At 39.0% G+C, this 133235-nt stretch overlaps 6 protein-coding genes and 2 pseudogenes across 21 annotated transcripts; 2 read left to right on the forward strand and 6 right to left on the reverse strand.

Annotated features, from left to right (window-relative positions):
• Positions 1 to 3000: 3000 nt before the first annotated feature.
• LOC105059517 (putative glucuronosyltransferase PGSIP8) lies at positions 3001 to 7571 on the forward strand. The gene is made up of 5 exons (XM_010942840.4): positions 3001 to 3436; positions 4848 to 5103; positions 6087 to 6288; positions 6377 to 6524; positions 6751 to 7571. The coding sequence occupies exons 1-5, from the start codon at positions 3192 to 3194 to the stop codon at positions 7295 to 7297; spliced, it is 1398 nt and encodes a 465-aa protein (XP_010941142.1). The 5' UTR covers positions 3001 to 3191; the 3' UTR covers positions 7298 to 7571.
• A 1144-nt stretch (positions 7572 to 8715) lies between these two features.
• Positions 8716 to 16721, reverse strand: LOC105059518 (uncharacterized). 3 transcript variants are annotated; one of them, XM_010942842.4, is made up of 7 exons: positions 16495 to 16721; positions 15883 to 15994; positions 13516 to 13635; positions 13007 to 13085; positions 10159 to 10245; positions 9496 to 9558; positions 8716 to 8795 (listed from the first exon to the last, which is right to left on the reverse strand). In XM_010942842.4, exons 2-7 carry the CDS (start codon positions 15936 to 15938, stop codon positions 8718 to 8720), a joined length of 483 nt encoding a protein of 160 aa, XP_010941144.1. In that variant the 5' UTR covers positions 15939 to 15994; positions 16495 to 16721; the 3' UTR covers positions 8716 to 8717. The 3 variants fall into 3 exon arrangements, with proteins under 3 accessions (XP_010941144.1, XP_029116175.1, XP_010941145.1); XM_029260342.2 differs by having other exon boundaries at positions 8716 to 8944; XM_010942843.4 differs by lacking the exon at positions 10159 to 10245.
• Positions 16722 to 29177: 12456 nt separating this feature from the next.
• Positions 29178 to 50719, forward strand: LOC140854266 (uncharacterized; annotated as a pseudogene).
• A 223-nt stretch (positions 50720 to 50942) lies between these two features.
• Positions 50943 to 53313, reverse strand: LOC105059519 (zinc finger protein ZAT9). The gene has a single exon (XM_010942844.4). The coding sequence runs from the start codon at positions 53119 to 53121 to the stop codon at positions 52084 to 52086; it is 1038 nt and encodes a 345-aa protein (XP_010941146.1). The 5' UTR covers positions 53122 to 53313; the 3' UTR covers positions 50943 to 52083.
• Positions 53314 to 62221: 8908 nt separating this feature from the next.
• Positions 62222 to 68155, reverse strand: LOC105059521 (uncharacterized; annotated as a pseudogene).
• Positions 68156 to 77405: 9250 nt separating this feature from the next.
• LOC109506730 (putative nitric oxide synthase) lies at positions 77406 to 87385 on the reverse strand. 12 transcript variants are annotated; one of them, XM_073249723.1, is made up of 13 exons: positions 87246 to 87385; positions 86430 to 86615; positions 84812 to 84898; positions 84625 to 84704; positions 83511 to 83592; positions 83230 to 83250; positions 83026 to 83071; positions 81559 to 81677; positions 79897 to 80010; positions 79705 to 79803; positions 79516 to 79605; positions 78702 to 78811; positions 77406 to 77858 (listed from the first exon to the last, which is right to left on the reverse strand). In XM_073249723.1, exons 2-9 carry the CDS (start codon positions 86547 to 86549, stop codon positions 79924 to 79926), a joined length of 642 nt encoding a protein of 213 aa, XP_073105824.1. In that variant the 5' UTR covers positions 86550 to 86615; positions 87246 to 87385; the 3' UTR covers positions 77406 to 77858; positions 78702 to 78811; positions 79516 to 79605; positions 79705 to 79803; positions 79897 to 79923. The 12 variants fall into 12 exon arrangements, with proteins under 12 accessions (XP_073105824.1, XP_073105825.1, XP_073105822.1 ...); XM_073249724.1 differs by lacking the exon at positions 87246 to 87385 and having other exon boundaries at positions 79705 to 79823; positions 81532 to 81644; positions 86430 to 87232; XM_073249721.1 differs by lacking the exon at positions 87246 to 87385 and having other exon boundaries at positions 81532 to 81677; positions 86430 to 87230.
• A 393-nt stretch (positions 87386 to 87778) lies between these two features.
• On the reverse strand, positions 87779 to 93823 carry LOC109506743 (uncharacterized). Of its 2 annotated transcripts, XR_012137374.1 has the most exons (9): positions 93483 to 93823; positions 93124 to 93207; positions 92763 to 92843; positions 89315 to 89454; positions 89068 to 89203; positions 88744 to 88810; positions 88417 to 88479; positions 88144 to 88326; positions 87779 to 88029 (listed from the first exon to the last, which is right to left on the reverse strand). XR_012137374.1 is itself a non-coding variant. In XM_073249728.1 (8 exons), the coding sequence occupies exons 1-8, from the start codon at positions 93542 to 93544 to the stop codon at positions 88258 to 88260; spliced, it is 702 nt and encodes a 233-aa protein (XP_073105829.1). In that variant the 5' UTR covers positions 93545 to 93823; the 3' UTR covers positions 88129 to 88257. The 2 variants fall into 2 exon arrangements, 1 of the variants encoding a protein (XP_073105829.1); XM_073249728.1 differs by lacking the exon at positions 87779 to 88029 and having other exon boundaries at positions 88129 to 88326.
• A 1131-nt stretch (positions 93824 to 94954) lies between these two features.
• On the reverse strand, positions 94955 to 105277 carry LOC105037128 (putative nitric oxide synthase). 2 transcript variants are annotated; one of them, XM_073249887.1, is made up of 13 exons: positions 104812 to 105277; positions 104002 to 104187; positions 102391 to 102477; positions 102204 to 102283; positions 101089 to 101170; positions 100808 to 100828; positions 100604 to 100649; positions 99139 to 99257; positions 97478 to 97591; positions 97286 to 97384; positions 97097 to 97186; positions 96264 to 96373; positions 94955 to 95427 (listed from the first exon to the last, which is right to left on the reverse strand). In XM_073249887.1, the coding sequence occupies exons 1-13, from the start codon at positions 105199 to 105201 to the stop codon at positions 95175 to 95177; spliced, it is 1677 nt and encodes a 558-aa protein (XP_073105988.1). In that variant the 5' UTR covers positions 105202 to 105277; the 3' UTR covers positions 94955 to 95174. The 2 variants fall into 2 exon arrangements, with proteins under 2 accessions (XP_073105988.1, XP_073105989.1); XM_073249888.1 differs by lacking the exon at positions 102391 to 102477.
• Positions 105278 to 133235: the final 27958 nt, after the last annotated feature.

Genomic DNA, 133235 nt, shown 5'->3' on the forward strand with positions numbered 1-133235 from the left:
TCTCATTCCATTTTTCTTATTCCCATAAGCAAACACAGCCAGAATACGAATAGAAAGCGAGCATGGACCTCCATCTTCTGCTGGTGGTGATTCCTGCATCTCCTGGAATAGCCGTTACTTTTCTCTCTTTCATGCACGTCCACTCTTTATTGTTTGCCGACCAGAATCTTTTTGCACCAAATGAAGTACCACCACGGATAATCCTTGGTGCTTCATTCCCTCACTATCCTTGCTATTATTACTTTAGTATTTGATAATGGTGCCTAAATTTGGGCAAAAAAATATCGACATTTAAATAGATCTAGCTCAAAGCTTCACTAAAAATGACTATAGCTTAGATTAAAAATATATATAGCTTAAGCCCGAAGCTTAGCTTTTGATGAATATAGCTTAGATTAAGAATGAATTTAGCTTAAATCCGAAGTTTAGCTCATGGTCAACTCTAAGGTTCACACCTATATATTCTTCAAGCTGCCCTCCCCCTAAGTGCTGGACTAATGCTTCTTCTCTTTTTCTTAATGAGGTGGTTTTGTCCGTACTCCGGTCAAAAGAAGAAGCAGGGAGGAAAGCACCATCTATTTTATGTTGTAAATAAAAATTGGAATGGTTACATGGTAGATAATGGTGAGTATTGATGAGCTTTTTCTTTCTGACCCACACCGGCACCACCTCCCTTCATCAAGACCTTTTCCTCGGCTTTGCACGGGTCACATCATTTTAAATACTTTGTTGTCAACTTTGTCCCTTCTGTTGTCCTTCTTAGTCATTCTCTTGAGTGATTCTTTCTATCCATCCTCTCATCCCCACTTTTGGTACATCTTTATTATATCCAGTCTTGTAATTATTGATATTTAGAAAGATGCCATGTTAAGAAGACCATAGTAGGCTTACTTCTTTTCCATTCATCAGGCATTTGGACCCAGCTCAATCCTGATGATAGGATATTCCTTGATCCTTTCATCCCACATATTATTCGGAACACTTATCTTTAAGGAATTTATATATATTGAATCATATGAATATATATAGCAATACACAGATGAAAATAATATGAAAAAAATCCGCCATCATTTATTTTAGAGGTTCTTGTACTCCAAAAAAATTTTGGAAAGATTTTTTTTTTTTTTTTTTTTTGAGAATAGGGTCACCACCATAATTTGAAACTAAGATCTCTTATTTGGAGAGGAAGGTGCTAATTAGCTGAGCTACTAGCTCTCAATAACCCTATTTTTTTTTTGATGCAAACTTCCAATAACATGCTTGGAAAGAATATAAATGTTGTATTTTGGTGCAACGCAGAGGTTATAGTGTTAATTTGAAGCTAGCATGTCCAAAAGAACTAAGATTTGATTCTTTTGGACCTTTTACGATGGGCATGGTGTCTTCTTACATAGAATAGAGAGTGTTTCTTAATGCATGCAAGATAGAAGATAACTATCTTTAAGTGTGGCGGCACAAAATAATAGAAAGCATCAAAATCTTCTCTTAAGATCTGCTTATCCTATGACAAGGGCATCTATGGACATGCCCAAAAGTGACTACGAATCTTGGAATAGTTAAATCAAAGTTGATTTTGATGAATCTAATATATTTTAACAGAGTAACAGCCATGAACAAGTAAAATTATTCTATCAAAAAAAATCCAAATATCAAGATCCACTTCGCCCTTCACTAATCTAAAGAAAGATTTTTATGATAGAATACCTTTAAATGGAAGAAGGCGTCAAAGGCTTCCCTTATTTAATAACAAATAAAAAAAAAAAAAAGGGGTGGCTTCCCTCATTTCTTATCCAAAAAAAAAAAAAAAAAGGGCTCCCCTAATTTAAAACAGCAAAGGGTGGCCAGTCCATTTCCAAAATATGCTAATTTAGTCCGACAAACTTATCAAATATGTGATATCGAGTAACTATCCGGTCACCCGCCACTCCTTGATAATTCTAGCAATAGCTGGTGGACTAACTTAAAAAATAAGCAGTCAACTGTATACTAAAAAGGAGTTAATTTAATCCTTATAATTATCACATGCATCATACATGCCCAATGGTAATGTTGAAGTATGGTGAGAGACCTCAATAGAAGCATACAAACTCATTTTGTAATTCACTTAGGTAGGATTAAATCATTTTGCAAGTCAAGCAAAATTTGTTAATACTAACATAGACAACAAACCTAATAGGAGAGCTCTCCTTCAAATATATGTGGCCTCTATATGCAAGTTGAGGGATAGATTTGAGTCGAAGACTTTCATGTGCATATTTTGGACACAAAAGTTTCTTCTATAAATACAAATATTTTTAAAATATTATATAATAAGATGTTTTATTAATATTTCAAGAATCATGACACTTGTATAAGAAATCTTAGAAGGCATTTGATATGGGGTAATCCATCCAAGATCAAGAATGATGTGGATAGAGATGATGAAATCAATACATTTGGTTATACGTTGTGATTTCAAATCATCCATACTTCTCGAATCACTTTCCAATCCAGTGATGGAATACCCATCCTCGAGATCGGAAGAGATTGTTAGATGCAACATACTTGAGGACACCAACTTATCCTCATTTGATGGTTGTATTACAAATCCAAGAATACATGCATAAGTTCATGCATATGCATATAATCAAATATAAATAATAAGATACAAAAATAACTTCGGTATTCTTCTTCAAAGTTCGGCTCTGGTAATTGAAACTAATCCAAATCAAAAAAAACTTAAATTAAGTCCAGTTGGTCTGTTTTAAGTAATCATGGTCAAGAACCTGAGCATCTTGACTTCAAAAAGAATATTATAGAAGAATATCCTATGTGCATGTAAGAATACACGCTAACTTGTTACTTGTGGCATTAATCATATCATGCCAATCATGTTGTTCAACCTAAAGCCAAACGTAAGGGGAAAGCATCTCCTTTTCTATAAATATGAAACTCTCCAGGGGCCTTCATGCAAAGTTCTCCCTTTTTTATATTACAAATTAGTTTTTTTTAGGCGCTTCGTCAAAGAAGGCGGTCGCTCCCACTTCCCTTCCCCTCCTCTTCTTCTCTCTCGCCCTCCGCTCCCTCCGGCGGTGGTGGAGATCGTGGGAATGGGAGGAGAGGAGGATCGTCCACGGCGGAGGACGAGATCCGAGTTCGTATAGCTTCCGGTTAGGTTTTCTGTTCGTCTTGGATTGGTTTGCGGGAAGGAGATGGGGAGGCGATTAGAGCTCGTGGTGGTGGTGGTGGTGGTGGTGGTGGCGGTGTTGGTGGCGGCGGCGGAGGGGAAGAGGCGGCCACATGCGTACGCGGCGATGATGTACATGGGAACTTCGAGGGACTACGAGTTCTACGTCGCGACGCGGGTGATGATGCGATCGCTGGTCAAGCTTCGCGTCGATGCCGACCTCGTCGTCATCGCCTCCTCCGACGTCCCAATCCCATGGATCCAATCCCTGTACGCAATCCCATGCCCTTCGGCTTATTCCCACTTCTCTTTATTCTTATCCCGCTTATTCTCTCTCTCTCTCTCTCTCTCTCTCTCTCTCTGTCTGCGGGCATCGTGGATCATCGCATGTGGGATATCAGGCGGTGGAGAGATATTGATGCCATGGAAATTGTTTTTTTTTTTTTTTTGTTTTAAGGCGAGGTTACGGGAATTTGGGATTTTATTCTGGATTAGTGGTGATCGGACGGTTGAGATCGCGTGGTCCGCGCGGGTGATGGTCGTCCCGTTTCGCACGGATTAAGTTTCCCTTTATAAAATCTCGAGTTTTAAAGGTTGTTTATTTTAAGGCTTTCCATTGCGTAATCCACAAAATGGCCATTGCAAGCTGCTTTTTTTTTCGTCAAGGGAATTATACAATTGGTGTGGTGATTTCGCCGTTCTAGTGGTTTTAGTGGGGACGATTTTTTTCAATTTTTTTTTTTTAATTTTTGAAAATAGGGGTTTATTTCTCTGTGGCTTAAAATCCACTCGGTGATTTACACGTGAGTCGAAGTATTTTGACTTCCGGTTTTGTTTCTTCTGTCGGAAAACGACAACGCGTTCCAAAAAATTTGTGCTTCTATTTTGCGTCTCTGAATATACCCCTGGCTTTCTCCAAATTAACGAAAATGCCCTTTCACGACATATGATGCAACTTGGTGGATAAATTCCCTGTTTGCATGATAATAATTGGGTCCAATCTGACAGGTGATCATTTGATTTATGCTCGAACCCAAAAATCTTAGTTCGAAATTTACAGCGTCCATAGATCATATGGGATCCGACACGAATTAATACTATTCCTTGACATAACCTGACCTGTTGCAAATTTAATCAATTGTCCTTTGGTGTGAATGATGATTTATTCGTGCAGCTTTTAATTAATTCTATGTGGGTTGTTGGCAATTGATAACCCCTGCATCTTTTTTGTTGGTTGTCTTTCCATAGGTTAATGATACAACTAATTGATATATTCTGTTAGATACACTTACCCGAAGAGTATATTTATGCCAACAATTGGTGGCTTGGTTGGCACATCACGTGTTAAAGCTTGCCCTCCAGAAGTCCATGGTTCCAAACGATTAAACAAAGTCCCAATGTTGGTCAAACCGACAAAACCCAATCTAAGTAGAATATAATACAAAAAATCACCACACAAGTTCAATACAAATATGTTACATGCTTAATATATATGGGGCAGATCACCACTGTATTCTTGATCAGTACAACTTCTGATTAGTATAATTCTAAGCTTTATTAATATTGTAAGATGAGCAGATAATTCTTATCATCCATGGCTTGGAACTTTCTGAGTCAGATTCAGGATTACTGGTTTATAAGTTCCATTTGGAACTGATTTGTTATTGATCTATATTAACAGGAAAGAGGATGGGGTGAAAGTGGTTACGGTGGAGAACTTGAAGAACCCATATGAGAAGCAGGACAACTTCAATACCAGGTTTAAGTTGACACTGAACAAGCTTTATGCATGGAGCCTAGTGGCATATGACCGGGTTGTCATGCTTGACTCCGACAACCTCTTCCTTCAAAGAACCGATGAGCTCTTCCAATGTGGTCAGTTCTGTGCTGTCTTCATTAACCCCTGCATCTTCCACACTGGGCTCTTTGTTCTTCAGGTACAACCTTGCTAATTGTTTTCTAGTATGTTTGGTGGAAGAACTTTTAAGTTTACTACTCTTCCAATGGATTTTGGATGGTCAGAAATAGAGCTATTTGGATGTTTTGGTGCGGTTGGCTTATACTGTTGAATGCTGTGCCCCTTCTTTTTCTTTTTTTTCCTTGAATAGAGGAGGAGGGTGAACCCTCCTGAAATTTACTAAAGAAAGCTTATATATAGGATAAGAGAGGAGAAAGGAAAACAACATTAAGAAGTACAACAGAGCATGCTGGAGAAAAGGACTCAAGTCTCTGAAGGATTTGCAAGCTGTGAGAAACTATATGAGATCAGCTGGTGGCTTGCTTTAGCTTTAGCATTACAAAGGTTACCCCAAAGATGAAATGATTGAAGCAGCTTGTTCAGAATAGTGATAATGGTTGATATCTTTCGCAGAAACATGCGATCATTTCTTTTCTGACAAACATTCCAATACAATGCTCTGCGTTGTGTTAATAACTCCATGTTAATATCTCATCCTCCAGGCATTCATCTACCTAAAGAGATGACCATTGCCTTTGGACTCTTTGACATCTTTCAATGGTTTTTCATGTAGTCTTATTCAAGGTTCTCAGCATTAATTTAGAATTTGACCTTTGATTATAACAACTATCTCCTAAAACCGAATAAATTGCAGATTAATCCCAAAATTACAAGCAAGCTCATTAAAGTTCTACTTTGTTGCAATCACGTGGCCTCTTGCAATAAAGCCTTTTTGTTAGAGTTTGTTATACTAATTATCAGATTAATGATTTCTGCTTTTCATGATCACCGAAAACTTTTCTGTCTATTTAGTTTTGTTTGCCTGGACAGCTGATTGCCTACAAATGTCAATATTGTGCTCACGCCTTCTATGTAACTTTATGCCCTACATGTTCGGTTCAGAAAATAACTTAAACACTGTTTCTGAATTCTCTGATACATTATATTCTATTGGAGCTGCAGCCTTCAATGGAGGTCTTCAGAAGCATGCTTCATGAATTGGAAATTGGACGACAAAATCGAGATGGTGCAGATCAGGGCTTCCTCACCAGCTACTTCCCAGATTTGCTTGACCGTCCAATGTTTCATCCTCCTTCCAATGGTTCCAACCTAGGCGGCATATATCGCCTTCCTTTGGGATACCAGATGGATGCTTCCTACTACTGTAATTGCCATAACCTATCCTTCTTGTTGTCTCCCATTACCTGATAATATGTCACTGAAACAATCCTTTGGGCTTTTTACTGCTACAGATCTCAAGCTTCGTTGGAGCATACCATGTGGACCGAACAGTGTAATTACTTTTCCTAGTGCACTATGGTTGAAGCCATGGTATTGGTGGTCTTGGCCAGTCCTTCCTTTAGGCTTTTCATGGCACGAGCAACGTCGAAAAACTCTTGGGTAAGTCACAAGCCTCATGATCCTGCAAACTGTCAAGATTGCATGGACATGTACATTACAGGCGATCACTGGTTGTGATTTTGGTTTTTCAGAAGATGCGTGTAGTGTGATTAGGAAGGGAACAAGTTATGAACAGATTGCTGGCTAAAACATGCACCATGCAATGCTTTTTTGGGCTTGAAACCTAACACTATATTCTGGTTTTCCTTTACGTATGTGTGAACAGGTACAGTTCAGAGTTACCAGTGATTCTGATCCAGTCTGTATTGTATCTTGGGGTCATGGCAGGTGCCCGGATGGCACGGCCCAGTTTGTCGAAGCTGTGTTACAACCGGCGAGCTGAGAAGAGGAGCTTCACCTTCTCACACACCATGATCAAGGTGGCTGTTTTATGGTGCATATTAGCAGCATATACCATTCCATTCTTCCTGATCCCTTGTACGGTGCACCCACTTTTAGGCTGGTCTCTCTACTTGTTTGGCTCATCAGCTCTAGCTTCCATAGTAATCAATCTCTTCATGCTCCCACCATTCCCTGTCCTCACACCTTGGGTGGGAATCTTTGGTGCTCTCTTTGTGATGGCATTCCCTTGGTATTCTGATGGTATTGTCAGGGCCTTGTCATTGTTTGCCTATGCCTTCTGCTGCGCCCCAGTTGTTTGGGGGTCATTGATGAGGGTGTTGGGTTCCTTGCAGCTCCTGCTGGAAAGGGAGGCTTTTTTTCCGAAGCTAGGAGAGCTGACGTTGCCACCACGACTCAGCAAGTTCTATTAAGAGAGGAGAGCTATTATTCATGAAATGAAAAAATATGATCCTCTAATCTTATTCATCCTGACAATTCTAGCCATTCTTGCATATCAGCTGTGTTTTCGGTTAGAACTGTTGTTGTATTAGTGCTGCTAGATAGGAGGGCACTTGGAGGGGCATTATTTCCATTTATTTATTTGTTCCCCTGTTGATCTGTTGACTTTGGAGTAGGTTGTTGGATCGATCTAGGCTGTAAATTAACATTTTTCTATAATATGTTGCTTCCTTTTTTTTTGATAAATATTATGTTACTATTTTAACAATTTAGGATCTTTTCAAAAAAAATTAGCTAGAATGTATTCTTTAAATTTCTTGATCCGGATAAGCACCCAATATCTCCATGATAGTGCATGATTGATGTAGAACTAAATACTTACCAAAAAAAATTGACCAAAAAATGTTATTTAGATACATAATTAGTATAGAACTTAACACATGAAAAAATTTAGCTGAAAGTTATTATTTGGACTTTTTGTTCGAGCTAAAGACCGAAATCCAGTCAAATTCTAATCATAAATACCATTACAATCAACTCCCAATGCATCCTAATTATCTCTACGCTTTCATGAACTAGATTTGCTTTGATGGTATGATACCATTTGCTGCGACCCAAAAAATTACTCAAAAATATCATAATCTTATTTGAATTTTTTGGTGCTATATAAGGATCTAAAATATCTTTAGTACATAATAAATATCAGATTAAATGCACTCGTACAGGGCTCATAGGATAGGTCTAAATTAAGTTCTTGGATTAGTTTTCAGACAGCATTTCACTGATCACCATGATCTTGGATCAATCATTTACTTGTCCTGACCCACCTACTGGCACCAGCACCACCATGGACTTCACATTCCAGTTGCAATCGCTGACAACTGAAAGGCTGCTTGTTTCAGCATCATACATGATCATGCAAATTCTTCAGCTAGACTCTATGATAGATTGGGTGATATAGTGCATGGTCCTGGGGGTCCTTGTAGACTACAATCTGTCACATTATGTAATAATATTCAAGACATTCCATTCTGCATATTCTCCTCACACTTGACAGCTACAAGAGTTGTATTGTTACAGCAAAACTCTGATAATGAAGGATTAATGCTGTGTTCTTAACACACTTATCTCATTCATTAAATGTTATGATGCAGTTCCGGCTGGCAGCAATGGCTAATGCTTGAACTCCATAATGCTGGGCGCCAGATTAAGTTGAATGCTGTGATAGGGTTCGAGCTTTAATCAGGGCCCGAGACTCCCTAGTCAAAGCAGAGGTTTTCCCTTTCCATGTGAAGGAACTCCAATTTCAAGTAAAATTCAAGGGCTCCTTGAAAATAGTAAAGATGAACCAAAGAAGTGCTGCTTTTTTTGTGTGGACAGAGAAGTGCTGACTCAGTTGGTTTCCGATACATGCATCCCGTGCCGCTTGAAAAATTCACGAAACCCGTATGCACTTAGGTCATAGTTAAACTGCAAGGAAACGGAAGGGGGGAAAGAAAAGAAATTTACTAACCGAACTGAGAAAAGCAGGTTCCCTATAACATTTCCCTACACAAAGCATGAATGATCCTTTTCCAACAACCTTTATCCAGCTATACAGTAGATCAGAGACCAAACTCCTACAAGGTCAAGTACAAGATCTGGTAGAAGAATTTGAAACTTGTTCATAATAGACCCAAGTAAAATACATCCTAGTTCAAGAATGTGAGTGTAACTGATTAAACCAAATTCCACCTCAGAGGACCCCAGGCCCCAAGTATTTGGACCTTTTGACATAGTTCTTGAAATAATGAAAACAACCAAATCATCAGGTCTCCTGGATATTCAAATACCAGTGAGAACCCGAGTTCATAAGCTATATTAGCTCGAGTACCGTAGCTTCTGTGATGACCTTCATAATCAGCACCAGGCAGAGAAGAAATCTACTGCCCATCAAGAAGCACACATGGTAACTTCCAGGTCTCTAGATCATCAAATGGGTTCTATGCCGGGTATTATTATGAAGTATGTTCCTTAAAGTATGAACATAGGGCAGGAATAAACCAATATATCAGACAGGAAGGCATTGCAATTTTAGTATTTGGTGCTAAATGCATTGTTACCAGGTCTCAGGATCATTTTCATATGAAACATCAATATAAAGATGAGGAAGGCAAGATCACAAACTTACAGGCAACACTTTGACTGAGTATTTTTTTATGTTGGGATCCACCACTTTACCTTGGTTAGCTGCCTGATCAAGGGTAACAAAGTGAGAAGACAAACAGATGAAGACAGAATTATGATAGCATAAATCTCATCATCCAACCAAAACAAGCTGTCTGAGCAAGGTGACAAAAAGAAAAGGTATATAAAACTTGAATTACATTATCTGACCAAAATATGCTAGATGATAGTTGGAACTAAAGAAATGAAAGATCCAAAAGATCTGGGCACTAGCAGTCAAACCCATCCACTCAGTGGGAGATTCTGGGTTTGTCTTGGGTGGTGCATTAACCAAGTATGTGGACATGGGTAATCTACTTTAGGCAACCACCTCCACCCCCACAAACAAAAGCAAAGATTACACACCTATGATAAACATTAGATGTAGGCACTAGAAGCAAAACATCAGACATATTTATAAGAAAATCTCTAATTTCCAGCCCGCACCCTTCAGTGATCAGGAAGGCTATCTCCGGTGCTCATATAAAGGTCTATCTAACACGGGAAATATGCTATTACAGGTCAAGAGGTCTCGATTATCAAATAATGGGAGCAGCATCTATGTTTTCCTCAGTAATTACGCTAGATCAAAACCAGAAGAACAAAAACTGAGTAAAACAAAGGCTACCTGCTCCGGACTGTGAAATATTTCAATGAACGGATAATCTTTCCTTTGCCTTGCGATGCAAAATCCTGGATATTTGGGGCACTCAACCTAGATGGATCATTGAAAGAAACAGTAAGTAAATTAGCTACTATTTTCTAACCAACAATGGAAAGAACTGCAACAAAACTTGAAAAGAAGATACTAAAACAAAGCTTGATTTGACACAATTATGTCAGAAAAAATTCTGAAGAGTGTTAACCACAATTAGTAGGCTTCGTTTTGCTTCAATTGGTCAAATATATTGTTTTTTCTTTTTTTTTTGGGGGCTTGAAATCCAATATATTGTGTTTGTTGGGAGCAAATTAATATATTCATTCACTTAATTTGCCTTAGTTTGACATGCTTTAGTACTCTACCATGGTTCGCCAGCCAAACAGTTTAGATATATGAATATGTCAGAGAGAAATAAGACAAGACAGAAAGTAGGACAAAATCTAAGAGATATAAAAATGGATGAACCCTTGATTATCAAAACACATAAGAAAGTCCAGTTCAGTCATTTTCATATTAGCCTGCATCAGAATGCATTTAGCTTTCTTCCATATCAATTTTGCAATCTACAATTCTTATAAACATTCCAGCTATTTTGAAATGATTAACAATTTAGTATTAAAGAAATATTTGGTAAATACGACATTTTTTTGGTGAACATAAATATGACATTCCATATTGTAAACCCCCACTCCAATTGTACTGGGCTAATTTGCTTCAACAAGTTAACACTTTAACACCCTCTCTTAAATAAGGTTAGAATTTCTGTGGCAAAGCCTAAGACCTATAAAAGGCAGCACAGTAACCACCCACCAGTCCATATAAGCAAGAAACTCGAAGATGATAACCATCACATATTAAATAATTATCTCGAAACCATCATTTCCTTCAAGCCAACGGATTTTTTTGTAGACATACCAACAAAATTGCTTAGGTGCAATTCAAATTTCAATAGCTATGGTTTGTATGTTGCTCTTAACCGTAAAACAACTTCTTCTTTGGGGTGTGTTGTGTGTGCTTTTGGGAGAGGGGAGCAGACATTAATCTCAACTTCAAGTAGTCCTAAGCTCATCAATTATGATGAAAGCAGCTCATTACATTTTACATGTTAATCGAAACACTTTCAAGCATTTGTTCAAGATAGTCCTTAGGTAACAGAAAAGAAACGAAATTGCAGTCACCAATTATCATCAGTTAAACACTATGCAAGTCTTCAAGTAACCTAGCCCTCACAAAAAGTAGAAAACCTATTTAGTTAGCTACATGGGCAGGCTGTGTTACCTGGATTCTCATGTCCAGTTAGAAGAATCTGTTTTCAATATGAATAAGTTAGATACACATCAATCACCTGAACACTTACCAAATTCTTGGTTGGAAATTCTAGATATTGGTTGGAAATTCTAGATATTGGTTGGAAATTCTAGATATTGGTGGAGAGTTCCACTAAAATAATGAGTTCAACCCACCATAGTGATGTTCAAAGTTGGTTTTGCTATTTTCTCATCTTAATCTAACATACCGGTATTAAATTACCTTCATAAAATATCAAGTTTCATGAACCCTTGTGTTAATTTTGGGATGTGTCCGTCTCCATCTTTCCCTCTTTCAGAACTGACATGCCCAATTCCACAAACAAAATCTAGACAGGGGAAAAGCGAGTAGTTTTCAATCTGAACCTAAGCCGACAAGCTCTCATCAAACATAAGCATGACAGAACCACGTAATGGAGGCCAACTTCTACAGCCCACCACATCAAACCAATATCTTTGGCAAGAAGTCTCCTCTTCTTTCCGCCAATCAGCACCATCAAACAAGCCATTTTTCCATTTGCAATGCCAAACCCACTCAACAATGCAATGCATCTATCAGTTGAAAAATTTTAATGTCAAATTTCACTAGTCATTATATATTTAAAAACCCTTTCATTTCAACTTGCCTGCATTATCATAAGTCGTAATCATCGGGAAGCAGAAACAGCCAAAGTCAACACCCATTGTTGCAACAAAGGAGAGAAAACTAAGATAAATTAAGTTAATCTGGATGTCGAAAGAACACAAGCAAACTAAAGAATCTAATAACATGCACCACATTATATAGAAAGCCAATAGTTAAGAGGCATTCAACATTCTAAATTTAATGGATGCAAAGGGTGCCTGACTGAACAGAAAATGTATATGCATTTTCACCTATGAGGAACCCATGTTTTGCAAGTAAACCAAAACCTCAGATTAATGAAGTGATTATAATAATCTAGCACATCAAACACTATAATTCTCATGGACCCACAATCTGGACTAGATTAACTTTCTCCAATGAGACTTGAATGCTACTAAGGATGTCTCAACTGACAGAAACCTCCTACCTCCAGCTCTCTTGGCCAACATCAAAACTTTGGGACCATAGAACATGCCTTTAGCCCAGTCTCAGCAACATTGACCAGACATAATACAACTGAACAAATGATGGATGTTATATTGTTGAGTAACTGAGAAATTTTACCCTCTCGAAAGGAAAATTACATATATTGAAGTGTTTGGAATGCAAGAAATGAAAGAATATCATAAACTGCCTGGAAACATAAATTCCCATTACATGTTGATATTCCTAAACAAAAAACAAAGATCTTGATAGATGAATGCAGAGAAGTGAAAAGGCAGCATTGGCTAAGTTAGGTATTGGTGGAAATGAAGAATCAAAACAAATGCATTATGATATAGGATAATATTAATATTCTCAACAAGCAAGTTATAAAGAAGAATAATATAGATATTCCTCAAGAAGCATAACATATGCAGAACTCTCTAAATAGTAGTCTTACACGCATGAATTTTACATGGGGATGAAACTCAGCAGCGGCTTCCTCCAATACTCTATCGAGATGCTTTGTATAGGGACACCTATAATAATATATAAAATACGCATCAAGCTACAAAAATAAGCTATATAGCATGCCAATGCATGCATGCAGTACTACTATTTCCAATCTGTGCTCCTGCCACATTTACTGGCTTTGCATACCAATCCAACGAATTGATAACCACCAAATCCTTATGTGCATGATACAGTTATTCTTTTGATTGAACATCAAAGGAAAATGAAATATCCAATTGATGCAATTTTCTTATCATGCCATAGGCCAGTCCAGAAACCCTCCAATCAAGAATTAATTTCCAGTGGAGCATTGATTAAGCACTAAGCTTAAATGGTGGTGGAAAAACTGGATACAGACTCATAGAGAGGGAAGGGGATCATTTCTTTTCCCTTTTCTTTTAAATCAAGTAGAAGTAATCTCAAGATAAACTAAATAATTAACATACACAAAATAACCTTATAGTAAATGCAACAACCACAGGATGGCCTTCATGTAGAAGCTGAACAAATTGACGCTCTGAGGTAAAATGGATAACCTGCGAAGGTCCAATATCTTTTGGATATCCAGTGTAATACCTAATATTCACCAAGATCCAGAACAATGTTAGCATAAAATTAATGTATAACACTAATTAAATACATTTGACAAATGGTCAACTAGGTAGTAAGCAGCATTCATAAAGGCATATACTTCAATGAGTACCAGAAAGTTAGACTCAATTTGCATCAAATTATTTATCAGTGAAAATCATTTAACAAGATGCGGTTACATAAATAGATGGTGTACAAGATTGTCAAGGGCAAATGAAGAATTCCAAATGCATGTTACCAGGAAAAAAAGCTCAAAGCGACTCTGTACTGTCTCTTAATATAAATTCCAATAAGGTCATTACAGGTTATAGGGTGCCAAATTTTTTATACAAATTGGACATTTCAAATATTTTACGTCATTGTTGCATTCTATAACTACTCCTGTTGATGAAAAAAGGGATTTCAAGATGTGTTCCACCAAAGAGTCTTGCACCAAATAGCACAGTAAATGTTGACATAAAACTAAGTGATTGTGTTTGCAGTTCAGTGGGCGGAAGGACTGGATAGTGAAATTGAATTGGCAATAAATAAATAGAACACATGAAACCTGGCAGGGAACCTTCCCTGATTGAAAGAAAAGGTTGAATGATATCCATATGGTATAAAAAGATTGACCTTTTATACTGAATAACTTATTTGAACATAGTCGAAAGTTCTCAAACCAGGTGAGACTGAAATAATAGTTAAAAGATTGAGATGGTTTTAGATGTTGAGTTAATAATGGACATGCTGCATCAAATCTGGTATATAAACAAACAAATTGCGCATAAATTAACTCAAACAAAGTACCTAAGGATGTTTCTGGAGACCTATCGCTAGGTTCACTTTGATGAAGCTTAACAAGCAACAAGATGCCCATTATGATTAAGAGTATTTTGCAATTCCTAAGGTGAACTACAAAGAATTTTGGGCATTGAAGGGCTCTCCATGGAATCCAGGAAGACAGCTGATAAGCAGAAACACTAACCTTATTAGTTACATGGATTAAGCCCATGCAACCAAGAGAAACTCCCCAAGGTCGCCCTAGGCTAGTAAATGTTTTAGACAAAAAGGAAGACAGGAAAGGTGGATATCTGCTTCTGAATAACATGGATCCTACCCTCAGATCCCTATTTGTCGGCCAAACAAAAAAAGTAGTGTTTAAAAGAAACACCATCCCCCACAGTCCAACCCACACCCCGCGCCGCCCACCCCCCCCCCGAAAAACAGAGAGAGAGAGAGAGAAAAAAAAATGAAAAGACAAAACAACACACACCTCCACCCACCTAACAAAGCATATATGTTACCATTGTATGTGCAAACCCATTAATTCAATATGTCAATTATGATACTTGCAAAGTCATGATACTAGTGTGCACATGTATGTTTATGTTTGATAGGTGGATGCTTATTAATTAATACCAATAGCTAATGAAAGACGATTAGATATTTGAAATGTTGATTTATCCATGGTTTCCTGAGTCTGGTTTTGAATTATGGAATGCTAGTTGTTGTCCACAATCCAAAGAATTAGATATTATGTAAATGAAATTTATAGAGAAGCTTGCATTTTTTAAAGAGATCATATTAGTTAGAAGCTGTCATATTAGCTTACTAACAACATCATATATGTTGATATTATAAAGACCTAATCACCTGACTCTACTTTTCTAACTTGTTTTGGAAATTTGATTACTGCACATCAAATCAACCTCTATGTTTTGATTCTTCCTCATCAAAGCTATCCATTCGCTATTTAGAATTGTCCATTTGCAGCTGCAAAAAGACATGAACCAGAATTCTTAAACATCACCAGAAATGTATACACTAAACAAATCCCAACTCATTTTCTATTTTCCTATACTGTCAGACATTTATGTAGGGGGGATATCCCCTTAAAGGCCCTTATATTTTATGACTGTGAACAGTCCACATCACTAAGCATCACTACTAAAGCATCCCCATCATCGATTTGATTATCATTGCTAATAACTAAACAGCAAAAGCAGTAATAAAGAAAAAATATATATATCAAAATATTGAAAAATCATGAAGCATACACGGTAATTTACAAAAAAAAAAAAAAAAAGCAAAAAAAGAAGACCTTGCAACTGATGCATAAAAAATTCAGCACTATCACTATATCTTAAGAACAACAAACACGTTTTCTTATAAAGCAGTCCGAAAAATTCATCATATAACGAGATAACACAAAGCTATGCACAAGAAAAAATGGGTGCTGTATTCCCTCACTTGCTGGTCGATCGGAGATGGGACAACATCCGGTCAAGAAACGACTGCTCCCCCATATATAATACTTGGAATTCCAACGTTACAGAAAAATGAGATTTCTCTCCAAGCTATCCTGCAAATATATCGCCACATTATAATGAAGACTAGAAATCGACTCAAAACAACGAACTGAGAAAAACTGAATGCAATATGACAAGGAAAATAGGTTTGAATGTAATTTTAGTAACACCAGACGGTAAATCCCATAGTCATCATAGGATATGACTAAAATAATAAAGAACCAAATCAGTATCCTTGAAAGGGGTCGGACAATAAGTATAAAAAAAAAAAACAAAGCTCAATTGATAAACAAAGAAATAAACAGAAAAATGCCAATTAAGGGTCTAATCGACAAATTGACAAGCTAAAATCACCTGTAAAACATCAATAATACGAAAATTAGAGCCCAAATGGATGGGTAGGGGATAAAAAAAAACAGAATACTAAGATCAAAGAGTAGAAAAAGACTTGAAACGAATGGCCTCTAGGGTTTCATGGACCAAGACAGCAGACCAATTTCTACGCCGTTGCCCACTCGGGCGGGCAATGGGGAGGGAGAGGGCGAGCCGTTACCTCGAAGATGCCCGCGGAGCTCGAGGGGAAACGCCGCCACGGTGGGGAGTGGGGACTCGAGATTGGAGCCTGGAAGAAGAAGACGGAGCAAGCTGTCGGTCGAGAGAAACCCGCAGCCAGATCCAACCCGTAGGCCTGTCGGGTATCCAATCCGGCCCAATCGGAATGAAACGAATTTTATCCGGTCGTTATTCACCGATCCGTCGTCCCGGCCGCCGTCGGAGGAGAAGGAGACAGAGAGAGATCGGCTCGCGGAAGCTTCTGCGAGTTCACCGCCGTCGGAGGAGGTGGGGATGCCGTCGGAGGAGGAGGGGGCGCCAGAGTGGGGCAGCGGCCGTCGTTCACCGATCCGTCGTCCCGGCCGCCGTCGGAGCAGAAGGAGACAGAGAGAGATCGGCTCGCGGAAGCTTCTGCGAGTTCACCGCCGTCGGAGGAGGAGGGGGCGCCAGAGTGGGGCAGCGGCCGTCGTTCACCGATCCGTCTTCCCGGCCGCCGTCGAAGGAGAAGGAGATGAAGTAGACGATAAGAGAGAGGGAATAGAGAGCGCGGTCGATGGCTTCGCCATCTATCCCCCTCCACAACTTCAACAAAGGCGTGAGCTCTTCTCCATCGGCAATCGGGAAAGGAAGAGAAGGGAGGGAGGAGACGGGACTAACGGATTCGGGTGTTGGGTCCCAACCCGATCTGAAATCCGACATAGATCCATTAATCCAAACAGAAAATGTTGTATTTAGGATTTTGATAAAAGCTATATTCAATTAAGTCTTTTTGGCAATTGACTGGATCAGAGCATGTTGAGTTAATTTAATTTAAAAATATTTTACAATTAAATTATGATAAAATATTTATTATATAAAATTTTTTTATTAAATTTTTATATTTTTGACTTTGAATCCAAAGACAAAAAAATTATTAATTGAGATTATCTTCATGAGTCAACTACTACAATCATACATATAAATATAAATACAATATGACTACTATCTACCTCCTACAACTACTTAACCATTCATTCTTAAATGCATACAAGACGGACACAAACTACTGATCTCAGATATGTACAGATCATCATTGTCTCTTAGTCATTTGGAATGAAATTCAGAGCTACTGGGACTAAGAAGTTATTAACAATTCAATTATTAAAAAATTTATCTTTACTTTTTTTTGGAGCAAGTCTTTAATGATCACCGAAAATTCAATAAAATAAAAAATTATATAATAATAAAATAATATTATTTTTATTAATAGATTATGAAGAAAAGAGATATATGTGGGATGCAAATAGGTGGTCATATTCTGCTTAATGATGAGGATTCCGAAATAATTGATGCTGAAAATATTGATTCAAAAAATGATTTTTCTATTAGTAAAAGACAGAAATAATTATGTTACTTTTTATTATTATATTATTTAAATATTTTAAATTTATATTTTAATTTAAAATATTTGATATCATTAATGATGATTTTTATATTATGTTAAATTTTTAATTTATAAAAATATTATTCGAAGAAATAAATACATACCGTGCATCGTATGGAGTTCTAAGTTAGTAGATATAAATTTTAGAAAAAAAATTGAAACGAGTTCAAATAAAAAATACTTCATTTCAAATTCGATCCGCTATATAAAAATATTATTTAATTTTTTATAAAAAAATTAATAAAAATAAAAAAAAGATAAAAAAAATTAGAAGATAAAATTTTTTTCCACACAGATTGTTTTTTTTTTTTTTTACTTTATTTGCTTTTCATTTCATTCTATTTTTCTCAGAGATCTATGGTGAAGGGGAGCACCCAAAGAAGATTGCTGAGATTTTTTTTTAATTTTTTTGAAGAACAGATATTTTTATGAATAAAATTATGCATTGAAATTTGTTTTTCTTGCTAATAGTGTCATGTATGTGTCTGTCCAAATAGGAGCATGAAGCTGGAAATGAAGAAGTGTTGAACAGCTGCCACCATCTTATTTTGAATGATAGGCCAACATAGCTGAAAAAATATTGATGGAAAACTATCTAGGCTGGGAGTTTTATCCGGGTGCATGCAAGCGAGGGCTAACTGAATGATAGGACGAAGCAGATCCTCATTTTGGGTTGGAGATACAAGAGAAGGAACCAAAAGAGTGTCCAACAAATTAATATTAGTGTTAACCAACCAGCACCATTGAAAATGTCGTACAACCATCTCCTTTAAAAGTACATCATCTTGAATCCAATTGAATTCCCTGATAAACAGAGAGCACCTAAGTTAGAAACAATTTGAAGTTGGTTCCATAACAATCGGCATTCAAAGATTGACGTTGTTGGGATATACCGACTGGTCCTTGTACGTCGACTCACCTTCGGATCGATCCGACCGATGCCCAACTCTATCCATCGGACAGACAGACGACTCCGACAATGATTTCGACGGACGACTCCGACAATAGCTGCCGACAATATCCGACCGAAGGTATGCCGATCGAACAGATCCATACTGTTCCCGACTGACCGAGCGATCGAACCCATATTACCGACTCACTATCGGAGGTGGCAGCCGACGTCCGACTGACCGAGCGACCGAACCCACATCACCAACTCACTGTCGGGGGTGGCAGCCGACATCCGACTGACCGAGCAGCCGAACCCACATCACCGACTCACTGTCGGAGGTGGCAGCTGACGCCCGACTTTCACAAGGCATCAGATCAGCCGATGGTGTCTCCGAGTCACCACTCGACGACCCGACAGCCGAATATCGACATACAGTCGGCTAGGCCATCCAAATGCCGTACAACTGCTATAGGCTGTTCTCCTGCCAAGGACATGCCGTACGATCGTCGTGGGGCGTTGTTTTGCTAAGGATATGGATTAATGACCTGACAACCCACGTCGATTTGACAGTCTCCGATGATTTGACAACTCTCTGCACCATTAATGGCGGGACCATATCGCTTTCTACTATAAAACGAGGTAAGGCAACAGTCTTGGTGAGCTTTCTCAAGCGTGGGTAAGCGCCTCTAAGCTCTTGAGCTCTCTAGCTCTCTCTCCCTCTTGCTGAGTTCTACTGTTGTCTGGTCTCCTCTCTGACTTGACCGTCGGAGGGTCTCCACCGGAGGCATCTCCGATCAGTGAGGACTTTTCTTGCAGGTGCGCGACCCCGGCGATCGGATGACGGAGGGATTGGCCGCAACAGATTTGGCGCGCCAGGTAGGAGGGTATTCGACAGAGGTAAGCCAGCGAGCTCCACAGAGCTTGAAAAAATCTCTCGAGATGACGAAAATCAGGGCTCAGCGATCGAGAGCTACCGGGTCGACGAGGTACTCTTCTCGCTGGGAAGAGGCCCCTCCTTCACCCTCCATAGCGGAACCCATCTCTTCGCATTCGGTGGTGACCACGGAGGTGCAAATCGCGACGATCATGCGGCAAATGACCGTTCTGACGGACGCGGTCAAAAACCTCTAACACCAACTGACCCGGTTGTCGCAACCGCCGGCAGAACAACCGACGGCGCATTCTATGCCGTCCAGAAGCAGCCGTCGATGCCCGCGTCAACTTCCATCTCCTCCTCAAGAGTAGCCATCTCAGCACTCCCACCGAGAAGGAGTGAGACGGCCACGGCGCGACACCCACCGATCTCGGCGTCCTTCTCCTTCCCAGCTAGAGCGAGCGAGGAAGGAGAAGCGGCTGCGGACACCGTCCGCCCCACTCTCAAATTCGTCTGGGATTTCTCAACACCGACGGTTGGACGACTATGAACGCAGGTTCGAAGAAATCGACCGTCGGCTTGTCCAGCTCCAGGCAGATGGTCAGAAATCTTCGAACGACGTCGACTTTCGGACCACCCAATCTCTCTTTCGATTTATCCTCGACGAACTGATCCCTAGTCGGTTCAAGATACCTCATGTAGAGCCTTACGACGGCTACACCGACCCAGTTGACCATCTGGAGAGCTACAAGGCTCTCATGACAATTCAAAGGGCAACCGATGCCCTCCTCTGCATCGGCTTCCCCGCCACGCTTCGTAAAGTTGCCAGGGCCTGGTACTTCGACCTCCGCTCAGGATGTATCCACTCTTTCGGACAGCTCGAGCATTCCTTCATGGCCCATTTCAGCACCAGTCGGAAGCCGCCACGAACCTCGGACAGTCTTTTCTTTTTCAAGCAGGGAGAAAATGAGACACTCTGACACTTTATGGCCCGATTCAATGTAGCCACACTTGAGGTCCGAAATCTCAACGAAGACATGGCTATCTCGACCATGAAGAGGAGGCTAAGGGGGTCCTGATTCACATATTCCTTGGACAAGACCCTCCTCCGGACGTATGTCGAATTACTAGAGCGCGCGTATAAATACATGCGCGTGGACGAAAGTGCTTCCGACCGGTGCATGACCGAGGGCACGGGCTAGAAGGAGAGGCGGAAGAAGAACGGGCTCCTGCTGAACCCAGCAGGCCCCACCGATAGACGGATCTCGCCCCGATGACGGAGTCTGAGACCGACGCATCGCAGGTATGACTCCTACACCCCTCTCTCCGCTTCTTATGCGCAGATTCTGATGGAGATCGAAGGAGCGGAATATCTACGACGGTTTCGACCTCTGAAGGCAAAAGGCTTCGACCAACATGACTCAACCGTCGAATCAATGGCTCAATCGTCGATCGTCGAATCTACGGCTCGATCGTCGATCGTCGAACCGACGGCCTCGGCCTCCGAAGGCAAAAGGCCTCGACCAATGCAGCTCGATCGTCGAACCAACGGCTCGATCATCGATCGTCGAATCTACGGCTCGATCGTCGATCGTCGAATCTACGGCTCGATCGTCGATCGTCGAACCGACGGCCTCGACCTTTGAAGGCAAAAGGCCTCGACCAACGTGGCTCGACCGCCGAATCTACGGCTCGATCGTCGATCGCCGAACCGACATCTCGATCGTCGAATCTACGGCTTGATCGTCGGTCACCGAATCGAGGACCTCGACCTCTGAAGGCAAAAGGCCTCGACCAACGTGGCTCGACCGTCAAATCTATGGCTCAATCATTGATCGCCAGTCATCGAACCGACGGCCTTAGCCTCTGAAGGCAAAAGGCCTCGACCAACGCGGTCCGATCGTCGAACCAATGGCTCGATCACCGATCGTCGAATCTACGGCTCGATCGTCGATCGTCGAACCGACGGCCTCGACCTCTGAAGGCAAAAGTCCTCGACTAACATGGCTCGACCGTCGAATCTACGGCTCAATCATCAATTGCCGAACCGATGGCTCGACCGCTGAATCTACGGCTCGATTGCCGATCGCCGAATCGATGGCTTGATCATCGAATCTACGTCTCGATCATCGAATCTATGTCGAATCTACGTCTCCTTCGTCGAATCTATGGCTCCATCGTCAAATCTACAACAGCCTCTGCCTCTGAAGGCAAAGGGTTTCGACCAATGCGGCTAGCTAACTTGCCGACTTAGCTTCGACTAAGAAGGACAAAATGCCAAGCGACCGCAATTCGACTTGCGACATACCGACTTGGTCACGATCGATCGAAGGATATTCAGCTTGCCACCGTTTATCATGCACCGCGACATACCCACTCGACCAAGGTTCGGACAACGGGTATTCGACTTGCGACATACCGACTTGGTCACGACCGATCGAAGGATATTCGACTTGCTACCATTTATCATATGTCCTGACGTGCACGTGAAGCGAAAATTTAGTGCAGGGGCAAAATGATAATTTTAAAACTTTTTCAAAATTATTATTTTACAGTGGAATTATTAATTAATCTCATTAATTAATACTAATTAACCCTACACTAAGATCTAAATATGATACAACAGCATGCATTTAAATTTGAAATTCAAATTTGAATCAGTAAATGTTTTACAGTACTGTGTTCAGAACACATCACCTTTTGCGGGTAGTCGATCACCACAATCTGATCACCGTCGGAGGGCTCTGATCGTCACGTCACAGCCACACAAATGTCTGGCCTCTGCGGATCGTCCACACGAAACTTCCGTCTGATCAGCTCCTCACGAATGCTAGTTCGTGATTTCACCCTTTTGATGGCAGATGTTGATCGAACTCCTTCGATCGATGTGTGCCGACTTCTCGGATGCTCTGAATCGTTTGCACAATTGCTTGAGAGGCTGATGGATCTCTCTCTGAAATTTGGTGGACTCACGACACTCGTGGCACACCAATCTTACTTCCCGAACCCTAGGTAGAAACCCTAGGGTACACACCAAAAACCCTGCGCCCAATTTTCTCTCTTTTCTTTCTTTTTCTCTCTGAAGGTTTTGGACCTTCACCTTGCGCAGAAGCCTTCCTCACACCCCAAAGTTTCTCTTCTAAAAATTTCTACACACGTCTCACCTTTCTCCTCTTTTTAAAACAACATCGAACGTGTCTTATCCGCGTGAGAGGATAAAGACAAGAGGTTACACATTTGAATTCAAATCAAATTTGAATTCAAACAAAAACCAACTTATCCCTATCCTTTTGGGCGTGAGAAGAGAAGGGGCATGGATCTTTGTGCGTGGAAAATATTTCACGAGAAACCTTTTCTCGTGTAAGTAATGTGGCGCACAAAATGGATAAGGATGAAAGGGCAAGTGATAAGTTATCCATTCAAATTCAAACATGCTTTGAATTTGAATGGCTAACTAATTATTTTATCCATCCATATGGCACACAAATGAGAGTGTGGGGAAGGGTTTTGCGTGAGAAAAATTTCACGAGAAGTTTCTTCTCGTGAATTCAAATGGGTGCAAGGAAGTTGGGTGTCGCAGGAAATTTAAAACAAGGTGGTTTGATTCAAATTGAGCCAACCTAGTTTAAAATAGGTTAAGTACAATTAGACCAGATTAAACTCAATATAATTAGGCTTATTTAGGCTCAATAAAATTCTAATCAAATCAGGAATTAACTAAACCTAACTCCTGATCAAATTAGGGACTAAACCACCTTAGCGATTAGGTCAACATTTAACCTAATCGGGTCAATCCAAACTGAATCCAATTCAATTTGGACTTGATCCAAAAATAATTACTCAATCAAATTGAGTTAATTAGTGATTAAATCACTAATTAAATCTCTCATAAATATTGAGTCCAAATCCGATGGGCAATCAGGCATCAGAGACCATCGATATGAAACCCTGATCAAAGAGTTCAAATTTCAAATTTAAAATTTAAAATTCAAAATTTTGACCCCGGTACCCAAAATGTGTGGAACTCATGATTAGAGAATCCTAATTCTCAATCATAGAGTTTCAGATAGATAAGACTCATAATCAGCCATCAGATCAGAAAGGAACCTCTAATGTGTGTGACCCCGCAGGTTCGAACCAAAGTCGGTAGCACAGGAACCAATTCCTGTACTAATCGAAGTGACCATCTAGCAATGGTACCCGATGACCGGATAGGTCGAATAATCACAATCGCAACATTCAGAACCTACGTAAATATGGTTACCGTATAATTCATCCCTTTTGACCCCTGTGTTTAGGACGACTCAGGGTTAAACTGTCAACCCTGATGATATCATCCGAATCATGCTCAACTCAATTAGTCCTGTGACTCCTCACTAGGACTATCCTGGCTAAGGTTTTGCTAAATTGAAACACGACTGTACACAGCTCCTAAACTGGAGTGGTCAATCCCATCTTGACACACGCACCGACAAGTCAAGTACTTGACTACACCCAGCAACCTTCCGTCACTGAATTAGAAATTCAGGTAATCCAGTGCCTAAGTACAGTGAGTTACTTGCAAGTCACCGTGGCGGTCTCAGGTCGGAGGGACATTTATACCCATATTCCATCGGAGCAAATCTTGACAGCAGAAATAGCTCCGGAGTTGGTCACGTTCAGTGCAGATGTACCATTACATCTCACCTGTATGCCATACTAGTGTCTCCACACTCTTTGGTTATGAGGACAACCAATCCATATGGCACACAACGACCTATGCTCGATAAACGTTGTCGTCCTTGGTAACAACGTATCATTTGGTCGCGAACATGTTTAAGGACTAAGCGACAAATCTTCCTTTGTCGAGTCTAAATAGTCCTAAGGACTTCACCACAACACAGGAGTTCATTAGAAGATGAAACATTTGTGATGAAAAAATACTAAAATAACTTTTATTTATTTATAATTCATGTACTAATACAAAAAGGAGCACAACCGTCAACAGGCTGACGATTGGCTTTGGGACACTATTCTCAACAATCTCCCACTTGGCCTAAAGCCTATCGGTGCAGTATCTAATACCCATCTTCGACTTGTAGTCGTTGAACTCCTTCACCGCAATGGCTTTAGTGAATGGGTCGGCCAGATTCTCTTTTCCGTCGATCTTCTGAAGGTCGACGTCACCTCGATCCATGATCTTCCGGATGAGATGATAGCGGCGCAGAATATGCTTCGTCCGCTGGTGTGCCTTTGGTTCCTTCGCCTGAGCAATGGCTTCAGAGCTGTCGCAGTAGAGCAGAACTGGACCAACAAGGGAGGATGCTACTCCGAGCTCGATGATGAATTTTCTCAGCCACACCACTTCTTTGGCAGCATCTGATGCAGCAATATACTCCGCCTCGCATACTGAATCAGCCACAGTGTGCTGCTTGAAACTCTTCCAGCAGACAGCCCCACCATTAAGGGTAAAAATAAATCCTGACATACTCTTGCTATCATCGCAATCAGACTGGAAACTAGAGTCTGTAAACCCTATAAGTCTCAAGTCCGATTCACCATATATAAGCCACTGGTCCTTAGTATTTCTTAAATACTTCAGGATGGTTTTAACAACCTTCCAATGATTCTCTCCTGGATCAGATTGGTATCTACTCACTACCCCTAGTGAGTATGCCACATCTGGTCGTGTACATGTCATGGCGTACATGATAGATCCCACTGCCGAAGCATATGAAATCCTACCCATACGCTCTCTCTCTTGAGGTGTTGTCGGACAATCCCTCTTCGAGAGAGAAATTCTATGGCCTATCGGTAGATAGCCTTTCTTGAAATTTTTCATGCTGAACCTTTTCAGCATAGTATCAATGTACGTAGACTGGGATAAGCCAAGCAACTTTTTGGATCTATCCCTATAGATCCTCATCCCTAGGATGTAGGAAGCTTCTCCCTGATCCTTCATGGAGAACTGTGACGATAGCTAAATCTTTATTCCCTGTAATGCAGGGACATCATTCCCGATTAAGAGAATGTCATCCACATACAATACAAGAAATACTACTACTGGACCATTAGCCCACTTATAAATGCAGGGCTCTTCTCCGTTCTTAACGAAGCCATACGTTTTGATCGTCCTATCAAAACGTATGTTCCAACTCCGAGATGCCTGCTTAAGTCCATAAATGGACCTCTGTAGCTTGCACACCTTAGACTCATCTATGGATGTGAACCCTTCAGGTTGTATCATATACACCTCTTCGTCCAGCTCTCCGTTTAGAAAAGCTGTCTTCACATCCATCTGCCAGATTTCATAGTCCAGATGGGCAGCTATCGCAAGCATAATCCGAATGGATTTGAGCATTACCACAGGAGAAAATATCTCGTCATAGTCTATACCATAACGTTGACGATATCCCTTGGCAACCAGACAGGCTTTATAGGTCTCCACCTTTCCGTCTGCGCCCCTCTTCCTTTTGAAGACCCACTTACACCCTATGTGTTTTACTCCTTCGGGTGGGTCAACCAATGTCCACACATCGTTGACCTTCATGGACTCCATTTCGAATTTCATGGCCTCTAGCCATTTCTCAGAGTCAGGTCTCTGCATTGCATCCATGTAGGTGATCGGATCCTCATCATTTTCATCAAGTTCGACAGGATCACCATCCCGAACCAAGAAATCATAGTATCTGTCCGGTTGATGTGGTACTCTACCAGACCGCCTTAAGGGTGCATAATCAATGGGCTTCGGATCTGATCTAATCAAATCCGGTTCAGGTTCAGTAACATGTGTCGATTTTTCCACCTGTCGAACTTCATCAAGTTCTACTTTAGAGGCAACAGTTCCTTCACTAAGAAACTCCTTTTCTAAAAAGATTGCCTTAAGGCTGACAAACACCTTTTGCTCATCAGCAAGGTAGAAGTAATACCCTTTGGTCTCTTTTGGATACCCTATAAAATTACACTTGTCAGATCTAGGTCCAAGCTTGTCTGTAATTAAACGTTTAACATAAGCCGGACACCTCCAAACCCTAAGGTGCGAGAGTACTTATGATAACCCGGCCCAATTGAGGCCCAAAACCAGCTCAAAGCCCACCCGAAAAAAAAAAAAAAAAGGGAAAAAGCAGAGCAGGAAGACTCTCGATCGGAGTCTTCCTCTTCTCCGATCAAGAATCGGAGTCCTAAGGACATTGAAAGACCCTAGGACGAACCCTATAAGAAACCCCCCTCTCTCCTCTATGGGTAGACCCTTCAGTCGCCGTCGATTGCCGGAGATTTCCTCCGATTTTCCCGTTTGAAGCCACGACTCCTCGACCCGTGTTCGCCGCGATTGCACGCCAGTGGGGGTCACCGGAGGTTGTGGTAAGGTCTCCCTCCTCTCCCTCTCTTCTCTCCCTTCTTTCCAGTGCCTGTGAGCACGATGGCCGACGACGGGTGTCGTCGGATTTAGTTGGAGAAGGAAACCCCTGTTTGCCGCCTCTTTCCTCTGATTTTCCGACGCCGACGGTCACGCCGACCGCCGGCCCTGGTCTCTCCGAACCGGGAGAGTCGGCCGTTGCCACCGGCCACCACCGGCCATGAGATGGCCGTGATCGGCCGATCAAGGCACGGGGACCTCAAGGTCCCCTGTTTCGGCCCAATGAAAGCCCGGGAAGAAGAAGAAAAGAAAAGAAAAGAAAAGAAAAAGGAAAAAAGAAAAAGAAAAGAAAAAAAAAAAAAGAAAAAAAAGAAAAGAAAAAAGAAAAAGAAAAAAAAATATATATATAATAATAAGAAAAGAGAAAATTTTCCTCTCTCCCCTCTTTTTCCCTCTTTCTCTCTCTTTCTCTTTCTCTATTGTCTCTCTCTAAAATGAAAAAGAAAAAGAAAAAGAAAAAGAAAAAAAAAAATATATATATATAAAATAATATATATATATATATATGTGAGAGAAAAGTTTTTCTCATCTCTCTCTTAAGTCTTTCTCTCTCTAGAATTAGACTTTCTCTCTTTACCTTCTCTCTACATTTTCTCTCTCTAGACCTTTCTCTCTAATTATGGATTTCATCTCTCTCGGGTCATTCTCTCTTTCTGATTACATCACAAACCCTAGGATAAACTCGAGATGAAAATATGATGATCTGGAACTGCTCCAAAATTCGTGCAGTAGATCGGATCCCGATCCGATTTTTTTTCGAAATTGATAATATCAATCATGGTTAATCTATATTAAGTCACCTTGATATGACCTTTGATGATCTCAATCATGATTGCCATTTTTAAAAGATACGAAGATTCTCTCTTCACTTTCTCTCTCTACTTTCTCTCTCTAAAAAAAAAAATCCTATGAATCCCTTATTAGGCTATCTTCTTCACTTTTAGGGACCTATGACTTTAAATCGGGTTAGAGCCGAAGGGAGAGATTTATTGGACTGATTATCAAATCGGTCATTTCTTTATATTATGTAATTTTATTAAAAAATATGAAATTTATTAATGATTTAATATTTAAAATAGGACTGTCTGATTCTTTTAAGAAAGATTAAAAGGTCCTGGGCGATCGAGGTAAGTAGATCTTATGCTCCTTATTTATTTTTAAATGATCATATTTTTATGCAAAAAATTGTTATTGATAAAATCATAATTTTTCATAAAATAAGGATCAGCATATATGATATGAAAAAGCATGTTTTATTATGAGCATTGATTTCATGAATATGTCTTATGAAATAACATGATTATGAAGCATGAATTTCATTATTTTTTCATCTATTTATATGTATGCTTTAAGAAAAAGATATAAAGATTTCAAAGGCTCTCAGATGGCTATGAATGAATCCCTTCGGGAAGGTCGACATCCGGAGCTAGCATCCACACAAAACATGGCCCTGCCAGTGGGTATAAAGTTGGCACATGAATTAAGAACTCTGTCGATTAAGAAACATGACCCTGTCACGGGTATAATAGTGACCTTAGCAAGAATGTCTGTGAGCAATATTTTGAAACATGACATGAATACATGATGAAAATGATTTATGATTCATAATTATGAAATATACATGATTTATGCATGCATGATGAGCTTATAACTTGTTTTATTATATACTCTATGAAATATTTATTTTTGCAATAATTGTTATTTGCTAAATGATGCATTATCATAGAAAACTTATGCTTGATCCGGTAAAGAAGTGGAAGTCTACTTACTGAGCTAGTGTAGCTCATATTCTTTTTGTTTTCTCTTTTATGTACAGAGAAATAAGGCTAGGATCGAAAGAAAGAGAATCCAAGCTTGGAGATCAGCAAAGCAAGTTTAGAAATTTTGTTCTAGGAATTCAGTTTATGTTTATGGATTGAAGACATTATGAATTTTAAGACTTGGATTATTTTATCTCTGGATTTAGATGTTCTGAACCAGTTTTGGTTTAATTAAATAATTGAATTAAACTTTATTATTACATTTATTGGAGATACACCTGTTATTATATTTAAGAAGATGAATTTTTGGCTTCGTGTTATCGTGGGTCCATCCCTCGGTAGCATGGCCGTGTTATGTCCCGGGTTTGGGGCGTGACATTTTATGGTATCAGAGCAATAGGTTTAATCAAGGATAGAACTTAAAACCTAACAGTGAGTAGCTAGGTTATGCATAGTTAGACCTTGACTTAAATTAGAAACTGTATTGTAACTCTGTTATAAAATAACGTAATAATGATTGACATTTGAATAGGAAGCGATGGGCGATAGGGAAGGCGAGACTTTGGCAAATATGGCCGTTAGGACAAGAGGAGCAAGAGGAGCAAGACTGACGTCACGAGGAGCTGACAATCAACCAGCTGAGCGGGCTCCTGACGCACCGGCCACACAGGCGGACATTGCTGGTGTATGTCAAGTGGTGGCTCAGCTTATTCAGCAGCAGGCACAGACTGCTCCTCGACCGACATTATCTATGGAGTCATACTATGAGAGATTCAGAAGGCTCAACCCACCTCTATTTGAGGGTGGATCTGATCCTATGGCTGCAGTGACATGGATTCGAGAGATGAAAAAGATGTTTGATGCCCTGCAATACTCTGAGAATGTGAAGGTCCGATTAGCCATTCCTATGTTAAAAGGAAATGCCAAGTTTTGGTGGACTGCCATAAAAGCTGCCTATGGGAACAATGATGATCAGCTCACTTGGGAAGAATTCAAAGAGATATTTTATGACCAGTACTTTCTGGAGACAATGAGGTTAGTAAAAAAAAATGAGTTTCTAGTCTTAAAGCAAAAGGATGATATGATGGTGCTAGAATATGCTAACAAGTTTAATGAGCTAGGCCGCTTCTGCCCCCAGCTTATGGAATTCGAAAGGAGTAAAGCTAATAGATTTGAACAAGGTCTACGATATGGAATTCGATCCCGTCTATCTTCTCATATTTTCAATAACTACAAGGACGTACTGGAGCGAGCTTTGAAAGTGGAATCTGAATTGAAAAGAGCAGAACTAGAAAGAGGAGATAAGAAGAGACCGAGATCAGCAGAAAATCTAAAGGATCAGTAGAAAAATTTCAAAAATAATAACTCTGATAAGAAGAAAGAATCTTCATCCTGCTCTTACTGTGGAAAAAATCACAATGGACCTTGTCTCAAGAGGATTGGAGCATGCTTCTTATGTGGTGAAAAAGGATATATGGCTCGTGATTGCCCAAATAAGAAAAGAGATGACACTAGATCTAACAAACCAGTTGATCAAAAATAAAAAGGAAACGCACGAGTGTTTACTTTAAACTAGCAGGAGGCCAATGCAAATGATCAAGTGGTGACAGGTATTATCCCAGTCAATTCTATTTATGCTCGTGTGTTATTCGATTCTGGCTCTTCACACTCTTTTATATCTCTCAAGTTTGCTACTTCTTTGAATTGTGTGCCTGAAAAACTAAATGAACCATTATATGTTAGCACACCATTTAAAAATATTGTTGTTGCTGACATTATTTTCAAGAATTGCATAATCCAAATAGAAGAAAAAGAATTAGCAGCAGATTTGATTCAGCTAAATATGTATGATTTTGACGTTATTCTTGGGATGAACTGGTTATCTTCATACCATGCACATATTGATTGTTTTAGAAAAAGAGTGGTATTTCAAATTCCGAATGAACCGCAATTCTTCTTTCAAGGCGAAGTTCATAATACGGAATCCAAACAATCTTTGGGTATTATCTCAATTATGAACGCAAGAAAAGCTTTAAGGAAAGGATGCAAAGCATTTTTGGCCCATGTAATAGACGTCGAGAAGGAAAAGATAAAGCTGGATGATATCCCAATTGTCAAAGAATTTTCTGATATTTTTCCAGATGAACTACCCGGATTGCCCCCAGAGCGTGAAGTTGAATTTAAAATTGTTATCACCCCAGGAACCGAACCTATTTCGAAACCTCCTTACCGGATGGCTCCCATAGAATTACGAGAATTAAAGGATCAACTGCAAGAACTTTTGAATAAAAAGTTTGTCCGGCCAAGTACATCACCCTGGGGAGCTCCTGTGTTATTTGTGAAAAAGAAAGATGGAAGCATGCGATTATGCATTGACTATCGGGAGTTAAACAAGGTAACCATAAAGAACAAATATCCTCTTCCACGAATAGATGACTTATTTGATCAACTTCAGGGTGCTCAAGTTTTCTCCAAAATCGACTTACGATCTGGCTATCATCAACTAAGAATTAGAGAGGATGATGTACCTAAGACTGCATTTAGAATTAGGTATGGCCATTATGAATTTTTAGTAATGCCTTTTGGACTAACCAATGCACCGGCTGCTTTTATGGATATAATGAACAGGATTTTCAAGCCGTATCTGGATCAATTCGTTGTTGTTTTTATTGATGATATCCTAGTGTATTCTAAAAATATAGAGGAACATGAGAGACATTTGAGGATCGTGTTTCAGACCTTGAGAAAAGAGAAGCTCTTCGCCAAGCTTAGCAAGTGTGAATTCTGGTTGGATAGTGTTGTCTTCCTCGATCATGTAATATCCAAGGAAAGAATCTCAGTCGATCCAAAGAAGATAGAAGCCGTGGTAAATTGGCCTCGACCGACTAATGTGACGGAAGTTAGAAGCTTCTTAGGCTTGGCTGGTTATTATAGAAGATTCGTCAAGGAATTTTCCCAAATTGTAATTTCTCTGACTCGCTTAACTCAGAAACGAATAAAATTTATATGGAGCAGTGAATGTGAGCAGAGTTTTCAAGATCTGAAGCAAAGATTGATATCTGCCCCAGTTCTTACCCTACCATCTAATGAAGGAGGATTTGTCATCTATAGTGATGCTTCTAAGAAAGGATTAGGTTGTGTGTTGATGCAGAATGATAAGGTCATAGCTTATGCTTCTCGACAACTAAAAGCTTATGAGCAGAATTATCCGACCCATGATTTGGAGTTAGCAGCTATTATTTTTGCTTTAAAGATTTGGCGACACTATTTATATGGAGAATCATGTGAAATCTTTATTGATCATAAAAGCTTGAAATACTTATTTACTCAAAAAGAACTGAATATGAGGCAAAGAAGGTGGCTGGAACTATTAAAAGATTATGATCTAAATATTAAATATCATCCTGAAAAAGCTAATGTGGTGGCAGATGCACTTAGTAGGAAGTCTTCAGCGAATGTGATGACTCTGCTATCCTTTCAGCAACAAATTCTTAGGGATCTTGAAGATTTACAAATTGAAGTGACTTGTACTGATATTAAGAATGTATTAGCAAATTTGATGGTACAACCAGCATTGATCGAACAGATAAAAGCGGCCCAATAAAGTGATATTCATTTATGTTAGATTAAGAAGGACATAGAGAAAGGGTTGCGAACTGAGTTTAGACTACATACAGATGGAACTCTTTATTTTGGGAACAGATTATGTATACCGGGTGATCCTGAACTAAAAAGAAAAATTTTGGTAGAAGCCCATAAATCTCGTTTCTCTTTTCACTCCGGTAGTACAAAGATGTATAGAGATTTAAAACAACTCTTCTGGTGGAATGGAATGAAACGGGAGATAGCTCGGTTTGTATCTCAATGCTTGGTATGCCAGCAAGTGAAAGCCGAACATCAAAGACCTGCTGGTCTGCTAAGACTATTAGAGATACCAGAATGGAAATGGGAACATATCACGATGGATTTTATTACTGGACTTTCAAAGACAACAAGAAAAAATGATGCTGTGTGGGTGATTGTTGACCGACTTACTAAATCAGCTCATTTTCTACCTTTTCGAGTTGGCACTCCGCTTGATAAGTTAGCCCAGATGTATATTGATGGAATTGTATGTCTGCATGGTGTTCCAATAAGTATTGTATCTGATCGAGATCCACGATTTGTATCTAGATTTTGAAAAAGTTTTCAAGATGCCTTGGGAACAGAATTGAGGCTTAGTACTGCATTTCATCCTCAGACCGATGGCCAATCTGAAAGGACAATTCAAACTCTGGAGGATATGTTAAGAGCTTGTGCTTTTGACTTCGGAGGACATTGGGATAATCATGTGGCATTGATTGAATTTGCATATAATAACAGTTTTCATTCTAGTATCCAGATGGCACCCTATGAAGCCCTATATGGAAGAAAGTGTAGATCCCCTCTGTATTGGGATGAAGTGGGTGAAAAGAAATTAATTGGTCCCGAGTTAGTTCAAGATGTCAGAGACAAAATTTATCTAATCAAGAGAAGACTCAAGGCAGCTCAGGATAGACAAAAGAGTTGGGCAGATAAAAAAAAAAGAGAATTAGAATTTCAGGTCGGTAATCATGTTTTTCTAAAAGTATCACCTACTAAGGGTGTCATGAGGTTCGGGAGGCATGGCAAGCTGAGTCCGCGATATATTGGACCTTTTGAGATTTTAAATCGAGTAGGAGATGTTGCATACGAACTAGCCTTACCACCAGATTTATCCAAAGTGCACAATGTCTTTCATGTTTCACTACTGAGGAAGTTCGTACCTGATCCAAACAGTGTGATAAAGTATGAGCCATTGCAAGTTCATGAAGATCTAACCTATGAAGAATTTCCTCTGCGAATTATTGATCGAAAAGAGCAAGTTCTAAGATGGCATACTATTCCATACGTAAAGATTCATTGGAGTAATCATGAAGAGAGAGTGGCTACTTGGGAGCTTGAAGACGATATGAAGACGAGATATCCATACTTATTTGAAAATGAAGGTATATTAAATTTCGAGGATGAAATTTTTTTTAAGGAGGGTAGAATGTGATAACCCGGCCCAATTGAGGCCCAAAACCAGCTCAAAGCCCACCCAAAAAAAAAAGAAAAAAAAAAGAGAAAAGCAGAGCAGGAAGACTCCCGATCGGAGTCTTCCTCTTCTCCGATCAAGAATCGGAGTCCTAGGGCCATTGAAAGACCCTAGGACGAACCCTATAAGAAACCCCCCTCTCTCCTCTATGGGTAGACCCTTCAGTCGCCGTCGATTGCCGGAGATTTTCTCCGATTTTTCCGTTTGAAGCCACGACTTCTCGACCCGTGTTCGCCGCGATTGCACGCCGGTGGGGGTCACCGGAGGTTGTGGTAAGGTCTCCCTCCTCTCCCTCTCTTCTCTCCCTTCTTTCCAGTGCCTGTGAGCACGATGGCCGGCGACGGGTGTCGCCGGATTTAGTTGGAGAAGGAAACCCCTGTTCGCCGCCTCTTTCCTCTGATTTTTCGGCGCCGACGGTCACGCCGACCGCCGGCCCTGGTCTCTCCGAACCCGGGAGAGTCGGCCATTGCCGCCGGCCACCACCGGCCATGAGATGGCCGTGATCGGCCGATCAAGGCAAGGGACCTCAAGGTCCCCTGTTTCGGCCCAATGAAAGCCCGGGAAGAAGAAGAAAAGAAAAGAAAAAGGGAAAAAGAAAAGAAAAAGGAAAAAAAAAAGAAAAAAAAAAGGAAAAAGAAAAAAAAAATATAATAATAAGAAAAGAGAAAATTTTCCTCTCTCCCCTCTTTTTCCCTCTTTCTCTCTCTTTCTCTTTCTCTATTGTCTCTCTCTAAAAAGAAAAAAAAAAGAAAAAAAAATATATATATATATAAAATAAATAATATATATATATATGTGAGAGAAAAGTTTTTCTCATCTCTCTCTTAAGTCTTTCTCTCTCTAGAATTAGACTTTCTCTCTCTACCTTCTCTCTACATTTTCTCTCTCTAGACCTTTCTCTCTCATTATGGATTTCATCTCTCTAGGGTCATTCTCTCTTTCTGATTACATCACAAACCCTAGGATAAACTCGAGATGAAAATATGATGATCTGAAATTGCTCCGAAATTCGTGCAGTAGATCGGATCCCGATCCGATTCTTTTTCGAAATTGATAATATCAATCATGGTTAATCTATATTAAGTCACCTTGATATGACCTCTGATGATCTCAATCATGATTGCCATTTTTAAAAGATACGAAGATTCTCTCTCCACTTTCTCTCTCTACTTTCTCTCTCTAAAAAAAAATCCTATGAATCCCTTATTAGGCTATCTTCTTCACTTTTAGGGACCTATGACTTTAAATCGGGTTAGAGCCGAAGGGAGAGATTTATTGGACTGATTATCAAATCGGTCATTTCTTTATATTATGTAATTTTATTAAAAAATATAAAATTTATTAATGATTTAATATTTTAAATAGGACTGTCTGATTCTTTTAAGGAAGATTAAAAGATCCTGGGCGATCGAGATAAGTAGATCTTATGCTCCTTATTTATTTTTAAATGATCATATTTTTATGCAAAGAATTGTTATTGATAAAATTATAATTTTTCATAAAATAAGGATCAGCATATATGATATAAAAAAATATGTTTTATTATGAGCATTGATTTCATGAATATGTCTTATAAAAATAGCATGATTATGAAGCATGAATTTCATTGTTTTTCCATCTATGTATATGTATGCTTTAAGAAAAAGATATAAAGATTTCAAAGGCTCTCAGATGGCTATGAATGAATCCCTTCGGAAAGGTCGACATCCGGAGCTAGCATCCACACGAAACATGGCCCTGCCAGTGGGTATAAAGTTGGCACATGAATTAAGAACTCTGTCGATTAAGAAACATGGCCCTGTCACGGGTATAATAGTGACCTTAGCAAGAATGTCTGTGAGCAATGTTTTGAAACATGACATGAATACATGATGAAAATGATTTACGATTCATAATTGTGAAATATACATGATTTATGCATGCATGATGAGCTTATAACTTGTTTTATTATATGCTCTATGAAATATTTATTTTTACAATAATTGTTATTTGCTAAATGATGCATTATCATAGAAAACTTATGCTTGATCCGGTAAGGAAGCGGAAGTCTACTTACTGAGCTAGTGTAGCTCATATTCTTTTTGTTTTCTCTTTTATGTACAGAGAAATAAGGCTAGGATCGAAGGAAAGAGAATCCAAGCTTGGAGATCAGCAAAGCAAGTTTAGAAATTTTGCTCTACGAATTCAGTTTATGTTTATGGATTGAAGACATTATGAATTTTAAGACTTGGATTATTTTATCTCTGGATTTAGATGTTCTGAACCAGTTTTGGTTTAATTAAATAATTGAATTGAACTTTATTATTACATTTATTGGAGATACACCTGTTATTATATTTAAGAAGATGAATTTTTGGCTTCGTGTTATCGTGGGTCCATCCCTCGATAGCATGGCCGTGTTATATCCCGGGTTTGGGGCGTGACAGTACTGGCTTACGTCCTATCCATATCTCATATGGCGTTTTGGCTACAGACTTACTCGGAACTCTATTTAGAAGGTAACAAGCCGATTCGAGCGCATATCCTCAGAGGAAGATCGGCAGACCAGCAAACCCCATCATGGATCGAACCATGTCTAACAGGATCCGATTCCTCCTTTCAGACACATCATTATGCTGTGGTGTTCCAGGAGGAGTCTACTGAGAGAGAATCCCATTCTCCCCTAGATACGTCAGAAACTCATTGGAAAGGTATTCACCTCCTCGATCAGATCAAAGAGTTTTAATACACTTCCCAGTTTATTTTTCTACCTCATTTCGGAATAGTTTGAACATTTCAAATGATTCCGACTTATGCTTCATTAAATAGACATACCCATACCTAGATAGGTCGTCTGTGAAGGTTATGAAGTAGAAAAATTCACCTCTTGCACTTGAGCTCATGGGTCCACATACATCAGAATGTACCAGACCTAAGAGTTCACTGGCTCGCTCACCTTTTCCAGTAAAAGGTGACTTGGTCATCTTCCCAAGAAGACAGGACTCACAGGTTGGAAGTGATTCACAATCACTAACTTCAAGAATTTCTTCTTGAGCCAACCTGTTTATCCTGTTCTTATTGATATGACCTAGCCTACAGTGCCAAAGGTAGACTTCTGACACATTATCTATTCTAGAGCGTTTACCGAATTTTTGAACCACATTAACAGGTTGTGATAGTAAGTAAATTCTATTATTTAATTATCCAACAAATATTGTAACACCATTCAAAATGATATTATAAATATTTTCTTTTATTAAAAAATCATAACCGTACATGGCCAAAAGGCCTACAGAAATAATATTTAATAAAAAACTTGGACAATAGTGACATTCACTCAGAATTACATTACGAGAATTGATTACAAGACTCATGATTTCTAAAGCCAGAACTGGAACTTTGCTTCCATCTCCAACATTCAGGAACCTTTCGCCTTCATCAAATCTCCTATTGACCTGCAGACCCTGCATCGAATTACAAATATGATAAGGGCTTTCGATATCCAATACCCAGACAGTAGTATCACAAATCGAAAAGTTGCAAGGAGTTATCATATAATTACCTTGCTTCTTCTTTGGCCTGTTCGGGTCCAGGGAGGCAATGTATTGAGGACAGTTTCTCTTCCAATGCCCGTGCTTCTTGTAAAAGAAGCACTCCGCCTGGCTCTGGTCGTGCTTGCATTTCTTGGTCTGACCCCGTGCTACTGTCCCAGCATGAGATTGCACCTTCTTATTTTTCTTCTTCTTGTTCTTCTTCCCCTTCCCAAAGGGTTGACGATGAGAAGAAGACCCTCCCACTACATTCACCGACTCCTTATGGAGTTGGTGATCCTTCTCAAAGTTCTGCAGCAACCCCAACAATCCGTGGTAGTTTACTACAGGCTTTGTCATTCGAAAATGAGTAAGAAATGGGAGGAAGGACTTGGGCAAGGAATTAAAGATCGCATCCTTACCGAGCTGCTCATGCAGAGGAAAGCCCAATTTGCTTAGGCGCTCAATCATCTCGATCATGTACAGTACATGATCAGTGACTGAGGCCCCATCCCTCATCCGAGCATTGAAAATGGCACAACTAGTTTTGTACCTTTCAACATCGTCAGGCGTGCCAAAGGAGTCGTTCAATATTTGAAGCATCTCCTGTGGCTGGGCGTTCTCAAACCTTTGGCTGAACTCGTCATTCATTGCTGCCAGCATAATACATCGAACGGTGGTGCGGTCATTGAGCCACTTCAAGTAAGTGTCTCGGATCGCCTTACTAGCATTCGGAGCTGGCTCCTCAGGTGCTGGATCCGTTACTACATAAAGGATCCGCTCATGCTCAAGGACGATTTTTAATTTTCGATACCAGCTATCGAAATTGGGTCCCATGAGTTTGTCATTATCTAATAATGACCGGAGCGACAGGATAGTGGCCATAGCTGCTTAAAGAAAAACGAGACCTCTATTAGTACATAAATTAATACTAAAAACTTGGACTTTAGTCTAAAATTTTTTCCAATATTTTTACGAACTGGTAGCCTCATCCTCCAATTCGAAGAATTACTTTAATTCCTTAATGGGTACTAGAATCCACACAGACTACACACGAGCCCAACTTTGGTTGGTCAACCCATGTGCATCTATGGGTAGGTTCTTAACCAGTTGTTTCTCTAAACAACTTCTAGTAATTGATTTTGCCCCAGAACCTAATCAGTAGGCTTTGGCCTCCACTGAAAAGATCTGGTTAGGTCCAACCATTAACATGACTTAATTTAGTGAATCGGACCAATAAATGATCAGGCCCGACTTTGGCCGGCCAATCTAACCACCATCAGAAAGACTCAATCAAATTATCATATTATGAATAATAATTTTATTAGCCAATGAGCACCAGGCCTTTGGGCCTCCAATGATCATTGAACTAATGGACTCATTATCATTCACTTAATGGGAGGCTATGACTTAGTTATCATTATAACTTAATCATTTTAGGGACCTAATAATTTTGAAGATTTTATTAAAGAATAGTAGAGAAAAAATCATCCAGCTAATTTCAATCCTCCCACTGACTTTACCAAGTCAGATTAAAAAGGATTTAATTAAAGCTGGCATTAGGAGCACCTAAATCAGTCACACTGATTTACCTAATGACATGGATGAGCTCTAATCACCAAGTGATCTAATCAAAATCTAACTTACCAGATTGGCCAGGTAAGTGAGATCAGTGGTGGAGATTTGCCATTAACTCGTCAATGATCGAATCAATGCGAGTAGCTCCCGCTTAAGAACCACTGGTCAAAACTGTCGAACTTACCTTAGACACCAACCGGTTCATTAGTTTTAATTTTGATCAACTTAGTAAATAGGGCTCCACCGCGTAGCCATGAATTAAGTCCATCTTGGTCTAGTTAAAGACATGGACCCATTCAACTACAACTATTGAAGTTGAGTCTAGAGTATCCTCGACATAATCTAATTCAACTTTTGATTATATTTGACCAATTACTTCATTTAGTCCATTTTTTAAACTAACCTTAGGTCTAACCCAATTATGGACCTAATTCATCTAACCCATTGACCCACAAGTTTATGCGATTGTCTTAGGTCTTAATTCACAATTCTAGACCTACTAGACAACACTTAATTCTTTTAATTAAGTACTTGGGCTGATGGGTCAGGGTTTGGCATTTCAAAAATAATTTTCAAATTTGAAAGATTTTATTTTCTATTCACCAAATGTGTTAACTCATTTCACAAACGGGCACATTTCATAAACAGCAATTCTATTGCTTATTTCATAACAGAAAATAACTCAAAATAAATCATAATTTTTTTTTTAGATCTAATCTAACACATTCATGATAAATTTTTTAATTAAGTTCTTTCGCTGCTTCATCGGCATGGGATATAATTGCATCGGCATCCCTACCACCATAGGAGACCCCATTGAATGGGAAGAGAGGGCCTTTAAACCCTACTTTTCTCCTATGACCGGACAGCCATGGCAACCAATCCAATTAGATTACTTGCTACTTAGATCAAGTATATCTAAATATACTAATTTCAAAATTTAAAATTTAAAATTTAAATTTTAAATTTTAAATTTTAAATTTCAAATTTGAGATTTCAACCAAATTTCAAATTTCGAATTTCCAATCTTTGAATTTTAAATTTTGAATTTTGAATTTCAAATTTCAAATTTCGAATTTCAAATTTTAAATTTCAAATTTGAGATTTCAACCAAATTTTAAATTTCAAATTTCGAATTTTGAATTTTAAATTTTAAATTTTGAATTTTAAATTTCAAATTTTAAATTTCAAATTTGAGATTTCAACCAAATTTCAAATTTCAAATTTTGAATTTTAAATTTGAAACTTCTAACAAATTTCAAATTTCAAATTTTAAATCTTTTTGAATTTTGAATTTTGAATTTTAAATTTAAACTTATAGATTACACCTTAATCTACGCATGCATATGTATATCATATTCTAGAACCATGCTCTGATACCATTTGAAGCGAAAATTTAGTGCAGGGGCAAAATGATAATTTTAAAACTTTTTCAAAATTACTATTTTACAGCAAAATTATTAATTAATCTCATTAATTAATACTAATTAACCCTACACTAGGATCTAAATATGATACAACAGCATGCATTTAAATTTGAAATTCAAATTTGAATCAGTAAATGTTTTACAGTACTGTGTTCAGAACACATCACCTTTTGCGGGTAGTCGATCACCGCAATCTGATTACCGTCGGGGGGCTCTGATCGTCACGTCGCAGCCACACAAATGTCTGGCCTCTGCGGATCGTCCACACGAAGCTCCCGTCTGATCAGCTCCTCACGAATGCTAGTTCATGATTTCATCCTTTTGATGACAGATGTTGATCGAACTCCTTCGATCGATGTGTGCCGACTTCTCAGATGCTCCAGATCATCTGTACAGTTGCTTGAGAGGCTGATGGATCTCTCTCTGAAATTTGGTGGACTTACGACACTCGTGGCACACCAATCTCACTTCCCAAACCCTAGGGTACACACCAAATACCCTGCGCCCAATTTTTTCTCTTTTCTTTCTTTTTCTCTCGGAAGGTTTTGGACCTTCACCTTGCGCAGAAGCCTTCCTCACGCCCCAAAGTTTCTCTCCTAAAAATTTTTACGCACGTCCCACCTTTCTCCTCTTTTTAAAACAACGTCGAACGTGTCTTATCCGCGTGAGAGGATAAAGACAAGAGGTTACACATTTGAATTCAAATCAAATTTGAATTCAAACGAAAATCAACTTATCCCTATCCTTTTGGGCATGAGAAGAGAAGGGGCGTGGCTCTTTGTGCGTGAAAAATGTTTCACGAGAAACCTTTTCTCGTGTAAGTAATGTGGCGCACAAAATGGATAAGGATGAAAGGGCAAGTGATAAGTTATCCATTCAAATTCAAACATACTTTGAATTTGAATGGCTAACTAATTATTTTATCCATCCATATAGTGTACAAATGAGGGCGTGGGGAAGGGTTTTGCGTGAGAAAAATTTCACGAGAAGTTTCTTCTCGTGAATTCAAATGGGTGCAAGGAAGTTGGGTGTCGCAGGGAATTTAAAACAAGGTGGTTTGATTCAAATTGAGCCAATCTAGTTTAAAATAGGTTAAGCACAATTAGACCAGATTAAACCCAACATAATTAAGCTTAATTAGGCTCAATAAAATCCTAATCAAATCAGGAATTAACTAAACCTAACTCCTGATCAAATCAGGGACTAAACCACCTTAGCGATTAGGTCAACATTTAACCTAATCGGGTCAATCCAAACTGAATCCAATTCAATTTGGACTTGATCCAAAACTAATTACTCAATCAAATTGAGTTAATTAGTGATTAAATCACTAATTAAATCTCTCATAAATATTGAGTCCAAATCCGATGGGCAATCAGGCATCAGAGACCATCGATATGAAACCCTGATCAAAGAGTTCAAATTTCAAATTCAAAATTTGAAATTCAAAATTTTGATCCCGGTACCCAAAATATGTGGAACTCATGATTAGAGAATCCTAATTCTCAATCATAGAGTCTCAGATAGATAAGACTCATAATCAGCCATCAGATCAGAAAGGAACCTCTAATGTGTGTGACCCCGCAGGTTCGAACCTAAGCCAGTAGCACAGGAACCAATTCCTGTACTAATCGAAGTGACCATCTAGCAATGGTACCCGATGACCGGATAGGTCGAATAATCACAATCGCAATATTCAGAACCTACGTGAATATGGTTACCGTATAATTCATCCCTTTTGACCCCTGTGTTTAGGACGACTCAGGGTTAAACTGTCAACCCTGATGATATCATCCGAATCGTGCTCAACTCAATTAGTCCTGTGACTCCTCACTAGGACTACCCTAGCCAAGATTTTGCTAAATTGAAATACGACTGTACACAGCTCCTAAACTGGAGTGGTCAATCCCATCTTGACACACGCACCGACAAGTCAAGTACTTGACTACACCCAGCAACCTTCCGTCACTGAATTAGAAATTCAGGTAGTCCAGTGCCTAAGTGCAGTGAGTTGCTTGCAAGTCACCGTGGCGGTCTCAGGTCGGAGGGATATTTATACCCATATCCCATCGGAGCAAATCTTGACAGCAGAAATAGCTTCGGAGTTGGTCACGTTCAGTGCAGATGTACCATTACATCTCACCTGTATGCCATACCAGTGTCTCCAAACTCTTTGGTTATGAGGACAACCAACCCATATGGCACACAACGACCTATGCTCGATAAACATTGTCGTCCTTGGTAACAACGTATCATTTGGTCACGAACATGTTTAAGGACTAAGCGACAAATCCTCCTTTGTCGAGTCTAAATAGTCCTAAGGACTTCACTACAACACAGGAGTTCATTAGAAGATGAAATATTTGTGATGAAAAAATACCAAAATAATTTTTATTTATTTATAATTCATGTACTAATACAAAAAGGAGCACAACCGTCAACAGGCTGACGATTGGCTTTGGGACACTATTCCCAACAGCACGTCCAACCAAGGGTCGGACAATGGATATTCGACTTGTCATCGTTATCCTATCCGAATACGTTGGACGTCACTTAACTATCAGACTCTACGAAATGATCGTATCGACATGCTACGTTCGGAGGTTGGCCGACATCCGACCCAACGTGCACGCTCGACCTACAGTCGGGATGACTCTCGACCATCGGATCCTATGCAACCTATACAACAGTCAGGACGCCGACCTACGATCGGGGCATGACGTGATGGAAAACCACTCCTTTCGTCCGAAGCCGTCGCCCACATGTTCACGCGGGCCAACACGACATCAGACTCAGGAGTGGGGGGGGCAACTATTGGGATATACCGACTGACCCCTGTATGCCGACTCACTCTTGGATCGATCCGACCGACGCCCGACTCTACCCACCAGACAGACAGACGACTCCGACAATGACTCCGACGGACGACTCCGACAATGGCTGCCGACAATATCCGATCGAAGGTATGCCGGCCGAATAGACCCATATTATTCCCGACTGGCCGAGCGACCGAACCCATATCACCGACTCACTGTCGGGGGTGGCAACCAACGTCCGATTGGCCGAGCGGCCGAACCCACATCACCGACTCACTGTCGGGGGTGGCAGCCGATGTCCGATTGGCCGACCGATCGGACCCACATCACCGACTCACTGTCGGGGGTGGCAGCCGATGCCCGACTTTCACAAGGCATCAGATCAGCCGACGGTGTCTCCGAGTCACCATTCGACGATCCGACAGTCGAATACCGACATACAGTCGGCCAGGCCATCCAAATACCGTACAACCGCTATGGGTTGTTCTCTTGCTAAGGACATGCCGTACGATCGTCGTGGGGCATTATCCTGCTAAGGACATGGGTTAATGACCTGACAATCCACGTCGATTTGATAGCCCCCGACGATTTGACAACTTTATGCACCATTAATGGCAGGACCATACCGCTTTCTACTATAAAATGAGGTAAGGCAATAGTCTTGGTGAGCTTTCTCAAGCATGGATAAGCACCTCTAAGCTCTTGAGCTCTCTGGCTCTCTCTTTCTCTAAGTTCCATTGTTGCCTGGTCTTCTCTCTGACTTGACCGTCGAAGGATCCCCACCGGAGGCATCTCCGATCAGTGAGAACTTTTCTTACAGGTATGCGACCCCAGTGATCGGACGATGGAGGAATTGACCGCAATAGACGTGGAGGTGTAAAGTATCCCTAGGATCCAAGTCATGTCATTAGGCCAAGTAAAGATGCCAACTGCAACCGGTCTATCAATATGCTTAAAATGTATAGGCCCCAAATTTTTTCTCCAAGCCACAATGATACCCCCTATGCATTGAAATTTGTTTGAGAACTACATTCTGACACTATAAATTTTTCAACTATATATTATTTTAGGAAAACTATAGCAATACCTCTACAACTTTGGAATTGTCCTAAAGATACCTCTGAAATTTTAAAATGTTTCAAATCGACCCTTTAAGTTTCTAAATAATTGTAAAATAATCTGCCAACTCTCCAACCAGCCAACATCATTAGCTTACTGTTTCAAATAACCAAAATATGCTCATCCTCTTCATATATCTACAAATGTCTTCTGATGATGAACCAAAGAGTTTAGCGTGCTTTGAGATCTATGCAGTGGGTGATCCTTAACTATACACCATGTATGAAAGATGCTTTGAGATCTATGTAGATGGATGAATGAAGTTATGATAGCTTTAAGATTTATACAACGGTTGATCTTTAACTATAAGCTATATACTAAGGTTCTTCTGAGATCTATATAGACAAATGGATGAAAAGATTTAAAGTGCTTTGAGATTTACACCATGGGTATTCTTTAACTATAGACTATATATACTAAGGGGTGCTTTGAGATCTATATAGGAAAATGAATAAAAGGGTCTAGAGTACTTTGAGATTTAAAGTTTCAAATCGACCCTTTAAGTTTTCAAATAATTGTAAAATAGTTCTCCAACTCTCCAACCAGCCAACGCCATTAGCTTACTATTTCAAATAACCAAAATACCCTCATCCTCTTCATATATCTATAAATGTCTTTCAACAATGAACCAAAGAGTTTAGCATGGTTTGAGATCCATGCAATAGGTTATTCTTAACTATACACCATGCATGAAGGATGCTTTGAGATCTATGTAAGTGGATGAATGAAATTATGATAGCTTTAAGATCTATGTAGTAGTTGATCTTTAACTGTAGGCCATATACTAAAGTTTTTTTGAGATCTATGCAAACAAATGAATGAAAAAGTTTGAAGTGCTTTGAGATTTACACCATGGATGACTTGTAACTATAGGCTATATATACTAAGGGATGCTTTGAGATCTATATAGGAAAATGAATAAAGGGGTCTGGAGTGCTTTGAGATCTATGCAATGGATGGTCCTTAACTGTTGGCCACATACTAAGGATGCTTTAAGATCTTTGCAGGCAGACGAATGAAGGGTTTTGGAATGCTTTAGGATGTATGTGGTAAGTGATATTTAATTATAGGCTATATAGTAAGGGTGCTTTGAGGCCTATGCACATGAATGGATGAAGAGGTTTGCTTTAAAATCTAGACAGTGAGTGATACTTAATTAAGGGCTGTATACTAAGATGCTTTAAGATCTATGTAGGCAGAAGAATAAAAGGAGTATGAAGTACTGTAAAATCTGCACACGGATGATCCTTAACTATGGATCATATATTAAGCATGCTTTGAAATCTATGCAGATAGATGAATAAAGGAGTTCATATAATTTTGAGGTTTATGAGATAAGTGATCTTTAACTATGGATCATATACTAAAGATTTTTTAGAATCTATGCAAGTAGATGAATGAAGGTATTTGGAGTGCTTTGAGATATGTGCAGTCAGTGATCCTTAACTATAACCCATATACTAATGATGTTTTGAGATCCATACTTTAAGATCTATTTCACATGAAAGATCCTTTAAAACTCTATCCCATTTGATACATATCAATAGTTTTTTTTATCCTACAATCACTTTATGCTATCATGTGATGGTCATATGCTATCACCATGCTAACGATGATAAATAGAAAAGTTGCTTTAGAATGATTTAGAAATTTAAATTGTTGGTTTGAAACTTTTTGAACTTGAAAGCGTATCTCTAAGATATATCCAAAGTTGAAAGGGTGTCATTATAATTTTTCCTACATTATTCAAGTAGCTCGATATAGTAATATGCTTCTAAACCTAACCATAATATACTATATATCTTAATAAATTTTTAATTATATGAAGTAAAGCTTATACAAGTGGTTACTCCCTTCTAGTTAGCAACAAAAGATCTAGATTAGATTCTTGGATGGTGTATCCCTAAAAATTTCTAATAGGTCTTTCGCTGTCTCTCTTCAAAAGATAATAATGCAGGACAGTATGGGCAATATTTCATCATATTATAGGGCAAGCATCATTTTGATTTGAACAAACCCATATCCCATGTCCCAACTACTTTCTACCAATATATTCATGCACTTAGATGGCGTAAAAAGTGGTAGTTGGGGTGATAAAAGAGTCGCAACCACCATATTCAACAAAAACTTACCATCTAGATTATAATGATCTTATCACTTTAGTTCCCAATGTTCAACAGTTTTCATTATTCAATGCTTCAACTACATTGTCTCTAGAGCAAAGGTCCATGCCTACTTTATTACTAAACCGCATCAAGGAAAAGGCCACATAGGACATTTTTGATGCCAAAACATTGTCTAACACATAAATAGGTACTGGGTTCAAGTTTGCTTTCTTATATCCTTCTTAGACCAACGTTGTTCTACTTGAAGCTTGCAACCAAGTGTCAATTATTAGTGCAGGCCAGCTCCAACTCATGGAGGGCTCATTGGTCTTCTCACAATGCCGTGATCTAAGATCAAGATGTTTAGTGTTGGGTAGTTTATATGCTGGCTTCTTAGCCTTAGGTAGCTTCCAAAGTTGGGTCATTCTCCACCAAACTGAAAATTTTGGTCCTATGTAATTTCTTCAAATTTCATTCTAAAATTTGCGAACCTTCGATGAATTATATACACGTATAAAGACATGAGAACATATCTTGAGGAATAAATCCCTTAAAGCAAAAATTTTTAAGCCCTCTAATTCCCACTGTTTCTAGCAATGTCATCGCAAAAATGAAATGCCCATGCAAGACTACTTGAACTTCATGATACCTATTTTGATATTTCTCCAATCTATTATATGTTTTAATATTGTGTTGCATAACTGATACATGACTGAAGGAAGAAGAGGGGAAAGAAGAGGAAAAAGGAGATGAAAAATGAAAAGAGGGGCAACTAAATATTATCAAATTTCAATAATGCAGAACTTGAGTTCTTAATTACATTTCATGGATATTTATAGGTCCAAAATTCTAATAAAAGTTCATATAGAAAAAAAAATACTCCAATAGTTACAAAACTCTAATCCTAATAAAATAAAAATCCAATAAGATTAAAATTTTCTAGTTTCTAAATAAAATAAAATTAGCTCAAATAAAATATTTTAAAATTTTTTTATATTTGTGCCTACCAGTAGTACACCTAAATCTTTTATACCGTGGTCCTCCATCAATAACATTCCAAAAAAAGAGCCAAAGGACTCGACCAAATCATGGGAAGGGGTTTCATAGCATTTCTTTTCCTATCTTCCGTTCTTCTTAGTCTTCTCCTCCTCTTTGTGAAAAAGAAAAAATAGCTTTTTTTTTTTGGTAAATTAGGCTCATCCCATGATCTCAAGGTTGGTAATATCATAATCAGCCAAATAAACTTTGGCTCAGGCATTGGGTAAGGAGAAAGATGGGCTTCAACTCTAATCAATCCATTCTAGAATAGCAAGATTATTTTGGCATATCTCAGAATCTGGCAAAAGAAAAATCATATTAGAAATAGACCATTATCTCATTGAGTGCCTACCAAAAAGAAGAAGGTATCCAAATTATGTATTAGATAGTTGCCCTTCTCAGCTACATTATAAACTCTTCACCTCCCATCAGCATTGGGGGACAAAAAAAAAACACTTGAACTTTTGTGCATATGCACCTTAGAATTGTTTCTTTGTATTTTTTTTTTTTTTTTTAAACTACATTGTAATCTATTGTAAACTTCTTTGGAGAGAAATGACTTTGGTGTTTGAGGCTTGTTAATTTCTAGGTCAGATAATACATAAGCAGACAGTAGTCCATGTTATTAACCAAACAAAGAGATAGAAAATATGTCTTAGCCTTCTATTTAGGAACATGTCAAGTGGCTAAATCTAATGCCCTCTTTGTAATATTCAATGAAAAAGGTCCTAGACTACAAACACCTAAAGCATGTGATTTCATCATCAATGATGAGGACATGATAAATATAATGATGCCTTTACAGTTAGAAAAATAGCAGATGCACCCATAAAGTATAAGGACTTCAAAAATATACCTTAATTTTTCTAGAGGATTCCCATAAAATTCTATCTACAACTATTGTTGAAAGAATTTTCTCCTGGTCTGCAAAGTTGATACTAAGAGTGGATCAAGTTTGTCCACAGCTTATACTAAGAATCCATAAAAATATCAGTAAAAGCATAGCTGCCCAACAAGATAAGAACTCTACCCCCCAATCTAAACTTAAAGATGAAATTGAACGAGTTAAGAATAGAGAATTATCCCTCTTTACTAGCAAAAATACCTTACTAATCAATATATCAGAAAAACAAATACTCCAGTAAAGTAATTCTTGAACCTTGATGGATGGAAAGAGGAAGCACGAGGCAAATAAGATGGAAAAGAAAGCTCGGACAATACTTTTTTCTTGACATCTTGCAATTTGCCCTAGGTATATTCCCTTTATAATTCAGCACTTCATTAATATAATTAGAATTAATTATCTAAGCAAGCGACTTGTTCCTTTAACTTGACTATTTCCAGACATTCACAAATCTAAAAATATGCTTCATACAAGGAATAGACCGACAAACAATCATAGTCAAACCTAATTACTCAATTAAAAAAGGAGAATAAATATATCCTATAAGATAACGATTAGCTTCAGAAGCTTCCTGGTGATTAGGTTAATTAACATTGAAAGAGACCTCACACTGCATTCTAAGAACAAAAGTATTATTATTATGGTGAGTTAGCTCTTGATTTCCCCAGGAAAAAACTACATACTACTTTTCAAGTGAAGAAAACTTTTCTCACTTGATTACATATAGCATGACCAATGTACAATCCATTCTTCCCCCTTTTTCCAATCACTACAGCATGCAAAACCAAGAAACATAATGATAGCAGCATTCTTAGTCTCATTAACCAAAAATAAGAAGGAATTCATATATAGTATATATAGATTGACCAAGAAAAAAAGGAATTAAGAAGGTATACATTTGGAGCTTGAATTGAGTAAGAACCCTGAACATGTTCAACATTTGAAGGCCCCAAGAGTTCTGGGTCGTTTAGTTTTTTTCACCAATAGTTCTTGGTCCATTGGTGCCTTGGACTGGTAGCATAGATGCATCCCCTTGAGGATGTTATCATGTCACTTAGAAAAAGGGCGAGCATATGGGACAGTGAGAGAGATGATGTTGTGGGGATTTCCTTTGCGCCTGTTCACGGGATTTGACCCTCTTCCTAGCTCCCACCCCCTCCTCACGTGTTTCTCCGCAAGTTATGCCGCTCTTGTTGCCCAGTATATTAATTTGCGCCAGGTCGGGGGTGTATCTTTCGCGCGGAAGAACGATTCATCTTTCTTCGAGCGAATCCACCGTTGGATCATTCACGGGTCGCTTTGAGAGCTGTGCATACGGATCGATGATGGAGTTGGGGCACTTTGCGATCTGTGCGTTGGGTGATCCAGCGGTGGCTTCGCGCGAAGGAAGGCGAGTCCTTCTTCCGCAACGAAAGATACAACCCCGATCCGCACCAGGGTCATGCACCCTCCTCTGCGGTATTTTCGTAATTTACTCGAACCTTGTCAGTTTTCCCGCTGACTTTGACTCGGCGCAGAAAAGTGAAAATTTTCTACAACACATGTTCTCGTAGGCACCCAGGGTCACACCCTCTCACCAGTAGGTGGGGACCACAAGGGATGAGATTCACGCGAAACATGGCACCGTTCTGGCTCTGGCCCACCGACCTGAAAGTCCACGGCAACCGGATCCCGCCGTCCAGATCAGAACGGACGGGCTAGATGCGCCAGGTGCATGACAACGGTGACGGCATAACAGTACAAAACTCTACGCGCCTTTCATGCGGTCCAACCGAGACCGGACGTCCGTCGCACGAGCCCACTTCACGGGACCACCAATCCACGCGTCGCTTGCTATTCGTGAGTCACGCAGAGTCCGGGTGCCATGTCAACGGAATCCAGCCAAAAATAATGATGATAATAACGATAATAATTGGAAATTTTCGGTGGGGATAAGCTAAGAATACGGCATTAGATCTTAGAATAACTAAATATAGTGAAAGATATCCATCATTTATTACCTATTTATTACTGGGATAATCATGGAATAGATACCAAGTCCCAGGTTGGATCTGGGAAGTTTCAAAGGCGGAAGAACGGCCAGAATATCTACCGTCCGGTGAACGGAATCCCGCAGTTAGTGGAGAGCGTAGTTATTTCCGGCCGCCTCCACGTTATTCTCGCTCCCAGTACCCGATATAGAATTTATGATTTGGGAGGGATGTCTCACACAAGTAAATGGAAACGTTTCAGGGAGCGTTTTGATTTCCATTCACCGGACCAGGTATTACCGTTGGGAAATCGAGGTTAATTGACATCAGTTTATATTTAAATCTTTATTGGCAGAAGTTTTTTACTGGATTCTTGATTTGATCAACCATTTATAAGTGTATAACTTTGTCATAAAATATATATAAAAGAGAGACAACAATGTACATGAATTAGTGTTTAAAACACAATGCCTCATCATAAAATAGTAATATTATAAAGCCAAATAAACAATGTTAAATGGCATTAAATCAATTTGGGGCTTGCCCACCCCAAATATTGAGATGCAAATAAGTATAGTGAGAATAATGGGACTCCATCCTTCTATCAGCAATAAATCAAGTGCTAAATAACAGAAGGATTGTAAATATAAATAACGTAAAACGAGAAATTGGAAATAAGTTTCAATTATAGTTCAAAAATTTCATAGTAAAACAAAAACTTAATTGTATATAGAGACTGAAACATAAAATGGACTAAACATTAAATGGCAATCAAATAGTAATGAATGGCAGTAAATTTGAGGATGGAGAACAGAGAGATCCTGAAGTGAAATAAAAATGGGACATGCACATCTTTGCATTACGACATCAATAATGGCATATTAAAAGAAAAGAGAACAAAAGGAAAACGGAAGGAGTGTCTCTTTGTGCTAAAATTCTCAGGGACAAGGGAGATGTCACCAAACTAAATCCCTGGGCTATTATTTTCACTTCCCTTTGGGATAAGAACAACACCAGGAGAGGGTCTAAATGCATACAAAATAACAGGGGAGGAAAGACCAAAGAGCCAGCGTAACACAGCTGGAGACAGCGCTCCCCCACCAATACCCACTTCGACTCTTCGTTGGTTACACAGAAAATATCATTTTCTCTAAGAAGACAATTAATTAATTAATATTCCATTTAATCGCAGGAATTTCTATAAGAAAAAAAATTTTTTTTTTCCCAATGTTGGGAATTCCGAGTGTCTATAATTCCATTCTACTGTTCGATTGACACAGTGAGCAACTGCAACTCGAAAACCAGATCAAATTCTCATTAAAACGGATAAAAATTTGAACTTGGTGTCACAAGAAGAAGTTTGGATTAAAACTATAATGTAATAGTAGTAAATTCGAAGAAAAGAGAGTTCTTTTTCTGGTGATTTTGATGATCTGTGCTCCCTTCTACTGTTCAGTGTCGCAGTGAGCAACTTGTAACCGAAGGACCAGATCAAATTCGACAAAAGAAGATAAAAATTTGAACTTGATATGAGATGAGTCGAATTGGATTTCTTTGCGCAGGATTCAGTTGTAAAGATGAGACTTTTTTGTGGATTTTGGCTTTGTTTCGATGAACTTCACCTCAGATTGCTTCCCGAGTAGCTCGGTTTGGATCGGAGAGTGATCGGAATGGAGAGAGGAAGTCACTTGGATTGCAGCATTGTGGCGTCGGAGAGAGCGGAGAGCTCGACTTCCTCCTCCAATGGAGCTGGTTGGTTGAGATCAATGAAGCCCTTGCTGCTGAGGTTGGTGCTGGTGCTGTTGGCAGAAAGAGGAGGTGGAGCGAGTGGAGGGGAATGGTCGGCGGCGGTGGCCGAGGAGGAGGAGGCGAGGTGGGATCGCTTGTGGCCGCCGAGGGCCTGGGCGGAGCTGAAGGTCCGGGAGCAGATGGTGCAGCGGTGGGGGCTCGGAGTCCTATCGGCATTGGTCTTGGAGAAGACTTCTCCGCCGATCTGGCAGCCGGCGGTCGGGACGCACCCACCGCCGGCCACCTTCTTGTGGCTCGCTCGGTGACCCCCGAGGGCCTGGTACGATCGGAAGAACTTCTGGCACGTGCCGCACTGGTACCTGCTCCGCCGCCCACTCCGCCGCGACCTGGCGGAGCCATGGATCCCGTCGTCGCCATCCTCGTCGTTGTAGTCCTCATCACAGCCGCCGGACTGCTGATCCTCTGCTTCCTCCCCTGCTATCGATCTGGCCCAGGCGTCGCGGGAGAGAAGCATCAAGCACCGAGCAACGTCCTCCTCGGAGGAGACATCAGAGATGGAACTGAGAGGCTCGGCCTCCGCCGCCGCCGCCGCCGCGGTCTCCTGTGGGCGACGGGGGCGCTTAGATAGGCAGCGGAGCGGCAAGGGAAGGGAGGACTCGGTCTCGCTCTCGCGATCCTGGACGACGGAGGCGGAGCCACCGCCGCCATCGCGGCCGTCAGCGGCGGCAAAGGAGGAGGAGAATTCCCGGTCGACAAGTCGGAAGCCTTCTCGGGGGTTCTCCTGGAGGCCGTAGCCGAGGCCTGCCGCCGCCGCCGCCTCCGCGGCGGCGGAGGAGGAGGAGGAGGCCGAGGGGGAGGGGGGGAGGGGCGGAGCTCTGGTGGCGCGGGGAGTCACGTGAGAGCGCATGTGACCCCCGAGTGCGCGCCCACTGGAGAAGCGCCGGAAGCAAAGCTTGCATCTATGCCTTTCCATGGAAAAAAAAAAGAAAAAGAAACTGGGGATTTTTCTTCCCTTTTTTGGCAATGGAGATGATGTTGGAGAGTTTATTCTCCTCTCCTCATTTTCTTATTTGCTCATGTCTGTTGCTTGCCTTCTGCTGTACAGACGACAGAGAAAAGAGAGTTGGGGAGGGAGCACACGAGAGAGAGAGAGAGAGAGGGGGGGGGGGGGGGGGGGTTGGAGAGGGAGCATTGGATGGTGTCGTATTGGGGTGGGGGGGTTTGTTCGGTGGTTGGGCAGAGAGATTGAAAGTTAATTAAAAGAGATTAATTAGTAAAGATATTAAAGTAATAGATACAGGCTGATATGCATTATTAAAGACATGCGGAATTTGGATGGTGAGGGGTGTAATTGTGATTATCAAAGTTTAGGTGTAGCGATATGACAGGCAAAATTTCAGGAATATCCTGTCCTTCGACTTCTAGAGACAAGCATATCTATTTTACTTTGGATTTTCTATTTGTATGCACGTTACAAATATTATTTGTACCGAATTATAAAAAAAAATTAATAGAAGTGATGGCACCTGTATATAACTATATTTTCTATATTAATACGGTAGAAAAAGATAGAAGCAAATGTCAATATATTTTTCAGCTTCTTGTTTATTTATTATCGGAAAATATATTGATAATATTGGTTCTAGCAAAAGTTATGAAAATTTAAACTTGATTTTTTTTTTGAGACGGATTATATTTGCACATGATAATCATGATTTCAAAAAATAATTGAAATAGAGTGATACAATTAACACTGTAGCATTTCAGTACGAAACTGATACCGTAAAAATGACATGATGGCGAAATAGTTGTACCAATAAATATTTGACTATGCTGATATATATCTATTCATCTTGGTGCATACCAATGGTCCCATACACATCATTTAAATTGGTATTAATGGCACATAATAAGGCATAAAAAATGACCATCCAGTCTGCAGCTTTATAAACCTCGTGTTGAATATAAATAGCATAGAATAAGGCATAGCTCTTGATCATCCTCAAACATCTTATATTAGAGGGCGCCCATCCACCAGCTATGTCTATCTCAAGATCCATCCTATCACAATTGATGAGTCATCCTCTAGAAGGATATGGTTGACTCATAGAATAAGCTTCGCATACCTGATTCTTTCTCATGCCCCTCTAAATTGCACTTCCAAAATAGAGATATCATATAACTAATTGCCACTCGTGCCTATAAATTTAGAATTTAGTCCACTGATCCAAAGCCGATATCACCTTTATCACCTCCATCAACTATTCTATCATCAAATTTAACCTTGAGAAATCTAGAAGGTGAAGTCTCTTTGGTGATGAAAATCATCTAGAATGCAGCTACTACTACTACGGAGTCCTAAATATCTTTAACTATCGCAAGCTCTTCGATAGTAGGCATCCTCCAAGCATCTCACACGATGTCCCACGACTTTGAGAAAATAGTCTACATTTTCTCAAAAAAAAATGCTAAGGTGTGATAAAATCAGTGAAACCAAGAGAAGACGGTGATCAAAATAATATTACTTTATAGCTACCAAAGAATGTGTTAATCACATGACTGTCCACAAGCACCAAAAACCCCATTCACCAAGCTCTAATTCTATCAAAAGTGACTTCATTTATATCTTTATTTTCTTCCCAAATTCAAGATAAGAACTCTATTTGTTCATTTATATCTTCATTTATATCTTTATTTATATCTTTATTTTTTCCATGGGGTGTCCCAATTGTTCGGACAAATGGATTTTGTGTGAGCCGATCTGTTTAAATTTCTCTCTTAAAACCTAAGTGGGGTGACTCATTTGCTATGCTTCTTCCTCCTCTTCTCATCCCAAACTGAAATCCTTCTCCAAACTCTCCATCGGCCACAATCTCCTAAATCCATCATCTTAGCAAAATGATTTAAAATATTATAACTTACTGAAAATATGTATCTCATGATATTCTTAATCTTTGGTATATTTCTACAAGTGCTTCACAAACTCAATCCCTTGAGCTTTATGGATCCTTTTTTTATTAACACTCAAATATTTTGTCATCATCAAAAAGAGAGAGATTGTTGCTCCAAAAATTGATTTTGATGATCACAAACCATTTGAGAAAACTACTAATGAGTTTCTTATCTTTAAAAAATATTTTAGTGATGTTTCAGATCATCCAAAATATTGAGTTTGAAAAGCTCCATCAAGTGTGCCAATGTTGATGTTTCTGCAAGTTGAAGTCTTTTTTGAAGCCTTTTGAAAGTGTCAAATTGATTTAAATTTATTTAAGAGCATTTGACAGTGTTCTGATAAGTTTCGGATATTAAATGTATGAAAAATTGGATTGAAATAAAATGGAGCGACCCAGCTGGATTATCCCCTTCTATTGGGTAACCGCACGTTCTATTTTTGACTTGTGGTACGCAGTGAGACGACCCATGGGATGATCTTTAAGATCCTGAGATCAAAATAGAGAGTCTGTTTTTCAGACTGACCAAATGAGGTGACCCATGGGACTTTCCAGTCGCAGTGGGACGTCTCCTTTTGGGCGAATCTCGTAACAGCTAGTTTTCAGTCCATTTTTGATGCATTTAATGCACATTAAACACTCTCTAACAGCTCTTAACCGATATTAAGACACCCTTAAGTCCAAAATGAAGGCTATAAATACTCTCTAGAGGTGAAAAATCAAGCTCACATTCATGAAAGTGAAAGAAATCTCTAAAAAGAGAAAAAAAAAGCATTCAATCAGCTCACCAACCATTCTCCAGCTGCATTCAAGTACGCTAATAAATTGAGGATGTTCAGCAAACACTTCTTTTCCTTAAGTATTATATTTTTATTACATTTATTGTGCTCATTTAAGGGACTGTTGTGCTGAAATTTCTGTACACTATTCACTTGCTATTGTATTTTGGATTTTGAGTTTTAGAGGATTTTAAAACTTGGATAGGTTGATCCGAACCTGAAATCGGAGTGTGTGTAGGTTGACTTGTATCCAGAAAATAAGTATTCTTACTTGGATAGCAATGGTCGGTGTTATCCGACGTTTTGTATCTTGTAATCTTTTTAGTGGATTAAATTCTCAAGTAGAGATCTGGAGAGTGGATGTAGGTGCAAGATTGACACCGAACCACTATAAATCTCTTGCATTTATTGTGTTTGTATCTTTTTATTCATTCATTGTGCTTTATACTTGCTTACCTGTCATTTGTAGTTGATTTTATTTTCTTAGCTAATCAATTCACTCCACTCAACAAGTATAGCACATTACTTGAGTACACTAATCATAAAATTTTAAAAAGATCCAATTCACCCTCCTTCTTGGGCTCCATATTTGGGCAATAATTTTAGTTCACAATGAAAGTCTAACAGATATTTATTTTATTATGCTTTTTGAGGATAAAATTGCCTATTGACCGAGAAAAAATTGGGACATAGCTGAGGCGTGATCGAATGAGACTCGGTCCCAATAATAGTGCCTCTAGTGCAGCCTCTAAAAGCTCCTAGGGCTTGAGATGACCCAACGAGAAACCAATCCTAGAGCAAGTCGAGGGAGTCTGATCCCCCTACATATGGATGAAGCATTGAGTATCTCAAAGCTTGGGGGACCAAAAAGAGATCGATATCTGTGAAAGCGCAAAGGAGCTCTTCGAGACCTCCTAAGATCTGGAGGTCTAACAATAACGATGAAGGGGCTAATCTTCTAGGATCCCGTCCAGTCATTTGAGGTCGGTGATGATGAGAATGAAGAGGCTAACCCTCTGAGGACTTCACTCGACCATTGAGAATGGCGATGATGAGGATAAGGGGGCTAACCATCTGGAGAACCCACTAGGCCACTTGAGGCTAGCAATAATGAAGATGAAGGGGCTAATCCTCTGGGGATCCCTTCTGACCATTTGTGGCTAGCAATGATGAAGATGAAGGGGCTAACCATCTGGAGATCCTGTCCGACCACTTGAGGCCAGCGATGGTGAGGATGAAGTGGCTAACCCTCCAAGAACCTTGCAAAGCCGCTTGAGGCTGACGACGATGAGGATAAAGGGGTCCACCCTCTAAGGATCCCGCACGGTCATTTGAAAATGACATCGATGATAGCAAAGGAGCAACTCTCCGAAGATCCTATCTTAAAGAGGAAGAAACTCTGGAAGACACATAAAAAAAATATCGATGAAAAAATACTTCATTCAAAATATTCATATACATTTCAGAGAAAATTTATTATAAATCAACCCATTCGAGCAAGGCTTGTTACAACAAAGAAAGGAGATATATAAAGCTTGGGCTCAATTGAAATTCTCGAATAGAGAACTAAACACAATTCGGCACCATCCTCGATGATGCACATAAAGAGAAATCCTCTTCTAATAATCGCCGACCTCCGTTAAAAGACATCGGGGATGGCATAACCAATTTTCTCTCAAAAATCTATTTCCAGGATATTCCTTTAAGGAGGGTTGGAAAGCTACCTCAGGAGAGACAAAAGATAGCTCTCTAGAAAGATCTAAGATCTTGCTGTGAAGGACAAGGCATTAGAAGCCCCTAGACGACCGCTGTTGTAGCTCCATGGTTGGAATAACGGAATTTTCTACTATCTTCCATGCCAAAGTGGGATGCTTAGTGATGCATTCCCTTGAAGTGCTCTATGACTGACCGAAAAAGACTCTTTCAGATAGAAAAAAGTGCCAACGATCTTTTGACACCAGACGAGGCTGCGCCACCATGACATTACGGAAGATGACCTCGGCAAGGCTAGTCTTGAGCAACAGGATCCTTACTTATAGAAGGGGCAGGTCCAGGCACATTCAACCACCCCACTGACCATGCAACAAGTGTCACCATCCAAAAGACCTCAGAGACCACATCCTTTGAAAAAAAGAGCACCAATTATCCTTTCTAACGTATCATCTAGCATTAAATGCCACCTCCCTAGTCCTCCAGATTGCATGATTCATTGTTGTGCGACCCCCAAGATGGATCTCTTTCTTTGATCTATGGAGGGTGGTATGATGTCCGTCAACATTCGGTATGGGGCATACAAATAAGTTCGCATTTTTCAAAAATTCGCCTACCATATAGTGCTATAATAAGTGCTTCGAGGGAAGTCAAGGGAGACCTTGGCTTGAGTACATACCTATTCGAGCCATCCTAGCCTTTGGTCGTGACAAGAGCCAATCAATATAAGATACCAAGAAGAAATAAAGGACTTCATCTGGAAGGTAAAACACAACGAAGATACGTTTTTGATTAATGAAAGTTCATTACAAAAATTTGCCAAAAGAAAAAGAAGGCACCAAAAGCAACTATAAAAAAAAAGAAACTAGTTCTCATTTGATGAAAACACCATGATCTCTTCATCATTAATCATGAGGTAAAGGCATCTCAAGTCCAACTTGAGAACCATCCACTGTAGGTGAGCCTTACAGTCTAGAAAGCCATGAATGAAGGCGATCGAGGATACTTCAATGACTTCGTTCTCAAAATTCACTGAAGCTTTGTACTCCTTGATGAATTTGGATCTGACCTCGGTGGTAGCTCTCTCTGCAGTCTCGACAAACTTCAACCTATCCTTAGCTGCCTTTCTAGCCCCCTCGGTAGTTTGCCTCGCCTCTTCTACGACCCTCGTTCGAGCTTCGGATGTCCGAAGCTCTCGATCGAGGATAACAATGTCATGTGCCAGCTGCATAAAAAGATAAAACTCACAAAGTTGTGATCAAAAGATAAGGGTAAGTATGAGAATCAGTGACTTACCTTGAGAAGGTCGGCATAAGAGGTCCCTGCAACCTCGTCTTAGGGCCTCGCCCCCTCTCCAACTAATCGACTGGCTAGAGATGGCCAACAGGCTGGGCCTGGCATGGCTTTGAACAGTAATGGGCCATGCTAGGCACGGCCCATACCCCTGTGCCGTGCTGGGCCTAGGGTTCGTCAGCCTAGGCTCGAGCACAGCACGGCCCATGAGTCGTACCCAGTTCGACACGACAGGCTTGAGTTTTTTTTAATTATCTTTTTCGAATTTTTGTATTCTTTGTAATATGAACAACAAGCAATTCAATTATCAATAAAAATTCTAAGGTATTTTTTCATAATCTTTTCTATGTGTATATTTTAATTAAAACAACAATAAGTTATGAAACTTAAATAACTAGTTTGAATAACTAACATTACTTCTTCTTCTTTTTAATTATTAATTTTTTTTAATTCATAATATGTTTCATGTCACTTACTATTTAGTCTCTAATATTTCAATTAATCAATAACAAATTTTTAAACCTAAAAAAATAAACATTAATAAAAAAAATTTTATTTTTTAAAAGTTTAATCTTAAATAAAAAATCGAAAACGAGCCTGATGGGCTCTACGGCCCAGGCATGCATGTGCCTAAACGTGCCTGGGCTGTGCCTAGCATGGCCCGTATATATACGTGCCTTGGGTCGTGCCTGGGAGGGTTTGCTTAATGGGTAGGGTTTGGCTCAGCCCGTTTATTCACGTTCTATGCCAGGCATGGCCCATTTAGTTCTGGGCCTTCTTGTGCCTGGGCCATGCTTAGTCCGGCACTACCCATTAGCCACCTCTATGATCGATAGCAGAATCAACTCCATCAGCTCCCGGATGAGCTGGTGAGTTTGAAGAGCAGAGGCATCCCTTCGCATCGACTTCACAGTGATGGCAACCCCCCTTCGCCTCCTGGCAAGAAAGTCTGCCCCGGGCCTCGCCAACCAACTTGACCCTCCGAGAGAAGGCTAGGCTCAACCTGAAGGAAGAGCAGCTGGAAGCGACTTCGAGGCTGCTGATGCAACAGGCTGCAGCAACCCGACCACTACTGGCTCATCCCCGATCCCCATCGGGTTTACACCCGAAGCCTCCAAGGATCACGACAAGATGGAAGCGGAAACCCCCGACTAGGTACTCCTTAGTCTTTTTGACAAGAACTTTTCATTCGAAGAGCTCGTCCTTCTTTTCACTGTTAACTTGATGGATGAGAGTGACAGTTTCATTGCTTTAAGATAAGAAAAGCGAGGTGATCACCAGCACCAATGGAAACGATGTCAGTAAGAGAAAGAAAGAACCTTCCTCCAACAATCACAGCAATAAGAGAACAAGTAATGGTTGGATGGCAGAAAATCTGGATAGATGTCATTTATACGGACCATCGATGGCACAGATTCAGTAATCAAATTGTCAGATCTTGCCATCTGGCCAATATTGGAAGCAGCAGATTTCAAGGCCCTTCGTCTTATCCTTCTCAAATTGAACCGCATGAGGCAATCTATGGAGTGCACCTTAGAACTTACCAATATCTGACACGTGGCAAGTCCCAACGAACCCAGGAGCAATCTCCAAATCTCTTCTTTTCAAGGCATCATTTAGTGACCTCTCGAGCTCCCTTATCTAATAATGGCTGCATGGATTGCAAAACAACACATCATTAATCTCTAGAAATCCTTTCCTCCAAGAACAGTGAAGTGGATGCATCCAAGAGGAAATCGGATTGGCGGCTAGCTAGCAGATCTACTACTTCCTTCATCCGAAGTTGAAAAATCGTTTCGAACTCGAAAGTGGGGGGGCAAGTGTTATGGAGGTGACTCACCGACCAGATTGAGCTCTCCACTTGGGGTGCACCTAAGGCTACTTGGTGAAGTCGCACTAGATATGGGTCTGGGACTTTGACCCCATGCCCATTTCAAGCCAGCAGCTCGACCAGCCATACAGATGGAACCCGCGATAGACATCTATGACTAGCAATCTTGATCTGAAGGTAGTGGATAGAATTTTCTTCCTCAATGAATGATTGGAATATGGCCAAATAGCCTGCAGTATCAGACCTAACAAATCTATAGATTATGGTTAACAACCTACAGCTTCACCTACTGATAAGAGAGGTACAAAGGGGATCCTCAGGTAAAAAAACTCAATGAGGAAGGAGAAGAACACTATGCTTTCCACACCTTCTCTCTTCTCTCTATTATTCTCCAGCTCCGACTAACTTAAACATTCAAGGATCCCCTGCTAGAATCCCAGACCTAACAAATCTACAGATTCTGGTTAACAACCTACAGCTCCACCTACCGATAAGAGAGGTACAAAGGGGATTCTCAGGTAAAAAAAACTCAATAAAGAAGAAGAAGAATACTATGCTTTCCACACCTTCTCTCTTTTCTCTACTATTCTCAAGTTCCGACTAACTTAAGTATTGAAGGATCCCCCACTAGAATCCCACTGACAAATGTGGACTTTCCTTATAGGTTTCTTCTGGTGTCTCGGATCTCGGACAATGTCCAGCTCTAGCCATATCAGTACTCTTTCGAAGTCTTGCGGTAATTTTTTTTTTTTTTTTGGACAGAAATAGGAGCAGTATGCTTCATTAATATGAAGATAAAAGTACAAAATGAGAGTTCCGCCTCTATATAAGCCCTCTATGTAAGCAATATAGAACCTGAACTAACTGTTTTACATACTTTAAGGTAAATGTAACTCATAAAGTGGCAAAGTTGATAATACATAAGAGTAAGGCTTCGCAGTAGATCCAACATAGTGTCAAGTGGAAAGCCAAATTTGCATACCAACCCACTCCTAGCCTTATTCTCCAAGCGTCTTTGACAATCCTACCCAAAAAAAAAAAAAAAATCCTACAATCTCCTTTACATCTCACATCTTATTTGGTTTACTTTTCAAGCTCCAAATAATTCCTATCAACGTTTTATTTTTAAATCTTGCATTTGCAAAATATCCATAAGGCAATTACGGCAGGTAAATTACAGGCAACATAGTGCTTTGTCAGAAATCGGTGCATGGTTTAATTGTATTTAAAGGTAGTAATAAAATTTATACATACATTACATACCTAAAAAAGTGGAGATAAAGCAGAATTTATTTAAAAAAACAAACCCACCAACCTAGGGGCTGGATAATCATACCATGGGAGGTCCCCACTCACAATTGCTAAATGCGTTCCAAGGTTAGCACCCTAGCTAGATAATCCCTCGCACTCCTCTTCTTGAGTTTTCCATTTCAATTTCAAATGGGAATGGAATTACCCAATCTTATAAAACACAATTTCTGCTCTCTCTTAATATTCAAATTTCATTTCGATTCCGCTCGTAAGCCAAGCCAAACAAGTTGAAAAATTTAACCATTCTGATTCTCATTGCAATTCATTCCAATTTCGACATCGTTTGCAAACCAAATATGCCCTAAATTTGCAAATCAAACTTGACTACCTTGCAAGCTGCAAACCACCACCATCTCTTACAACACCAACAGAGATTATCCACCACACACCACGCAGTGGAGGCATCCAAGAGAACATAGATGGTGTAGAAAAAAGCAGATAAAAACTATAGAGGCCCAGGAGCCTCGATGGACATAATGAACAGAGGAAGCCAATTGACAAGGAAGACGAGAATAATTGGCAGGAGAGAGAGCAGCATGCACAACCTGATGCACTGATGGACAGGCTAACATACATGAAAAAATAGTACAGTTATTATCATGACTTGACCCGACTTTGGATTCCGACTTTGGATTCAACCAACCAATCACAACAGGACCACCAAAAGCTTACTCTAAGCACAGCTCACTGTCTGGTGCTTTGCCAGTTTACATTTGAAAAAATAATTCCCTTTTCCTGGAGTTAGCTGACAGACACCATCACCCAATGATCATCGCAATAAGAAATATAGCCCAAGGTTAACATCTGGGTTACCTGACAAAAAGGAATCCTTTCACCAGATATTAAGAAGAAACACCATGATCAAAGTTCTCCACATCATAATAAAAAAAGGCTTTGTAACGTAGAATCCAATTAATAAAATATGACCTGCTTTTATCACAATGTATAGCAGGAGCTTGCTAGGCTTTCAAACATCAAATTCTTCTTCTGTTGTCCACCCATGTTCTCTTGGATGCTGGTGCAGCTTCGCTGCTAGAATGTATCTAAAATACAATAGGATCCCAAGGAGTTTTAGGAGATCGAAAACAGATGAAGAAAATCATAGGGTAACGGTTCACCTCATCCAGCTTCTCTCTGACCAATCTAACAGTCTCATTCATTGATGCTGATGAAAAGTATTTCTGCAATCAGCATAAGAAACTTACCACCAAGATAAAATTTTAAAATCATAGACACATCAAAATTATGCTCGTATCTGTTGCATACTTCCACCTAATCACAGATAACGTTACAGCAAAATTTACTATTCCAATTTTGATCAAAGAATAACAACTTAGATTGCCAAGAAACATAATGGACTGTGGATATTGCATTTGGCATTAGATCGTTGCCTCGTTGGCAAGTAGCAAAAAACATAGAGCAAAGCATACCTTGTTAGAGGACACATGGCCGACAAAATCACCTTCACTAGAATTTTGACCAGCCTTGGAATAGTTCCTGGAGAAGAAAAGCATCAAAAAAATCAAGCAAGCATACCATGCAATCAAACAACAACAAAACTAATAGTTCTTCTATGAAGAACTCTTTTTAAGAGCACTTAAAAAATATAGTGTAAACTGCAGAACTAATGAACACCAGTAGTTATCTGCAATGGATATCAATCACTACAGCAGGCTGATATACCTTGGTACAATAGCATGCCAATCATAATATTACTCCTTTAGATAAGCTCTGAAATAAATGTTACTGTTTACCTCTGCTTAGGGCTTATCTGCAGCTCTAAAGTATTTGATGCTGACGGTGTCTGAGTTGGCAAATGCTGATAAGAAGTCTCTAGGGTTTGTGAATAATTGAAAAGTTGAGAGCTTGACTCTCTGGGGGTTTTCCCAACTGCAGCAACAAGGATAAGGCATTAGGTGTAAACCTAAGAGAAAAAAACTTAAATTGTTTATAAAGTAAATTGGATGCTAGGACCTTGCATGCAATAAAATGAAAACTCACATTGTATTCGTCTTAGGACTTCCTTTCTCCTACCTTCCAGTTTCTCCTTTGTATCCAATAGACTCTCGAACTGAGGTGCATATGAAACTTGTAATCGGTTTCCAAGAAATCAGACTCATCTAGTTTTCGCTTTGCAAACCTACAATTAGAAGCTAATGCTCAAATTCAGGTCTATTGTTAGTATGCATATGTATGTTACATTTATATGTTTCATCTGTAAGTGCATAGGTATGCCTGAATGTTTATAGAAATATTCAAAGCATTCATTAGTGCATAATTTTGTTTCTATCTCTCTCTCTCTCTCTTTCTCTCTCCATGGAGCTTTTGGAGTAAACTGGTGTATAATTTTTGCTGGCAAACAGGCCATAGCCAGTTACCCAGCACTTTCTGCTTTACAATAACTACCACACCTTCATGCCTGCTAGTGTATGCCATGAATGTCTTATTTACAATTCCTTAGAGGCAACGTTCAGCCACAGGCTAAAAAGGGTCGGATCAAAGAAAAAGATTCCCGTCTTTGAATTTTTATACATAGGCAACCCATTTGGGCAGGCAAAAGGCCTAATTTTATTTCCATTGTATTAACGTGTCCCAGCTCAACTCCTAGATTCTTTCCAATCGTCAAAAGTTCTCAAACCATGTCATCATTCTCACTGGTTCTTCATTTAGTCTAGATATTCCACCAACTAGGATTTCCTTCCGAAGCAGTTTACTTGAATGTGAAAGCTACTTTTCTAGCCTATCTACTATGGCTTTGTTTTGCTTTAGTATCTTATTTTCAGCTAGAATCAACCAACAGCATACCTTAGTAATTAGTGTTATTTAGGCTATTTTTCCATTTGCTTGAGTTTAGAAAGAGGCAGAGGGAGGAACTAATGGTCATAAATAATACCTTTGAGAAGAGAGAGAGAGAGAGAGAGTGTGTGTGTGTGTATTCCATATGACAACATTACATTTGGAAAGTCTTGTGAAAGTTTGGATGCATTAAGATGGTTTCAAGAAATTTATGGGAAAGGTAAAATTTTCAACTGTTACCTTTCTTAATGCAAATAAGCAAAATCTTGTTTGTAATTAATGTACTCTCCAAAATTTGGGAATAAATTTAATGTATAAATTAAGCAAATCAAAAAAGTTTGTCACTATATCAAAAACATATCAAGAAATTGTGGATTTCTTAAATTTCAACATTGTAAAAAGCAAGATATTGTTACATTCATATTTGAGTTGAAAATACAAAACTCACATTTCCAATGTTTGACTATAATTCATCCTTCGCAATATATCAAACAATAAGCTACACTTAAAATGCTCTCAACTCTACTTTTTGTTTGGTCTTCCTTTTTCTTACTTCTCTTTTTAGAACTTTTTATATTTAATTTTTGTATTTTTTTGAAAATACTTTTGTAAGGGAAGTCTAAACCATATATTTTAGAATTTTTGTTATTTCTATCCTTTTCAAATTCTAATCATTTTTATTACTCTAAATTAGTTTCAAGCTGACAACACTACAATCAAAAGAAAATATTGAACTATTTTAATTTAGGCTTAGGCCCCATTTAGATGCTAGGGAAAACTTACTAAAGAATTTTCAAAATCCATAAAAGGAGAGATGCATCAAGCGCATACTCCAACAAAAATATAATCCAATATACACCCTATTTCACTGTTTGGATGTTCATTTAAAATTTTTCTGTAATCAAAATTTAATATTTATTATAAGATCATGAAATGAATATCAAACAAATTCATCCAAAAATTCTCTCTTCTTAATCTATGTGGCGGTGAAGGTGGTGGTGGTGATGATGATTAGGGATATGGAGATGGTGACATTGGTGGTGGCAGTAATAGGATAGTGGAGGTGATGATGAAGGTAGAAGTTGACTGTGGAGTGGATGGTCGAGTTGACAATGATGGAGGTGGCTAGGTGGGGGTGCGAAGGGTTAGGGCAAGGGGATGGATGCAAGGGGTGTATCAGAGCTAGATTTGGATGGTGTTATGTTAGTGCAAAGCCAGCAAGGGTGCATATAGCCAGAGGTTCATTTGGGCCAGCAATTGGGCCATAGACAAATCTTGATCTAGGCTACGAATGAGTCATAGACTGAGCTTGGGTCAGACAAAGATAGGGCATAAGTGAAGCATTAGGGTCATCCAGCGTCAAAGTTGTGGCCGTTGTCCTCTGCTGAGGTAGATTTTAGTCAGATGCCATGGAGACAAGGAGGGAACTATCTTGTTGGCAAAAAAGTGATGAGAAAGGAGGCAAAAAAGGATGGGACAATAGCAAGGGTGAGCCTCTCGATGAGTTCTAGAAAGTTTTCTAGAGCTCATAGTGGATTATTTTTTTTATTCCTGTATTGGGGTGTTAACTATAGCATCTCCTCTCTTCAGGAACATCATCCAATGACCATATCGTGAAATTTTACTCTGGAGCCTTGAAAATTAAAATACTAGAATAATGTCCTATTGTGGGATCCGCCACCTCGACCATGAACCTCAAGACACATCCTCGAAAATCCTGGGCCATCGAAAATACCCAGATAATGACAAGCGCCATCAAATCTGTCACGTGAAATCAAGGCAAAATGACCACACTGGCTAGGACCGACCTCCGGATCGACCTTCAACCGACCCTCGGGTCGGAATTCTATCGACCTCCGAGTCGATATCTCATATTATCAACGGGAACAAAGTTTACAGTCGACGCCAACCTCCAAGTCGAAATACTACCGACCACCAAGGATAAGGTCCCACGATCCATACTAATATGGATTTGATTGAGACAGTACCTCAGCCATAAGCCAATCCTGGTTCATCAACTCATTGAGCCATGTGGACAATCTATTAGAATCTCCTGATAAACTCCTAAATGTGGCCAAGTGAACGAAACAAACATCCACAACTAACAATCAACGAGCACGAGTCTAACAACCTATAGGTCTAGGCCTAATAAACTCTGGCACCTCTCTATATAGGAAAATAATAAGAGGACCCTCGGGGGCAAGCTCTAATAAGCCAATCCAAGCCATTCTTAGCTCTCATACTCTCTCTCTGTGTGCTCAAGCTCTGACTGACTTAAGCATTAGAAAGTTTCCCATTGGAGGCTCCATCTCCAGTGCGAGCGAACTTCTTTTGTAGGTTCATTCCGATATGGTATCCTGGCGCCTGGATCTCCCTCTATCCTCAATCACGTCAACACATCCGAAGCCTTGATGCAATATGTCCCAACACTTTGGTATTAGAGTACCCAAACAGTTAGATTGAATTTGATACCTAAACAAAATTGTTGAACCACACTGCCCAAACTGCATTGCCAAATCATAGATTTGGCAAGTAACCCTTAGTAAAATTTTAGAAATAAGTAACTTTTTCACAAAAAAAGTATGATTGAACTAAACACCTTGCATTGCTGACCTGTGAAAATTTAATCTAATAAACATCAGTGAAAGGTTCACAATCTTGTGCATCCATAGGTTTGCATCTGCAAAATATAAATTATGAAATGAATAAATAAATGGAAATCAAAAGGTGAAACAAATGATGGTTATCATACTGTTAGGTAAAAAATATGCAATCCTCCAACAAATTTTCCTAATTAAGGAGCACTACTTACAGCTAAAACCTGTTATAAGAATAAGCTCCGAAACATCTTTAATTTTACTACAAGAAGCTTTGTTCCCCTCAATTTGGTTAATTGTAACATCAACACTGCTTTTCTTACGAAGGATTACACAACAACACCAAGGGGAAAAGAACTCACTCTTCTATCTCTCCATATGATCCGAACAATTTCGATAGCTCGTCGTCGTATCCTAATGATGGCACGTTTCTCACTATTAGATATCTGCAGAGCCATATTGAAGTCAAAAAATTTCATAGACCATTTAAATGGTACCATAAAAAGATTTCAAAAAAAAAGAAGAGATGTTTTTGGTCTTTCTCTTTGAAAAGAGATGCAGAAAAAGAAAATAATTGAAGTAAGAATCCACAAGCCTATAATTTTGATAGAAAAGAGAGATCAATAGTTAGGATTTAGGAATGGAGGGGAGGAGAGAGAGAGAGATTGTGGTACCACCTGGACTCATCGTAGATGGTGTAGATGCGGGCGATCGGAGGTTTGCCTCGATCTCGCAGCATTGCGCTTTCTCTTCTCCCAAGCAGAGGTCGGGTCAATCCATCCGATCGAGGCTGGAAGGCATTCAGCTTTGTAGACTCGGGAGGGAGGCTGCGAGAAAGAGAGGGGGGACTCAGAGGAGGGAGAGAGAGAGCAAGAATCTTTTATCGTACTAATATAAATTAAAATTTTTTTTATCAATTTAATACAGATTCAAATTTACTTATCAAAATGATATAAAATAGAAAAACATCATTTGGAATGATATTTTTTACGAATAAAATATCATTTTAAATGGCGTATATGTGGTCCAGTCAACCCAACTCGCTAGCCCACGTGGATGAAAAAATACCATTGTGAATAGCATTTCTAAAAATACCATCCATAATAGCATTTATATGTTTCTATAAAAAAAATATCTAAATGCCATTCATGCGTCGCCTCCTTCTTCTCCGACGGCATCCCACGCTGCCTCCTTCTTCTCTAACAACGCCCCCTCCTCGATCTCTTTCGATAAGCCGCCGCCCCCTTCCCCTTCCCCTCTCTTCCTTCTCTCTCCCTCTTCCCCTCTTCTCTCTCTCTTCCCCTTTTCCTCCCCCAGACCCCTCCTCCCCCCATTCGACACCACCCCCCATCCCCCGTCGATTGCCCCCCTGCCTCCCCCCCCCACCGGCTGCCCCCTTCTCCCCCTATCCGACAAATCCCCCCCCACCGGCTGCCCCTTCTCCCCCCATCTGACACCCCCCGCCCCTCGCCGACTGCCCCCTCCTCCCTCCATCTGACACCCCCCCACCCCTCACTAGCTGCCCCTCCCCCAACCCCCCCTCACCGGCCCTCTCTTCTCTCTCTCTGCCTGGCTGGCCACCCGTGCAATGCCCCCTCCTCCTCCAATCCGACGCCCCCTCCCCCCCACCCCTCTTCCTTCTCTCCCCCTCTTCCCCTCTTTCTCCCCCAACCCCACCCCCCACCCCCCGTCAGCCCTCTTTTCTCTCTCTCTCTCTGTCCGACTGGCTGGCTGCCCGATGCCCCATCCGACCCCCCCCACCAACTGCCCCCTCCCCCACCCCCCCAGCCCCATGGCCCGATCTCCCGATGCTATGCCCCCATCCCCCCTGCACCATCCACACCGCACCCCCTTCCTCTTCTTTCTCTCTCTCCTTTTGAACTTTTTCAGTCATTTTTTTTGCTAATATATTCATTAATTTAATATATCTGTTAATGTTATTTGTTATATTATTGAAAATAAATCTAAATCTGATTTTTTTTTAAAATTTGATTAAAAAATTTAAATATATTGTGTTGCATAGAACCGTAAACCTATCTCTTGACTAATGTACATATTCTACGACATCTGTATATTTATATATTTTTATACGAATGGAAGAATTATTACATTGATCAATTGACTGTCCAGTTTGAATAGTTTAAAAATTATAATTAATTCAATAGGTAATTACAGTAATTAAATGATATGCAGAAGATTCGAAAAAAATTTTAGACAGTAATTTTTTTTAGTTCTCGTCACACATCTTCAGTCGTGTGGGGAGAACTAAGGAGAAATACGATCGAAATTTCTCTCCAATCCTATTACGTATCGTTTAATTACTGTAATTACCTATAGAATTAATACAATTCCTGAATGGGATAGGATCTATCTTTATTTATTAGTTGATGATAGAATGCATTTATTATGTAAGCCATCTTATTAAAATAATTATTAATATTAAATATTTTAATTTTAATATTGATAGAAATTTTTGAGAAAATGGTCAATGCTTAGGTTCGTCTACTATTATATTATGATGGCACGATAGAAAATGATGAAGATGGCGTGCAGTACAGTCAGCCTGTAAGTCAGATGATTAGACTGTCTTCATTATTATCACGTCAAGAATTATTGGATCGTCTATACAGTGATATTTCAATAAACAGAGAAAAATATGAAATCAAATTGAGGAGAAGATCTCTTAATTTTTCGAGACAGTTAATGCAGAGTAAATATATCTTAGTTCCAATTGATAATGATGAAGATATCCAAAAAATACTGATATTTCTTTTAAAATTTTTAAAATATCGATATATTGAATTATATATTAAAAAAAAGATGTACTCTCTATTGAAAATATTACTCAAATGATGGTACCGAGATTTGGATACTTTAGTAGGCTTTTAACCCAAGAGGACAATACTTCTGAACCTTCTTCACCTTTCGTAAGTCCAATAGTGCGAACTATTAGTGTTGAGGCTATATTTGCAGAATAGCATTCTAATACTGTTGGCCCTAGTTGTCTAATTATTCAAAGTTCTATAGTGACTTCTCTTATGGTGATTTCGTCTATGGTGACTTCTCCTATACTGGAAGTAGCAGTAAGTATGAGATACGATACTCAAATAGAGGATGATGATTGGGTCAGCACTGGAATAAATTTTGATAATCAAAGTTTTGAATTAGATGAGAATGAGGCTGATGAAGAATGGCTTGATGAGGACAGTATCAATGATGAAGATGAAGATGGTGATGAAGATAATCAGCCCGATATTGTAGGAGAACTTGAACCTCATTTGCATGAAGATGATAATGTAGGAGAACTTGAACTTTGTTTGTATTAACCTTCATAATTTTTTGACAACTTAAATTTAGATCATGATGGTGGTGTTAATGCTAGCCGAAGATTGAATTTTGACTCTCAATTTTGAAACTCCTCGATGACTGAATTTTTTATAGATCTGATATTTTGAAATAAAGATAAGCTAAAGAGAGCTGTAGATCTTTATCACATTCGAAAGCATCGGATATACAATGTAGTTCAGTTACATTCAAAGTTGTAGTCCATATGATGTGCATCATCATATACTGAACAAGAATGTAAATGGAGGCTTCGTGTTGTAATTTTGAAAAAGTATGAATATTGTCAGATCACAAGTTATGAGGGTTCTCATACTTATTTATTTACAGAATTAAGTCGAGATCACAAATATATCAGTAGAAGGATGATTGACATACTAGTCTGATATTTGGTTGAGAAAAATCCAGATGTTAAAGTTGAAACTATTATGGCAGTCGTTAATGAGCAATTTCAATATACAGTGTCATACAAAAAAGTATGGTATGAAAAATAGAAGGCATTGGTTGATATTTATGAAAAATGGAAGCCATCTTATGCAAAATTATTCTATTATATGGCTGTACTCCAAAATACAAATTTCGATACTGTTATTTTATGGGATTTCTTCTCAATTAAGAATTTTGATATGCTAGTTTTAAATTATTTTTTTTGAATTTTCCAACCATCCATCCAGGGTTGGAGGCACTGTCGTCCTGTAATCAGCATCGATGGCACGCACTTGTATGGAAAGTTTAAAGGTAAGATGCTAATTACAACAGAAGTTGATGCAGAGAATGAGATTTATCCCTTAGCATATGCAATTATAGATGAGGAGACAACTACTAGTTGGAGTTGATTTCTTTTCTGACTTAGGATACTTATCGCATAAGATAGAAATAGAATATGTCTAATATTTGACAGACATCCAAATATATTGAATATCCTTGTAAATGAGTCTATTGGATGGAGTCCGCCATGTGCCTATCACCGATACTGCTTAAGATATATCTGCAGTAATTTTAATACTCATTTTAAAAATGCACAGCTCAAAAAAATAGTATGGCAAGCATGGAGCATTCATCAAGTTCGCAAGCTCAACTTTATCATGGACAGAAACAAGACAGTGAATGTAGAGGCTTAGAGTTGGCTATCTGAGTTGGAACCAGAGAAGTGAATATTGACACATGATGCCGGCATGCCTATGGTATTTTAACTACAAATTTGTTAGAGGTTTTTAATAGTGTCTTACGAGGAGTTAGAAATATGCCAATTACAGCTTGTGTTCAAATGATATTTTACTGTTTTGTGAAATATTTTAATACGAAACGTGCCTAAGCTTCAAGATATATGTAGGAGAATCCAAATAATTTTTTTACTCCTCATATTGCAATTAAGGTTGCAGAAGATCAAATTAAAACTAACCAACATACCATAACAGCATTCAATATCCAATGAGGCATATATGAAGTGCTTACGAGGAGAGCAAATGCAGGGTTAAAAGGTGGAGAAAATTTTTAAACTGTGACTTTAAATGATAAAATATTCTTGTGAAAAGTGGAGCATCTATAGATATCGTTGTTCCCATATTTTAGCTGTGTGCCAAAAAATTGTTGTGTATTTTAGTGGATTCATGGATAATGCACACACAGTTGCGGCATACATGAATTCTTAGAGTAGTAAATTTTATCCATTACCACATAAAGACTATTGGATGTCCACATATATGTTCACATATATTTTTGATCATTATCATTTGAGACCTAAGCAGAAAGACAGGCCAAAGTCAATAAGACTGCGAAATGAGATGGATGATAGGCAAATAAGAAGCAGGAATCATTGTGGCATTTATAGAAAATAGTGTTATGATCGTCATCACTGTCCTAGGTTACTTCTACACATATCAACTTCAAGCAGTGAAAAATATTAAAGACAGCAGATATATTGCTCTATATATTTTTGAAGTTATGTATTATTTTATGTATTTTTGATAGTTGAACTGTTATGTAATCTATGTTTAGAATTGTATATTATTCTATCCATTATTGCATGTATGATTGTAGAGTTATATTTATCATAAAATGAATTAGTATCATATTTCTCATACTCTTACACTTAAGATGTATGTTATTATTTTAGAATCATTAGTGTGTTATGGCTTACGAGGGATGTCATTCAGGCCTTCGAGACTGCAGTATTCTTATAATGCAAGAGACCCATCACTCATTGGCTATTTTAGATGGCAATGTAAGCATTTTATTCTTAATCTTATTATTTATATTTTTTGTCAAAAAAATCTTGTTTGAGAGATATATGTTATCTAATTATTCTATCTTATTGTAGGAGCCCAAAAATCTTCGATTACGATGAGCCAATGCTGATATATGGAAGACATCCCAGATAGAGTTATATATTATTTACGATATCTGAGGTTTTATGGAGTCTATCAAATTAGGTGAATACAGATAGTTGTTGGTCTTATTACTGTCTTATTTGAGAGATAGCGTCCAAAAACATACATATTTCATCTTCCATTCGGTAAGACAACCATCATGTTATAGGATGTTAATGTCCTCACTAGACTATCAATTGATGGTAAGGCAGTTATAGGAGCTGATCTCACTCTTAGCATTCCAAAGTGGCAGGATATGTGCTATCGATTATTAGGATTTCAGCCCGATGTATAGTTTTTTGATCATTCACGATTGAGGATAGAGTATTTGGATGATCATTATCGATATTTGCATATTAGAGATGATGTATCACAGGAGATAGTGCGACAGTATGTCAGGGACAACGTATTGTGATTACTAGACGGTGTCCTTTTGCCTGATACTTCATCTAATAAGATGAAGTTGATGTTTTTATTATTATTGAAGAATTTATATTTCACTCGTAGGCTTAGTTGGGGTAGTGCAGTACTAGCTTACCTGTATAGGGCTATATGTCGGGGTTCTGCGGTAGACCAGTCAAAGATCAGAGATTATCTTATATTATTGCAGGTATGTGATATATAAATTTTAATTTTCTACATTCTATTATCGCTCTGATTGGGCATATCATATATAATTTTTTTGAAATTAGCAGATTTGGGCATAGAAGAGGATGCCGACTATCAGTCCATTACAGAGATAGTTGCTTGAGATGCTACAAGAGTACCATGACCCCGATCTTTCATTCAGATTATACGCACCGTGGAGATACAGGTATACAAATATTAATTTCATTACTTGCAACTTACTATTATTTTTAATCCTATGAAATTTAATTAATATAAACATACTGTCAAGTAGATGGAACGTTTCATTCGACGTTCATCATGTATCGACAATGGTGGCACGAGTTTATAGATATCAGCTGGATATATTGACTGATACATGTAGACGGATAATTTTAATTTATGTACAAATATCATTTTATAGTATCCATAATCTATTGAAAAACGAGCTTACTAATCCGACTTTATTTTTAACTCTATCAATTTTTGTGGAAGCCATACACAAATTAGATATTGTCCATATTACCACAGATTTGTATGAATGGACATGATATATAGACTTTTAGGATGTCGCTTATTTGTTTTGATGAGGTAGAGTGGCACCTTCCAAATCATATGCTATGGTAGTTTGATTGAATTCAAGGCATCCAGAGTTGTTTGATATTAGTCCATGACTTTATCATATTGATCGACGAAGGAGAACTCATATTGATCGACGTATCAGATATGCACAGTATATCACCATTTGGAATGCACGGCGAGATCATATAGTTCATGATGATGATATATTGGAAGGCCATCCATATATCGAAGACTACATGGCTTGATTTTTTTATATTACAGTATCGATCATCGAGTAGCCTCAGTATGCAGTTTCAGGATACAAGGATGAGAGTTCTACTATGCATATGTTGGTAAGGCCTCGAAAATTATGTTTTATATCAATCTTATATTCAATTTCAATTCATTAAGTCTTCATTTTACTTCTCATCGTTAATGTAAAATATTTTATATAATTATATTATATCTTTATTTTATAATTTATAATGTATTGCTATTTTTTTTTGTTATATAGATTGATCATTTATCGGATCTTATATTGGACACTCGTCGTGCTCTATCTATGATTAATGAGGACGAGCGGATCTGGATACTACGGGAGATAGAGAGATTATGTTTAGGGACATTGACGGTGATTGAAGCATCTTATGCGTCAGATATGAGATATACATCGTCACCATATATTTCAGATATGCCAGCACCATGTATTCCGCAGATGTTATCATCACATGCTACACATATGCCATCACTTTTTGATTCACAGATGTTAGGGTCTTCATTTTCCTATATGCCTCATATGACAGCACCAGATCCGAATTGGCATCATGACTCTTCATTTGAGTGATTTAATCTTTTTGTTACAGGCCTATTATTAAATTCAGATGAGGGGGTTAAGGGGGTCACTCAGCTCCTGCTATAGGAAAGAGGCCATCAGGTGACACAGGAGCAGGAGCGACCGTTAAGGACCTTCGTGAGAAGATCCAAACAGCCACAGGCATCACGATGCCCTCGTAGGACTTAGTATTTTTTGGATTTGTAGTATTATGAGATTTTTTTATAAACTATATATTTTTATTCTATTTTATATTATTAATTATTATTTTTATCGGAGTTTTAGATATTTTTTTGTTTAATTTCAAGTGTTAGGATGCTATATGGTTTGTCATGATCTTCAGATATGTCTCGAAAAAAGTTAAGAAAAAAATATTATATTAAAAAAATTATCTAAATTAGTTTAAAACATAATATCACGCATCAAAAAAGTATAAATAATAATTAAAAAATATATTGCATCCAAAAAAATTAATTTAAAAAATATAAATAAAATATATCAGACAGGGAAGGTTAAGGTGAAAAAAAACAAACCTTAGAAATGTCGGGTTTAATGATATTTTTAGAAACACCACGTGGCATGGCGCTTTTACAATGGCACTTAGATTTTTTTTTTTTTGGCGAGATTCCACGTAGACGGGGGGTGGTGATTGGATCAAAAAAACGCCATTCAGAATGACATTTTCTCAAGAAAAATATCATTTCAAATGATATTTTTTAATTTTTGTATTATTCTTATAAATAAGTTAGAACCTACATTAAATTGATAAAAAAAAATTAAATTGCATCGGGACAGTAAAGAACTCCAGAGAGCAAACTGAAGTCGGTGAGATCACGGACATAGAAATTTTTGTACACCGCACTCGATATAGAAAAAAAATACATCATTGCATACGCTCTCCTAAATATTTTTAATGCTTGTAGCTTCTTTTTTTATTCAAAATTTTAAATGATAAAAATATTTATTTTTAAAAAAATTATAACTTTTTATGACCATACTATGATATTTTATTATCAAATTATGACTTTCTATACATACAAAAAATTATAATTTTTCTTTCAAAAATTATAAAAAGAGAAGAATATTTTCGTTATGAAAAATTTATAAAATTTTTAAATGACAAATATATGCATCTCTTCTTTACCACATCCTATGATCAAATTATGATTTTCTATGTGTATGAAGTCATAATTTCATCATAAAATATTATAATTTATTCAAAAAAAATATTTTTATTATTTAAAATTTTAAATAAAAAATAAAATTATAGATATTAAATATATATTAAAAAATAATAATTATATAGTTCCATCAGATGCGGCGATATATTTTTTCTGCACCATACGGTGCGTGAAAATTACTCTTTTATATAAGTGGAAGCCAGTCCGCTTCGGTTACAAGGATCGGACCTGGCCAGTCATCGAACAGTTCTACATCATAAATATTGGATAATAAGGCAGCCACATGGCTCTACCGTCCATTTTTGACATGACAGCATCCTATCCGTCCATTTCATGGAATCTGATGAGCCAAACATCTGAAGTCCTGTACCGGCTGGACCAAATCGATTCAAGCAGACCATATTAACTAAGATTAGTACATTCAATTTAATCTTTACTTCACTAAGAAGATATAGTACTCCTGATATGTGCAATTTTAACGGGTCATTGTTTTCGTATAGTTTTCCCATACTTCTTGATACCCAACCAGAAAATCATTCTCTCATATGTTAGGTTCCCTACCTATTTTTCATTTTTAGATTGCTGACTTGCAAGGATCTTGCAAAATTTTCCTTGAAATAAAAATTTGGCAAGTAACATAGGATAGTAAAACAGATATAGTTTAATCAATGATTTCCTAAGTGTTCATCTAGCATTTGCTTGTCAAAGAATTCTTCCTTTAGTATTTATGTTTTTAGTGCTCACTTCCATGAATCTTCTTGGCAGACAATTAACTTAAGCTTAAAGATCAATAAAGGCGACAAGACTCCTAACAACGATGAAATCTGGAGAGAGTTTTATGTTCAAGAGTGTTTCTTTATTTCCAACATGACACTTGGATCCTAATAGAGTAACCTTATTTGTGCCAAGGTTCAGCCTCCATCCATTGAACGACTTTGACAGTGTAAATTTAAGTAACCTCATCATCAAATTATGGTGGGATAATGAAGATGAATGATTTCATTTTTTTCCCTCTGGCCTGCACTGTTCCCCTGCTTATGTTTGCTTCCAACAGAATAAACAAACACTTTTGTCACATATGAACTTGTAAATGAATCCTGGCTAATCATGCAATTTTAAACTGTATTCCTTACGATCAATTATTCCACAGGAATATTTTGTCCAACAATATGGATTTTGCTGTATCTACATAAAATGAGGGATTAATCTTATGAATTAAGCTACTTATTAATGAGACGAAAGCATCATATTTGTAGAACAAAAATTGAAAAAACACCACAAGGTTACGCAATCGAACATCAATAAAACCATTGAGGTCCCAGTTCTTCTTCCTTCTTCGTTAACTCTTGATAATGATACCATTCTCCACCAGTTTTACCAACAGGCATTGGGGGCTGGACAAAAATCTCCACGGGCTTGGGAACATGTACAGCCACATGCAATTCCCTCGTGCTATCATCTTTCGCATTATTCGAATCAGTCTCAAGTTGCATGCCACTTGGTTCCACAACTATCCACCCCAGACCAGAAATTGCAATGCCACAAGCAGGCCTGCACAAGCATAGAAGTACGAACTGTTAGAAGCCGACTGCTAAAAGGTTCTCAAATTATTTTTCTCATTCCACTACTTTCAAAATCACCATTGACAGACTCTCATAGTACAGAAAGATGCTCATGAATAATAAAGGAGGTCATTTCTATTTCGCCCAAGAACCAAGCTGGACCGTAATAACTTAAGAAGATACCATGCAGCACATTTATATACACAAAATTTCAAAAGTTTAAACATGGATTTGTTCAATATTTCCCTTGCATATATGAGTGCAACAAATGTCATACAATCTTTTGTTTCTTCCCTCTTCTTTGTGGTGAATCTCTCAATAGCATAGAAAGTTGATAATTGTAATGACATTTTAATTTACTTGTCTCGTGATAATTTAGCTTCGCTACCATGCTCCAAAAAGCAATGTCCAGCTTTTTCTGTCTTATGATGCATGACAGCACGGGCATTCGAACTTTGTCTTCTGATATGTGGACATCATAAGGCAATTTCAAGCCAAACTGTACTAGTATATGATGAGCGCTATTCCTGATTGAGTCAAGTGCAAGGCTTTGTGGGTGTGTGCTTGCTAGTCAGGTGATCCCATCTCAATAATATGATTTTCTCATTATCAGACAATTCTGTTCTATCACTTCCACGCTACTGTGCTTGCAACTTCTCTATATCAAAGGAAAATAATAATAATAAAAATAACTATGTGACTTCATAAGTTAACATTTTTTCAAAGAAATAACCATATGAAGTGTACTCCATTATGTTGCACTTAGTCAAATATAGCATCAACTCAATCACTATAGTAATTCAGCAAAGTTATAGTACTATAGGAAAAATACCTCCTATGGTCTTCAAATTTTATCTGCAAATGACGTACTGCTTCTAGTCCAATCCAGGATTCTGCTCTTTCTTTACCAGTTGGAGGCGTCAAAATAATTCCAAGCTCTTTCTGAAAAATTAGGTAAAAGTTAAAGGCATAGGAAGTTCAAAACTTACAAGAAATAGGTGACAGGCATTGCTAATAAAAAAACCGACAACATTATATGCAAGATGGGGAATTAATTTTAGATCTTTGTTCCTTCGACTGCTACAGAGAAAAAAAAAATTGTGACCTAATAAATGCTCATCTGTGTCCTACACAACCCCTTCCCACCCCCAAAACACACACACACACACACACACCTGCACGCGCACACACACACTGGCCTTTTGTGAATTGATAATTTGATAAATGCATAACATTCATTTAGTTTTCTATAAAACTTCTTAAAAATCAATCCGATGTTTTCATGTAGAGAGTGGAACTACAAGTATGACAATTCCTGCTAGTAACACCTTTTGTACATTAATTACTGCCTTATGGAACATGAAATCGTCAGAACGTCAGGCAAAAATATTAATAGCTCGGTAGTTTGAAGGACTCTGCATTTTGAGGAACACCAAATCTGACGCAGTTTCAGCAGTTACTTTAATCAAACTAGATTGTACCAAAAAACATATGCATACAACTTTACAAAGAACACAACACATTAAACACATAAATTGAAGACAACATGTACTTGAATTAGATAAGGAAATAAATTTACTGGGAAAAGAAAGACAGCAAATTAACCATACAGAGCCAAATAACTTAAAAACTGATTGTGATATTACATGGTAAAACTCATTTGCTTCAACAGTCGGAACCATATGAATCTGCAATTTTCTGGGCCCATAGAATGTTAGACGCGTCCTTGGAAGAATCTGCATTTTCATTACATAATTAGCTGCAACTACTCAAAATTATAAATTCCTAAGGACCACTCTTGAAAACTATAAAGTTAATGCTGATAATCTGGAAACCTTAATGACATCAATGCGAACAAGCCCGTCCCAGAATAATGAAAATCCATTTAGACCAATGTCATCGGTATCCTTCAATGTACTCTTCTCTGAGACTGCCTGAACATTTTCAAAACATTCTAAGAAAGCAGATTAACATGCCAGTGCTTTTTGCAATATCCAACAAATAATGAAAACAAAAGACAAACATACAGGGAAGGATTGTCCCCTTAGACGACTTTAAAGTGCAAGAGAAGGCAGATCTTCAGAATGAACAACTGCTGCCTGCCTATGGTGAAGATGCACTCCAGGTATGTCAAATAATTTCTGTCGTTCATAAAAACACTACAATTCATTGTTTCATTCCAAGTACAGGATCTCAATAATCCGCTAACATATACCATAAGTTTATATCAAAGGTTAATTGGTAAAACAAATGAAACAATGTAGCTACTTGATGTTTTAAAAAAAATACAGCAAAGACAAGTTTGCTACATGCATAAAAAAATAAATGATTTCCAAAAAATAGAATAAAATATTTTCCAAAAAAAATCATTGCGTCATTATATTTTTATTTGCTGCTCCGATGAGTTTTTGACTGGAGGTTGTCAGACAACATGATCGTCAGATGATGCTATAAACAACATAACCATGACAGCAATCCAACAAAGATACATAAATGTGATAAGAACATGAAAGGAAAAGTTTTGGTGTATAAATAGAAAATGCCAGTGAGCTAAAACAGTAAACGCAAGCAGTGTATGCTAGAAGAAGAAGACAGAATTAATAAATTGGGCAGAACAATCTTCTCTACCATCTTGCTTCCCTTTTTTCTTAGGAAATGCAAACAATGTGAATAAACAAGCCATGAACAATCTAAACATTAAAATTTTAAACAGCATCGACAAGCTTGTCTCATATAATCTTGGTAATGTGTTTGGCTTTACAGGTCCTACAAGCCTATTCGAAAAGGACTAACTCCTTCAGACATTGGAGTTCCTTGCAAGTATTTATGTTCACATACTCCCCTTTCCATTCTTTCCTTCATCTGTCTCTGGTTTTCATTGAAAATGACCAATGATTTATGTCTATCAATTTATTTCTATTCATGGGTTTCCATTAGATTTTCTAATTCAAGCATTTCTATGGCCAGCCGTCACCTTTAACATCATTATCTCCACAGAATTCATCTTATTCACATCTATCCCAATGCAAAAAGCTTTGACCAATGTAGAAAACTTCCAATGCTAATACTCTCCAACAGAACTTGATCTAGAACCAAAGTGACAGATGACAAGTACACAAATCAGAAAATGTTTTTCCTTTTCATCCATCTACATATAGTACTAGTACAAATATTTCCATCACGATTCTTTTCTTTTGTGAACCAGGTATGAGAAACCAAAATCTTACCTCTGGGCCTTCCATGCTGTTAACAAGTGATGGTGAAGAATGGTTGCATGGATATAAAAACAATGGTGGATGGAACACAGAAAACAAAAGCAACAAAAACACAAACATTACAAAACTACAGGATACTACAGCAAGACAAACACATACCGTTGTCCTACCATGGCGACCTTTTTAGATACATAAAGAGATACATTATATAAACCAAAAAATGACCTACTAGAGAAGATGAAACCATACATTTGGCCCACTTTAGATTACCCAATGCAACTAACCATTGATTTGATATACATAGTAAACCCAATTCAACTAACGACTGATTTGATATACATAGTAAATATGTCATAGTACAATAATAAGCATCTTACAATTATAATTCCTATTATAAAATAGCACAATTTCAAGATATGCAGAGAATATTAAAGAAGGATGACAGACCAGAAAAGGCAATTCTAGTTAACGTACCCCTCCTCCCAGAAAAGATTCAATTTCAATGGGACCAAGGATTGTTCCAGGCACAGCAGATTGCATTGGTTTGTATTTCCGAGCTGCTGCAGCCACTGGATCTTTTAGTGACATCATCTCTAGAATTATTTAAAAATTTTAATAAATATATCGGTAACTACTGGACAATTTCTATGCGACATTATAGAAAGCACAGCAATTAGAGCAAAAACATGTTAACCTTGTTAAATTATGAAAGATAGTAATCTCATGTTCAGAAACAGAAATGGTACATTTGAAGTAACAATTAATAAATATTAATATTGAAGCATTTATCAGCTTAAGCAAATAGGTATTACACAATCACACCCTATGCATGATAGGGTAAAAAGAATTGCAACCAATCTTGATAAAATCTTCTAATGCAATTAAACATGATAATTATATTAAGTTTTCTCGATCTGACGGGAGGCTGAAAAGTTACTTGCAGAATAGCTAAGTTACTATCATGTAAGTCCTCACAGAAACACAGATGGAACACATCATATGATATGATTATAGAAAGGACATAGATTTGTGAAAAGATGCACAAGTCATTTACATCTTGCATGAGATATGGGAATACAACTAACCACAAATAATTGGGATAAGGCTGGATGGTTATGGTTAAGAGATAATGGAACAAGGCTAAAGGAGAAAAACTGAAGACAATGAACATAAGTTATCTAGATGTTTGGCTTAATCTGGAATATGTGTGCCAACATGGCATGGATATAGGCATGACATTTTCATACAAGTCCAGAATAAGAAATGATGATCGGAAGAATAAGAAATGATGAAGGATCGGAAGGCTCTGGGACATAAGCATGCAGCGAAACCCTACATTTGTACCCAAGTCCAGATGAAATATGAAATATGAACAAGAATGCATGTTACATTTGTATTGTTTCATATTGCATAAATATAGACTAATGCTCTTTGAAGGTTTTTCCTGATGTGGGCCAATGTTGGAGATCAATAACGGCTTCCAAATCTCACATTATACCTCTAAGATTGTCATAAAGAGCCTAGGAAAGCAATCCTAATGTTCATAGCATGTAATTTATGAGATGGATTGCAAAAGTGCAAGATGATGAACCATTAGGAGTGAATTATTCATATACAGGCATAACATGTATACAACACTCTACTGAATTTCCACATAGAAAAAAAAAAAATCAATCCTAGTAGCACCACTAGTCCTGGCAACATAACTAGTCTACCTCAACAAGAGGTAGTGCTAGTCCTGATAAAACTAACTTCCAGTTATTAATCTGTAAGTCAAAACAGATGTATGTCAAAAGCCATGTGAACTTCTAATATGATCATCATATGGTTGTCCATTGAGTCGAACTAAAAACTGTATAGATAAAATACAGAAAATCTTATATAATGCAAAGGTCAAATGATATTGCTAATTTTAGCAGCAAAGGTGCCATAGAAGCTTACTAAGCAGAGCATTTACAAAAGCAGACTTTCCAACATTGGCTGACCCCTGTAACAGATGGTGATTAGAACTGATGATACCTCAAATGTACAAGTTTCAGATTAAATCAACAAAAAAGATGATTTTTGGAGGGAAAAAAAGTCTAGATGAAGCACCAATAAACAAACAATAAACATTGTAAAAGAGTAGAGGAGGAAAATACTAACCAGAATATATACATCTCGGACCTGCAACAAAAGCCAAAAAAAAATATATCATCAGCAGCTGCATCTTATTAAAAACCTAAGCACCACATATTTTTTAATCAACTATGGTCATTCCCAACCACAGGCTGATATGAGTAAAAGAAATATATGGTACAACAGAACAAGATGTAAACCTTAAAAACTGAACTCAGTTTCTCAAAAGAATTGAATTAAGTCACTGCACAGACATATCACCCTATAAAATCATGATAAATTCAGTATGATAATAGATTAAAATGGACCTTTTTCTCCTTTTGAATCTTTGATATGACCCCTGCAATCCCCACCAAAGGCTTTGAACTAGTCAAGTGGATGCTGATAACACTGCAATAAAAAGACATATCTTAGGACAAAACCTGTTTTCTAAACATTTATAAAATTAAAAACCAAAGTTTGCTGCATGTGCACCCACATGTATGCATGTGTACCCACACTTAATGCAAAAGAATATCTCCAGTTTATGAACAGGAAATTGACTCCTAATAACAAATCAAAGCAATGCTGACATGCTAAGCACAAAAAATATTGCAAAAGCAGATGCATAAGACAAAAGAAAAGAAAGTCGAATTCATCAAGCACCAATAACATGTGAATATTTGCAATATCTTTAATTTCCAAGTTGTATGATAGAACATTTCATACTAATGCAATGGTACACGATCATACTTTTAAATATTTTATTAAACATCTAACTAGAAGAAATATTCGTGCGAAAGCATTTGTTGACATCAAACTGATTACCTCCGTGCAAGTATGGTAGTATATAACCTACCCATGATTGTGTATTTTGCTATTATAGGGGTCATCCTCATTGCTAGCTGTTAGTCCAATTAAGAATACCCTATAAAGGAATATGATGCGGCACACATCATAATAAAGGGGTTGCATGAGATGAATGTTCGCAATGAAAAGGCTTTATAAAGAGCTAGCAATGGGGAAAGCACGACAGGAATGAAGCAAATAAATGAGCACAAATGGAGGGAACAAATAAACCTTGCTTGCATGTCGAATTGACGTGACATGTCGTAGAAGAGTCACTGGTCAACTGCCATAAACATCAATACAAAGACATCTTTGGGGCTTCCTATAGAACCAGCACTGAAGATTCACTATTGTTAATAAAAGTAGGTAGATAGGATGTTGTTGTAGGCTCATGGTTTACCATCATGACCTAGGACTCACATAGAGAAAATAAAAATAACTGAGAATCTGCAGGCAGGTAAGATTAGGAACCTCAAAAACTAACTAGTGATCAATGTAACCAAGTTAAATACATAAAAAAAATGCAGAAAGTACATTAGAAAAGAATATTGCGATAATTGGAAATTTGTTACAGAGGATAAGATAGATACATACTTCAGCTTCTTCTTTGTGGTGGCCTCGACAACCCAATCACCAATACAATTTAGGTCTGTACCTTTAGGAAGTAGATCGATCTTAAAACAGACAAAGAAGAAAAAAGAATTGATAAGCATTAAATGACAGTTAACTGCCTCAAAACACAGAAAAATCAAGTCATAAAATGCAATTGAAGGAGTGTCACCTTAGTTATGACCAGTATAATTGGATTAGCACCTGCAAGATCACGTATGCGTGCCAAAAAACTACCATTGAAGTCAATAATATCAACCTACATATTATGAGCGACAAAGAAAAAAAATCTTTTAGCAGAATAAGTAGCTGAGAAGAATGCCAATTATGTCCATGTTGAGACAAGAAACTTTGCCCATATAATTTTATCATTTATGTAAATCCAATCAGTATTATATTAACTTTTACATATTTAAGCAGCTTTCATGTCATAATGGAAACTACTTGGAGCAAAAGTAGTCTTCTTGAAGCTACAGTGAGGGTCTATACTCCATGGAATCAAGTAATACAGAGTATAGTTCTATGTCAAACTGAAAGACCCCTTTACTCACTCAAAAGTTTCTTCTTCCTGACCAAACCTAAGTGTCACATCCAAACCCATGTAACATCATGTTAACACCAATTTTCTAATGTATATCAATATCCAGGTAAATGAGGTGAGAATGAAAGGTTCAAGTTGGTTGTTCAAATTACACAAAAAGCAGGTCAGCTATGCCACATTGGGTCTTCATACATTTGACCAACTTGTTTTGTGGCTTGTTTTTCAGGACACTAATCAGTCAACACATAAGCCTAAAACAATCAAACCAAAAGCATTCAACTAAATCATTTTGTAAAAGTATTGGCGTGCGACATGTAGTGAAGAACCCCCTATCTTAAAATCATCTAGCATATTTCAAGCATGGATATATCACAGCATAGTTCACCTCAGCTAAAAATTTGAAAGAAAGCTTAATTTCAAGTTAGTGTCTTGTGCTTTTTGTTCTTCTCCTCGCCATGATAACCTAAGCCTGATCAAATAAGGTAGATCATGGAGCACAAGTGCACAACTCTAGGTTTAGAAGGTCAGTGGAATGATTATTTTTTTGTGACAATGAAGGCATCCCTTGGTCTGAGGCCTTCCCTAAAAGATCAGTTGGTGGATACAGAAAAATATGTTGAGTTTGTGCAACTAAGGAATAACCATCCAAAAGTCCTTTAGGCCTGGAAAGAGTTTAAATGAAGAGGAACGAGACAAGATTTCATGCAAGGAGCCATGTTCATTTCAAGGTTACACCAAAGAGTAAAATTCTGACATGACCTTAGAGAATGCAGCATGGGGATTTCTCAAATATTATCTTGCATTACACTCACCCATTAAACCATAGGGACAGAATTTAGAAACCATTTGGTGATTGAGTTTTGGTGGTTCTTCTCGATGTCAAGCAAGAAAAATGGGATCATGCAGACTATCGGGTTATAGTTATGTTGGGGAACTATGTGCGACAGCAATTAGCAATAGTAGTATTATTTCGCATGAAAAGACCTTTGATTATAGCATAACAAACCATGTTTTGCTATTAACAAAGGTAGAGAGCCATCTGTTTCTCAGTAGTGAACTCATGCCTAAGGGGATACCCCATTCAATGCTATTCAATTCAAATCCTCACAAGTTTAAGAGTGATAAAAAGTCTTCACATAGGAGAACCAAAAGGAAATGTGATGGCCAGCATAAAAGCATATCTCATATATGTTTCAACATAATACCTAAAAAGCTGTAGCTAAAGAGTAGGAAGAAATGTATCACTTACAAGCTTAACTATTAGCACTTTCTCATGGCATAAGTGGGACAATTTTTCTCGAAGTTCCTCTGCTGACACAAACTGTTTACCCCCAGGATATCCACCATGTCCGCAAACGGCAGTTACCATTTGACCATGCGACAACGACCTACACCTCCCACAAAGGATAGTTCTAAGCTGGCGATGCCTCTTCTTCTGCACCCAGCACAAAACAACACAACATAAAACGCACATAAAGAACTGGAATCAACCCAAATATGACCAAGATATAAAACCCAAAAAATCATCAAAAATAGAAGTCAGAAGAACTAGAAACATGTATAACTACAGTACACCAGATTTCTTCAAGATACTGTGATTGTCTGATATTCTAATTAATGGATTATTTTTGCCCCCCAAACCTAATTATATTAAACACGACAGTCAAGATCAAGAATCTCAGCTTGTATGACATTTGACAAGGTAGCAGACAATCCAGGTATAGAGCTCGCTTCAATTGTAATCAAATGACAGATGATAGCATCAAAAGAATCACAAATACATAGAACTTTAAAATCAGCGATGAATCCTCCCAGAAAACAACTTTTTTCCAAAACCAATAATGAATTTAGCTGACATATGATGAACTAGCAGATGATCGAGATGCAGAACTCGACTAAAAATAATTGAATTACCGACGAAAGAAACAAAAGAATCATCGACATGTAGCATTCCAAATGAAAACAACACATGAAATTTCAAAAAAAAAAGAAAGAAAGGTTTTTGTTTCCAAATCAATAATAAATACAGACACCAATCCATCATCGGAAGGAAAGGAAAAGTTACCAATTCGTAGGTGTCGAAATCAACATATCCCGGGGCATCGACTTCGGTGGAAGGTTAGCACCCTAGCTAGATAATCCGTCGCACTCCTCTTCTTGAGTTTTCCATTTCAATTTCAAATGGGAATGGAATTACCCAATCTTATAAAACACAATTTCTACTCTTAATATTCAGATCCCATTTCAATTCCGCTCATAAGCCAAGCCAAACAAGTTGAAAAATTTAGCCATTCTGATTCTCATTAAAATTCATTCCAATTTCGACATCGTTTGCAAACCAAATATGCCCTAAATTTGCAAATGAGACTTGACTACCTTGCAAGCTGCAAACCACCACCATCTCTTACAACACCAACAGAGATTACCTTCCTCACACCACGCAGTGGAGGCATCCAAGAGAACATAGATGTAGAAAAAGCAGATAAAAACCATAGAGGCCCAGGAGCCTCGGTGGACATAATGTACAGAGGAAGCCAATTGACAAGGAAGACGAGAATACATTGGCAAGAGAGAGAGCAGCATGCACAACCTACCTGATGCACTGATGGACAAGCTAACATACATGTAAAAATAGTACAGTTATTATCATGACTTCACTCGACTTTGGATTCAACCAACCAATCACAACAGGACTACCAAAAGCTTACTCTAAGCACAGCTCACTGTCTGGTGCTTTGCCAGTTTACATCTAAAAAAATAATTCCCTTTTGCTGGAGTTAGCTGAAAGACACCATCACCCTATGATCATCGCAATAAGAAATATGGCCCAAGGTTACCATCTGGGTTACCTGACAAAAAGGAATCCTTTCACCATATATTAAGAAGAAACACCATGATCCAAGTACTCAACATCATAATAAAAAAAGGCTTTGTAACGTAGAATCCAATTAGTAAAATATGACCTGCTTTTATCACAATGACTGCCAAGTACATGATCCGCTATTATTGCATAATATGACAAGAAATGAACAAATTCAAGAGGACAGTATAGCAGGAGCTTGCTAGGCTTTCAAACATCAAATTCTTCTTCTGTTGTCCACCCGCGTTCTCTTGGATGCTGGTGCAGCTTCGCTGCTAGAATGTATCTAAAATACAATAGGATCCCAAGGAGTTTAAATTGGGCAAATTTTAGGAGACCGAAAACAGATAAAGAAAATCATAGGGTAACGGTTCACCTTATCCAACTTCTCTCTGACCAATCTAACAGTCTCGTTCATTGATGCTGATGAAAAGTATTCCTGCAATCAGCATAAGAAACTTACCACCAAGATAAAATTTCAAAATCATAGACACATCAAAATTATGCTTGTATCTATTGCATACTTCCACCTAATCACAGATAATGTTACAGCAAAATTTACTATTTCAATTTTGATTAAAGAATGACAACTTAGATTGCCAAGAAACATAATGGACTATAGATATTGCATTTGGCATTAGATCGTTGCCTTGTTGGCAAGTAGCAACAACCTTAGAAGCTAAAAACATAGAGCAAAGCATACCTTGTTAGAGGACACATGGCTGACAAAATCACCTTCACTAGAAGTTTGACCGGCCTTGGAATAGTTCCTGGAGAAGGAAAGCATCAAAACAATCAAGCAAGCATACCATACAATCAAACAACAACAAAGCTAATAGTTCTTTTATGAAGAACTCTTTTTAAGAGCACTTAAAAAATATAGTGTAAACTGCAAAACTAATGAACACCAGTAGTTATCTGCAATGGATATCAATCACTATAGCAGGCTCATATACCCTGGTACAATAGCATGCCAATCATAATATTGCTCCTTTTGATAAGCTCTAAAATAGATGTTACTGTTTACCTCTGCTTAGGGCTTATCTGCAGCTCTAAACTATTCGATGCTGATGGTGCCTGAGTTGGCAAATGCTGATAAGAAGTCCCTAGGGTTTGTGAATAATTGGAAAGTTGAGAGCTTGACTCTCTGAGGGTTTTCCCAACTGCAGCAACAAGGATAAGGCATTGAGTGTAGACCTAAGAGAAAAAAACTTAAATTGTTTATAAAGTAAATTGGATGCTAGGACCTTGCATGCAAGAAAATGAAAACTCACATTTTATTCGTCCTAGGACTTCCTTTCTCCTGCCCTCCAGTTTCTCCTTTGTATCCAATAGACTCTCGAACTGAGGTGCATATGAAACCTGTAATCGGTTTCCAAGAAAAACAGACTCATCCAGTTTTCGCTTTGCAAACCTGCAATTAGAAGCTAATGCTCAAATTCAGGTCTATTGTTTGTATGCATATACATATGCATGTTACATTTACATGTTTCATCTGTAAGTGCATAGGTATGCCTGAATGTTTATAGAAATGTTCAAACATGATAAATGAATGGCATAAAGGATTTGGAGACCAGGCCTAGCGGTAGCCTGTAGTGGAGTGAGTAATCTGTGTCACATTTATGTACTCTGCATTCATTAGTGCATAATTTTGTTTCTATCTCTCTCTCTCTCTCTCTCTCTCCATGGAGCTTTCGGAGTAAACTTGTGTATAATTTTTGCTGGCCAACTGGCCATAGCCAGTTACCCAGCACTTTCTGCTTTACAATAACTACCCCACCTTCATGCCTGCTAGTGTATGCCATGAATGTCTTATTTACAATTCCTTAGAGGCAACGTTCAGCCACAGACTGAAAGGGTCAGATCAAAGAAAAAGATTCTCGTCCTTGAATTTCTATACATAGGCAACCCATTTGGATAGGCAAAAGGCCTTATTTAGTTCCGTTGTATTAACGTGTCCCAAGTCAACTCCTCGATTCTTTCCAATCATCGAAGGTTCTCAAACCATGTCATCGTTCTCACTGGTTCTTCATTTAGTCTAGATATTCCACCAACTAGGACTTCCGAAGCAGTTTACTTGAATGTAAAAGCTACTTTTTACTTTTCTAGCCTATCTACTATGGCTTTGTTTTGCTTAAGTATCTTATTTTCGGCTAGAATCAACCAACAGCATACCTTAGTAATTAGTGTTATTTAGGCTATTTTTCCATTTGCTTGAGTTTAGAAAGAGGCAGAGGGAGGGACTAATGGTTATAAATAATAACTTTGAGGAGAGAGAGAGAGAGAGAGAGAGAGAGAGAGAGAGAGAGAGAGAGAGTGTGTATTCCATATGACAACATTACATTTGGAAAGTCTTGTGAAAGTTTGGATGCATTAAGATGGTTTCAAGAAATTTATGGGAAAGGTAAAAGTTTTCAACTGTTACCTTTCTTAATACAAATAAGCAAAATCTTGTTTGTAGTTAATGAACTCTCCAAAATTTGGGAATAAATTTAATGTATAAATTAAGCAAATCACAAAAGTTTGTCACTATATCAAAAACATAACAAGAAATTGTGGATTTCTTAAATTTCAACATTGTAAAAAGCAAGATATCATTACATTCATATTTGAGTTGAGGATACAAAAGTCAGATTCCCAATGTTTGACTATAATTCATCCTTCACAATATATCAAACAATAAGCTACACTTAAAATGCTCTCAACTCTATTTTTTGTTTGGTCTTCCTTTTTCTTACTTCTCTTTTTAGAACTTTTTGTATATAATTTTTGTATTTTTTTGAAAATACTTTTGTAAGGGAAGTGTGAACCATATATTTTAGAATTTTTGTTATTTCTATCCCTTTCAAATTCTAATCATTTTTATTACTCTTAATTAGTTTCAAGCTGACAACACTACAGTCAAAAGAAAATATTGAACTATTTTACTTTAGGCTTAGGCCCGGTTTGGATGCTAGGGAAAACTTACTAGAGAATTTTCAAAATCCATAAAAGGAGAGATGCATCGAGCGAATACTCCAACAAAAATATAATCCAGTATACACCTTATTTCACTGTTTGAATGTTCATTAAAAATTTTTCTGTAATCAAAATTTAATATCTATTACAAGATCATGAAATGAATATCAAACAAATTCATCCAAAAATTCTCTCTTCTTAATTTATGTGGAGGTGAAGGTGGTGGTGGTGGTGGTGATGGTGATTAGGGATATGGAGATGGTGATGTTGGTGGTGGCAGTAATGGGACAGTGGAGGTGATGATGAAGGTAAAAGTTGACTGTGGAGTGGATGGTCGAGTTGACAATGGTGGTGGTGGCTAGGTGGAGGTGCAGAGGGTTAGGGCAAGGGGATGGATGCAAGGGGTGTATCAGAGCTAGATTTGGATGGTGTTGTGTCGGTGCATAGCCAGCAAGGGTGCATATAGCCAGAGGTTCATTTGGGCCAACAATGAGCCATGGACAAATCTTGATCTAGGCTACGAATGAGTCATAGAGCTTGGGTCGGACAAAGATAAGGCATAAGTGAAGCATTGGGATCATCCAGAGCCAAAGTTGTGGCCATTGTCCTCTGCTGAGGTAGATTTTAGTCAGATGCCATGGAGACAAGGAGGGAACCATCTTGTTGGCAAAAATGTGATGAGAAAGGAGGAAAAAAGGATGGAACAATAGCAAGGGTGAGCCTCTCAATGAGTTCTAGGAAGTTTTCCAGAGCTCATAGTGGATTATTTTTTTTACTCTGATATCGGGGTGTTAACTATAGGATCTCCTCCCTTCCAGAACATCATCCAAAGACCATATCGTCAAATTTGACTTTGGAGTCTTGAAAATTGAAATACTAGAATAATATTCTATTGTGGGGTCCGCCACCTCGACCATGGACCTCAAGACTCATCCTCGAAATTCCTGGCCGACGGAAATACCAAGATAACGATGGGCACCATCAAATCTGTCATGTGAAACCAAGGCAAAATGACCACACCGGCTAAGACCGACCTCCGGATCAACCTTCAACCGACCCTCGGGTCAGAATTCTACTGACCTCTGAGTCGATATCTCATATTATCAGTGGGAACAAAGTTCTTAGGCAACGCCAACCTCTGGGTCGGAATGCCGCCGACCACCAAGGACAAGGTCCCACGGTCCATACTAATACAGATCTGATTGGGACAGTACCTCGGCCATAAGCCAACCCCGATCCATCAACTCATTAAGCCACGTGGACAATCTATTAGAATCTCCTAACAAACTCCCAAACATGGCCAAATGGATGTAACGAACACCCACGACTAACAACCTACGAAAATAATAAGAGGACCCTCGGGGGCAAGCTCTGGTGAGCCAATCCAAGCCATTCTCAGCTCTCATACTCTCTCTCTCTGTGCTCAAGCCTTGGCTGACTTAAGCATTAGAAGGTCCCTCGTTGAAGGCTCCATCTCCCGTGCGAGCGAATTTCTTTTGTAGGTCCATTCCGATATGGTATCCTGGCACCTGGATCTCCCTCTATCCTCAACCACGTCAACACATCCGGAGCCTTGACGCAACATGTCCCAATACTTTGGTATTAGAGTACCCAAACAGTTAGATTGAATTTGATACCTTAACAAAATTGTTGAACCTCACTACCCAAACTGCACTGCCAAATCATAGATTTGGCAAGTAACCCTTAGTAAAATTTCAGAAATAAGTAACCTTTTCACATAAAAAGTATGATTGAACTAATCACCTTGCATTGCTGACTTGTGAAAATTTAATCCAATAAACATCAGTGAAAGGTTCACAGTCTTCTGCATCCATAGGTTTGCATCTGCAAAATATGAATTATGAAATGAATAAATAAATGGAAATCAAAAGGTGAAACAAATGATGGTTATCATACTGTTAGGTAAAAAAACATGCAATCCTCCAACAAATTTTCCTAACTAAGGAGCACTACTTACAGCTAAAACCCGTTATAAGAATAAGCCCCAAAACATCTTTAATTTTACTACAAGAAGCTTTGTTCCCCTCAATTTGGTTAATTGTAACATCAACACTGCTTCCCTTACGAAGGATTACACAACAACACCAAGGGGGAAAGAACTCACTCTTCTATCTTTCCATATGATCCGAACAATTTCGATAGCTCGTCGCCGCATCCTAATGATGGCACGTTTCTCACTATTAGATATCTGCAGAGCCATATTGAAGTCAGAAAATTCCATAGACCATTTAAATGGTACCATAAAAAGATTTCAAAGAAAAAAAAGGAGAGATTTTTTTGGTCTTTTTCTTTTGGTGCAAGAAGATCGCTCTTTAAAATACCCCGAGCAAAGAAAAGAGGCGCAGAAAAAGAAAATAATTGAAGTCAGAATCCACAAGCCTATAATTTTGATAGAAAAAAGAGATCAACAGTTAGGGTTCAGGGATGGAGGGGGGGGAGAGAGAGAGAGGTTTGTGGTACCACCTGGACTCGTCGCAAACGGTGTAGACGCGGACGGCCGGAGGTTCGCCTCGGTCTCGCGGCATCGCGCTTTCCCTTTTCCCAAGCGGAGGCCGGGTCAACCCGCCCGACCGGGGCTGGAAGGCGTTCGGCTTCGTAGACTCGGGAGGGAGGCCGCGAGAGAGAGAGAGGGGGGGGGGCCTCAGAGGAGGGAGAGAGAGAGAGAGCAAACTGAATCGGTGTCACTGAGAGAGAGGAGGGGAGGGAGAGGCCGGAGGCGCCGTCCGGACTCGGAAGATCGAGACGCTGAGAGAGAGAGAGAGGGAGAGAGAAACTGAGGGAGGGATGAGGATTTCAGGGCTTCAAAATCTTTTAAAAATTTTAGGCAGTTGGATGCCTGATGTAACGGCTTAAAATAATATTATTATATATAATATTATATATATATTATATAGATTTTAAATGTTTTAGGTCAGGATCCGCTTACACGATGGTTTAACAAATTCAAATCCGAATCTAAATAAATAGGTCTAATATTAATATCAAATTCGAATTCATCGGATAAATACCCATGAATCTTGGGTTTGGATCCGATCCATCGACAGAATTACAATTTTTTTAATTTAAAATTATAAATGATAAAAATATTTTATTTTTAAAAAATTATGATATTTTTTATTTAATATTTTACGTAATTATTTTCTACACATATAAAATTATAATTTTTTATTTAAAAATTATAAAAAAATTATTATTAAAAATATTTATTTTTTTTGTAACATGATCATACGACTTTTTATATGCATAAAATCGTAATTTAATTATAATATATTATAATTTTTTAAAAATAAAAAAATATTTTTATCATTTAAAATTTTAAATAAAAAATAAAATTTTAAATATTAAATATATATTAAAAAATAATAATTATATGATCCAATCAGACAGAATAATATATTTTTTATTCATCACATACGGTGTATAAAAAATTACCCTTTTATATGCATGGGAGCCGGTCCGCTGCGGTCATAAGGAGCGGACCACCGGTCGTCAAACAGTTTAGTCAATGATTTCCTAAGTGTTCATCTAGCATTTGCTTATCAAAGAATTCTTCCTTTAGTATTTATGGCTTTCGTGCTCACTTCCATGAATCTTCCTAGCAGACAATTAAATTAAGCTTAGAGATCAATAAAGGCGACAAGACTACTAACAACGATGAAATCTGGAGAGAGTTTTATGTTCAAGAGTGTTTCTTTATTTCCAACATGACACTTGGATCCTAATAGAGTAACCTTATTTGTGTCAAGGTTCAGTCTCCATCCATTGAACGACTTTGACAGGTATCAATTTAAGTAACCTCATCATCAAATATTGGTGGGATAATGAAGATGAATGATTTTCCTTTTTTTTTTTTTTCCCTCTAGCCTGTGTTCCCCTGGTTATGTTTTCTTCTAATTAAGCAAGATCCAACAGAATAAACAAACACTTTTGTCACATATGAACTTGTTAATGAATCTTGGCAAATAATGCAATTTTAAACTGTATTCCTTACGATCAAATATTCCACAGGAATATTTGGTACAAAAATATGGATTATGCTGTATCTACATAAAATGAGGGATTAATCTTATGAAGTAGGCTCCTTATTAATTAGACGAAAGCATCATATTTGTAGAACAAAATTGAAAATACACCACAAGGTTACACAATCGAACATCAATAAAACCATTGAGGTCTCAGTTCTTCTTCCTTCTCCGTTAAGTCTTGATAATGATACCATTCTCCACCAGTTTTACCAACAGGCATTGGGGGCCGGACAAAAATCTCCACTGGCTTGGGAACATGTACAGCCACATGCAATTCCCTCGTGCTATCATCTTTCGCATTATTCGAATCAGTCTCAAGTTGCATGCCACTTGGTTCCACAGATATCCACCCCAGACCAGAAATTGCAATGTCACAAGCAGGCCTGCACAAGGTGGAAGTACAAACCGTTAGAAGCCCACCGAGAAAAGGTTCTCAAATTCTTTTTCTCATTCCACCAGTTTCAAAATCTCCAGGGACACTCATAGTACAGAAAGATGCTCATGAATAATAATGGAGATCATTTCTACTTCGCCTAACAACCTAGCTTGACCATAATGACTTGAGAAGATACCATGTAGCACATTTATATACACAAAATTTCGAAAGTTTAAACATGGATTTGTTCAATATTTGCCTTGCATATATGAGTGCAACAAATGTCATACAATCTTTTGTTTCTTCCCTCTTCTTTGAGGTGCATCTCTTAATAGAATAAGAAGTTGATAATTGTAATGACATTTTAATTTACTTGTCTCGTGATAATTTAGCTTCGCTACCATGCTCCAAAAAGCAATGTCCTGCTTTTTCTGTCTTATGATGCATGACAGCACGGGCATTTGAACTTTGTCTTCTGATATGTGGATATTATAAGGCAATTTCAAGCCAAACTGTACTAGTATATGATGAGCGATTCCTGATTGAGTCAAGTGCAAGGCTTTGTGAGTGTGTGCTTGCTAGTCAGGTGATCCCATCTCAACAATATGATTTTCTCATTATCAGACAATTCTGTTCAATCACTTCCATGCTACTGTGCTTGCAACTCCTCTATATCAAAGGAAAATAATAATAATAAAAATAACTATGTGACTTCATAAGTTAACATTTTTTCAAAGAAATAACCATGTGAAGTGTACTCCATTATGTTGCACTTAGTCAGATATAGCATCAACTCAATCACTATAATAATTCAACAAAGTTATCGTACTATAGGAAAAATACCTCCTATGGTCTTCAAATTTTATCTGCAAATGACGTACTGCTTCTAGTCCAATCCAGGATTCTGCTCTTTCTTTACCAGTTGGAGGCGTCAAAATAATTCCAAGCTCTTTCTGAAAAATTAGGTAAAAGTTAAAGGCATAGGGAGTTCAAAACTTACAAGAAATAGGTGACAGGCATTGCTAATAAAAAAACCGACAACATTATATGCAAGATGGGGAATTAATTTGAGATCTTTGTTCCTTCGACTGCTACAAAGAAAAAAAAATTGTGACCTAATAAATGCTCATCTGTGTCCTACACAACCCCCTTCCCACCCCCAAAAACACACACACACACACACACACACACACACACACGCACGCACGCACGCATGCACACACAGTGGCCTTTTGTGAATTGATAATTTGATAAATGCATAACATTCATTTAGTTTTCTATAAAACTTCTTAAAAATCAATCTGATGTTTTCATGTAGAGAGTGGAACTACAAGTATGACAATTCCTGCTAGTAACCCCTTTTGTACATTAATTACTGCCTTATGGAACATGAAATCGTCAGAACGTCAGGCAAAAATAGTCATAGCTCGGTAGTTTGAAGGACTCTGCATTTTGAGGAACACCAAATCTCACGCAGTTTCAGCAGTTATTTTAATCAAACTAGATTGTACCAAAAAACTTATGCATACAGCTTTACAAAGAACACAACACATTAAACACAGAAATTGAAGACAACATGTACTTCAATTAGATAAGGAAATAAATTTACTGGGAAAAGAAAGACAGCAAATTAACCATACAGAGCCAAATAACTTAAAAACTGATTGTGATATTACATGGTAAAACTCATTTGCTTCAACAGTCGGAACCATATGAATCTGCAATTTTCTGGGCCCATAGAATGTTAGACGCGTCCTTGGAAGAACCTGCATTTTCATTACATAATTAGCTGCAACTTCTCAAAATTATAAATTCCTAAGGACCACTCTTGAAAACTATAAAGTTAATGCTGATAATCTGGAAACCTTAATGACATCAATGCGAACAAGCCCGCCCCAGAATAATGAAAATCCATTTAGACCAATGTCATCGGTATCCTTCAATGTACTCTTCTCTGAGACTGCCTGAACATTTTCAAAACATTCTGAGAAAGCAGATTAACATGCCAGTGCTTTTTGCAATATCCAACAAATAATGAAAACAAAAGACAAACATACAGGGAAGGATTGTCCCCTTAGACGACTTTGAGGTGCAAGAGAAGGCAGATCTTCAGAATGAACAACTGCTGCCTGCCTATGGTGAAGATGCACTCCAGGTGTGTCAAATAATTTCTGTCATTCATAAAAACACTACAATTCATTGTTTCATTCCAAGTACAGGATCTCAATAATCTGCTAACATATACCATAAGTTTATATCAAAGGTTAATTGGTAAAACAAATGAAACAACGTAGCTACTTGATGTTTTAAAAAAATACAGCAAAGACAAGTTTGCTACATGCATAAAAAAATAAATGATTTCCAAAAAATAGAATAAAATATTTTCCAAAAAAAATCATTGCATCATTATATTTTTATTTGCTGCTCCGATGAGTTTTTGACTGGAGGTTGTCAGATAACATGATCGTCAGATGATGCTGTAAACAACATAACCATGACAGCAATCCAACAAAGATACATAAATGTGATAAGAACATGAAAGGGAAAGTTTTGGTGTATAAATAGAAAATGCCAGTGAGCTAAAACAATAAACTCAAGCAGTGTATGCTAGAAGAAGAAGACAGAATTAATAAATTTGGCAGAACAATCTTCTCTACCATCTTGCTTCCCTTTTTTCCTAAAAAATGCAAACAATGTGAATAAGCAAGCCATGAACAATCTAAACATTAAAATTTTAAACAGCACCGACAAGCTTGTCTCATATAATCTTGGTCATGTGTTTGGCTTTACAGGTCCTACAGGCCTATTTGAAAAGGACTAACTCCTTCAGACATTGGAGTTCCTTGCAAGTATTTATGTTCACATACTCCCCTTTCCATTCTTTCCTTCCTCTGTCTCTGGTTTTCATTGAAAATGAGCAATGATTTATGTCTATCAATTTATTTCTATTCATGGGTTTCCATTAGATTTTCTAATTCAAGCGTTTCTATGGCCAGCCGTCTCCTTTAACAACATTATCTCCACAGAATTCATCTTATTCACATCTATCCCAATGCAAAAAGCTTTGACCAATGTAGAAAACTTCCAATGCTAATACTCTCCAACAGAACTTGATCTAGAACCAAAGTGACAGATGACAAGTACCCAAATCAGAAAATGTTTCTCCTTTTCATCCATCTACATCTAGTACTAGTACAAATATTTCCATCACGATTCTTTTCTTTTGTGAACCAGGTATGAGAAACCAAAATCTTACCTCTGGGCCTTCCATGCTGTTAACAAGTGACGGTGAAGAATGGTTGCATGGATATAAAAACAATGGTGGATGGAACACAGAAAACAAAAGCAACAAAAACACAAACATTACAAAACCACAGGATACTACAGCAAGACAAACACATACCGTTGTCCTACCATGGCGACATTTTTAGATACATAAAGAGATACATTATATAAACCAAAAAATGACCTACTAGAGAAGATGAAGCAATACATTTGGCCCACTTTAGATTACCCAATGCAACTAACCATTGATTTGATATACATAGTAAACCCAATTCAACTAACGACTGATTTGATATACATGGTAAATATGTCATAGTATAATAATAAGCATCTTACAGTTATAATTCCTATTCTAAAATAGCACAATTTCAAGATATGCAGAGAATATTCAAGATGGATAACAGACCAGAAAAGGCAATTCTAGTTAACGTACCCCTCCTCCCAGAAAAGCTTCAATTTCAATGGGACCAAGGGTTGTTCCAGGCACAGCAGATTGCATTGGTTTATATTTCCGAGCTGCTGCAGCCACTGGATCTTTTTGTGACATCATCTCTACAATTATTAGAAAATTTTAATAAATATATCGGTAACTACTGGACAATTTCTGTGCGACATTATAAAAAGCACAGCAATTAGAGCAAAAACATGTTAACCTTGTTAAATTATGAAAGATAGTAATCTCATGTTCAGAAACAGAAATGGTACATTTGAAGTAACAATTAATAAATATTAATATTGAAGCATTTATCAGCTTAAGCAAATAGGTATTGCACAATCACACACTATGCATGATAGGGTAAAAAGGATTGCAACCAATCTTGATAAAATCTTCTAATGCAATTAAACATGATAATTATATTAAGATTTCTGGATCTGACGGGAGGTTGAAAAGTTACTTGCAGAATAGCTAAGTTACTATCATGTAAGTCCTCACAGAAACACAGATGGAACACATCATATGATATGATTATAGAAAGGACATAGATTTGTGAAAAGATGCACAAGTCATTTACATCTTGCATGAGATATGGGAATACAGCTAACCACAAATAATTGGGATAAGGCTGGATGGTTATGGTTAAGAGATAATGGAACAAGGCTAAAGGAGAAAAACTGAAGACAATGAACATAAGTTATCTAGATGTTTGGCTTAATCTGGAATATGTGTGCCAACATGGCATGGATATAGGCATGACATTTTCATACAAGTCCAGAATAAGAAATGATGATCGGAAGAATAAGAAATGATGAAGGATCGGAAGGCTCTGGGACATAAGCATGCAGCGAAACCCTACATTTGTACCCAAGTCCAGATGAAATATGAAATATGAACAAGAATGCATGTTACATTTGTATTGTTTCATATTGCATAAATATAGACTAATGCTCTTTGAAGGTTTTTCCTGATGTGGGCCAATGTTGGAGATCAATAACGGCTTCCAAATCTCACATTATACCTCTAAGATTGTCATAAAGAGCCTAGGAAAGCAATCCTAATGTTCATAGCATGTAATTTATGAGATGGATTGCAAAAGTGCAAGATGATGAACCATTAGGAGTGAATTCATATACAGGCATAACATGTATAAAACACTCTACTGAATTTCCACATAGAAAAAAAAAAAAATCAATCCTAGTAGCACCACTAGTCCTGGCAACATAACTAGTCTACCTCAACAAGAGGTAGTGCTAGTCCTGATAAAACTAACTTCCAGTTATTAATCTGTAAGTCAAAACAGATGTATGTCAAAAGCCATGTGAACTTCTAATATGATCATCATATGGTTGTCCATTGAGTCGAACTAAAAACTGTATAGATAAAATACAGAAAATCTTATATAATGCAAAGGTCAAATGATATTGCTAATTTTAGCAGCAAAGGTGCCATAGAAGCTTACTAAGCAGAGCATTTACAAAAGCAGACTTTCCAACATTGGCTGACCCCTGTAACAGATGGTGATTAGAACTGATGATACCTCAAATGTACAAGTTTCAGATTAAATCAACAAAAAAGATGATTTTTGGAGGGAAAAAAAGTCTAGATGAAGCACCAATAAACAAACAATAAACATTGTAAAAGAGTAGAGGAGGAAAATACTAACCAGAATATATACATCTCGGCCCTGCAACAAAAGCCAAAAAAAAATATATCATCAGCAGCTGCATCTTATTAAAAACCTAAGCACCACATATTTTTTAATCAACTATGGTCATTCCCAACCACAGGCTGATATGAGTAAAAGAAATATATGGTACAACAGAACAAGATGTAAACCTTAAAAACTGAACTCAGTTTCTCAAAAGAATTGAATTAAGTCACTGCACAGACATATCACCCTATAAAATCATGATAAATTCAGTATGATAATAGATTAAAATGGACCTTTTTCTCCTTTTGAATCTTTGATATGACCCCTGCAATCCCCACCAAAGACTTTGAACTAGTCAAGTGGATGCTGATAACACTGCAATAAAAAGACATATCTTAGGACAAAACCTGTTTTCTAAACATTTATAAAATTAAAAACCAAAGTTTGCTGCATGTGCACCCACATGTATGCATGTGTACCCACACTTATTGCAAAAGAATATCTCCAGTTTATGAACAGGAAATTGACACCTAATAACAAATCAAAGCAATGCTGACATGCTAAGCACAAAAAATATTGCAAAAGCAGATGCATAAGACAAAAGAAAAGAAAGTTGAATTCATCAAGCACCAATAACATGTGAATATTTGCAATATCTTTAATTTCCAAGTTGGATGATAGAACATTTCATACTAATGCAATGGTACACGATCATACTTTTAAATATTTTATTAAACATCTAACTAGAAGAAATATTCATATGAAAGTATTTGTTGACATCAAACTGATTACCTCCGTGCAAGTATGGTAGTATATAACCTAGCCATGATTGTGTATTTTGCCATTATAGGGGTCATCCTCATTGCTAGCTGTTTGTCCAATTAAGAATACCCTATAAAGGAATATGATGCGGCACACATCATAATAAAGGGGTTGCATGAGGTTAATGTTCGCAATGAAAAGGCTTTATAAAGAGCTAGCAATGGGGAAAGCATGAAAGGAATGAAGCAAATAAATGAGCACAAATGCAGGGAACAAATAAACCTTGCTTGCATGTCGAATTGACATGACATGTTGTAGAAGAGTCACTGGTCAACTGCCATAAACATCAATACAAAGACATCTTTGGGGCTTCCTATAGAACCAGCACTGAAGATTCACTATTGTTAATAAAAGTAGGTAGATAGGATGTTGTTGTAGGCTCATGGTTTACCATCATGACCTAGGACTCACATAGAGAAAATAAAAATAACTGAGAATCTGCAGGCAGGTAAGATTAGGAACCTCAAAAACTAACTAGTGATCAATGTAACCAAGTTAAATACATAAAAAAAAATGCAGAAAGTACATTAGAAAAGAATATTGCGATAATTGGAAATTTGTTACAGAGGAAAAGATAGATACATACTTCAGCTTCTTCTTTGTGGTGGCCTCGACAACCCAATCACCAATACAATTTAGGTCTGTACCTTTAGGAAGGAGATCGATCTTAAAACAGGCAAAGAAGAAAAAAGAATTGATAAGCATTTAGTGACATGTAACGGCTTCAAAACACAGAAAAATCAAGTCATAAAATGCAATTGAAGGAGTGTCACCTTAGTTATGACCAGTATAATTGGATTAGCACCTGCAAGATCACGTATGCGTGCCAAAAAACTACCATTGAAGTCAATAATATCAACCTACATATTATGAGCGCCAAAGACAAAAAAATCTTTTAGCAGAATAAGTAGCTGAGAAGCATGCCAATTATGTCCATGTTGAGACAAGAAACTTTGCCAATATAATTTTATCATTTACGTAAATCCAATCAGTATTATATTAACTTTTACATATTTAAGCAGCTTTCATGTCATAATGGAAACTACTTGGAGCAAAAGTAGTCTTCTTGAAGCTACAGCGAGGGTCTATACTCCATGGAATCAAGTAATACAGAGTATAGTTCTATATCAAACTGAAAGACCCCTTTACTCACTCAAAAGTTTCTTCTTCCTGACCAAACCTAAGTGTCATATCCAAACCCATGTCACATCATGTTAACACCAATTTCTAATGTATATCAATATCCAGGTAAGTGAGGTGAGAATGAAAGGTTCAAGTTGGTTGTTCAAATTACACAAAAAGCAGGTCAGCTATGCGATATTGGGTCTTCATACATTTGACCAACTTGTTTTGTGGCCTGTTTTTCAGGACACTAATCAGTCAACACACAAGCCTAAAACAATCAAACCAAAAGCATTCAACTAAATCATTTTGGTAAAAGTATTGGTGTGCGACATGTAGTGAAGAACCCCTATCTTAAAATCATCTAGCATATTTCAAGCATGGATGTATCACAGCATAGTTCACCACAGCTAAAAATTGGAAAGAAAGCTTAATTTCAAGTTAGTGTCTTGTGCTTTTTGTTCTTCTCCTCGCCATGATAACCTAAGCCTGATCAAATAAGGTAGGTCATAGAGCACAAGTGCACAACTCTAGGTTTAGAAGGTCAGTGGAATGATTATTTTTTTGTGACAATGAAGGCATCCCTTGGTCAGAGGCCTTCCCTAAAAGATCAGTTGGTGGATACAGAAAAATATGTTGAGTTTGTGCAACTAAGGAAAAACCATCCAAAAGTCCTTTAGGCCTGGAAAGAGTTTAAATGAAGAGGAACGAGACAAGATTTCATGCAAGAAGCCATGTTCTTTTCAAGGTTACACCAAAGAGTAAAATTCTGACATGACCTTAGAGAATGCAGCATGGGGTCTCAAATATTATCTTGCATTACACTCACCCATGAAACCATAGGAACAGAATTTAGAAACCATTCGGTGATCCAGTTTTGGTGGTTCTTCTCGATGTCAAGCAAGATGGGATCATGCAGACTATCGGGTTATAGTTATGTTGGAGAACTATGTGCAACAGCAATTAACAATAGTAGTATTATTTCGCATGAAAAGACCTTTGATTATAGCATAACAAACCACGTTTTGCTATTAACAAAGGTAGAGAGCCATCTGTTTCTCAGTAGTGAACTCATGCCTAAGGGGATACCCCATTCAATGCTATTCAATTCAAATCCTCACAAGTTTAAGAGTGATAAAAAGACTTCACATAAGAGAACCAAAAGGAAATGTGATGGCCAGCATAAAAGCATATCTCATATATGTTTCAACATAATACCTAAAAAGCTGTAGCTAAAGAGTAGGAAGAAATGTATCACTTACTAGCTTAACTATTAGCACTTTCTCATGGCGTAAGTGGGACAATTTTTCTCGAAGTTCCTCTGCTGACACAAACTGTTTACCCCCAGGATATCCACCATGTCCACAAACGGCAGTTACCATTTGACCATGCGACAACAACCTACACCTCCCACAAAGGATAGTTCTAAGCTGGCGATGCCTCTTCTTCTGCACCCAGCACAAAACAACACAACATAAAACGCACATAAAGAACTGGAATCAACCCAAATATGACCAGGATATAAAACCCAAAAAATCATCAAAAATAGAAGTCAGAAGAACTAGAAACATGTATAACTACAGTACACCAGATTTCTTCAAGATACTGTGATTGTCTGATATTCTAATTAATGGATTATTTTTGCCCCCCAAGCCTAATTATATTAAACACGACAGTCAAGATCAAGAATCTCAGCTTGTATGACATTTGACTAGGTAGCAGACGATCAAGGTATAGAACTCACTTCAATTGTAATCAAATGACAGATGATAGCATCAAAAGAATCACAAATACATAGAACTTTAGGATCAGCGATAAATCTTCCCAGAAAACGACTTTTTTCCAAAACCAATAATGAATTTAGCTGACATATGATGAACTAGCAGATGATCGAAATGCAGAACTCGACTAAAAATAATTGAATTACCGACGAAAGAAACAAAAGAATCATCGACATGTAGCATTCCAAATGAAAACAACACACGAAATTTCAAAAAAAAAAAAAGAAAGGTTTTTGTTTCCAAATCAATAATAAATACAGACACCAATCCATCATCGGAAGGAAAAGTTACTAATTCGTAGGTGTCGGAATCAACGTATCCCGGGGCATCGACTTCGGTGGTCTGCAAGGGAGCGCCGCAGCCGTAGCAGCAAGCGACGGCGGAGGAGGCCCTTGCCTCGGGCTTCTTCTTCTTATGCTTTGTCCCGTCCTTCTTCTTGATGACGAGGGCAGCTGCGGACATGGAGTTGTGGCGGTCGAGGAAGCGGTCGCCGCGGGTGGGGGCGGCGGCGCCGCTGCCCTCGGGCTCTACGGGGAGCTGTGGGGGAGGGGGAGAGGCGGAGGAGGAGGAGGTCCGGCAGGTGATGGGAGAGGGCTTGCGGGGGTTCAGGGCTTTGGTGGAGAAGGGAAAGAAGCTAGGGTTCAGGGTTTTACTGGAGAGGAGGAGCGGGTTGGGCGCCATAGAAGAAGAAATGGAATCGGGACGAGCTCGAGAGAAGAGGGGGTGGTGGCCTTCCCAAGTTCTATCTGCTACTACTAGTATCCTACGTTCGAGAGAACAGGGGGTGGTGCCTTGGCTGATAGCCACGTGATCTAAACCAAAGGTGCAGTTGGGCTATCTGGGCCAGAAGACCCAAACTTTAGTTGGGCCTGTTAGTGGACCACAATACGTCACCTAAAGCAAGCCCAATGGCATAGTTTGAAGATTAGGCTGATCCAAGATTGTGTTGGCCAACAACAACAAAGGGCAAAAAAAAAAAAAAAAAAAAAAAGAAAGAGAAAAAGAAGGTAACACCAACTAAGAATAATGTCGGTTCGACCAATAAGCACGCAGCAGTCTAGCTACATAGCCAAACTTGCACCTCTATGCCCCTGCCTGGCAACACTGTTGTACTGAACACAGATGACACCCTCAAGTGCCCATAAGCAATCCGACCTCTCAAATCAACTGCAATGCTCATGCGCACCTCCGTGCTATAACACAGACTCTTTCCAAGAGTGCTCCACAGCTCAACACCTCTGTGTCAACTCTAAGGCTTTGCCCCTCAAGCCAAGCACTGCTCATCCCAAATGTCTTGATCCTCAACATACCCTCGTGCCAAGACATAACCACTGTGTCACTGATCTACAACCCACCAAGCTGCCCTTCAGTACTACACATATCAAATCCACATAGCACGACCATGCAATGCCACCACTATGCATGAGGCCCGGGCAAACCCATCTTTAATGCAGTCCAGCTAAACTACCAAGCTGACATGACCTGTAGCTCCCCAAGCTACAGATGATCGTACACATCTGAGTTTGTTTCATTCACAAAAGAAAGATTGATTTTGTTTGTGACGTCAATCATTGGATTGCGGAAGATGAAATAAAGAGTTTGAAGTATTTTGAGATCTACACAAGATATGATCCAGCGATAGCCATCATGAAAGAAGATAAATCATTCTTTCAATCCAAACCTGAAAAATATAGATAGTTTAGGTCACTTGAACCATAATTTTTATTTACATGAAAGATGGAAGGACTTGGATGAGATTTGGTGGCCTTTGTGTATCCCATCCATTTATATGTGAAGTAGGGTATAAACACGGTGGACATCAGATTGTATCCAAATTTCTGTTGCAATAGAAATATATTGCAGCCACATACAGTTGGCTTTTTCCCTTTTTTTTTTTTTTAAAAAAAAGCAAAGAAACTCTTTCACCAAAGATTGTTCATTTTTTTCAGTCATGACTAGATTACACAAGAGACCACTAATATGTAGACTTCAAACTTGCAATTGTGGAGAAAACCTTCGAAATCCAACACTATATGCTTTCTTTTAGTTTTCTCAAATTTGAAACAAAATTCTTTTATTAAAATTTTTGATTCCAAATAGAAAATGCTATTTATGAGATGAAGACCTTGCTGAAGCAATAATGCTATATTGCTTGCTTTTGGCAAGCGTAGTGCTCTGGGAGAAAGCGTTGATGGCTATGCCTTCTTCAAAATAGTAAACTCCAGGCAGTCATGTGGACTGAGCCTGCAGGTGTTATGTTATTGAAGTACCTTAAGAAAAAGAAAAGGGCTTCCCACAGAACCCCAACATGTCAGGCTTCCTTGTTACATGGTAGAAGACAATTATCTTTATACACAGCAAACATATTTCTTAAAAATTTTAATTAGGCTAGAGTTATTTCCAACTAAAATTCAGAAAATATCTAACAATATCACAGCATCCACTCCACCAACAACTAATATTGGTATCAAATGTAAAAGAAACATTAAGACCACTGCCATATGCTGTGCTGTATGCCATTATAAAAACTAATACTGCCCCTTATAGGGATGCAATAAAATAACCTAAAACATAGCTTTTCTATTTTTATAGTACTGTTAGAAGTTAATTTATAATTAATATTAGTAGAAGTTCAAGAGTTTAGTCATTAATATGTTATGAAATTCAAAGAGTCATGTAACTCTTAAATCAAAAAGTCAACTTAGGAAAACTAAGAGTTATTTAGAAAATCAAGATTTACTTTGTATTCATGAGAGTAACCTAAGAGTCACCTATATATATCTATATATACGACCTTATGTAATGAGTCAAGTAGTGTGGAGTAATCTATGATTCTATAATATAAGTATATTATTCAATCCTCCTCCCACTCCAAGTATTTTCTATGAGCATCATATTCTATCAAAGCAGTAGTATTTGAGTTTGTGATTATGCCCATCGCCCTTTCAACAAAGTGGTATCAGAGCAAGATCGATCCTAAAGCAACTATCAAAGCATAGAGTTGATTCTACAGCAACTTACAGAACCTGAGAACCATAAAGCCATAGAGCCAGAAAGTCTCAGAGCTTCAAATCCAGAAAGCTTGAGAATTTTTTGAGAAAGTAAAAACAAAAAAATAAATAAATATATTTTTTTCAATAAAATTGAGAGGTTGAAGCAAAGAAATCTCTTTATCAACAACAATAAGTGAATGCAATGGAGGGTGAAATGTCTATACCTGTGATTGCACCATTCAAACTGATACTCAAAGAGGTACTTAAAAAATTGAATTTATCACCAGCAAGATATGCATATGAAAAATCTGGACCAGATCATTTATCAATTTTTGTAGCAACAGCTGAGTTTGAAGATTCAAGTGAAAGATTAGTGATCGATGGTCATGAAAGTACTATAAAGAAAGAAGCTGAAAATGATACTGTGCTATAAGTAATCAAATATTTGAAACGTATTTATAATATTATTATTAAAGATGTTCATTTTTTAGAGATGGATGAAGTCAAGACTATTATGAAAGTTATGAAGATGCAATGAAAGAGTTGAATGAATTAAAGCTGAAGATGGAAGAAGTCAAGACTATTATGAAAGATTTGGATAAAAGTTATGAAAACGCAATGAAAGAGTTGAATGAGTTAAAGCTGAAGATGGAAAAAAGAGTGATTGAAGAAGATACTGGGATACATTCTTGTAGAATAAAAAGAAGAGCTTATGCTATACGTGATTTTCCTCCTAGTTGCGATCCAAATTCATAATTAGAGATGTTATAAAAATTACAAATTAAAGGAGAGTGTTGGAAGTTAATTTGCAATTAATGTTAATGAAAATTCAAGAATCTGATCATTAATATGTTATGGAAATTAAAGAGTCATGTAACTCTTAAATCAAGGAGTCAACTTAGGAAAACTTAAAGTCATTTAGAAAATCAATGGTTGCTTTGTATTCATGAGGGTAGTCTAAGAGTCACCTTCATATATCTATATATAGGACCTTATGTAATAAGTCAAGTAGTGTGGAGTAATCTATGATTCTATAATACAAGAGTATTATCCAATCCTTCTTCTACTCTAAGTATTTTCTATGAGCATAATATTCTATCAAAACAGTAGTATTTAAGTTTGTTATTATGCCCATCATCCTTCCAACAGTTACTTCACAATCTATCAGTATCTATGACAATCCATGCCGATTTTTAGCCATGGCATGAATGGCTGCAAGCCAAATCTTGGTTTTCCACACTTGGCTATATTAAGGAGCTATGTTTGACTTGGCTCGAGCTCAAGATAAGAACATTTAGCCGCACAATTTATGCTTGGCATGCAAGCCATTTGTCAAGCAACCTCTCAAGCCAACCTGAAATCATACTTGGTTTTGCAAGATGATTGTAATTTGATCTTAAATCATATATATACTGGCGGATCTTAGAATTTGTCGTTAGCAAAAAATATTTTCTTTCTATACGAACAAACTTGAGGAAGCTATCTGATGACCCGGAGTCCAAGCTGTTCATGAATAATCATAATGCCCGAAGTGGTCCAAATCTCTACATGATTTTACTTACAACATAAATCTTCTAAAAAAACAAAAAATAGTGATATCACTGCACACAATTTGACAAACCCATGTCAGAACCATATTAAACTCCTAAATAATCCACATTTGATACGGACAACCACATGCTTACGTGGTAATCCACCTAAAGCTGTTAGGTAGAATCTCCATAAAAAGAGATCAACAAGGTTTGTTGAAGTATTCATATAATAACAAGAGTTGTACATCAATTCCTGCATGACGAGCCTTTTAAAAAAGACAAACTGCCGCACAAGGAGGCCTTGGCACCCATGCATGGTGATCACACATTGGTAGAAGACAAAACCATGCACCCACCCCTCATCACGGATGCTGTCCCAGTCGCTTTCCTATATAAATGAGATGTGGGACTAAAAATATTGGCAAGTGTGTGGGGGGCCATGGAAGGTCCAAAGTCTCATGAGCTGTAGGCCTTGTACCACTGTGTGATTAAAAGCCAATGGAGGAGAGAGAGGTAGAGAGGTATAGGGAGGGAGGGAGAGGGAGGAGGGTGGCATGGTAGAGAGTTTTTGGCAGTAGAAGCGGTTTGGCTCTTAATGGAAAGAGTGAATGCGGGTGTCGGGCGAGGGGGTCGTACGGCGGAGTGACCGAGTGCACTGGGTTGAGAGCAACTGGACGACAAGGGCGTTGGTGAGGGCTGCCCTTGTCACGGGGGCGGGCCACCCTGGTCTCGTCAACCCCCTCTCATAATTTTGGTGCAGCTGGGATTTGCTCCACTTTTGGTTGGAAGGAAATGGACACAGGATCTCGCGCACTCTTCATACAATCTGAGTTGGATATACATGAAAGGCAACGAGAGAATTCATATATGGAGTGGAGTCTTTCTTCGTTTTTTTTTTTTTTTTTTCTCTTTTTTTTGATAAATTAGATTATTATATGATTCATATATAGATGTATTTATGAGAATTAGAAAATAAAATCTTCAAAAATTAAGTTTAAAAATTAATTACAAAATCTCATAATATAATTTCAGTTGGTTGGCTACAAATTATCATCTAATCTGTAGCTAGCGTTGTTGACTTTCGTATAGATATACACTATTTCAAATGAAATTAAGGTCGATATAATCCTCCAGCGATCATCTACAAGGAGAAATAGGTTGGGTGTCTGCTGATGGTGTATCAAAAAATCATTTGATAATAGTGAAAGAATCACCTTCCAGATGAATGTAGAAGATTCTCAAGGTCTCTAAAGTATAATTAAGTCTCTTTTATATAGTACATGGTTTGTTTAACGGAACTGTAGAGAGTAACCCTCTTTTTCAAAAAAAAAAAAAAGAAAAAAAAAATCAATGGTTTAGATATTGACATCTGTTTATGCTTATTTTTGGCAAGTACTATGTTGGTGTATATTCTACTTTATTAATTATGAAAAACCATTCACAAATTCCCAATGTGCCTCACACTAATACATGACATGTATGATTAAGTATGTATGATTACTAATGTAATGGTATTTTCTATAAGTTTGTGTAATATGTAATGGTATTTCCTGTCCAACTTTGTGTACAAAAAGATACTTAATTTGGGATCATCCAATATATGATTACTTCAATTGATCATTTTTTTCTTGATATACTCATAGTTCTTTGTGGAGCTTCAAGCTCAACTTTTGCATCTAATATCAAGGATTTGTTTTGTATTGTTTCTATGGTAGTTGATATGCACATATCAACTATATATGCTGGCACTTAATTAAGTTGGCTCGGTTGGTAGCTTGCATGGTTTTGCATGAATATATTGTACACTTACTATTAATTTCATGCATCAACCTTATCTATTGTAGCCTTACTTTTGAACCAACCATGTTTAATAGAACTCTCATGGATGCCAGGCATACTAACACTACTTCTAGCACAATATAATGAATAATATACATTAACATCTAATAAAATATAGGATGCTGGTTGGTTTTGATGACTAGCAAGCGTAAGAAGTTTTTGTTGGTTGTGAATACGAAGATGTCCTAAGATGCAAACCATCTTGGAATGTGTGTTGGATCATGACTTTTAAAATCAACATGCATATCTAGGCGGCTGGACATACATCTAAAAAACTGACAAGCTAATTCTCATGATGCGGCAAGGAAGAAGCCCTCAATATTCTTAAAAAATCTCAATTAATCAGAGATTGAAACTATTGCTTAAATACATTAGTAGTTGGCATACTTAGCATGAAGCATACCACATATAATATTTACAAAGGAAATGGTCACTTACATTACTAAATTTTGTCAAAAAGAACCTAGTCCACCATAAGAAAATAAATATATGCCTACAAATGCTATTATTTATGGAAAAAAATTGTTATTATATCCACAATTTTAGGAATGGTTATTTTGCCTTTTATATTATTAGCTACACATTCTATTATCCATTTATAAAAAATATAAATTGCCTATGGATATTTTAATTCATCAGTAAAAAACTTGTATGATGCTAATTATTTACACCATATCTCAACAACTCAAAAAACAATTATAAGCAAACACTATATAGATCAATTTGGATAAAATCAAAATAGATAGAAGCCATGTAATTCTTGCTATAGGCTTAATATAATATAGCTATCATAGATTCTACCAAGTGTAGAAGCACATGCCAAAGAAGGAGAATTGGTCATGATGTAAATAAGTGGGTCGGAAGATTGAACTTTGGTTGTAATTAACTACAAAGCATGTGAAGATGGCTGATAGAAAATTGAAATAATTGAATCAATCTCAGAGATTTTTAAGTGTAGGAGACTGTATTATAAATTGAAGTAAAAGAAACAACTAATATGAGCCAAGATCAGCTAAGATTGATAAGGTAAGATTATTGATCTAATGGTTAATGCAGGACGACCGCATGGTTGAATGTGTGTAGTGGAAGACAATCGATATTAATTATGAGTGGAAGACATAAATGGCAATCGTCAAACTGGACATTTATATTATCTTAGTATAAGTATTGGAATTATACTCTATATTAGATAACTTTCAACAATTAACCCAATATATTTTTTTTCATCTCATCTTAGTTTTGCTCTATCAATAATTCTATCATAGAAATGTTATAACTTAGATTTCTACCATAATCTAGCACTATATCCTTATCCGATTCATTTCTTTCGAATGACAATATGATGATGGAGAAAGTTCTTGAAGATCAAGACACTCACATTACTCTCTATCATTTCTTTTGATCCCCATTTCATCTTTTTGGCTAATCGAACATCAATGGCATGCTCACACGTGCCAACTTTGCTAGTATTGAGACTCGATGTCTTTCTCCACTAACCATCTAAGTTTCCTAAGACCTTCATCTTCCTTGACACTCATCAATTTGAACTAAATAGAAAAATGGGCAATAGTTACATATTTTGTGAATTAGGTGATAAGAATCCCATGTTGATAATTCGATATATGATTTAAAGATCTTTACGTAATGCGTCAAGTGATAAAAAAAGTTGAATAGTTTAGATGACACAAAATAATATATATTTTTTTGATTACTTAATACTTATGCTCAAGATTTTCAAATCATATTGTTGGATGTAAAATCCCCTCCAGCCGAAGTTCGTGTCAGGAGTGACCCCTCGGGGATTCTACCGGCATCCGACCTACGGCGGCAGGAAGACTTCGTCCGGACTCCTACGGGAGCCGGACTTCGTCCCCGACTTCAGCAGCAGGAAGACTTCGTCCGGACTCCTACGGGAGCCAGACTTCATCTCCGACTCCAACTGCAAGAAGACTTCGTCCGGACTCCTATGGGAGCCAGACTTCGTCCCCGACTTCGACTGCAAGAAGACTTCATTCGGACTCCTACGGGAGCCGGACTTCGTCCCCGACTTCGGCTGCAGGAAGCCTTCGTCTCCGACACCAACTGCAAGAAGACTTCGTCCGGACTCCTACGGGAGCCGGACTTCGTCTCCGACTCCAACCGCAAGAAGACTTCGTCCGGACTCCTACGGGAGCCAGATTTCGTCTCCGATTTCGGTTGCAGGAAGCCTTCGTCTGGACTCCTACGGGAGCCGGACTTCGTCTCCGACTCCAACTGCAAGAAGACTTCGTCCGGACTCCTACGGGAGCCGGGCTTCGTCCCCGACTTCAGCAGCAGGAAGACTTCGTCCGGACTCCTACGGGAGCCGGACTTCGTCCCCGACTTCGGCTGCAGGAAGCCTTCGTCCGGACTCCTACGGGAGCCGGACTTCATCTCCGACTCCAACTGCAAGAAGACTTCGTCCGAACTCCTATGGGAGCCGGACTTCGTCTCCGACTCCAACTGCAAGAAGACTTCGTCTGGACTCCTACGGGAGCCGGACTTCATCCCCGACTTCGACTGCAGGAAGCCTTCGTCCGGACTCCTACGGGAGCCAGACTTCGTCTCCGACTCCAACTGCAAGAAGACTTCGTCCGGACTCCTACGGGAGCCGGACTTCATCTCCGACTCCAACTGCAAGAAGACTTCGTCCAGACTCCTACGGGAGCTGGGCTTCGTCCCTGACTTCAGCAGCAGGAAGACTTCATCCGGACTCCTACGGGAGCCGGACTTCATCTCCGACTCCAACTGCAAGAAGACTTTGTCCGGACTCCTACGAGAGCCGGACTTCGTTCCCGACTTCGACTGCAGGAAGCCTTCGTCCGGACTCCTACGGGAGCCGGACTTCATCCCCGACCTCAACTGCTGGAAGGCTTCACCCGGACTCCTACGGGAGCCGGGCTCCATCCCCGACCTCAACTGCAGGTAAACTTTGTCCGAACTCCTAAGGGAGCCGGACTTCGCCCCTGACTTTAATTGCAGGTAGACTTCGCCCGGACTCCTACGGGAGCCAGATCTCGTCTCCGACTCCGACCGCAGGAAGACTTCGTCCGGACTCCTACGGGAGCCGGATCTCATCCCCGACCTCAACTGCTAGAAGGCTTCGCCCGGACTCCTAGGGGAGCCGGGCTCCATCCCCGACCTCAACTACTGGTAAACTTCGTCCGGACTCCTAAGGGAGCCAGACTTCGCCCCTGACTTTAATTACAGGTAGACTTCGCCCGGGCTCCTACAGGAGCCAGATCTCGTCTCTGACTCCAGCTGCGGGAAGACTCCGTCCGGACTCCCACGGGAGCCGGACCTCATCCCCGACTTCGACTGAAGGAAGACTTCGTCCGGACTCCTACGGGAGCCGGACTCTGAGTTCCTCTCAGATGGATAGCTAGCCACCTCTCTCTGCCAGACACTCCAGCCGGACTTCGGCCGACAGGCCTGGACCCTCTAGCAGGCCACAGTATTTCTACGGAGATCGTACTCCAATCGAACTTCGGCCGACAGGCCTGGACCCTCTAGCAGGCCACAGCAACGGCCACGACTCTGCTCCACTTCCTGTGATGAATTTCGTGCGGCTCCATCACTCCCTGACGGGCTGCAGTAACGGCCATGACTCTGCTCCACTTCCTGCGATGGATTCCATGTGGCTCCATCACTCCCTGGCAGACCACAATAATGGCCACGATCCTGCTCCACTTTCTGCGACGGATACCACGCGATTTCTCCATCCTCTAGCAAGTCGCGACAACGGACGCCGCTCCACTCCCCGCGACAGACTCCACGTGGCATGTCCCGGTGATAGCCACGATTCCATTCCACTACTCTTCGCAACAACTCCTCCTGACCATGGACAGCCCACTGTCAGACGATTACAAACATCGCTATCAGTCTGTTGCTCCCTCTGTCTATAAAAGGGGGACCCCAGATACGTTATTCTCTAAGCTCTATTTTTTATCCCAAAACTCTGCTAAAATTTTCGTTCGAGCACTCCATTCTTGTTGAGATAGAGAACTGACTTGAGCGTCGGAGGGTCTTGTCGGAGCAACCCCACCTCTGATTTAGACTTCTTTTGCAGGTCTCGATGGCGACCGCGACTCTCTCGACTCCAGCTTCTCCGACGCAGGCGGATTTTTGCACCAACAGGATTGACGCTAGAAGGAGGGCTGAACCTTCGCAGTACCCTTATTCTTAAAGGAGCGCTCAACGGGACCGCCTCCGGTCATCTTCTCCGACATCCACTCCTCCTTCCCCCACTAGGTCTTTGCCCGATGCCTCCTCGCAAAGCATCCACGCGGCGATCCACGGCCTCTGCGGCCAGATCTCAGGCTCCGGCCTCACCTCCGATTTCTCAGCCTCCTCCTCCTCCTCCGGCAATGGTGGTTGGTGCGGAGCAATTCGACCTACTGGTGCAGCAGGTCAAAGGCCTCACTGAAGCTGTGCAGACCATGCAACAGTAGCAGCAGCCGCAGGCATCAGTGCGACTGGAAAGAGCGTCACCGAAACCCCAAAATCCGACGGTGGGACGGGCCACTTGGGCCAGTCGCACCATCTTTCCCAGAAAGACGAATCCAAAGGTGGAGAGCTCTCAATCAGACCACGATTCTATCCCTGGAAGATCTCTACCTCCATTCTGCCAGAGGAACCTTGAGACCCGTAGTCGAGAGGATTTCCTGGACCGGAGGCTCTAGGAGATGAACCGACGGATCGAAGAACTCCGCCACGCTCCCTCCGCTTATGGTGAGGATATTTGTACTGACCCTCCCTTTTCTCAAATGATCATGCAGGAACCGATCCCACCAAACTTCAAACTCCCCTAATTTGAAAGCTACGACGGGACTTCGGACCCGGTTGACCACCTGGAGGCCTTCCGGACGATGATGCTGCTTCATGGCGCACCCGACGCCATTCTATGCCGAGCCTTCCCATCCACCTTGGAGGGAGCGGCGAGAAACTGGTACTCGACGCTGAAGTCGGGTACCATCTTTTTCTTCGATCAGATGAGCCACCAATTTGTGGCTCATTTTGTCAGCAGTCGACGCCCCCAGAAGGGTTCGGAGTCCCTCATCAACATCAAGCAGAGGGAGGGGGAGTCCATTCGGGCCTACATCAACCGCTTCAATGTCGCTGCGTTGGAGGTCCGGAACTTGGACCAGTCGGTAGCGATGGCCGCTCTGAAAGGCGGCCTTCAGAAGAACGACCTTTTATTCTCCCTGAAAAAGAAGTACCCCAGGGATTTTGCTGACCTGTTGGCTCGGGCCGAAGGATAGCCCGAGCGGAAGAAGCCTTCAAAATGAAGGACGAGGAGACCGCGAGAGAGCGGCAGGCGGGAGACTCGAGTAAGCCCGCAGTCGAAAAAGGGCCGAGAGAAGCTCGGCCACGTTCTCGAACTCCTCCCGGGCACAAGCGCGTCCAGACTCCTCCTCGAGCACGCAGGCAGGGAAGCTTGGATCGTCGGGCTCGGCAGGGTTCTCCCCCAGGAAGATTCCGCAACTATGCCCCCTCAATGCATCGAAAAACCAGATGCTGATGGAGGCAGAGAGCAGCTCCCTAGGCCAAAGAGGATGCACACGCACCCTGAAAAGCGCAATCCGAACAAGTTCTGCCTCTACCATCGTGACCACGGCCACGACACGGAGGAATGCATCCAGCTCCAAGATGAGATCGAAGAGCTCATCCGATGAGGTCGGCTCGACAGATTCATTCGACGTCGACCTGAGGGTAGAGAAGATCGGCCAAGGGCCCTGCCGCAGCCTGAGCCGCCAAGGAGGGAAGAGCAGCTCGGAGATCGGCCTCCAATCAGGATCATCAACTCCGTCTCCGGAGGATCTCGACAGGAAGCAAACCTTCCACAGTGCTAGGATTTGAAAACTTGTAAATGTACAACGAACGACTCTATTTCAAATCAAGATTCCTTTCAGATCCGCACATCTTTTCCTTTTGGTACGGACTTGTAACGACAGGGGACGACCCCTTCGGACAACAAAAACAAATCCTAATGTGGGCAAAGTCGAAGGCCCGATTCCTCTTAGACCGGATGGGGGGAGAGGCCCCGCAACGTCCACAGCACCCCCACAGCCATGTTAGGGACAGGAGGAGAACCTCACCCTAACATGAGCAAAGTCGAAGGCCTGGTTCCTCTTAGACCGGATTGGGGTAGAGGCCTAACAGCGTCCACATGCGCCCCCACAGCCATGTTAGGGACAGGAGGAGAACCTCGCCCTAACATGAGCAAAGTCGAAGGTCCGGTTCCTCTTAGACCGGATGGGGGGAGAGGCCAAACAGCGCCCATATGCGCCCCCACAGCCATGTTAGGGACAGGAGGAGAACCTCGCCCTAACATGAGCAAAGTCGAAGGCCCGATTCCTCTTAGACTGGATAGGAGGAGAGGCCAAACAGTGCCCACATGTGCCCCCACAGCCATGTTAGGGACAGGAGGAGAACCTCGCCCTAACATGAGCAAAGTCGAAGGTCCAGTTACACTCAGACCGGGTGGGAGGAGAGGCCATACAGTGCCCATATGTGCCCCCATAGCCCCGTTAGCGATAAGAGGAGGACCTCGTCCTAACCTAAGCTAAAATCGATTACGTCAGAAATAGAGGAAGAACCCCGTCCTGACACCAATTAAGGTCTGGTCATTCAAGACCGGATAGGAAAAAGGGGACCTTCCCAGTGGCCCTTTCACGCTCTCGCGACCCTGCCAAGAGCAGAGGGAAAGCCCCCACTCGAAAAAGAAAAAGGAGAAAGGGGAGAGGAGTTAAAAAGGAAAGAGACGGACTGTATCAGCGACAAATGAAAAACAAACAGCGTCAAAGATGCAGGAAATCTCGTTCCAGCAAGGATCGGGGTTCTTATCAAAAACTCCGACCTTCAAGAAAGCCCTCAACGCAAGCCTGAGATAAGACGACTTCCTCAGGATGACGAGAATCTCGAACCTCGGAGCTCGAACTTTGAAAAAGGGCGTCAAACCTAAGCGGCCCCAGGCAGATCTGTAGCCATGGACGAAAGGATGGGTCAATACAACGGCAATCGGGTACCTCCGAACGGCGTCGATTTTGAACAAGGCAAAAGCCGAAAGAAGCTCGGCAAGCGACAATTCAACACATGAGTAAAAGAGGTAGCGGAAAATTTCTTTCTCATGTTATTTATTAAATATGCATTACAGAGCCATTAAGGCTGAAGAAGAAGGATGACTGGAAAAGCGAGCCGACGCGGCAACGACCAGTGACCTCCGGACGACATCAAAAAAAAAAAAAGAAGAAGAGAGAGGAGAAAAAGAAAAAGTGTGGACGAAGTAACAAAATTTCCTTCTCATTCTTGATTAACAAAGGTGTACGTTATAAGGCCCTGGGGGCCGAGAAAAAAAAAACAAACATTACTACAAGGCCCAAAAGGAATACGTTGGAGACCACTTCAAGCTCCCAACTTCTCCTTCCGGTTCCATTCGTCTCGGCAGCATTTTTCAGTGCATGTGATAAATCCTTCAGCTCTCACCTCCCACCTCGTTCCGCTCCATCGTCGAAACCCCAGCCCTAGGGAGAAAAGGATGGGATAGAATTCAGGGGGCAGCGAAGGCAACGACAGCGGCAACGACGACCTACATCAAGAAGAACCGGAGGCACCCCGGAGGCCGGGATGGCGCCGGAGGCATGCACCACCACCGTGTGCTCCACGACAACCACCGTCCTAGGTACTTCGGCAAGGTCGGCATGCGCTACTTCCACCGTCCCCGCAATAAGTTCTACTGTCCCACCGTCGGCGCCGACCGCTTCTGGTCCCTCGGCCCCGACGACGTCAAGAATCCCGCCACAGCTTGTGACGACAACTCTGCCCCCTTGACCGATGTCACCCCGTTCAACTACTCTAAAATTCTTGGGCGAAACACGCTCACTGGTCGTCCCCATTATTAAATCCCTGTTGTTGAAGGAATTCTCCCTCGAGCCTCCTTTGAGGCGATGGGAACCCTCAGTGATAGTTCGACAGCCAGAGAGTTCGCGGGCCGCTGTTTTCCCCCTTTTACTCCTTTAGATCCGTGACATCCTCTCGAGGTTGGCTTCCGGGGCGAGAGCCCCGGCGGGAGAACCCCTCGGAGAGGCTCGGAGGACTGAAGACGGCGGGGAGCCGGCGGGGATGGCGAAGACTGGTGCGAAGGGCGCTCAGAGTCGAAAAGGGGACTGATGGAGTGGCTGAGTGGCTAAACTCTCAGGCGGAAGAAATATGTCGACCCTCAGGCGAAGTGAAGCCCCTGGAGGAAAGACGGGGGCTTAAATAAATGACGGGACCTGGTGCAGTTATGGTGGCGGAATCCCTAAGCCCACCAGCACCCACCACGTGTCCCACTTACCGTGACGTAGAGCTGGCTGCCGGCGGGATCATTATGGCGTGGCGCTTAGGATTGCGCCATGGTGGGAGTTCCGAAAGGACTCTTCGGATCGCCCTAATCGAAAAAAGGCTCCAGCACGCGCGCATTAAATGCCAAGATTTTCGAAGGCGGTCGTGTGCAGAATTCAAGGAAACGACTTCGGCTGTAAAAATTTTCTGTACTTCCTTCGATCGAAACTCGAACTCGAAAGTAGGGAGACTGGTGTTGGATGTAAAACCTCTCCTAGCTGAAGTTCGTGTCAGGAGTGACCCCTCGGGGATTCTACCGGCGTCCGACCTACGGCGGCAGGAAGACTTCGTCCGGACTCCTACGGGAGCCGGACTTCATCTCCGATTTCAGCAGCAGGAAGACTTCGTCCGAACTCCTACGGGAGCCGAACTTCGTCTCTGACTCCAACTGCAAGAAGACTTCGTCCGAACTCCTACGGGAGCCGGACTTCGTCCCCGACTTCGACTGCAAGAAGACTTTGTCCGGACTCCTATGGGAGCCGGATTTCGTCCCCAACTTCAGCTGCAGGAAGCCTTCGTCCGGACTCCTACGGGAGTCGGACTTCGTCTCCGACTCCAACTGCAAGAAGACTTCGTCCGGACTCCTACAGGAGTCAGACTTTGTCCCCGATTTCGACTGCAGGAAGCCTTCGTCCGGACTCTTACGGGAGCCGAACTTCATCTCCGACTCCAACTGCAATAAGACTTCGTCCGGATTCCTACGGGAGCCGAGCTTCATCCCCGACTTCAGCAGCAGGAAGACTTCGTCCGGACTCCTACGGGAGCCGGACTTCGTCTCCGACTCCAACTGCAAGAAGACTTCGTCTGGACTCCTACGGGAGCCGGACTTTATCCCCGACTTCGGCTGCAGGAAGCCTTCGTCCGAACTTCTACGAGAGCCGGACTTCGTCTCCGACTCCAACTGCAAGAAGACTTCGTCCGAACTCCTATGGGAGTCGGACTTCGTCTCCGACTCCAACTGCAAGAAGACTTCGTCCGGACTCCTACGGGAGCCGGACTTCATCCCTGACTTCGGCTGCAGGAAGCCTTCATCCGGACTCCAACGGGAGCCAGACTTCGTCTCCGACTCCAACTGCAAGAAGACTTCGTCCGGACTCCTATGGGAGCCGGACTTCGTCTCCGACTCCAGCTGCAAGAAGACTTCGTCCGGACTCCTACGGGAGCCGGACTTCATCCCCGATTTCGGTTGTAGGAAGACTTCATCCGGACTCCTATGGGAGCCGGACTTCGTCTCCGACTCCAGCTGCAAGAAGACTTCGTCCGGACTCCTACGGGAGCCGGACTTCATCCCTGATTTCGGCTGCAGGAAGCCTTCGTCCGGACTCCTACGGGAGCCGGACTTCGTCTCCGACTCCAACTGCAAGAAGACTTCGTCCGGACTCCTACGGGAGCCGGACTTCGTCTCCGACTCCAACTGCAAGAAGACTTCGTCCGGACTCCTGTGGGAGCCGGGCTTCGTCCCCGACTTCAGCAGCAGGAAGACTTCGTCCGGACTCCTACGAGAGCCGGACTTCGTCTCCGACTCCAACTGCAAGAAGACTTTGTCCGAACTCCTACTGGAGCCGGACTTCGTCCCCGACTTCGGCTGCAGGAAGCCTTCATCCGGACTCCTACGGGAGCCAGACTTCGTCTCCGACCTCAACTGCTGGAAGGCTTCGCCCGGACTCCTACGGGAGCCGGGCTCCGTCCCCGACCTCAACTGCTGGTAAACTTCGTCCGGACTCCTAAGGGAGCCGGACTTCGCCCCTGTCTTTAATTACAGGTAGACTTCGCCCGGACTCCTACGGGAGTCAGATCTCGTCTCCGACTCCGGCCGCAGGAAGACTTCGTCCGGACTCCTACGAGAGCCGGACCTCGTCCCCGACCTCAACTGCTGGAAGGCTTCGTCCGGACTCCTACGGGAGCCGGGCTCCGTCCCCGACCTCAACTGCTGGTAAACTTCGTCCGGACTCCTAATGGAGCCGGACTTCGCCCCTGACTTTAATTGCAGGTAGACTTCGCCCGGGCTCCTATGGGAGCCAGATCTCGTCTCCGACTCCAGCTGCGGGAAGACTCCGTCCGGACTCCCACGGGAGTCGGATCTCGTCTCCGACTTCGACTGAATGAAGACTTCGTCCGGACTCCTACGGGAGCCAGACTCCGAGTTCCTCTCAGACGGGTAGCTAGCCACCTCTCTCCGCTAGACACTCCAGTCGGACTTCGGCCGACAGGCCTGGACCCTCTAGCAGGCCACAGCATTTCTATGGAGATCGTACTCCAATCGGACTTCGACCGACAGGCCTGGACCCTCTAGCAGGCCACAGCAACGGTCACGACTCTGCTCCACTTCCTGCGATGGATTCCGCGTGGCTCCATCACTCCCTGACGGGCCGCAGTAACGGCCACGACTCTGCTCCACTTCCTGCGACGGATTCCACGCGGCTCCATCACTCCCTGGCAGACCACAATAATGGCCACGATCCTGCTCCACTTCCTGCGACGGATACCACGCGATTCCTTCGTCCTCTGGCAAGTCGCGACAACGGACGCCGCTCCACTCCCTGCGACAGACTCCACGTAGCATGTCCCGGTGATAGCCACGATTCCACTCCACTATTCTTCGCAACAAACTCCTCCTGACCATGGGCAGCCCACTGCCAGACGGTTACAAACATCGCTATCAGTCTGTTGCTCCCTCCGCCTATAAAAGGGGGACCCAGATACGTTATTCTCTAAGCTCTATTTTCTATCCCAAAACTCTACTAAAATTTTCGTTCGAGCACTCCATTCTTGTTGAGGCAGAGAACTGACTTGAGCGTCGGAGGGTCTTGCCGGAGCAATCCCACCTCTGGTTTAGACTTCTTTTGCAGGTCCCGGTGGCGACCGCGACTCCCTCGACTCCAGCTTCTCCGACGCAAGTAAATTTTTGCACCAACACATATGATTTTTTATATATAAATAATTTAAAAATAGTATATCACATCAAATGATTGGGATCATTAATTCTAGATCTCCATCCTTTAAGTACTCTAAAAAGATGTAACTTTATATGACTAACATGTAACTTGATCCTAACCCTCATGTTGCAGAAGTGATACTCTAACCATTACCTCCTCCACTTTATTTGTGTTCATAAGCCAAATCATGCTGAAGACCGTGGGAGTAAATAAATCATACTATTTTTGTCACAAGAGAGAAGAAGGTGCTGTCGAAGAGTTTTAATGCAGCTCAATTTTTCACAAGGAAAACGGAAGCATAAAGATATAGAAGCCAATAAAATGAAAATTCTTGATTAAGAAAAAGATCAGGGCACTCATGGAAATTATCTGCCAAAACAAATTCAATAAAACATTATAATAACTTAGCCTCATCTTAAAAAAAAAAAAAAAAAAAAAAAAAAAAAAAAAAAGCAGCTAACTAAAACATATTATTTGAATACTTTAGCGGTATATAAATATTCAAGATCTTTGTAAACCTATTTTCACCAGCCAAATAAGCTAAAAACATAAGTGACAAACCAAAGTTATTAGCTTTATTCAAAAAACCAATGTTATTGAACTAAATCTTAATAAACTTTATGCTTTGTCATCAATTACATATCTCGAGAACTCAATGAAATCAAATCAAATCAGAGCATAGAAAGAATTCAATCTTATATCATCTCAAAAACAAATGCCGAAGCCTTTAAACGATCTCATGCAAAACTATTGTTTAAAATGCTATCCGACGGTCAAGCTTGCTCTTTTAATGAAAGACAATTTTATCTTTCACAAAATAAAATAAAAAAGAAGACAATTTTTCTGCTTGCTTTCCAAGTGGAGAAACAGGGAAATGAGTCACAATCCCTTATCAACTAGTATTAAGAAGGTTGCAGAAGGGCCAGGATATTTGGTTGCATGTCATCATCGTAGAAAAGTGGGGATGGTATGGAGCGGTGGTAGGACTCCATATGCCGTGCATGTTCCATTTACGTCACTAGGACCACTGTTTTGTTTGGTCAGCGAGATGGCAACACCTCATTATATGGGCTTTTAATTGTCAGAAATACGATTCCCTTGTTCTTGCTCAAGTGTAGGAATAGGACAAGGAACCTCTTAGTTCTAATTCTATGGAGGATTGATGTGGAGTTTTGGAAAAGTAGGTGGTCGTTTGCAAATAAAGTTCAAAGTTTGCATGAAGAATAATCTGGTCATGAAAAGAGGTGCTGCATTGGCTGGAAAATATCTAAGCGTGGGTATCCAGTATCAAATGAAATTGAGATGAGTTACCTTGAAGCACATTCAAGTATGTTTGGTGTTCCTTGAAAATTTGTTGATCGGGCTCTGCTATATGTTTTCGTTCGACAAATTTGGAGAAAAAATACTGATTGGGAACCTTTTTCAAGTTCTTTGGTACAAATCCGATCCAATTTTGATGTACATGATCTTCTTTTGCCTTGTTTTAGGAAAGTAATAAAAGATATATAGGCATATTGAGATTAGGATTTGTTGAGATGAGGCTCTATTCTTATACTCTTTTTGATTATAGTGCAATCTCTGCTCCATCTTCGCTTGTAGGCCTATGGTCGAACCATGTAAATCCATGCGTGCTGTAAAGTTTTTATTTGATTTTATCTAGATCCACTCCGACAAATTAAGGTTTGAACAGTGGAGGATAACATATCCTAAAATCTACAGAGCTTTCTATCTAATCTTGTCTAGCAAAAAGCTTAATTTGGAAGATACACCCGTGTACACCAGGCATGAGATTGAATGGGAACCAAGAGACTGGGAATTTTAGCATAAATGAAACCAAAACTAGTGAGTCATAATTTGCTCAAAACTCAAAAGTGATAAACCGGAAATAGTGATACATTTGGTAGCAGGAACTACTCTTCCTATCTATCAAACTGATCCAATTAAGATCGATCCAAAGCAGACCGCGTTGGACACCAGATCCTCACTAACTCAGAAAAGATCCTAGAAAGTCATAAGCTGGATATAGTGGTATATATGCATAGTAAAAGAAGTTAATTCTATATATTTACTAAGCTAACATAAATTCAAATTAAGCAGATCATGTGCTTGCCATCAAATCTTCTTCAGATTAATGCTTCCACTATTCTACAGTTTCTATAATAAACTGTGCTTGAATACATTGTTATTTCATGCTACAGGTTCTGCAAACAATCTCTTAGCAAGTGGGATGGCTCCAAGATTTTAGTTTGCTAGTTTGTTATATATGATGCTAGAAGATAAACTAAGCACTTCGAACATTGATTTTTTTTTTTTTAACTTTTACGATGGATGCCCTTTTCTTCCTGCTGTAGTGTGCTACTATTTAAAAATGAAGATTTATGGCATGCAATTTTAGAAGATCACTGATCTTATGATAAAGTAAAACAACATTTAAATGATCTTGGCATTCATATTTAGGGTGAAATAGTCAAGCAGAATGAAAACCCTATATTTAACATGATATGGGTAAGGTAATGCAACAAGTTTAAAATGCAGCAAGGATGAGCAATGACAAAAATAAAGTGGAGACTCTGGATCTCCAGACGTTTAAGCATGATCAGGCCACAGCAATTGGCCATGAACTTACAGTGGAAATTGAAGCTTCACAGGACAACAGTTAAGCTGTATCTCAAAATTTATCTTTGTTTGTTTGTTTGATATAAAAGGATTTAACTTTCTTAGTTGCATGATGAAGGTTGTATATTATAGTTAATTATTTTGGGTCATCTTAGTTCCATGAAGTGGATAAAAAAATGAGCAAAGCTTACATTACTTCCATTGGAGCATCAAGAAGCTATTCATTGGTTAAGCCAACTGCACTATTTCTTTTACAAAGATCAGAAGCATATTTACGCGAAACAAGAAACAGATTCAGATACATGCACTTGAATCCTAACAAAGTGCTACATATTCTTCATGGCAAAGCATGCATATGCTCAGTTGAAGCAGCATTAAACTATATTCCTAGGAACAATATAAGCACACGCAAATTGTCATCTTGGTAACATGTGAAGTATTTGAAATCAGTCCACAGATAGGAGATTGAATAAAGAGACAACTCATAAGAACTCTTAAGATTAATGTTGTTCAGAGCACCGCTGATATATATCCTTCGCAATAAAGCATGCAGTTGTTGCTTTGGACCCCACAGGGAGCACAATGAAGTTTGTTGCTCAAATAAGTATCATGCAGTAGGTGTTCTCCTAAATATTTCATTAAGGCAACAATGATAGCTATTTGTTAGGTCGTTTAACGGTAATGTTAAAGTTGCTTAGGCTAAAGATGGTGAAAATTAGGGGTATCATGTGAGCACAAGAGTTGGGCCTTAAGAAATCTGAACCATGTTCTCTTGAGCAGGGCTGCTAGATTGAGTGAATGTAAGGACAAAAAACATGAGGAACATAAGCTATGTGCAAAACCATAGGATGCATATGATATGTACCTCAAGATAAACCTTGTTTTATAGAGGACTAACATGGCATAGGATATATGGGATATTAATGTTTAGCCAAGGTAGGGTATATCCACAAGGCACTGGCTTAATACAGTGGGCCACTTCAGGTACATGGTGGGTGCTCTTCAGTGCACACTATCCAACCATATGAGTCTGGCTTGACTTGAATTGTGCTACAGTACCATCCCAAGTTACGTATGGCATTCATTAGGATTGAGCATCCAGACCTAAACTTCACCCTTCATGTGAATACAATTACTTCCTAACTAATGAAGCTGAAGCTAAGTTGGAATCTTTATACAACCAAGATCATAGAGGGGATGAGTGTGAATCCTCTTTTAACATTAGATGCAGGAAGTTCCTATAGTCTAAGACATGGCAATAATGTCTATTAGCTTTGCCACTCTAGAGGATTCGCTGCTTGAGCATCATCATTGAGAAGAAATGAGTGCAACATCTGACTGTCACCAATTCAATTAGTAATTATTATGCCATCAAGAACTCCCTCACCAACTCTATACCCACAAACAAGCTTTTCCACTTACCGTGGATGTACGTAGGTGGCTCTGCATGTCTTGCACTTCATCCATGTATGGTGGGCAAGATTCCCTGGCATGGCCTTTTCTTTAAGAGAAGAGTTAGGGAATTCTAATCCAATGCATTAAATAGATTTTGGATATAATGCATAATACTTAACATTGAGCTATGTATATATCTAAGAGAGGGGTGGGGGGAGGGGTGGTTAGATTGGAAGTTAAGGTAATATATATAGAGAGAGTACGCATAGAATCTTAGCCTCGTGAAATGGATATATAAGAGTAGATAGAAGGCTGGTGCCTTAAGACTGCTTACCAAAGCCTATCGAAGTCCAATCCTTGGATACGAATAGGATATGCTCGAGTTCAAAATTGCTGGGCTCCACTAGATATGAAGTCACAGATCTTATTTTTTTCTCTCTCTCGATCCGTAAACAGTTAGACACCAATAAGAAATTGCAACTAACACAGCTTCTGTTTGAATTCCGCATATTCCAAAATTAATTCCTTCAAATTAGACAGAAAAGGCTGCCAATGCCCGTAGGTTGAGAGTTGGCTGCTGACAAATAGCAAGAGAGAACAAGCACTACCATGAAGACACATGTGAGTATAAGTTTAGTACCATATTGATTATATGTAGAAGAAATCTTGGATGCTTATACAGTATCAAAAAACTAATCCAAATGATATCTTATTGTTAGTCTTGGTGGATGAGATAGTCATAAGTCACTCTTAAATATTAAAATAATAAAAATATCTTTTAAAAAATTTATTTTTAAATAAAAATTAGAAATTTATTCTCATATCAACTTTATCTTCAATCACATCAATAACTTCTTTCCAGATTAAAGGTTAGTTATGTCTATAGTGGGTCAAATTAATGATCCTCCTGGATCATGTTTATCAACCATCGAGTATTCACTATCATCAGAATCCCATCTTATCGGATCCATCATCATGATATTCCATTTGCAATATTCTAACATCCTCACATGCACGCATGTTAAAAGTATGCCCACACACGCACACGCACATGCACGCGAGTATACACATGCATGCATGATTTTCTAATTATAAAAGAGAAAATAATAATGCTCATGATAACTTTACCAATCTATAGAGCAAATGCTATTCATCTAGAGCTGCAGTATATATATTGCAAGCAGATGCTTATGGAGTTGCTTATCATGTATAATGCTACAGTTTTGATTGTTTCTCTGTCTATGTATCGTGTTTGTCCAATTCAGGTTGTAGATTGGAACTTTATACATTATATCTTTCTGTTCTATGTAACCCTTACTTGCACCGAAAAATTAGAGGTGGTAGGTAGCAGTGTGAGAGGTTGGATGGTTGTGGTTGGGAAAGCCAGGGATCCAAACCCCACAGACAACTCAATGGCTCTCCATCCATCCATCCCTTTTCCTGGCCATCCTTTTCATGTGGAGGGGACCGTTGGAATTCTCTGCGGCCCGGGAGTCGGCATCCGAGGAGCCACGGCATTTGTTTTTCTGTCCCGTGACATCCACGTAGAGAGGAGGAAGAGACAGATCCAAAAGGGTCTCCCCCACTCACTTTCCAAGTGGACCCCTGTTACATGACCAACCAAGGACCCAAACCATTGTTGGGTCTCCCTTGCTCTCCATTAGAGGAAGTTAGCCCTAAGGTTGGGACTTAGGAGTGCCTTACAGAGAGTCTTAGCAGGTTGTTGACCAAACCTTGAGAGGCTATTGATCAACAGATGCTGCTATTAATCATGAGTATTGTGGCTAATAACCATTGGCAATTATTCTCTCGGAATGTCTCGACACCAAGCATGTGATTGGATTCATTGTCCATGCCATTATTTTGGACGAACAAAGCGATTTCAATAGTTCTGCATTGCCATGTCATTATTCGATCAAATGATAATTGCCCACCGACATGTACCTGATGTTTTGATCGATAGGACTATTCTTCTTCTTCTTCTTCTTCTTATTTTTGTGTGTGTATGTATTGAAAAAGGAGTTATTGACTAGAATGAAAAACTAAGGTGGAGACATATATAGTTACATATCAGAAATATATATTTGAAGTCTAAAGAACATATATATTGCCAAAACCATCCGAAATCAAACTACGATGCAAATCAAGGGAGATGGCATTGCCATGCAGAAAGATGAAATTATCGTGGAGAGCCTAACATGCAAACCAATCCATGGCCTGATTTCCTTCAAATAAGACTAATAGTTGTTCTTGTTTGATTGGATAATAGTTGTAGGCAAAAACACTGCTTTTGAGGCTAGTAAGGATGGTAGAGCTTAAATTCTATTAACACATGATTTATGCTAACTTCCTTATAATTATTTTGTGAATGTAAGTAATGAACATGAATTGTTGCCTTTTTTTTTTTTCCTCGAGGGAAAAAAAATCCTTATCTCTATTTAAAAAGAAATCATCACAACCAGCTATTTAGCATATCTCAAAACCAATGAATATTTTTTTTCTTTTTTTTCTGTGAAAAATCAGGTTGTGTGTTTATCATACCAATTGTATTTTTTTTCCCCTTTTCAGTCATACCTTATCATATCCTCTTGGGTCATTAGTATCTATCTGGTCGATGCTCAGTTATATGATGGGTAGCTTAGGAACATACATAAGGTCTATGTTTCCCTCCAAAACTATCCCTATCATCCATGCAGGATATGATAGCCACTTATATTGGAGTGAACAACATGCATGAGCAAATGGAAATATTCTAGGTGTAGCATGGATTACATATCATACACTTGCTTTCTATCTAGAACTCAAACTTTAGCAATTGGATTTCCATCTATTTCAACATGTTAGCAACTTGACACATCATGGATGTTAAAACTTTATCTGGAGATCTCAAAACGTGAAGGGTTTATTTGAACTAGTAATTAAGCATGTTCGGTAGGAGAATAAGGAAAATAATTAGAATTAGAAAAGCTACGCTGCCATGCATAGCTATGCTAGGCGTATGCATGAAATTTTGTTTTGTAAAATTTGAAATCATGTCTATTTTTTTTGAAATATCAAAATTATACTGAAAATATTGTAATCTATTTTACATCATAATGTTAATAAACTAAAATAAAATAACATTATAATAATATTAAATATTATAATATAATATATGATATTAATATTTGTAATATATAGTATCAATGTCAAAGAGTATTATTCTATACTCAATATCAAAATCTTGCAGTATATTAAAATTATTCAAAAAAATACAACAAGTATATTGCATTGTAAAATATTACATTATAATATTAATATTTTAACAATACGATTATAATGATATGGTATAATCACGTATTGTAATGTTAATGTTAAAGAATTACTATCATTAATATGAAATATTAGATAATATTATCATCACACAATGAAATACTATATATCATAGTGAAATATATTATAGCATAATCTTAAGGTTATAATCAATAAATCATTGTAACATATTATAATAATCTATTCCATTATTTAACATCATTTGCTTGCGTATTATTTCTAATTTTATATTCTCAATCATTTAATAGAAATGTTAGTATAACATAATAATCAATATGCAATCATAATATAACATAATATATTAGTGTGATATAATAGCCAAAATAATTAGATATTAGCGATGGTAGAGATATCATAGCTATAAACAGGGGCAAGACCTAAGATGGATTCTATTTCAACATAAAGGGAATCATTTTGATTGTTCCTTACGGCAGCTCATTGATGCTCATTGGTCGTGAAGTCCATCAAAATAGAAGTCTCGAAAGCTTTTGACTTGACCTATGATAGAAGTGAACCTTTACACATTGGTATCACAATACCGAAGGGAAGGCCTTATTTCATCGCTCCTTTTTGTACCATATCTTTTCAAACTAAGTTTACAGGAGATTGGTTGTTAGCAAAAGCTTTAGTAACATATATCAAATTGATAATTATAGGGTCAATTTCTATACTCAAATTCACAAATGAAATTTTGATGAGAAATCCACAAAAGCCTGATGGCATAATTATAATTTATTAAAAAAAGATGTTTTCCATTGAATGCATGTTTTTGTGACTTACGCATGTGTTCATTGTGGAGTCATTTAAATCACATGTGTGTGAGGATACAAGAACTCAAAGAATTTGATCCTAAATCGTATCTATAAAAATGCAAAAAAAAAAAAAAAAAAAAAAGAGAGAGACCATTTTAATTGATAATCTACAATACTAATTGCAATTTATACCACTTAAGAATGCCTAGAAAATAAAACGTGGAGTTTCCAACTTTTCTATTTTTTTAAAAAAAAGAGACTTATGAGTCCATTATTTCAAAAGTTCATCCTAAAATAGTTCTAAATGTCATGAAAAATTATTCAAATCCTCCGTCCACATATGTTTTGGAAGTGTCCAAACAAAATGATGTCTGCATTATGTAGTTTTAAAGGGTAAAATTTTCCTAAAAAATTAAATATTCCACAACAAATTTAAAATATATATGAACCATGACTAATGATGTGGCTTTGTGATTTGCAATGCCCATTATATGCATTTTAATGTATTTTTCTATTAATAGTATTCTTAGCTCTACTAATAGTATTCATTTTAATATCAACTAGAAGCATCAACTCTTCCTTTTTTTTTTTTTTTCTTTTCCATCTTTTAAGAAACCATAAAAGCCCATGAAACATTTAGTTCTTGAATATTGCAGATTAAGATAAATAGGTGAATTCTTAATTAGATAATCCTTCATACAAAACATTTCTTCTATTTCTGGAAACCTCTTTATCATATATTCCTTTTATGCATTAGTAAGAAGTAATGAAACATGTTTTTTTTTTTTTTCAAGAAATAACAAAATGTGACAAATCATAAGAATATACACCACTGATTATAATCACTAATTACCAATATACTTTATGATGTCTAACAACTAAAGTTTATGAACTTTGGAGATTTTTTTATCACTAAATTATTATTGAATAGATAATTTTCATTAATAGAATAGTGATTTAATATTATCTTGAAAATTATATGCAACCATCAAGGTTCATTTTCTTGACTTCTCTCAAGTGGAGGGAAATGACAACCAACTAAAGAAAGGTTAGTTGGCACCAAATGATTTTTGGCAATCAGGATATCTATCATACACCCATGTCTTCTGCTTGATAGATTCCAAACCACCACTAGATTTGATTGAAAGAACCTTTTGCCAAGGGGTGTTTGTCCTACGCTTGACCAGCAAAACTTTACAGTCAAGGTTATCTCCCCCTGGTTGTTTGGATGGTCCCACCAAAACTGATAGACTTAACATTCCTCACATGCTTATTCTTCCAAAAAAAAAAAAAAAAATCATTGATAAATGGCAATGCTTAGAATAATAGAAAACAGTATATTGGAAATAGAGAAAAAAAAGAAATATATTGATCATAAGAGCCGGATGAGGCATGATCCCCGCTCCTCTCATCCAATGGGCTTCTTCCAAGTGGCATTTAGATGGGTCCCAGCACGTTGCCATGCCGGGCTTTGAGAAATATCGGGTCCCACTCCGGTGAGCATAACATGCAATTCCAATGCCAAGGAATCACATCTCTCACGAGCCACCACGACTTGACTCGCGCAGGACGCGGGAGGGCGGAGTGCTCTTAAGGGAAGCTGTGTTTAGCTGCACATCCCGCACACAAACGTCAATCACAACAAACAGAAAAGATCCACGACAGCACATCCGTGAAGACCCAGGGACTGTTTTCTTGCGTGGTGTGTTTCCTTTGGATTTCGTAAGTGTTGGGTATGGGGTTAAGACAGCTGGATCTGTATTTTTATTGTGCTGGCCCGGAGTCGAGTACCCAATCTTCTACCAGTCGTATCCAACCACTTCGCATCCATTTTATGTGACCAGGAAGGAGAGACGGTTCTTACTAAAAAACCAAAAGGCTTTTATATTTATACTCTTACAAATTTACTAATTATATATATATATATATAGTATGTACTCCATTATTAAAGGTATGTTGGTAAAAAGAAATAATTTATAAATATATACATATAAATAATAAATTTGCAAGAATATACATACAATTTTTGATTTATATATATACATATAATAGATTTATATTGAAAAAAAATTATAAGGATATATATATATATATAATATAAAAAATAATTTATAAGCGTGCATGCATAAATAGAAAATTTATAAGGTACATATATAATTTTGGATATTTACAAGAGGATGCATGTTAAAATAGAATTATAAGTGTGTACATAAAAATAATAAATCTGTGAGGATATATACATAATTTAGATATTTATAGAGTTTTATGCATGCTAAAAATATAAAAAAAATATCTAACAAACTTTTTTGTAGAGATACCTTAATTTCTACCAGCATAAATAAAAATTTTTTAATAAAAAATATATTCAAAAGAGTTCGTATTCTCTGCAGTGATTCAACATGTATAGTTTAATTAATTGATGCTTATGATTATGTGAAATAGCGATGGTTAAATTGTAACTACACTTCCAATTAAAATACAAGTAGAAGGGGATCCTCGTTAAAAGAACATCCTAAAAGTATCACCTATCATAAATTATATTTTTTGTTTAAAAAAAATTACAAACTAAATAGTTGTTGTAAAAAAAACTAAAAAGTCGGAGCGTGGATCCTCTGCTGTGAACTGCATAGTGCGATGCACAACATACATGACCGCATACGCAACGGACTGTGCAATGCATGTCATACGTGGTTGCGTACTGCTGTCTATTATGCGATGAATGAGTATGTTCGATGTATTATATTGTGAGATGCATCGCTTGCATAGCAGAGGATTCATATCCAAAAAAACCTGACATCTGTGAATTCTTTCTAACTCAGATTACATGCAAAATAGCATAAAAGTATGGTACTATATACCACACCACCTTCTCATACTTATTCCTCTATCGTAAATAGCACCAATCCTCTCAAAGCATATGGCTTGCCTTTGTGCATGATA

This window comes from Elaeis guineensis, chromosome 16, assembly GCF_000442705.2.
Source record: "Elaeis guineensis isolate ETL-2024a chromosome 16, EG11, whole genome shotgun sequence".
NCBI lineage: Eukaryota > Viridiplantae > Streptophyta > Magnoliopsida > Arecales > Arecaceae > Elaeis > Elaeis guineensis.

What these genes read in the sequence shown, in the direction of transcription:
- LOC105059517 (XM_010942840.4), top strand. Translation starts at nt 3,192, where the DNA reads ATGGGGAGGCGATTAGAGCTCGTGGTGGTGGTGGTGGTGGTGGTGGTG. An exon ending in ATCCCATGGATCCAATCCCT is followed by an intron (nt 3,437 to 4,847) that starts GTACGCAATCCC and finishes CTATATTAACAG; the next exon opens with GAAAGAGGATGGGGTGAAAG. An exon ending in CAACGTCGAAAAACTCTTGG is followed by an intron (nt 6,525 to 6,750) that starts GTAAGTCACAAG and finishes ATGTGTGAACAG; the next exon opens with GTACAGTTCAGAGTTACCAG.
- LOC105059518 (XM_010942842.4), bottom strand. Translation starts at nt 15,938, where the DNA reads ATGGGGGAGCAGTCGTTTCTTGACCGGATGTTGTCCCATCTCCGATCG. An exon ending in CATCTCCGATCGACCAGCAA is followed by an intron (nt 13,636 to 15,882) that starts GTGAGGGAATAC and finishes GGTGAATATTAG; the next exon opens with GTATTACACTGGATATCCAA. An exon ending in CCCATGTAAAATTCATGCGT is followed by an intron (nt 10,246 to 13,006) that starts GTAAGACTACTA and finishes TGATCCATCTAG; the next exon opens with GTTGAGTGCCCCAAATATCC.
- LOC105059519 (XM_010942844.4), bottom strand. Translation starts at nt 53,121, where the DNA reads ATGGAAAGGCATAGATGCAAGCTTTGCTTCCGGCGCTTCTCCAGTGGG.
- LOC109506730 (XM_073249718.1), bottom strand. Translation starts at nt 86,654, where the DNA reads ATGTGCGTTTTATGTTGTGTTGTTTTGTGCTGGGTGCAGAAGAAGAGG. An exon ending in AAGTGCTAATAGTTAAGCTT is followed by an intron (nt 84,899 to 86,429) that starts GTAAGTGATACA and finishes CATAATATGTAG; the next exon opens with GTTGATATTATTGACTTCAA. An exon ending in ACCACAAAGAAGAAGCTGAA is followed by an intron (nt 83,593 to 84,624) that starts GTATGTATCTAT and finishes TTTTTATTGCAG; the next exon opens with TGTTATCAGCATCCACTTGA.
- LOC109506743 (XM_073249728.1), bottom strand. Translation starts at nt 93,544, where the DNA reads ATGCCGCGAGACCGAGGCGAACCTCCGGCCGTCCGCGTCTACACCGTT. An exon ending in ACCGTTTGCGACGAGTCCAG is followed by an intron (nt 93,208 to 93,482) that starts GTGGTACCACAA and finishes ATGGCTCTGCAG; the next exon opens with ATATCTAATAGTGAGAAACG. An exon ending in TCATATGGAAAGATAGAAGA is followed by an intron (nt 92,844 to 93,123) that starts GTGAGTTCTTTC and finishes CATATTTTGCAG; the next exon opens with ATGCAAACCTATGGATGCAG.
- LOC105037128 (XM_073249887.1), bottom strand. Translation starts at nt 105,201, where the DNA reads ATGGCGCCCAACCCGCTCCTCCTCTCCAGTAAAACCCTGAACCCTAGC. An exon ending in TTTTGTAAATGCTCTGCTTA is followed by an intron (nt 99,258 to 100,603) that starts GTAAGCTTCTAT and finishes TAATAATTGTAG; the next exon opens with AGATGATGTCACAAAAAGAT. An exon ending in AAATTTGAAGACCATAGGAG is followed by an intron (nt 95,428 to 96,263) that starts GTATTTTTCCTA and finishes CACCTTGTGCAG; the next exon opens with GCCTGCTTGTGACATTGCAA.